The sequence below is a fragment of the Parambassis ranga genome, chromosome 7, assembly GCF_900634625.1.
Source record: "Parambassis ranga chromosome 7, fParRan2.1, whole genome shotgun sequence".
Lineage (NCBI taxonomy): Eukaryota > Metazoa > Chordata > Actinopteri > Ambassidae > Parambassis > Parambassis ranga.
In genome coordinates, this window is record NC_041028.1 from 7,528,280 (window position 1) to 7,630,955 (window position 102,676).

Here is a 102,676-nt window from a genome sequence, read left to right on the forward strand (position 1 = left end):
GATTTCCTTTGCGATCACAGACCTAACTATTAGACATTCCTGCACACAAGAGGTTTGCACAAGCCATTGTGCGTGTGGCCGTGTCTCTGCGTGTGTAATGAGTGTGTTGTGAGTGGAAAAAGGTTGCTTACTTAGTCAAACTGCCTTATGATCCGCACATCAGGTGTCTAACTCTCTTCTGTACCTCACATAACTTCAAGTAAACCACACGCACCCAAAAAGAAAACACGAATAAACTTGTCTGGCTCACAACATTGCCAGTCGCTCCTTCCTATCCTCCCTCTCTTCCCCTCCTCCTCCTCCTCTGTCTGCTGGAGCTGAAGAAGTGCCTCTGCGTCCTGTCTGTCTACAGCTTCACACACTGACAGTGACAAAGCAACTCTATCACTGCTCTTCATTTACTTACTTGAAAGTATTAAGCAAAAAAAGCTTTGTTATTGTCAAATTAATCATGATGTCAAAGTATAACCAGAGTAAACAAATAAAGCGAAGACTGTGATGTAGCACCTATCTGTTTGTCTAATATGCAGCGGGATGATAAATTCCTGCCCTGCTCTTGGGCAAGCTTGCAATTGTCTAGACTTTGCTGCACAAATTCCTCATTTGTCTGATATCAACTGTTGCACCTGTGGCCTTCTGTTTTGTTGGGATTCAGCATCTCACCTTACTTTTCAAAAAAGTAACTGTGTTTCCCAGTCCTCTCATTTTTAAACGTCCACCAAAATACTTGTTTTCCTGTCGACATGAAGGCAAAGCATTACCGTGCATCTTCACATGAAGAAGTCTAGAAGATGATTCAGATGTTGTTTCAGGATGCTCTGAAGTAGTAACAACTTAAGGCGTTCTCAGATGTCAGTGCTCAGGTGTTGCTGATTTTTGCGACTCCTCTCCACTCATGTTCAATGTGCTGGAACAACCTTTGACTTCACAGACTGATGATGCTGACAGCTGGCTGAGGGATGGCCTCGGTCAGACGCCTCTGCTGACCTCTGAGCCGCGGTTCACTGGTTACCAAAGGCACATGGCACAGCACGTCCCTGTGTGAGGACATATTCATACACCCAAACGGTACTCAAGTACACACATATTTCAAGCATTGGCTCAATAGGAACTAGACAACAGCCTGGACAAACACACTATCCTATGACAACAGTAGCTGTAACCTACCAATATAGTTACTTTAATATTCTCTAGAAATTATTTTCACCGTATGAATATTTAACTACTGACTGTTTAGAAAATCTGCAATCAAGCCAATGCAGTCATCAATTGACACTTACTGAGTTATGTTGGTAATGAGGCGCAAATATTTCTTCCAGGGTCTTGTAAAAACATGCGCTCATCAGCTTGTAGCAATTAATGTGTGGGTTAATAGTTGTTTATGCTAGAGTTCAACCTGGCACATCATGAAGAAAATAATGATAGAGCAGCTTGGCGGTTATTTTTTCCTTGAATCAAAACTAACCATTGACAAAACAGTTACATTAGAAGCTAAGGACAAAGACAAGACGCTGGAGCTCGGTGAAGTTTGAGAGTTCCTGCTTGCTTTGGTTTCACAGGTCAATTTGAAGGAGTCATTTTTGAAGGTAGAATGATCAAAATCAGGCAACAACCTTAACAAACTGCATCCAGAATAATAATAAATACACAGGCATGGGACACCTACTGACAGACACAATGTAGATGCACAGCACGGGCAAATGAAAGCTATCTATTTGACGTGTTTTAACCTGAACAAGGCCTCACTCTTTCCTGTGTGCGCCGACATGTGAACATGCGCATACACAATCATATTTCTGTCCCCACTTGGAAAGCCTCCCAGCTTCTTTTTGCTTCATTCAGTACAAATAACTTCACGGTGGGATAAAAGCATAATGTTTCCAGAAAATCTCTTCCCCCCCTACTCTGCTTCACTCTGTTGGCCCCGTATTCTCCTTCACTTTTTCCTCCAACCCCCTTTTCTCTTGTGCTCTCTGTCCAAAAGGACATTCTTATTTCATTAGGGAGGGAGGGGGGTCTAGGAGGCCAGAGGGTAAACAGAACCTCTGTAATCAACAGCAGGACATACACAACCTCATCGAACCAATCAGAGTCAAGTGTCCTCTAAGAGAAAACCATGGCTAACCAATACAAATCCACACCTGGATGTTTAGACCTCAGATTTGCCAACACAATCTCAGCACTTAAGTTTGTGTGGAATTCAAACTGTAGCCTTGCACTTGGACTGAAGGTTATCCATAAGAAACACCGATCAAACCTAGCAGACACACATGCGCGCAGACACAGATCCCCAGCTATTTGTCTATCGGTGCTGTCATCTCTGTTTGCTCATATTAGGGAGGGCTCACTCAGGGACAGGATATGGGGATTAGGTCTGGCCTTATTGCGCTGTAGCTACATACCGCTGAATGGCTCCCATCTGTTCCCCCATAGAGGATGGCTAATACACGTTAGCTGCACCCGCGTTGTGCGCTGCCAGAATAACAGCAGTGGATAGATGAGCAGCACTGATATCGCTAGCCACAACACCACTCCGCACTAAAGGCTAATGTGCCTGGCTTATTCTATTAGATTGGGATAAGAAGCACTAATACACACACACATACACACACGTGTATATACAGTTATCATGATATCTGATTAAAGACGCTGAACCAGGAGGCTACTCACACTCAGGTCCAGCTTCGGGTTTACCTAACGCACACTCCGTGTGTTTGAGCAGGGCGAAGCTTAACTCTGAGAAAGGTGGAAAGAACAGGAGAGATGGAAAAAAGATGGAGAGATGGAAAGAGAGGGAGAAAGGGGGCAGTGTGGTCTGTTTCATTACGGTGAATCTTGACACTGCTGCATTCTCAGCACACATGGACTGGATTAAAGGCTATGTGGGCTGCTACGGCACTGTATAGCTCAGCAACTCTCTCTTTGAATGCACACACATACAGTACATACACAGACTTACAAATGCACACACAAACATCATGGCTGAACACACACACAAAAGCTTTGCACAGCATGAAGACAAACCATTTACTCACACACACAACCTATAGCTCTCTTAATCCCAAAAGCAGTGCTGGGGCAAAGTGCACAACTACTAAGTCATTGAGGTTAGAGACAGAATCTGCTTGTGATGGTCCACCTGTGGATTACTGGAGGAAAAGAATGAGATGCACTGGAAACTATGAGTATACCATGCTGCCTGTTTTTTCTCTCTCTTTCCCACATAAATGCATTAGCAACCTTTCCCTTTTCTTCTTTTCCTCCGTCTCTCTTTCGTCTCTCACATGTACATATATGCCTCTTTGCATATTTTTTTTGCAGCATTTCCCTCTGTCTTGCACACACCCCCAGACCCAGACACACACATATTAGCTCCAAGCACCCCATAACCCTCCCTGCACAGACCTCTTTCTGCAGGTCTGTCTTCAAAGACATCCTGAGCCTATGGGGGGGCTTCGATATAAAACCCCCAAAACAGGTATTATGCTTTATGACTCGGCATTCTTCATTTTATGCTTTTTCAGCTTGCAGCCTTAAGAAAAAAAAGAAAAAAAAAACCTCATGACTGCTCTGTGTTGTATTGGAATTAAGTACCCCACACACTGGCACACAATGGGGGTGGAGTAGTGCGGTAAAACTTTACTGTGACTGAAAAAGCAGAATGTGGAGAGACAGACTCATCCATATCTGGTTTTTCTCACCGTGTCGTTTTTATCACCTTTGGGCCCTGGTATACTCGCTTTAAGCTGCTGTGTGTGTATATAGGTCTAATACCACACCGTAGCACAGAGTGCATTTGCCACATGTAGCTCAACAGGCACATAAGCACTTCACAGGAAGCAGCCATAAACCTCCTGAATCAACTGATGCTTTTTAGCCGACTGAAATTCACAAGCAATGGAAAAGGGGGTCGGGATCTATTACACACTTCTCTGTCAGAACTGGGTAATGCTGTGGTTACTGTGGTACCATCACTGTTCCCGGCTAATGGTTACTCAAGCCCCCTGAAAAAAGCCTTTGTGTGGAAGATCATTAAGTGTTTGGAATGGATACACAGTACACCTTGGCAAGGAGTACACAAACTCTAAAATTAGCAGAAGGTGTAACAATAGCTGTGCAACAGAAACTTACTCTGGATGGATGGATGGATGCCGGGACTCATCATGCCCATATCCCCTCCTCGTCATCCTGTGTGAGTAAAGAAACATGCAATCATGTTATATTCATTAACCAGAAATATGCATTGATACTTCATGTTAAAAGGCAAAATGGTTTCCTTTTAAAACTAACAATTTACTGTACAAACTCTGGCCCAGTGGTTATGCCTTTACAAGTCGAGGCTCGTTGCCTAATCGTATGGTCCCCCCTAACCCCCCTGTGACTTTTAATCAAAACAATCCTGTTCATGCTCTCATTCAGAAAAGCTGTGTATGATATCATGAAATGCTTTCCTCAGTGTGATTGTTAGAAACCAATAACTAAACACATAAGGGGTTTCCTTGGGGCTGAAACTGTGCAGACAAGAGCCCTGCTAACAAGAAGGCTAATTCACTTAGACACTAACATTATGATGGTTAGCATGAACTGGCAGCTCACTACAGGCAAACCCTTGCATAATGCTAAAATAGTCTATGGCAAAGCAAAATCCATGCTAATGTGACACCAGTGCAAAAACAAAAAAAAAAACTCAAGGGGCTTGGCCGGTTTCCACAGTGGCTTCGAGTGAACTGACTACTTGTGACAAGCTTGGTAAACTCAGTAGGCTACACCTAAGCAGCTAAGCTATAGATATAATGGAACATGCTAAATGCTAATATACAATGAATGGCTCTGACAGGCCCCGTAAACAGAGCCAGACCTACAACCAGTCATTCTGCCAGGTTAAACACATAAGACACACACACACACACACAAAAACAGGCCGAATACCATGTGCTACTTCTCATAAACCTGAAGCAGGCAGCATGTTAGAAAAAAGAGCAACAACCCAAAAGAAAAGGTTGTATAATTCTGTCTCTGATAAACACTTTATGGCTGTTTTCTATTTCCTTCCGAGGCTGTTGCCAAGTATCTGGCAGTGTTGCTGGCATGCCTAAATGAGAACAACATGAACACAACATGCCCGTCAAACTGCAAACACTCCGTGCTGAGGCACAGACGCAGGGTGTATCTCGAGAAGGTAAAACCACTTCCTGTGCATGTCTCTTCTGATTACATTTCACCTGTTCTCTGAGTATATCACAAATTGGGCAGAGGACAGGGACCACAGTTATGAAAACTGGGATGGACTCGAATATTGTTTTGAGTGACGTGCGGTTTTGGCTCTTTTGAAGAACTTCTCAGTGTGTTTTTTGTGTGTTTGTGTATCCACTGTACCAGTGCGTGCATTTCTGCTTACGTGTCTCTAAGCTGGGAGTGCACGTGGTGTGCATGTGTCTGTGTTTGTGCAAATGTAAGACAGTGTGCATGTGTGGTCACTGTTATGTTATTCATGGCACTGGCTGTATCTTGGAAAGGCATTGTGGTCTCTAGGGTGCACACGGAGACCCTCTTCATCATCATTATCATTATCATCATCAATCATCCTCCGAGTGGCGTTTCTGGACCCAGCAGTGCGCTCTGAACCACTGGCCCTGCCACACTCAAATGTAAATTACATTTGAAAATGGCAAAGATAGAAGGAAAGAAAAGGGACTGAAGGGAAGAATCAAAGAAAGGGGGAGGTGTCGGGAAATAAAACAGAACAGGAAGAAGCAACTTTCAAGCAGTTTGATACAACAAAATAAGTGGAGTTAAAGTAGAGAACAAAGAGGAAGAGAAAAAAATGTTTGAGGGAAAACAAATGAAGTGATTAATCACATTAAGATGAAAGGAAAACATGGAGTTAGAAAAAAAAACAGTCAGTGTTTAGAGATAAGACAGTCTCACCTCAGAGAAGGTTAGTGACATGCAGACATCCCTCATCAACACATGCACGCACGCACACACACACACACCTTAGAGGCCTGACCTCTGTTGAACTGAGGTCAAAAGCCATGTGATGACAACCAACCTTTATCTGACCCTTATCAACAGGGTTTGTTTGTTGGTTTTGATGTTTGTGCAAGAGGAAAACAATTTCCCTATATTCAAATGTATTAAGTTGCAGCTTATGGACAGAAAGGTTGAGACATGGAATATGTTTATAATATGTCAGTGCTTCTGAGACTTACATATGATTTACCCCTTTTATTGTTCTATACATAAACCTGACATGATTCAACATCAAAATCAAATTCCACCTTGGGACCATCCATCCATCCATCCAATGTCCATTAACCCGCTTCGTCTCGCAGTGCAGGGTCACCAGAGCCTATCCCAGCTAACTACAGGTGAGAGGCGGGGTACACCCTGGGACCATTTTTTTTAAATATTCTATTTTTGACCTGAGCATGAACTGAAAGGCTAGAAGACAATGTTAGGGATTTTTTTGTATCACAACAAATATTTCAATAACACGTTGTTGTTATGAACAGATGATATGCAGACCTAACCATGTGTACAGTGTTTGCAAAACCAACAAAAGCAAAAGCTGTTATCCTTTCACACTGTAAACATTGTAAAGACAAACACTAGGAGCAGGTGAGCGACAATAACAAATAACATACGAACCAGGAAATGAACTGTGCAAAACATTTGCAGCTGGGTGATCCATACGTGGTCTGTTTGTTTTCAGCATCCTGTGTAAACAGTTACTGTGTCATCCCCAATATAAAATAACTGGTCTGTGATTTCTTTCCCTCTTGTCAAATCAGGTGACACTGGGAAGAGCTGTATCAGCCGCTGTTATCCCGTGGTTTTGGAATCAGGACAAGAGTTAGCATCTGAATGTTGAGGAGACGCACATTGCTCCTATTTTGACTCAGGTGCTGGAACGGGTTTGTCATGCTGCCACTGTTAGTTTCAACTGAGCTTTTACAAAGTTTACACAGCACGGTGGTCTGTTCGACGTCGGACTTTGTAAAAGCGAGCCATTTAAGTGTGTTTGACTGGCAAAGCTCACGCGAGAGGGCGTCTCCACAGAAACAGCAACGACTGCTGTTGTAACTCCGGAGGACTATTTGTCACCACTATCGCTGATGCTGTTTGACAGACGGCAGAAGAACAACCCATATTTTGCTGTCCTACCATAATATATTACTATCAATAAAAGATGAGCCATTACAGTTCATCTGCACAGATCTATAATCTGACTTTAAGAGTAAGTAATTCTGCCAATCTGCTCAGATTTATGACTTAGATTGTTATTTTCTACATTCTTTACAAGATTTCCCAGCAACCCTAAAAATACCTTCTTTGCTAGCATTTTTCTGTCCAACTTGAAAAAAAGCTGGAATATCACTTGCATAAAGCTACTGTTTCATATGTCAAACACTATAAACACTGCTGCAGTAAAACAGTGCTGGGAAGTCAAATTAAAGTACAGATATTTATAAAGTGACAGGGAGAAATGTGTGATAGTAAAAAGTGAGCCCCTGCTGCTCACAGCGTAAGTCGACTGTGGTTGCAAGTAATACAAAGGAACAAAGGGGCTTGATAGCTTAATAATATTATTTCAGCAAGTCAGATTTTAAATATAACATAACATAAGCTGAAGGTGGTCCTTGTGGTATTTGAATGTCTGTTTCCTCGCTCTTAGATGCAGATTCATTCTTTGGCTGAAAATAATGCAAATGCTCACATACCTTACTTTAATATATAGCTCCAATGTGTTTAAGATTCCTGAGTAAACGTGCATGTGGATGTCAATCAACCCCCAGACCCTTACATGCTTAGATGAATCAAACATAGTCATTCCACAGGCGTGAAAGGCAAAAAAAAATTATTAAAACCAGCCATACTGTCCTCCTGCATATTTCTGAGGCACATGTGGGCTGATAAATGGACATTGCTCTTGTGCTTATTTATGTATGCATATGTGTTTTAGCGTTATGAAGCACAGGGGATCCCCGAGTGCGTGTACAGAGTAGCTGTAATTTAGACAGCACTTTCAGAAATATTTACAAAGTCTAGAAACGTGCAATAGTGCATATTAAATACAACAAATCTGGGAATGTAGCCTGCTGGAAATCCCCAGGTTATTCATCTTAAACCCCCATACACACACACACACACACCAATCATCATAGTGTGGAATCCCCCAATCACCGACTTCACTGACAACAATAGAGACGTGATGGGTTTAAATTACATTCATATAAGCAGAAGCTTTTATCAGCTAATGAACAGATGAAATATTCTCCATCTTTCTTTGAAGACTGCTTTCTCCTGTTGGCGGTTTCATCTGTGCTCACAGTATAAACAGACTCAGGTGTGCACCTCCACACGCTTATGCACACTTGGATGCACGCAGCACTCGAACACAGACACTTTGTGTTGATAACAACAACAGTGTCTTCTTTAAACAGACACATTAAGTTTGTCCTTAGGGCAGTCTGAATATGATACATAAGACATCGAGTAGGAAGCTTGTGTGAGACATGAATGATATATAAACTAATCTCACATACAAATTCCATCAATCAAAAACACTCATTTGGCAGGTCTCTCCTTCAGGCCTCTTATCTAAATGATATGAATAACCCTGACTTGGCAGGGAGCAACGAGGCTGAGGGAGAAGAGACAGAAGAGAAGAAGAAGAAGAAGAGAGGGGAAATTTTACGCTGTCAAAAATGACCACAGCCGACTTGTGGTGCAGATGACAAATATGAAATTGCATCAACTTTAAAAGTATGAAGATGAGAGCATACATCATGTCAACTTGTGTAAACAAGCCCAAAGCTCAGCAATAAAGTCTGGGTTCGTCGGTGTGGGTGGTGTGTGCACATATCATATTGACCTGGTCCATAGGAGGTCGGTGGTTTGCATGAGGAGGCCCTCTTGGAAGGCTTCGGTGATGCACATTGGTCGGATGCAAGTGGTGCTGATGATGAGGATGATGTTGGGGATGGATGTAATCTTCCTCGTAGTTATCGGCTATCATCTTCATTCTACTCTGAGTCTGCAAAAAAGAAAAAGAAAAATGAGATAAACAAGGACATTTAAAATGCATAATTATAACATGTACACACTAGACCACTTATTTCTCCAACATTGCTTATTTGTTTCTTGAAAATGTACTCTGGGTCTTAGAGTAATTAGGCTGAGGAATTTTTGGATGGGGGGAAAGCATGTTGAAAGCCCTCAGAGATGATAAAAACTGTGCCGCTAACAACATTTGACAGGTCATAAATTGAGTGAGCTGGAGCAGCTGATGAAAATATCGTAAGTCTGTCAAATGTCATCCATATTACAGATTATAGTTTAATTGAATTAGAAAAATCCTAGTATGAACAGTTAGTCAGTGTTTGGTGTAGCCTGAGGCCACGGGCGTCCTGGCTCGAATAAAGCAACTTCTTTTTAGATGTCATTGATTAAAATTACACTTAAATATGCGTCGTTCTGCATGCCTGCAAATGGGTAAATGAGTAAGACTATGTGTTCTTTTGTGCGTCTGTTTGTGGATCTGTGTGTATTTGTGTAAGTGTGGAGGAGGCTGTCATCCTGCCAACATTATAGCTTTAGAGAGAGATAACAGCCCGGGCTGACTAACATTAACAATCAGCCTAACTGCAGTGAGAGACAGACAGAGACAGAGTGGGTGCAGAGATATTGACAGTTTCAGCTTTATTCCCTCAACTGTAGATACTTCCCCTGAGAGCAGATATGGTTGCAGCGAGGGGGGAGTTTGGGATGAAGATGATTCCAAGAAAAGATATGCAGCATTTCTAATCCAAAGTCTTGCGGCTGTTTAAATGAGAGACAGCCATGGCAGGAAGAGGCAAGAAGAAAAAAAAAACATGAGTCAGCTATGAAGACTGGGAGGAGGGGGGGGGGGGGGTGGTGTTACAGTAGTTAGCGGCCTGGGGACATCACTGCTGAGATAAGAAGCTGAGGCCTAATCACTGAGGAAACAAGCCAGTCAGGATCACAGGAGAGGATGTGGCTAGTATTAAAGAGGTTAGCAATTAGTGCAAATTGGAGAAGAGCAGCTTAGATAAGGTGAGAACTCTGACACCACAGAAAAGACAGAGACACAGAGAGAGGAATGGAGGAGGGCTCACACAGACAGCGGACCAGCGGTTAACCATTAGAGGCTAGTTTTGATGTGTACAGCCCTGCATGACCTCAGGTGTTGACATTTACAGGTGTGACTGGGTGGAGCTCAATTCAACACCTACACAGCCGACACCTGTCATTGAGGCTTGGACAGTGACTGTCCTTATGCACCATACAGTGGATCAGACTACTACACAGATACACTCTGGTGTCTCTTTCACAGGGATTAATAATGTTTCAATTTAATTTAAAGCACATTGCCTGATAAATATTATGTGCTTAGTCACTGCTCCTAACTTAATAGGAACCATCTTATTTGGTTCTGATCATCTAAAAACAACCATATTTGGTAGCATTAGTCAGAAGTCTAAGAAAAAGTGTGTGTATATGTGTGCACATATTTAATATTTAATGACCTGAGACAAAAACACAGAAGAATGAAGTGATTAATTGCTTCTGGAAGAGTCTGAGTGTGTGGTCATGATAGCCTACATGTGGCCATCAAGTTTATCCAAACAGACATACAAGCACGCTCCTAAAGACATCTTTGTGCATGTACAGTGTGTGTGTGTGTGTGAAGAGAAAGGTGTTCTCACATTAAATGAATGCCTGTGAGGTGGTCTGTGTGTGTTTTAATTAGTGTTAATTAGTAGCTTTGCAGAGTAAACAGCTTGGCAATGGCCTCCAGGCCTGCTTGTAGACCTGAAAACAGACACAGGTGGCACCACTGGGAGGAGAGGCTTGTTCCATGCTATATATGTATCTGTGCAGTGTGTGTGTGTGTGTATGTGTGTGTGTGTGTGTGCATGACTGCTACACTCACAGCTGCATCCCAGCCCAAGCCTTGATTAGAGAAGGGTGTAACACATACAGATACAGAAGGCTGACAAGAAAAGCCTTAACCAAACAGGCAGCTGGGGTAAGGTTGGACGACACCTACCAACATTTAAACATGATCCTTTAATCATGTTTCTGGGTGTGTTTGCACCATGCAAAAAATACCAGCACGATGATCTATAGGCAGGCAGGCAGTTTTACATAAGTTATTAAGTGCTCAATGAGAGGATGGATGCTCATGTGTGTCCAAAAAAGGATAAAGAGAGAAAGTCACTGAACATGAAACACTTCAGAGAATTCTCAATTCATCTTTTCTCAGCTTCAAAGCATCGCTGACGTGTGGCCATCCATCACATGGATGGACTACTCAAAGAATTCCCACATGGGGACACATTTGTTCTGAGTCTCTCTTCAGGAAGTCTAAACACCACCCTGCTCATGTGTGTCTGTATGTCTGTATATGTGTGTTTGTGCTGAAGAAAGCCTCAAAGGGAAGCAAAGTGAATGAAAGGAAAGTTTGTCTTAGACTGCCTGCTTTAAACACACACACACACACACACACACACACACACACACACATCTTCCAAAAGAGGGATGTGGGGAGGTCAGACAGGGCAATGCTATCTGTAAATCTATCTGCTGTCTAAAGATCAACTTTCTCCTGAGAGACTTCGAGTCCCATAATTCTTTGGCATTTCCTGGTCAGTTTCCTTCCGCCATTGGCTGTTGCGGACCTGAGGACGGCACACTATCCTAACATGTGTGTCAATGGGTCAGAAGACAGAGAGCCGATGTGTGTAATGTTGAACAACGTAACCTCCAGAGAGCTCTGTCTGTGAAATGGAAGTAGCCTAAGAAGTGCAAACACTCCCTGTAGGAGCTACGTACCTTACAACCTTCATATTAATGGATGAAAACGCCTTTTGAGCTTTTGCAGACGCAGAATTACAACGAATTTATATGATGAGTGTTGTTTAAGAAATCTGTTTGCAAGTATGAGAAAAATGAGACAAAGCTGTTGTGTCTGCCACCCAGTCCTCTCCTCTCCACTTTTCTTCCTTTATTCTTTTGGCCCGATCATTGCAATGAGACCTCATCACATCATCAGGTGGACTGTAACTGCTGGGTACCCAACAGGAAAACATGACGCATCCAATGGCGATAAACAGATAATAGGCTTTCCTTGAAATTCCTTGAATGGAATTGCACCCCCCTTAGGAACTGTTTACTGTTTTACGAGACACGAGCAAACATAGGTTCGCACTTACTTGCACAACCAGCCACTGCATCTGTTCACTTTTAAATGCACCGTCTTTCCCAGAAGCCCCTGTGACTCAGGAGACCGTATATGTGGACTCCCTGCTGTTAGCTCATTACTGTTAGCATTCACGTTAGATCAGTCACTGATGTGGTCTGACCAGAACCTTAATGACCTACATACCTTCCTCAGCCTCAGGTCACACTGAGTGCCAGGACAGCATGGGAAATAGGAGTGTGTGTGCGTACATATATGTGTGTGTTTTGGGATTTATGTCTGTTTGACCAGAACACATCACACAAAGTAACGTCTGCTACTGACTCATCAATGATTCCAACCTTTGTCTGCATCTTGAGTGCATCTAATAACACTGATTGCAACATGATTGTTAGGAGAAGAGCTTCCGTTATGTGTTTATGTGCCTGGATTTGCAATCACAGCTCCTGCTTTACTGGTTTGGCTTATAATGACTGAACGCAGTGAGTGTGGTTTGAGGCGGGGATATCTATTCTGTTAACTACCAGGAATTATTAACCTCTATCTGTTCTTGGTTTTAAAGTTCAAAAGTCTTCCCATGAGGTTTCTTTAATGTAAGCAAAGCTTCACCGTCTGCAGCAGGTTTGAATTTGTGGTCCTGCTTTGATTCTCAAAGCCAGAATCTGTCCTACACTGTGACCAAAAGACCAAGTTCCATATGATTCATGTGAGGGCCAGTCAACCTCTTAGACCAGAAGGGCTGTAAATGTAATTCATTGTTTATAGGCGCATATAAATTACTTGGTGGTCGCTGGTGGTGGATGTACCTGCTGCTTGAGCTGGTGCATGAGCCTGTCCTTTTCCCTCTTCAGGGCCATCACTTCATCCTGTGATTTCTTGCGTTTGGAGGAGGATAACTCTAGCAGGGCAATGTTAGCATCCTTCTCACTGATGGCTGCCAGCAAAGCCTGCTGCCTGAGAAAAAGTGAGAAAAGGGTAAAGAAACATATTGATTAATGGGCCAAATCTTGAAAGCAAGTCATTTTTTACTACCCTGAGTGAATATGTGGAAAATCTGGTTTTATATCTTTGGAACCAGACAGGTGTGCAGCACAGAAACACAGATGCATGACATGTCTGTTGCAGCTGTGGGCCCTTGCACATATAGAGATGTCACAGCTAGCTCATTCATTCTGCAGCTCCTTAAACTCAGACAGAGACTCCACAGAAGAGAAGCAGACATCTTTGAAGTGGTCTGCTAAGAGCTGTGTTAGTGGTACCTTATTGTGACTCATGGCCATGTAATAGTATAATAGACTCTAATAGCGTAGGCTGAGGAGGATATGACATCTTTCCTCTGTCACCGCTGTGTGTGTCTTAAGTTGGTGAGTGTCTAGAGAGTTGGAGTGGGGGTGGCAGCAAATGACTGTCTACAGGTGCAGAGGGGTAACATGCCACCGAACTTCATCATACAGCCGCAACCAGATGTACAGGACAGCACATGGCTTGCGTAAGTCTGTAAACTGCGATGACTATCCTTATCATCAACCAGGAATCGTCATAAAAACCACAGGGTTGTGACAACACACTTTGTTTACTCGCTTTGTTAAACACACACTCAGGAGCAGAAACATTCTCACAGGTCAGTCGCATACATTACTGCGTCCATTGATGACCAGCATTCTGTGGAACTATAAACAATATAGAGCTTATTTTATGTGAGCGGTTTTTGTCTGAGGTTCATCTAGAGAGCCACTGCAGGTATTTTAAGTTGAATAAACATGGTTCCAGACACTTAAATGGCATTTGAAATTAGGAGGGAATTAAACCAGCGTGGTTCGGTGGGTTTGTGTGAGGTGAGAGCTAGAGGAAGAAGAAGGAGGGTGCATTCAAAACACTTTGGTCTCTATTAAAAAAATCGACCTGCATCGGGGTGTTTTTATTCCATGATTTAAGTCCCAGTCCCATAACTAAATTGCAAAAATAAATACGCTGAACTCCTCCTGGCCTAGAACTTGCACATTCTGTTGTTTTTAGTACAATTATCTGCGTGCCGCATCTGGATACTCGCATTCGGTGCCATTAATAGGCCTCTGTGTGTTTGTGTGTACTCGCATGGTGTGCATGTATTTTTGCATGCGCATGCATGTGGGTTCTGACATGGACCGGAGCAGCTAATCACACCATTAATCACGGAGTGGGACCAACGTGACACATTTCGTCTCCCCACACCTCCACTGTTATTCCTTTTAATGCTCACCGTAATGGGAACACACACACACACACACACAGGCCTACACTAGGTTTGTACCAAGTGCTTTTGACGGAAGGCTTATTCTGCTAAAATCCAAAGAGGAGTTTAATGCTTATAAAAAATTATAAATTTTATAATACATTTTTAGAGGATGGCACAATAGCACCTTCATTCTCCTTACTTTATCTTTGATTCTGTTAAATGGAGTGAAGAGGTGATGCACAGTCATATATGGGCAAAGAATGTGAATGAACACTGTCATTCATAAACACTGTGTCAGATTTAACAGCCATTACACCCCAGTGCCTTACGTTCAGCTCAACAAGATTCTCTCCCTCACGCAAGAATAAACTCACACTGACAGCTTGAAAATTATATCCTTAATGTCACTGTAAACACTCCAAAAATAATATAAAATCACTTTCCAGCAGAACATTATTGATTGACCCTGAGGTGTTCCCTGCCCGACAGTTTGAATCCTCTGAAACAAAGTGCCTGCCACGCTTCAGTGCAAGCTAAATCGTTTCCAGTCTCTAAATGAATGCAGCGCATTACTGAGCTGTCTCCCTGTGGGTGCTGCAGGATTCTGCTGAGCGATGTCTTCCTAAAACAATAAAAAGGGGCATTATTATGATTAGCCCGCCTGTACACTTTGTCTCCCACATCCTCATTCAGTGATTGTGTGTGTGCACAGCGATTCCGCCTGTGTGTGTGTGCTGATTAGTATTATAAACAGTCTTTGAACCTGAAACACACTGGAGTATTTAATCACATCTAATTTGAGTGGCCATTTGGCCTTGGTTGTAGAAGACACTTGCAATGTGCATTAATCTGGCAGACAGCATTCATCTGACAGACACACATGCATACACCACTCGCACAATAAGACAAATGCTTGTACTGTATCTCTTGGCTGATCTCGAGTGGATGAACCCTCTTTTCCTCCCCTCTTGTCTCACTCCCGGCTTAACTTTGCCTTGGCGTGTCCCGTACAAACAAAGGATTATCTTCATTTCCTGTCCAACTGAGAGGGTGACAATGAAATGGTTTTTTGTGACAAACCAGAGATTAGTCTTCATAAAAGTCAAACCCAATGCAATGGGAAGTCATAAGGCGTTCTAATAAAAGGACAAATAAATAATGTGCTGCTGGATCTCTAGTGTCAAAAATCTGCTCTATGAGATAATCGTATTTTATCTGATCCCGATAAACATGGTGCTCACATAAACAGATGTGCATTTATTATAGCCCATCTCAGATGGCTCAAATTTAGTTCTGGTATTGTGAGCGACCATGCAAGGCTCTGCAGAGCAGCACAGGCTAAACTGACATCTTATTTATAAGGGGTGAAATTCTCAGTTCGGCTACAACATGTGATTCCAATTGAACCCTTCATGGTCCCTGGGACATATTGAGACATTTGGATCTACAGAGGTAGGAGATGAATGGCTAAAGTACATGACCATGTGATGAGAAGTGTGTGTGTGTGTGTGAGAGAGAGAGAGAGAGAGAAATAGAGGGCATGGTGTTTATTTTTTTTTTTTTTTTTTTTTTTTTTTTTTAGATACTTTATTAATCCCAGAGGGAAATTTGTTACGGCTGCTGCCAAGCAGTGTCATACAATGACTAGCAAGGCGCGCCACAGGCTAGGGTGAAGTGTCTTGCCCAAGAACACACAACAGTGACTAGGGAGGAGTCGGGATTGAACCACCATTATTGGACCGTTATTGGACAACCCTGCTATACCACTGCGCCACTGCTGTCCCCAATATGATATGAAAAGAAAAAAACATGGAATGCAACAAGTGGAATGAAAAAAAAACATGGAATGCAACAAGTGGAAGAAAAGAAGAGTAAGGAGATGAGAGGTGGAAGGAGATAGTTGGCAACATGAGGAGAGAAGAGTCCGATGAAAATATCTTTTACTTCATGAAGGAGTGTCACAGGGCACATAGGAAACTGGGAGGTCAGGCAGATTTTTTGGGGTGAGAAAAGGTTATGAGGAGGTTACAGGTGAGAACAATCTAAGATGTTGGAAGTAATGTTTGGTAGGACACGTGTTAGAATGGACAACACAGTCAGCGAGTCACAGATGAAAACAGTAAAAAAAATAGATGAAGAGATGAAAAAGAGAGAAAAGTACAGTATATGTTTGAGTGACTGCCACCTGTGCTGCCAGAGAGAACGAAGAGAAGGAGCTGAGGAAGGGAAGAAAGGAGCAAAGGTAAAGATTTAAGAGTCCCAGCCTACCCTAAATCAGCTCCGCGCACTCCATGTTGTTATTTCAAGGCGTCACGGTTGAGGGATATGTGTTTATAATTTGTGTTATGACTTACTTAAAATTATGAGTGTGGAGAGTCAGTGGGACAGAAACAGATGCGTCTATGTGATGCCCGAGGGAACCATCAATACTGTCTGCCCCTAAGTGCAACGTGTGCACGAGCAAGTGTGCGCGCGCGTGTGTGCACACATTTGCGCTTTCATGTTCTCATGTGCATGTGTGATGTATTTTGTTAGCAAGAACATGGAGAGCCCACTAATATCTGTTCCCAGAACATCCATTATAAAGGTCTTGTAGTTTGTGATCATGCCTTTCCTCCACTTAACTGTCCGGCTCTGCTGAAACATTCCACTAGCATTTTTATGGCTCTTCCTTGATTGTGAGTGTGTGAAGGTGCAGTAACAAGTCTGGGGGCCCCTTGGCTAGGCAGAACTAGAGGCCTGTGGTGAGAGCAAGCAGAGGACATGAGCATGGGGCATGGTTGAGTGACACTATTATTTATGGTCTTGAAACACTGCTTTATTTACAACTAAGGAGGCACGGAACATGTCCGTTTCTAACATAAAACACACACTCGGGCTTCATTTGGTAAGATTACTGCAAATCCAGTTGAGATGGTAAAGACTTGTTTCAACTCTAAATGTGGGTTAAATGTATTTTTATGAGGTCCAAGTTTTGGCTACCTCAGGTTGAATTAGCTCTATGCTAACCTGTGGCAGGTAACATGCAGCAAAATCCACAAATTGCCCACTTCCTTTTGTACTGTATACTTGCCTTGATTAGAGCCTTTATTTATCTTAGTCTGTAAAATAGGATTTATTCGACCATAAACATACAAATAAAACGTGCATGACTATCTTGCTGAGAAGTTTCAAGTACCTACACATTACATGCTAATCCCCAGCTTTAAGGAAAAAATGCTAAACGTTACATGCTAACCTTGAGCTGTGCTTCCCAAGAAAAATCCAGAAGAGCAGATGGTCCCAGAACTGGACCAGGTTATGTGTGTTTTCACTTCACTAGTAAAATATACAACCCACTTACTCTGCTCACCCCCACTCCCACACTAGTGCTCTCATTGGTGGGTGGTGGTGGCGGCTGTGGTGGTGGGAGTATAATTGAAAGAGTATGTATCAGTTTTACAGCAACAAGAAGGAAAATACGAGGGGACAAAAATCAACAAATCTGCCAAAACTAGCCAAATGTTTAGAGTGGGAGCAGGGACGAGGAGAGATGGCTGACTGCTCCCAGAGATGAGCAGGACCAGACGGCCACCTCCGCATTCCAGCCAAAGAGAGAGAGAGAGAGAGAAGGGGTGAGATAGACGGGCCCAGACAGAGAGGAGAAGTGTGAGGCAGACCAGGTGGCTGTGCGTGTGTGTGTGTCTGTGTGAATGCAGACAGAGATGAAGAGCATATCCAAACTAACTCTCACAAAGCTAAGACCTGTCAAGAACAAGGTACAAGAATGTAACTTTAAAGGAAATGTCCCAGATTTTGGGAAAATATGTTTCAAAATGTGCTTCCAGCAGTTGGATCATAGCTTTGAATAAAGACTGATGAGCAGCAAAGGAGAGGAAGCCTGGCTAGGAAGACCAATTAAAACAATCATTTTATCCATAGACACAGGGACTGATGAACAACTTTAAAACATCATACATCAAAATGCTAGGTTTTAGGTAAAGATCATGGCTGCAGTGGTCATAATAATGATCATTCAAGTATATAAAACAAAAATCAGGCTCACGGTTTATGAGCATGTATCATGAAACTATTATGTTTGGCTCTGTGGAAGAATTCACATGTTTCTGTGAGATAAGGCCTCTTATTCCATCTTCACAGCATCGCCCTCAGAGGATCATCTAGGGTCAAGTGGATTCCCACTGTGGTAAAAACAGGGTCAATAAATAAACAGGTCCTAGTGGGATGTCAGTGATGATCATGATGTCATCAGCATCTTTCTCCCATTTGGATGACCTTGGGTGTCGACACATATGCCAAAATGTTTGCCTGGATTTGTGTGTGTCTGTGTGTTGTGTAACCTCAGACCTTCACGTCAGTGAGAGAAAAACACAATCCATATCAGATTAGTCAAAGCCTCTGCCTATCTACCAGAGCTGTCTGGCACAGGGCCTGCCTACACAGCTCTGGACCTCCAGAGAGCCAACCAACAGCAAAAGCAGGGCTTTGAAAGACGGGTTTGTTTTCTGTCTTTATTGTCGTTTAGCTGACTGACAGTATCTCCCCAAGGCACGAGAAACAAGACAGGGGGCTGCACTGTACCACACACGTGTACGACTCCCCCCTGCCTCGCAGTCAGACACAAGTACAGGCACAGACAGCCATCCATACAGCAGCTGGGTTGTTTAAAGCTCCCTTCATCTGAGAGAGAGTCGAGAGGTCACAGAAAGAGTAACACAGCCCCAATCGCACTACTGTAAGAGCTCATACATACGTATATAAACACACATATATAAATGCAGAGAGTGTTAACAAAGAGCACAACAGCCTCAGTATAAACACTAATGAGTTATGCTGCCCACACACACACACCCTCCCCACACTAAACCCAGTTATTGACATCAGAAGTTGAATCTATACAATAATGTGATATCAGCTGCCTGCACAAATAAAAGCAGAACCACCTGTCATGCTTTAATACAGAACAGTATAATTAAAGACTAACCCATTATCACAATTAAAGATAATTATATCTGTGGTGACAGGTGGATTATTTAACTAATCATTTCAGCACTGAACATCCTGTATGATCTTTTCCATTCAATTCAATTCCTGGGCAATAATAATAATAAACAATGAAAGCTATATTTTCATTGGGAGAGCTGCCAAAGTGTACATCACAAACTCAATAAATAAAAGACCTATACTGAGATGAAGACAGAAGCAAAGTCTCTCCTATTATTTTTTGCCTTGTGTGTTCCACTGTGTTACAATAACTCTCTGTCAAACAGGCATTTGGACAGGAAAGTTACCACAATCTGCTGTCTCTCCATCCTCATTCCATCTCCTCCCTTTCTTTAGCTAATCAAAGAGACGAGCTGCTCATCAGAGAAGAGAATGGCATCACCTCCGCCTTGGACTTGGCCCTCTCTATCATTCGCGATCTCTCTCCCTCTATCATTCTCTATTTGGCTCTGTCGTGCCCTATACTCACTCCAAAGTGGGGCTAAATATTAAGTTCAAGGAGGTTATGCAAACACGTTGAAACAGCCATCCTTGGCCTAAGTATTACCCTGAACCCTTCAATTACCCGCCTTGCTTTCCTCTCTCTCCTCATTCCTCCTGCCTTTCCTGTCCTCCACATGGGATCTCTCACTCTGGTCATCTAACTGCAGCCTGGAAATACAGCGCACACTCATGACGTGGGGCCAAAAGACCTTAAAATATCAGGGGCATAGAGTACAACATAGTGGCGCGCTAGAACGTGCACACACACATGCACACTAACGCTCACACAAACCTGCACCCAAAATACACAAGTACACACAAACCGATGAAAGACGGGTTCAGAAAACAGTGGGAGTGAGTACCCCTGGTGTATTTTCTCTGTGTTCCAAATGCAGGGCCTGGCGGTGGACCACAGTTGAACCACAGCCGACATGCGGTGGAATGAGAGGCCACCACACTCACTTCCCTTAAAGAAGCAATAGAGACACACACACACAGTCAGACACACACGTACACACACATGTTCAGCAATTTTCTGGATAGCGCTGTCATGACGATGGGTCCATGTTTAAAAAGCGGTTTGAGGTGAAGGGACAGATCTGTATGGACTCTTTCCCACAATGCTTTGCCAGACAATTACACAACCCAATTAATGTGGTTACTACAGCAAAACTAGGACTTTACTCTGAGTGCACTGACTGAGCATGTATTCGTGCATGTGAGAGAAGATGTGTGTACGCTCCTTTGGCCTGTATTGCTCTCAGAATTATAGCTTTCCTTGGAGCTTGGAGTAGTCTATTTCCCGTCAGTGTGTAAAGGACACACAGGGTCAACCTGACATTCACCCCACACTCCATCGTCCAATCAGAGTTCTTTTCAATCACAGATACATGAACTCAGCTGCAAAGCCAAAAAACTACAATACCCACAATGTGTTGTGTGTCTTCAATATACTTTGGGAGTTAATTGATGAGTTGGGGTCAGATAGAGTCAATCAGGTGAATATGGCAGGCAATGCAAACCCACAGTTCTACATGGCAGCAATCACTACTTTCCCAGGCAGTCCATCAGCAACACTTCCTTTGCATCCCTGAAGACAGAGGCCCTGTAAGTAGACGTCAGCATTTCTGATTTCTAGGTAGCTGCCGACTGGGTGTTTCCACCATCTTGTTTTCTACAATGCATCAATCTGGTGATGAGTTGATCACAGATTTTGAATCAGAGTCAAAAACATAGTGGTACGAGGGTCCTTTGAAACAATACTTGAGTAAAGTGTATGTACCACCTGCAAGTAGAAAGCCACACACACACACACATAAACAAGTACATCTGCTAATTATTAGCAATGCCTTGATTCCAACCTTGGTTAATAGTTTATTTTAATGAAAAATTGTAAAAAGAAAAAACTGCCCTGTTTTGCGTTGAAGCAGCAGGAACCACATGCTTTCTTTACAATCGGCTACACAAACACGCTCTGACCACACACTTACTTATATAGACTTCATTAGCTCAGCTTTAAAGTACTTTAAGGAGCAGAGGGGGGAGAAATACATTCAAAGAAAGAAATTATGAAACAGGGACAGACATAAAGTCTCTCTCTCTCTCTCTCTCTCACACACACACACACATATACACACACAGTGGTTTAAAAGAGGGTGCTGATTAGAAGAGCTGTGGCCAGGTCTGGACACGTTTGCTGTATATTTAGACAGATCAGTGAGGATCATGGGATCAAAGAGTAACATGATTACTACCTGGCCTTCTGATAAAGAAAAAAAAGTCACTATTATTTCCTTGTCAGTACACACAGGAATACACACGTTTGACCCTACACACACACACACTGTTGAGAACACACACACACTCATATAAAGTTACAGCCGTACAGTCTCAGCAAAAAGCTGAGCACCATGATTTACAACGATACACAGTTGAAACACAGGTAGACACAAGCACACACATGTGCGTACACATGCACACACAGTGTCTCACACACACGCAGACAGACATATACACCCACGCCGCTCTATAATCTGGGTAATTTGTACGTTGAAGCCAGTGCAGACAGATCATGCCTCTGGTACACTGGCTGTGTTGTGTCATTGAACTTGCTTGTTCACCAGTTGGTGTGAATTCCCAACAGAGGCATCCCCTTGCTTTGAAAGTACAGTTGTTGTGAGTAGGTTTCGTGTGAAAAAAAAGCTTGTACTCTTGTTACCTCGTAGAAGATTGAGTGCGTGTCAGTTTAGAAATTTTATGAGAGTATGAAAATTGAGGCTTCAAGTGCGGACACACGAGCACACAAATACACATGCAGGCATGAAACAGCAGACGTCTGCGCCTTGTAATCACAGCAGCACAGGCCAAACTCTGCTCCTTATTCTCTTTCTAAGCTTCATATAAAATCTCTACAGGTTACCTCTTTCCATAAACATGCATTAAAAAAAGTATAAAATGATCCACAGACAACATTCACACACGCACCCGTGTCATAAGTGCTCAGCTGGCCCTCCAACACACCTGTGCATAAATTCCAGCATACGTCTGGTTTTTAATAAAGAGACCTGTGGTAGTGTGCAGTTAGATGCTGCTGACAGACTCACTGATTTCCTGAGAGATAACACATACACACACATATCCAAGGCAGCTCCCTTGGTAGATTACATCACAATTAAAAAGAAAAAAAACTCTTCCACTGAGTCATTTGGAGGCTATGGTTACATATACGAGTGCCTTAATGTGTGTGTGTGTGTGTGTGTGTGTGTGTGTGTGTGTGTGTGAGAGATTTATTTATTTATTTATAGCTCTTAAAATTAAGTTCACAGTCTGCGGTCACTTCAATGTGATGTTTAGAGTTTCAATGGTTTGTTATGCTCCACTAAATATAAGTGAGGCCTCCTTAAGTATCAAAATATAAAACTTTATTTTTAATAAATGAAACAAATTCATAAAGCATGTGTTGCACATGCTTCTAAATGTCCCCTAACTTTAAATGAATCATCAATCATCATTTAATGATTGCACAGTATGCTTCTCTTTTGTCTCCACACTAACTCCTAATGCGGCCTGGAAAACCCTGAGCTTGCTTCAGCCCCTTCTGTTCCTGTATGTATGTGTACATTTGTGTATTTTCCTTGACTATGAAGTGAAACATGCCGATATAAACATAAAGAAGGAAACACGGGCTGCACTCTTTTAGCAAGGTGTGCATTTACAGTGTTGTTGTTGTGCTGGGACTAACTAATCACATACAAAAGATGGATTTTTATAATGCCGCAGATGCACGCACAAACATTGTGACGTGAAAAGCTATCTGTCACAGAACAGCAACGTTGAAAAGAGGTGAGGAGTGTGTGAACAATACAAGAAGGATAGCAGGAATGAAATGTTTACTGCTCTTTTATCTGCAGTCATGCAGTCAGACATACCAGGAAGCTGCTTTAGAAGTTTGGGGAAACACTGGCACGAAGAGCCTTCTTATTGACATGTCAAGAAGTCTACAATGACTGCGTGCAGACACGTGGGTTTGTGTATATGTGCATGAATGCTTTCGGTATTTATTTTGCTTGTGTGCTGTTTCTTGCCAATGTGTCTGTGGGCACACACATGCGTCACCTCCAAAGTGACATGTCAGGACACTGACGTTAGGAAACCGAGACACTCTTGAGTCTGATAAACAAACCCTGCCAGGACCTAAACAATGTGCCGCAATTGCTTTATTACTCAGTGTTTGCCCTAGGTGTCATGTTACGGAGATCTTCAGCATCATAAAAGCCTTGCCTATGGTTCAGCCCTGTGTTTGTGTGTGTGTTTGCTCTGGCAGAGGCTCCCCTGTGACTGGTTATATTGGACATGCTCAAACAAAGCCAAACACACAACAGGAGCCGCAAGCAATTAGGCCTGCCATAGTGCATAACTCCTCTCTCTTCAACAGTCTCTCGCACACACTCACACTTCAGTCTCAGCAGCATTTCCACACAGCTCTGTGCTTGGTATCCTGTGTGGCATCAGTGGCAAATAATACTGTTTGTGTGGATGTCATCTTCAGCATTCAATGCTAACCTCAGTGGGCTGAACATTGCTGACTGGCACGGGAATGCTTGTAATGCTAGCAGGCAGCCTAATCCTTTGGATTAATACACATTAGGATGGTTTAGCAGAGAACCGGGTGGGCCCAGTGTCTCCATTTCATTCTGTCAATGGGACAGATTTGCCTTTATTCTTTACATCGCTTGATTCCAAGCTCACTTGTGCACAGCAGATGATTAAGATATACTGTGATGCCGGAGCAGGGCCAGTCACAGACTGATGGACATTCAGTTTGCATTAGATCCTTTGGAGCCTAAGCAGAGAGTGCAGTGATATCTCACTGCCTGTGGCTTGGACAGTAGATGCAGTAAAGATCTGTTTCAAATCAACGTAAGAAAAACGAGTAAACTCAATCTGGGTCAACCTCTATTTCTCTCTCTGCCCCCTTCACCCCCTCTCCTCCTCTCCCTTTGTCATTCTGCCCGTCTTCTGTTGTTTTTGGGTGTCTCTTTGGCCTTTCATCACTAAACACCTAATAAGAAAGACATCACTTTCTGTAAAACCTGCAGGAGGACAGAGATGAAGAAGAAGAGCAGCCCTCTTGCTATAGAAGGTGCTGGGATAGGGTGTGTACACGGGGTATGTTTGCACCAGTTGTGTACTAATAAAGCTAATGACTGCCACCTGGCCATTGAACCGATTCCTGAATTCCTGCTTTTTTTATGTCACTAAGTTACCAGGCAATTGTTATTCCAATTCAGCTAGTGTGCCACTTTTTTAACCACACCATTACCTTAAGCTTAATACCCACATGGAATGAATAAAATGCAAAATGCTCAGATTATAGCGATAAAGCCAGAGCGATGTGCATGTGTGCGAGTACGAACAGTGACAAAATCCTACCCTGTGTGTCGGTGAGCACACATGCACTTGCACCAAAATGCACATTCATTTCTGAGTATGTCAGGGGAAGGCATACCTCACTTTGTTTGTCCTATGTGTGTAAACCTTTTGTAGTGGCTAGCATAGCTCTCCTGTTACACACACACACATGTTCTTTATGGCTTGGCTAATGGAGCTAAGTTCTTCCTGTCTGTGTGATGTGGTTTACTGCTGTTTGATGTGCTCAGGAATCCTGCATAGGAGAGCACCCCGAGCCGATCTTATCACATAAAAGCTCTTCCAATGGAAGAAGACACTCAAATCTCTTTTTTTAACTTAATAGAGATCTGCGTCTGTATATGCGTGTGTGTGTGTGCGCGTGTGTGAGGGAGAAACCGAGCCTTGTGTGCACCATTTCCCTAATTCAATCGAGTGTGTAACCCTAGGCCAAACACACACATTTGATTTCAGTCAATGCTGAACCCGGAGACCTGTGGCTAGAATGGATCAGGGACATGTCAGACACATCAGTGCACATTACTCTGTGTGTGTGTGTGTATAAAGACAGGGAGGGAGCAAAAGAATCAGGAGATAAAACAGGGATTGCACTTCTGTTATTTCTTTTTTGATTTTGCATTGAAATGACATCATGTGTGACCACGGTGTGTATGTTTTATATGCACGCATTTAAGTGCGTCTGCTTTGATGGTGTTAGTCAGTATTAACATTTGAACACACTTTGAAGGCTGGTTTTGTGATGGTATTTGCTGTTTATTTACAGGCTCAAGGCGTAGTCACACCAAGTCTTACCTAGGCATGCCATACATCGCATGCCTCTAAATCCCACCATCAAGCATGTGAGTAGTACTGCAGTTCACTCTGAAGTTAAAGTTGTTTGGGTTTTTGTTGATGCATGGATGTGGAGAAATGTGGAGAAATGACAGGAATATAAAAATGTTTTTAGGGTACATGGACGGAGGAGCAACCAGTGTTTGCTTCTGCCATCATAGGGCTCATCATAGGCATCATATGCGAGGAACATATGAACACCCATGCTCTGCTGGCACCAGAGGAAGGCTACCATGCAAGGCATGAAGAAAACTTTGGGATTATGACAATTTATAACCATATTAAGAGCTTAACTAGGTAGTCTCTGTACTTACACCTACATTGTTACTATAGCAACCGATGCAGATAGCTTGGTGATGTCTAGACACATAAATCCAATCTGATCACTTGCAAATAAAAGCCTGGACGGTCTGTCCCAAAGATCTGATTTGAAAAACAAATCTGATTTGCCTGCAGTCTGAATAAAGCCCGAGTTATGAGAAAACTGCGGAGTGCAGCAAAGGGTTCCACATGGACGGAAATGAAAGAAAACACACCGCAGCCTCCGTCAGCAACAAGCTTCTTACAAATTCAGAACTGAAATGTTTACACATCAGAAATCTTAGTCATTCAGTAACGTTAGAGTACGGGCCTTTGAAAATGAGACTACATACACCACAATTCTCTGATCCCATCTTAAATGACACCACCTAAACACACATATCCTCATATCAAGACTTCACAGATGTACAGATTCTCATTCACACATACACATATTACTTGTGTGTTCCATCTAAGGCCTGACAGTCATGCCATTGTCTTTGCTCATGCTCCCTCTAGTCATTCTTTTCTCTGGAAGATTCCCATGTTGTTTGTTTAGTGGTGACCAGTCCTGTCTCTACGCAGTCTGTCCGCCCACATTAAGGCCTCTTCTGTCTCATTGATGCAAGCTTTAAAGATGAAGGACTACACAGATTAAAATGCGGTTGCCATCCTGAATAGATGTGACGCTTGCACCAAATAAACTTTGGTTTTAAATTGTGTGTGTGTTTTGTCTTTCCCTCTCCTTTCAGTGGGTTTAACTTTGTTGTTTTCTTTTTGGACACCAACTTTGATATTGTAAAAATGGGAGAAAAGTTTTATTGCGGAGCTGTGAAAGTTAACAGTGTCTGTGATGCCTGTGAATGGTAATTTCTTACCACAAACAAATAAGACAAATGTAGTTTCTGTTTTTACAAGATCTGAATCTTAGTGGTGAGCTTAACTTTCTCTCATGATTTTATTTTTATTTTCTACTTTTCCCTCTTTCCACACTTCTCTTTTAATTTCCTCTTTTTTCCCCTTCTCATTTCTTCTCTCTTTCTCCTTCCCATTCTCAATCCTACATTCTGGATACCCACTGGCCTCAAGAGAACAGTCGTGTTTCCAATATGTCTCCATTTAGCAGAGACCAAATGAACAAGAGCTGGGCCAAAACAAGAGCAGGAAAAATCATCACATAGCCACTGGCACAATCTGCTTATCTTTCACTGCTAATAGCTCTCATGTTGTTCACATCATTCCCTCTGTGTGTGCACACAGATTCAAATTCATGTATTCACATGTTGATCTTTGCACAAAAACACATTTCATGAACAGAAATGAGGATATACATGCTCATCCAAACTTGCTTGGGCTGTTTTCTACCTCTGCCGAGAAGTACATAATGATAATTACAGTTTGGGTCTACATCCCTGAATTAACTAGATCAGACACACACACAAAAATCAGAAGTGCCAGGGGCTGCTTTGGTGTATGCTGAGTGGTGTGCAGTGTTGGAGCAACCCAGTGCTGGGAAGTGGTCTGTTAAGCTATTGTTCTCTATTAAAACCTCCTGTGAACTGTCTCAGCAAGATTGAGGGATGTGTAGAGCCAATAAAAACTCCAGTGGAACCAACAAAGAGTCAGAAAGACTAAGTAGTAATTGAGGGTGTTACTTAACAATATGCTACTCTGACTGAGGAAAGGTATTGAGAGACCTAGACAGAAAATAAAAAAATAGTGCTCATTCTACCATAAAATGACCCATTAAATATGAGAGAGATGAGAGGGATGCAGACGCGGGCTGATGAAGGCAAACACAGACTCACAGACGTCAGTCAGAGAAGCCGCAGAGGAGGAAAACAGAGGAGCCAGAGCTCAGGTGTGTGTGTGTGTGCCAACCGCAGAAGCTCGGAGGTGTTTACAGTGTGTGAATATATGCCAGTAAGACCCACTGACTCACTTGTGTGGGTATACCAGCATTTCATGTGCCCATAATGGTAAACCATGAGGGCATTTCACTAAGCCACTGTTTTAATGGCTGTTTTACAACATAGCACATCCAACAACATTTTACATGCAGCTGCATTTTACACAACCCATCCCACTTTTTTTTGTTTTTTTAAATCACTCACTTTGCAGTTTTAGTGTACTCCCTTACACCCCCCTTACTTCTTTTCATTCTTCTTCTGACCCTGAGGGCAGGGCTGTCATTTAGGAGGCCGTCACTAGTCACCTCTGGGTGCTGTGTGTCCTGGTCTGCACGGCCCACCTAATCAATAGCCATTCCTGTGTGCTCACACACATACACACACACAGACTTGCAATCAATTAGTCCAAAGATTTATACCACCAGGCAAACCTAAAGGTGTCCCCCCCCTCACTTCCCCACCCCCCCCCCCCTTAGGCCAATCCTTGTGGGCTTTCCCGAGAGCCCTACCTCCACACTAGCCAAATTACACTAATAAGCTTTGTGTGTGCATGTGCATGTGTTTGCGACTGACACTAATTAGCAGGGCTAGTGCACCTACTTCCTCGGCACCATTTCCTGCGATAGTAATTATTAGGTATGTGTGATAAATTCCAGGCCTTCTTCCATCCATCCAGAGATAGAACAAGAGAAAAGCAGACAAAAAAAGAGGCGGGAGAGCATTTAATACTCAGAGGAAGTTAGGGAGGTCAGTGTGTTAAAAGAGCATTGAGGTAAAAGTCGGAAGAGACAATGAAAGAATGATTTTACTCTAGTGAGCAGCTCAATAGGAAGCTGAAAGCAGTTTCCACATGCAGTGCTTTCCAATTTTATTCTTGATGTGGCCCTCCTGTCTTCTTCTTTGGTCGTCAATCACTGCATTCCTTTTGTTTGTGCGTGCCGCGTTCACCACGTGTCAGTCATACAAATAAGACAAAACACACAGGTAGACTATTGTCCATGTTTGACCAATAGAATCTAAAAGACAGCTTTCTCCCTCCACTGTTCATAGATTAAGTTCATGCACCCACAGAACTTCTGTCTCCTGCAGAAAAATAGCAGCCTTGCAGTTTTCCTGTAGTTTTTATAGTCTGACTCCCTGCTACAGGACGCACATTTCAGGATGCATTCTTCCCTTCCCTTCCACTACTACAACAACAACCACCAGGCTAGCAACCTACACACTGACACCGCTGCTTTGTTCTTTATAACTTGTAATGATCTACATAGAATACGTTTAACCATGCTTAATTCCTGTTCAGTTCATCTATTTCTTTTGACACAATGGCTGCAGCCTGCAGTCACAGAGGATAGTATAGTCTGGAAAAAAGTGGCTCAAAGAAAACTCCTAACCATCATTTACATTAGCAACTTAACACATAAATCTCTAGGCTATTGTCTCCACCCTTGCAGTTTACTGTACAAGGACTTAAGGATGGATTTCCATGTGATGAAGTCCTTCATTGACAAAACCTCAAAGGAGGAGGAAGAGGAGGAGTAGGGTGGAGTATGCCTAGACCTTGACATAATAACACACCTATAGGTTCGACAGCTGACACACATGTCAAAGGTAAACATGAATGTCAGAGGGCAGGGGAGCACAGACAGACATGATGAATGGCCCGAGGTTCCCACGAGGCGACACAAATACAAACTTGCTCCGAATGAGAGGAAGGAGCGGCGCGGTCAGCCCCTCCTCATCCCTGGCAATACAGAGAATCCCATTCACATGCTGCATTGACCCTTTATGGCTCACCTATCACAACAATGGCACTGTAACATCATATAGTAAGTGTGTATGGCTCTCTATACATGTGTGTATCTACTGTACCATATGTGTTTCTATGAGGTTGGAGCTATTACTGATATTTTGCCAATACACAGTATGTGAATGTAATTTCAAGACGCGACGTGAACGAAATGCTTGGCTGAACATATGAATGTGTAAATATATAAATGTGCTTCAATGAGAGAGTACAAGTGTGTGTGCGCAAACTGCAGTGTATATTGGGGTGTGAGTTTTTGAGTGTATGAGGGTGTGTGCTCGTGTGTGTGTGTAGGTTCCTCGGAGAGATCAGTGAGCGGGGACATGACCTTGCCAGTACAGCTGGTCTCTCTGTGTGTTTAGTCAGTGTAACCATGGCGATGGCACTATGCAGACAGGATGTCTACGTTGGGGATTTGAAAGTCATAACGTTGCTACTGCTCTAAGCTTCATTATGCCATGAGTTACTGTAACTAGCCAACACATGGATACATGAGCAAAATTTAATTTGGGGTTACAGTTTTTGGATTATTGAATTTCCACTATGTAGAATGCTTTGATAAAGGGTGTTGAGTAAAGAAGTACTCAGATATTCTTTTACGTTATAAAAATAGCAACACAGCAATCGTCCTCTTCCAATTTCATTCCAAACCCTAGTTAGGTATATTAAAATGGTTGGAAGCGTACAATCCAAAGTGTTCATTACTGAGCTGCAGAAAAAACTTACTCAGAGCACTTACGCATGCATTTCAATGTGCACTTATTTGTTTTTATTTCTCTTATATCATAATCTTTAAGTAAAAATAAAGATGTTTTTAACGTGTGTGAGGATCTTCTTTAGTCTGCCATGGTGCAGGTGTTCTGATATTCCATGCTCAGTGCTAACCAGGCTCTGCTCCCTCCCACTCTTTATGACTCTACTCCATCTTCTCCCTGCTCCTTCTTCCACCACTCTCTCCATCATTCTCCTCCACCCTTCCTCCATCCATCAACCCCATCACCAATCACACCCTCACACCGCCATCCTTTCCCCCCCCATCATTTACTCCTTACTCCCCAATTCATTGCTACAAGGTTCTCCCTCTCTTTTCCTGCACCATCATCTTTTTTTTAATGACCATGTGATCTATCCTCCATCTCTCAAATGTTCAGCTCGCCACTTCTCCACGTCTAAAAATTTCCACTTTGTCAACTCTGCCTGAAAGCTGCCGCTACCTTTACTTTGCTTTATCATCATTTTCCATCACTAAAATGTAAACAGAGATAATATCACCTACATTCCCAACGTCTACAGGAGGATCAGGTTCAGTAAGCCACTGCAAGTTGTGGTGTGTAGTATTATCCCATTCAGACTATGGAAACATCTCAATGGCTAGCTATTGAAAATGTCCAAACACATAATTTCTCTATTGTGCACCTAGAGCCTGTGACCCTAGACACCTTTAATGACTAGCTCCTCTAGAGGCCATCTGTGACTGTGTCTGTGAATACTGTACAGTATGGTGGAAACTTAATCTGGTGTGGGGTGATAGAGGAGACCCGCACTGCTCCTTATACATCAAGCATCCAGCTCTGTATCTGAAAAAGGGAAATATGCGCGCTCTCTCTCTCTCTCTCTCTCTCTCACACACACACACGCACACACACATTAGCTAGGAAACCCAGCATGCAATGAGAGGATATTGAAAATGATTTTTCCCCTCTTGTCTCTTTCATTAACAGTGTTGAAAAGCCAAGAGTTCTCTACCTCCCTCTGGCTTATATGCACACAAACACACACATTAACAAACACATACACACATGCACACAGAAAGCTCCGCAATTCACTGGGGAACGTGCCTCACATGGTTTGCTTCAGCTGGTCTTCTTGACAAATGCCACATTACAGTGGAGAGAAGGAGAAACTTGGCATGCAATCAAACTTCTCTCATGATTTCTAAGATTTGAAATACTTCAGTTTGGGTAGCCCCTCCATCCCATCCTCCCCTCCCTCTCATTCTCTCACATTTTTCCTGCATTCACTCTCTCTCTCTCCCTTTTGTTACCTCTCTTTCTCTGCTCTAGCTTTCCTGTTTAGTTTCCCCTGTGCTAACGTGGACCAGAGCTGTGCTGTGGGAATATGGCCCCCTTTTTAAAGCTGAAAGCCACAGTTTGTGTAAGTATGTGCATGTCTGCAGACGTGAGTGATTATATGTGAGTTCCACTGAGGTTGTGTGTACATTCTGCATGCGTATCATTGTGGCTTTTTCAGATGTATGTCAGTCTCACAAAGCTTTGCCCCTTGCAATTCAACAGTCCTTTAATCCTCATCATCAGTGACCCCAAACCCCAGCCTCCAACCTCTACACACACACACACACACACAGAATCCAATGCACAACAGACCACACACACACTCACGCCCCCTGTGCCCCCCTCCATTAGCTCTCACCAGTGTAGACTAGTCAAAGTCTTGAACACAAAGGCAAAGAATCTACTTTGTTGCTGTTTATGTCAACCAACCATCACACCAACTTTCTACCTCAAACGTCTTTCTAATGGTAATATAATAATAATGTAAGCTTAGTGCCAGCAAAAGGCAGAAATATTATTCACACTGAGTGACTTTGCACACATACCTAGGGCACAGCTTGTGTCTATCATATGTAATACATTTCCTCTGATAAACATTCCTGGTAATGCTTGAATGGTGGAAATTGGAACAGGCAGGAAGATGGTTTCTAAGAAGTGTGTGTGTGCAAAAGCAGGCAGAGCCCACTCTTTTGTCAGTCCCCAGCAAACTATCGACATAATGTAGGCTGCAGAGACAGACGTATACACACATTCTTTTACGGTTAGAGTGATCCGAGGGGCTTGAGGCGTAATGGATTTTTAAAGTTGTGTTTTTAATACATATGTGCCAGCCTTCCTTTTGTACTATACCGAGTGGCTGACATTAAAGGCATTTCTCCACGGCACATGACAACCAGATATGTGGTTCCATGCTCCTTCAATCAGAGTGCTCAAAGCAAACACACATGTAGCCGATCCACTGACAGATCACTGAACTCACTCACACATTCAGACATACCCACTGACACACACTCACACATGGAAATGCAGACAGTCATGCACAGCTTTTTCTTGGCTTGCTTGTCCTCTAACTCTTTCTCAGTCACACGTAAAAAAAGAGGCGGACGGACGTGTTTTCTCTGACCTGCTGTTTGAACCTGCACCACCTGTCCTCAATAAATGTAACTTTTCACAAGGCAGCTATAGACAAGGGCTGATCCTGCTTCAGAGCACACCTCTGAGCTGATGTCTATATAACCTGTACAGATGTGAACAGGTGAGTGGGGAGAAGTCACTAAATTCAATATTAGAGGCAGGTTTTTGTGCCACAGCAACAAAGTTGCCATGCCAGGCAATAAAATAAAGGCCAGAGCGAAACAATGTTGATTAAAAAAATCTTAATCATACACCTCTAAGGAGTGTCAATCATTGTATACTTTACTGAGATATTTAAGCTGAAGTCTTCTTTTTCTGATCAGAGATGCCGTGAACGTACAGGATGTATATCACTGGGAAAATGGGTCACTGAACAGACCAAGCAATATGAACAGTATGAATAATGTGCAGCTGTACACTCAGTGTCTACTTTACTAGGAACACGTTTATTGTGTATGACCTCAAAAGTTAACACTATGTGTATGTGAGGAATAGGGACATGAATAATGGAGGGCGGTACGGAGATGTGACTGGTTTATGGATAAAGTTTTAGACAGAATGAGTCAAATATGATATGACGATATGATATGACGTGATGATGTTGTTTCCACCAATCATTTTACACCTGGTTAAAAAACGCTGTCAATCATCCTTCCACTGAGACCAATTTTTTACAAAATCCTGGAAAGATGTTTTCTGCTCTGGTGTGCTTTCTGCTTGAATCACATAGAAACCGAACAATCAAAAGCACAGCCAGCCGTCTACTGAAGCCCATCAAAGGAGCAAGTATATCTAATCTAATGCAATCCACTGTAACTGAAAAAATGGCAGGGCTGTTTTATTGAGGGTGCATCTGCTCTCCTTCAATGAAGCTGCTGCTAAATGGTGCCCTATATACAGACAGACAGATGAATATGGCACTAACTTCATTTCCAGGATCTCCTCCAGCTGTTTGCGTCTCTCCTGATGCAGACTGCTGAGGTGTCCGTCTCTTTCACGCAGGGACTGCTGAGTGGAGGACAGCCGCAGTTTTGTGGCATCCAGCTCTTGGCGTGTTTTCTCCAAAGCACCCATCAACTCCTCTAACTATTTGAAGGGAAACATGACAAACTGATTATTAACATGTATTGAAAGGTGATCAGAAACACAATGCACTTTGTGTGTGTGTTTTGGAATGCTAAACGATGAGATGAAATGACATGAAAATCACTTGCCATTTGACATCTAGGAGAAGTGGTGAAGAAGGTGAAATTACTGCGGCTAATGGGTGAGTTGAGCGGTATGTCCACTGACCCCTGCGGTGTAAACAAGGTTTTCTCTGCTTCCCCACCTTTCACCACTTATTTTATCTCACTTTCAAGTGTGGTTCTACTTTAGAGCAGGTGAGGATAATGTTCAGCCTCTCAACTACATCTCCTCCCTCTGCATACACATGCCCTCCAGACACGGGAGCCGTAAGTCCAACCTGAGTTATCTGATAGACAGGATGTGACCTCAGGGCGTCATTATCCTGAGACAGGAAGTGTCTAATTGTCTAACAAACACTTCACAATAGGATGAAGTAGTAGACAAGCTTCTTCAGATGATGTGAATGGAACACCACAAACAATAAAAAATATATCTTCATTCAGTTGATATCATTTTATTTTTTTTATGTTGCGTAGTCTAATATTACATTCTGAAATGAACAAAGGGAAATAGGAGAAGGGGAAGTTAAAAAGAGAAGTATTAGGAGAAAGCACTCCATGGGGTAGGACATGAAAAAACACGGGCCTCTTTTATGAAGGGGCCAAATCGTTCACACATTTTCAGGACGCTCTCCATCTCCTCCAAATTTCTAGGTGTGTTCCACAGATGTCAGATAATGTGCTCACAGACTGTTCATGAATATCACATATGGAATAGGAAAAGAAAGGGGTGAACGCAAAGTAAGCAGGAACAACTTCATAAATTCTTGGAAATGTAAAAAAGCAATAAAATTTACTTTGTGCCAACAACAACTAAGCAATTAACACACACAGTACCGACAAGACATCCAAGTGTCCAAAGTCACCAGGCTAAAATGATTACAAAGCCAATCTTTTCATGTTGGAAGCCAAGTATCTCACACACGACTCCATTAACACCCACCACATGTCTATCAACCCACATGCGCCAACATTTCCCCTCCCAGTCCTTCATTAGTCCACCACCCAGGCTAGCCTTTACTTCACAATCACATCATTAATAAGGAATACAATGCATTTTAGTAAAATTAGAGGCTTAATCAGCTTAGCGGCAAGCCTGTGCGTGCTAATTTAGCTCAACTTCAAGGCAAAGCCCCCCAGCCAGGCTAAGGCCCGCTAAGACTGGCCCAAAGCCCCTTTAGTTGATAAGCTGATTGAGGGCTCAGAGGTAAGGGCCAAATCCCTCATGTCCATTTGCGTTGTGTTGCTGGTTCAAAGGCCTAGTTCAAACGGCAGAGAGAAAGAGAGAGGGGGGGAGAGAGACAAGAGCAGAAATTAAGAGAAACACAGAGAGAGCGTGGAGATGATTGCAAGAGACAACATAAGAAGGCAGATGGGAAAGAACGAGGCTCAGAACAAAGGACGGACAGCAGAAATGATTTTACAAGAAAGATAAGAGACAGGGAGAGGCAGAGACGGAGCAAGAGACTTAGAGAATGGGGGTGTGAAGAAAAGCGACCCAGGGCATTACCCATGCTCCATTTCAGCAGGTCAGGCTGATGGAAGACTTTCAGCGCATTACACATCATGAGACTGATTACTCTGGGACAGAGGAGAGAAGAAAGAAGAAAATCAGGCAAAGAGGGAAGGAGGGGGGGGTGTGAGAATGTGAGTTTGGCAGGGCACTCTGAAACAGTGCCAGGGTCAGGTGATGCTGCAGGAGGACCTGCCCTTCTCTCTATTCCATCCATACACACTTCTCCAGATGCCAAGGCAAGAGCTTGATTGACAACTGTCTAACTGCTTTCTCCTTCTGTGGTGACGTCATGTTGTCATACAAAGTTCAAGTGTGTTGACAGCTAACAGTGAGCATCAGTGACAGAGCAACTTGAGTACTTGGCGAAATGGGCACCCTTCCTTGTGTCAACAGTGTGGCTGTAACTCTATTCTAATTCAGATCGTGTCAAGTTTAGTCGCCAGTATGACTGCTTTCTGGCTCAGTATGTTCTCTATGTGTAGGGTCTGGACTGACTTAAACAAAAGTGAGTTGACTATGGCTTTTGGGGTCAATGAGTGTTAATGTGTCACAAGTTAGGAAAGGATTTTCCCGATTCTACACATGGATAAACTTAGGTCAAAGCTGAATCATCAATGCGTGCTAAAAGTCCCACAGACATAAATATACTTTTCTTTCAGACCTCTCAGAGGATCAGAATATTGTTTGATAAACACAGTATCCATGTTAAATGGAAGTCAAGCATGCAAAGTACAGAAATTGCGAAAAAGGAGGAAAAAACAAGCCACAGTTAGCATTGGCTCTCACTGAATTTGCTAAACTGAGTTTGACCCTTTCTTACTTTGGCATTCTGGCCACCAATCTCTGCTCTTCATCTTTTAAGTTCTCCTAGGGAGCAAATGTGTGTTTGACGCAATGCAGCCACCATCCTGCCCCAAAATGTTAGTTCTTGTTTTAACCACCGATTGCTCTCATATTACTTGTGGCACTCATAAGTAATGCGAGGTCATTCTCATTCAAATGCACGCTCACACCGAGAGGAAACACACTCCCTTGCCCTATTTCTCTTTCCCACCGCAGACACACCTACACTCACTCACACACACACACACATAAAAAAACATGCATATGATTTTGGAGCCAGCTAAAGATATAGACAAACCAGCTGGCAGTCAGAAAGACAGAAAGACAGACAGACAAACAGATAGCAGGGGACGCAGAGTAACAGTGCAGCCTGTGTTCAGTTGTGCATGCATGTAAATTCTCATTTCGTGCACATAAACTTAAAGCATGTCAAATTTATGCTTATAATTTCAAGCATACTGAGGAAGACGTTTCATTTTTAAACGTCAATCCAGAAGAAGATAAAATAAACAAAAACCAAAGAAGAAAAAGCAATAGGGAGAGGAAATAAAAGGTAACAATGATATATCTGTGGTAGGAACAACTAATTAAGCTGTTAAATGTCACTTGCTACCAAAGTACTGTCGACAGTTGCATTCCTGACCACAGGGGGGTGCAGTTAGGTTCAAGGCCCCTCTTAGACCTGGGTAAGCTGGAAGGTTTAAAAAGGTAGGCCAGGCTGGCCATGAGGCTACAAGTGTTTGTGTGTGTGTGTAGGTGCAAGCTGGACAATAACAGAGAGTGTGTGTGTGTAACATTTGGTGAACCTCTCTCTGGGCCTGAACACGTGCAGCCTCCTCCTGCGCCCACAGAGCCTCCCTGTGTGCAGAGGTGTTCATGCTCTCCCTCAGTGCTTTCTCCAAGTCCATGATCCGCTCTGCTGTTTCCCTCATGGCATCCTGGGAAGCTGACAGAGGGAGCTGAGGCTTGAGAAGAGGAGGAAGTGTGGAAGCAAAGGAGCAAAAAGCCAGGGAGAGAAATGTTTTTCTTTGAGTGTAGCTTGTTGTACAAAATTCACCATAAAAGGTTTTCGCCTTAGAATCACACTGCCATCAGCAATTTGAGAAAAGATATATTTATCAGTCCCTCTGCTAAAAGTTCAGTCAGTGTGAAACAGAAACAAAGGAACAAAGCTGTGGTGAGAGAAGGAGAGGACTTCTCAGAAGCAGACAGCCAAAAAAGGAGAGTGATAAGTGATGGAGAAAGAGTTTGTAAGTGCTGTGACCTTTGCTGACATGCATATGAGTGTGTGAATGCGTGGGTGTGGGTGTGCAGAGTAGTTTGTGTGTGGCCCCTCTGACACCTATGGTGAGTGGGAGAAAACGATCCCTCTCCTCACTGGTTGATGGAACTGAGAAAGAAAACACTGGACAGAAATAATAAACCCCCAAATCTGTCTCTCAGTTTTTTTTTTTTTAACTTTCTGTCTGACTATGAAAGCGTTGACTCTCTTTCAAGTTCACACGTTCACACTTTGCTGGGAGCAGCACAGAAGCCTTCAGTCACAGGGGGCCGGAGAAACACTTTCAAGTACAAATCAGAGTAGTGTTTAGATGCCAAACGCAGTCTGAATTTCCAGCCAACATGATGGCATGGATTCCCTCGCAGCGATGCAAAAATGAACATATTCTGCTCCATGCTTATGCTTATTGCATACTGTGGTTATGCAGCGAGTTGTGTAGACACACAAAAACAATCTGTGCAATGCCACAGACTTGAAAACACACAAGAGGCAACACAGTCTGTTTGAAGCAATAAGGACATGCGGGGAAGTCCAGGTTCAGAGAAGGCTGAATAAGTGGCTTATTAAGATGCAACTATATGGACTCAAAGTTTTTGTTGAAAGAAAATCCATCGTGAACTCCCCACATGTAATGAAAGTCATGTTATAAACAAGCATCTGTACATAAAGGGCTTTAAACTGCCTTTAATCAATTTTCAAAGAAGAGAAAATAACTACTGCCCTTATTAGTCATCAGTACAAGAGCCTAATTCACCAGTAATACTGAAACTGCAGCAATGGGATTACCCTCGAGTGTGATGAAAAATTGCCCAGCTAGTCAAATCACAAGCGGATGCTTGTGGCTCGTCACGTCAGCACGACACAGCTGGAGGTGAGCAACAAACAGCCGCACACACACACATACAGAGGCAGGCTGTGTGTGTCAGCAGTCCAAAAGTGTAATTGAATGTGACAGACAGGCAGTAATTCGATGCACCAGAATCAACAAGTACCGTCTGGCCCCACCCAACAGCTAGAAACACACATACACACATACACATGCACACCCCACTGAGATGGGTCTGCCACTGCTGAAGTGTAACCTAACCAGAAGTGTGTGCCTGTGTGTGTGTGAGCGACAGTGTGCTATATGTGTGAGTTTTATTTGTAAAAGAATATTTCTGGCTTTCAAGGATAAAACAACCAAAAGGCCAAAAGAGATACAAAGGGAGGGTGTTGGGTGGGTGGGGGTGGTTGGGGTGTGGGGGGTGATATGGGAAGATAATTGCCTCTGCAGCACCAATCATCACCTAATACCCCTGGGAAGGATCGTTACGGCTCTGGTGCTTTTCTGGTTTGATGGAGGGATTATAATCACTTAAATAAACCAGCAGAGAGTGAAAGAATGCATATTTCTAGCAGCTGTGTATCAGTGAACCCCCAACTCACATATGCAGACATCTGTGTCTGTCATCTGCTGTGAATGCAGCAACTTTTATGTATCCCATCTCATGATTTAAAATGTGTTAATTATGTTTGCAGGTCTAGATGTAGTGTACGATTTCTGTAAAGCAATCTGGGAACCAACTTAGAGTGAAGAAAAGTTTTGAAGTGTGTCTATCTTCATTTTCTGTTGCCAGTTTTTTTTATAATCCCCTTGTCTTTAAACAAAGAAGAGAACTGAGGAATTCTGAAGTTCCTCCGTTACAGATAAAAGAGAAATGAAAGGACTGTGTGAAGGCTCGAAGTGAATACTTCCGCTGTGTGTTTTCTCTGTGTTTGTGAAGTGCAGCGTGGCGCAATGGAGACAATGGAGCGAAGAGATGCTATCTCTCTATCCCACATAAAGTTTGTTTGTGTGTGTTTACCCTTGGAGCGCGCTGTGTTCCTGATGGACCCGCAGATAAATGGAGAGGGAGAGAGGGACAGAGGAGGCAAAAGAGAGGGAAACTGCTGAGCAGACACAATATACAGGCTGCATATAAGAAGGTCAACATGGATGGAGGGTGGCAAAATGTGGCATGTGGCGGGCTACATTTTGCTGCCCTCCATCTATCTTTTTATGTTTCCTCACTGCCGCCACTGTCCCTCTCCCATTGTTTAGTCCATCAGGTTTGTGGCTCTAAGTGTACAAGAGTTGCCCAGGTCTCACTGTCACTAGCACCTTCCTCCAGATCCACAAAGGGGATCCCCACCAGTACAGCTAGGGAGAACCACTGGTCCTCCTAATGTGGGGGAGCAGTGGAGTCTGAGCCTTGCCCAGGGTCCTGAACTTCTCACCCAATCTCAGGCCAAGAGTCAGGCCATCCCACAGAGAAAACTCATTACTCACAGTTCATGTTATTAGGTGGGCAGTTAGTAGCTGCATGAAACGACAGTCAGCCTTCCTAGGATACATAAACTTCTCTGTCTAGGATAGTGCTGCTAATATTATTTCTATGAAGTTATTACACCACAGTTTTACCATTTGACCACAAACTTCATGGTGGTACTGGAGACTCCAGTACAGACAGGGGTGAGAATCATGGATATCTGTTCCACATCAGCATGTGAGATATTTCAATGACAGATATTGCTTCGCTGCTAACAGCTAAGAACTGCAAATGATTATCAGATCTTCTAATTGCTGATGTGTGGAGGGAGTTTTGAAAAGCATTAGCAGATGAGTGAAACTATGCGTGAGAATGTTGTATAACATTAAAAAAAATATCTACTCATTTGTGAAGTCCATTATGGTAAAAAAAAATAACAGCTCCGGAGAGCAAGCTTTTTCCAGGGCCCCTCTCACCTCTCAGGTGCAGCCAGTTGCTCTGACATCCAAACGAAGCCTCTGCCAGAGGAAACAAGATGGAGCAGCTCAGGAAACCAAGAGGGTGGGCCATTACAGATCAATGACAATAATAAAAATTTTATGTAGAATGAATACCTACACGTTTAACTGAAACTATCTGTGAATTTTTCCATCCTGCTTTCTGCATCCATCTCCATTTCACATTTTCACTTGTCTGTGTACCTGGCACTCACTTCATGTCTCCTTCCAGGTTATAGCCATGTTAATGTGTCGATCTTAGGTACTGTTTAGATGCAGAAACAGGAAGTTGTGAGCTGCCTGCCAGCATGCACAGCAATAACAAAATGACGCCCACAAAAAAAACGGACTGAAAGAGACTCTTGCTCTGTTTGGCAGAGAGGTATAGAGAACTTTACTTTATCGGCCCTGTGGGACTAACCTGGCATGGCTGCAGTCTGCATATTAACACCTCAGCATAACTCTGCAGGCTAGTATACAAGAACGCACACAGGCGTGCAGAGACAGAGAAGCACACCAACAGCTGACACTCATGTTGACACCCAAGCAGGTACACAGCTTGACAGGTTATATCAGAAAGGCCCACTGATAGACCTCTTAATTATTCCCATCTGAGTCATTGTGCAGCTGCTCAAGGCTGATGTGTGGAGTTTCTGCTTTTGCTTATAGGACTCAGAACCACTGAAGAAGGGAGGACAGGAGAAATTGAAGAGAGCTATATCTGGTCAGAAGAGGCGCACTACACAGAGGGGGAACGTGAAGAGAGCAATGTGTGGAGATAACAGAGAGGGAAAATAATTATTTCTGAGGTACTGCTTGCAAAAGACCCTAAAAAGACAAACAAGAAAAGAGGGTGGGTGAAATGAGGCTGACTGATCTTTCTGGGAAAAGGTAATGAAGTGCTTGATTAGATGAGAAATGGACACATCTGCATGCACACACACACACACACACGCCGGCATATGTATAATCAAACCTGTGATAAAGAGTGCGGATGTCCATCAGTCAGAGTATCTTTCCTTATCTCACACGGCACCGTCTGCTTCTGGATGTTAGGAGACTTGATTTGCCTTTAGACAGACAAAAATGGATGACAACAGATAAAGAGAGGGTCAATAAAGTGTAAACATACATATACACATCCACATCCATTAAGTTTAACTCAGTAGTTCCAGATTAGAAACTCTTGAGGGTAATAGCTTTAATTTATTTAGACTTCTAACTCACTGATTGTTCTCTGTGCTTTAAAAAAAAGTCTCCAAAAACTCTAAAATGTGATCGCAGGATGTGCAGGTACAGAAACTCTCATAGCTGTTAGTGTCAAAGTGCATGTGTCTCCAATCAGAAAGAGATTTAACAAATTTGACCTGCATGGGAGGAATGCCAGGAAAAAGCCTGTGCTGTCCAAAAAGAACATTACAGTCAAACTACAGTTTGCCAATGATCATACTGGCATGATGTGTACTGGCCAGACGAATCAAAGATAGAGTTGTCTGGCCACAGTAACAGTAGACATGTTTGGCATAAACCCAGAGGCAGCTGTTCAGGAGAAGAATACCCACTGTGAAGCATGGTGGTGGAAAGGTTATGGTTTGGGATTGCTTCATTGAACCATAGAAACCAGGCAGCTTTGAGTCACCGATTTAACTGAATCCTTCTGTGAAGTAGGCCTGAAGATGATACGAGGACATCTTGTCCTGTTTTGCAAATTAACAATGTCTGCATGAAGCTGCTTACAATTGAATGACAGAGCTGCAGTGTGTACAGTAAATCCAGTAAGGGACAAACTGTATGTGTGTGTGTCTAGTTTTAGTAACATGGCAGACTGGGACAAGACGAGACTTGACTGATGTAGATGTAAGACACTGCTGTGTAAATCTTTCAACAAGAAAACACACAAACATATGCAGACAGGAGATGCAGGCACATGCACACACACACACACAAAAAATATTTGGCGCAAGTCTAAAAACACAGACACAGATAATAAATCTGCTGTCAGCATTGTGCATTGCTGAAATGCTGATTACAGAGCTGAGCTGTGTATTAAGCAGCCAGGATGGCTTTGTATTTATCTCCACACTGAGATCTGCTCCTTGTCATGTCCCGAACACACTTAACGAAATCCATGTCATACACACACACACACACACGACTATATATATAACACAACCCTCACACACGCGTGTACACTCACTCACGCACCACAAACACACACTTAATACACAATCCATATTTTCTCAAAACACTCTCAAAATAGAATGAAAACACACATCTGTGAGCTCCCAGTAAGGCCTTCACACTTTAAAAAAATGTGAAAGTGTGAGAAAAGCTGACAGTGACAAATTAGTGCTTAAGAGAACCCTCCAACACTGTAAACAAGCTGTGACCATGCAGCTGCTAAAATGCGCCACATTATTATTCCATATCCACACGGGTGTGTTTACTCTGGGCAAAACCTACAAGCTGCCCCCCACATGAGGGCAAATATTTACTGTCACAGCCCTTAAAATGGTGTGTGTGTGTGTGTGTGTGTCAGTTTTTTATGAGTGATGTTGGTGTGCAATTAATGTGAAATATTGCTGAAGATGATGAATACATTTTACTTCTTCCCTACACACACAATAGTGCCTTTTAAAATCTTTGAGGAATTTTTTGTTTTAATAAGAGAAGACAGAGTAGAAGGGGGAGTAGTCAACATTTCTATCAATATTTACATCTGCTATTACTCCCTTGTTCAAAAAAACCACACACTCGGTTTATTAGTCTGCCATTTCTTGTGTCTGGCTTGTATCTTTATGCCTTTTTTTATTTTAAAAAAAATCATCCTGCTGTTGATTTTATAGGTTTTTATCTTTTTTTAGTAGGCTTTGAGACGTGCCGCATAAATGAGGATTATAATTCAATTCTGTTGTGAATGAAGCACATGCACATGTGCACACACATTTACACAGTGAGGAGGAGGAAGAGGAGGAGGAGGAGGCAGAGAATCTGTTTATGCTCAGATCTTCGATGTGTGTGTTTTTATAAGCTCAGAGGCATGTCCACGGAGAACAAACTTGCCATAAGGGCATATCAGCTATCACACACACAGCCGCTACTGGCACAGGTGTATAAACCAGCAGCCACGCTGGTCCTGTGTGTTAGATGATACACCCCCATCGACCCATCAGTGCAAAATGAAGTAAGTGTTTTGACCAATGTGAAGGCAAATGAGGGCACACGGAGTGTGAATGAAGACCAGACGGGGCTGGGCTGCATGTGAGTGGAAAATCTGAGGGGGGAACTGTGATTTGTTGATTACCGAAATGAATAAATTCTTGGGAGGAGGGAAGAGTGTTTTATTGCTGTGACATTTCTTAGAAAGATGAAGTGAGAAAGAAAGAAAGAGCAGTGTGCACGAGTCCAGCCATTTCCTAAACTGAGCGTAATAAGTAATTTTTCACATTTCCTGTTGCCTCTTCCACCTGGAGCACTTCACACATCCGCCTTCCAACACAAGCAGCTCCACTTTATTTCTGGCTGTCAAAGCGGTGCTCTGCTTTTTTTCGTGTATATCTTTTTTATATGTATTTCTATAGAGTTTTTCTTTATCCACCAGCCTCCTTTTCCAATATCGCTTGATATTTTTTGCCTCTTTTTTCCCCCCCTTAGAACTAATTTTTTCTGGAAAATGAATGAATGACCCTCTAACCTCCCTCAAGGACTGCTGCTGATGAGCAAGGCACTGAGTGTGTAACTGTAAGGCTTCAGTAGAGCTGCTGTTGAGTGCCCAACAGCAGGAAGCTGTGGTCACACTAGGTTGCTACCAAACCTGAATGTGGGAAACTGTGAATATTAAATAGGGTGTAGATTGTAAAAGAGCATGCACTCTCAGTTGACTTTTCCTGGGTAAATAAAGGTTAAAAGAAGTAATAACCTTTTTAAGAAAAAAAAATAAAGTATCCCTCTCTTCATAACTACTAATTCGTACTCTGTCTCTTCCTCTTTTCTTTTAATAAACAGCAGAGTGAAACAAAATCCTTCAATTTCAAGCAGACAAGGACACACTGCACAGTATATTAAACAACAAACAGATATGATCTAGTGCACAAAGATGAGAGGAGAAAACAGGAGAAATCATGAAAGTTTAGTGTGAGCTGTGTCAACAGTTTGAAGTTTTGTCGTTTGTCGCGTTTGTCTTGATGTGATGCTGAGAGATTCAAACAAGACAAGTCTGATTATCACTAAATGCTTTGTGGTGCTTAGACGTGTTTTATCGCAATGCAAATAGCTTTACAGTGTCTCCTTATATTGTGTGTGTGCGTGATAGGGTTAAAAGACAGCAGGTATTTTTGTGAGTGTGAATAAATACATTTTTTTGTAACCTTGGTCAGATCTGTGCCACAATACTGTCTCTGAGCTCTTCAGGCAGTTCCTCATGATCCTCATTTGCTCTAACATGCACTGTGAGCTGTAGGATCTTCTATAGACAGGTGTGTGGCTCCTAATCAACTCCAATCAGTATCATCAAACGCAGCTGGACTCACATGAAGGTGTAGAACCATCTCAAAGACGATCAGAAGAAATGGACGTCACAGCAAAGGCTCTGAATACTAAAGACTCCATTACACTGCGCAATTTTGGGGAAGTCTGTGTTTAACACCAACTCACACAGTACGAATAAAACGCATGCAATGCCAAGTCAAAGCTCACGATGTATGTGCTCACACTGTATGGTGCAATGGTCGGCTGCGACATCACTGCTCACACTACACACGAATTCAGGTGTTCAGGTGATCACATTGAACCGGAAATTAAACATGTCTAATCCGGAGCTGTTGCTGTATCAAAGGAAAAATCTAAGTCAGTCACAATCTGTGCTGCGTGTTACTGCCTCAGCTCATCAAATATAGCCTCCATCAATTCTGTCCAATGCCATGTGGGCGCCGCCATCTGAAACACCTTCGTGTAGGCGCAGTGACGTCGACCGTGTTCGGCAAACGCATGCGCAGTGGGGGAAAAACACAGCCTTTGGGCCGTATCTCTGCTTAAACTGTGCGATACTCTCACAAGGGCTGACAAAAATATCAAACATGTCAGAAATTCAACCGATCATCCGATCGCAGTTTGTGCGACGTTAATCGCCTCTCGTGACCTCCAGTACACTGCCCAATTAAAGACGCATGACAAAGCTGAAATTCGGCCCAACCCAAACAAATCGTACAACTCAAAATACGGGTCAAAATCGGACCAAAAAACGCACAGTGTATGCCCGGCTTTAGGACCATGTGATATTTCACTTTTTCTTTTTTAATAAATCTGCAAAAATGTAAACAATTCTGTTTTCTGTCAATATGGGGTGCTGTGTGTACATTAATGAGGAAAAAAATAAACCTAAATGATTTTAGCAAATGGCTGCAATATAACAAATAGTGAAAAATTTAACTGTATGTGTTCCTGTCCTGATAAAGAAGTCGCTTAAAAAATTCAAGCAGCTCTAATTTTCTGTTTTATTGTATGTATTTTTAAATTATCTTGCATATTGTTTGCAGACAGCTGCACTGAGGAACCAGAGCACATCCTCGAGTCCTCCCCCCATGGTGCAGAAGGAAGGAGCCACTTCTTTTATCTACCATTCTTGAAGGCAACAACGTTTTGCCAGGATGCAGTATGTGCTGCACATGACACTGATTTATGTGCCTAACCTTGCACGCCCAGGACTGTCTCTGTTGTCTCCTAACAATGGTAAGGTTTTATTTGTACAACTGTATAAGTTAATAAAACAAGTAGTTTAATTGAATTTTTGTTGTGTCATTTGTGGTAATATAATTATAGTAGAACTAAGTAACTGACTGTCATACAGAAAAAAAGTAATACAATCTACTCATTTTCAACAAAAACGGAAGGATCTACATATTATTTTTAATTTTTTTAACGTAATGTTACAATAAATTAAGTAACCTTTACTCAATATCTTCACAAATGTTTGGTTTATTGCTAAGTTTGTTCTGCTTAATACTATAAACTGAGATGTGGTAGATTCCAGCTGTGAAATCTATAAAAAAAATATGAGTGAAAATTGTTACGAGGATTTTTTTAAGTACGTCATTTTTTTTCAGTGTATAAAACACCTCTTTCTTTATATTTCTGCGGTAAAGCAGGAAGTAAACAGGTCATTTTCACATTAACATGGCAATTCTAACACCTGTGGCAGCACAGAATGCTGTTTACAAACAGATTTTTATACAGAACTGATATATACAAAGGTTTTGGAGGTTATGTGTGTTTTGGCATGCACGCATACCGGGTGTGCGTTTTGTAAGCTCTCAACATCTGGAGTTTGATTATGGTCACAGGAAGAAGGCCAAAATGAGTGTATGTGTGTGTGTGTGTGTGTGTGTGTGTGTGTGTGGTTGTGTATGTTTGAACACTGCTTGTTTATGAGTATATGAATATTTGAGAGCCAGCAACCATTGATTTGTTCCACCTGAGAGACCCCTCCAAGCCCCCTACTTCCACGTATATACTCCTTAGTCTCACTCTAGACGCGCACACATGCAGTGCATACACATACTGTACAAATGCACACATGCACCTCCCTTTTCCTGAAACCCTCCCTTACATACCAGAGTGCTTACCTCGTCAGAAGCTGTGGTATGGTAAGACTGTAAGGTTGATTTATTTGTCAAAGTTTAGCCTCCATGTCACACTGCTGCAGCTAAAGTTTAAAAGTATAGCACAGTAGAAGCATTGAGAAGACTATACAATGCAACAACTAGTATTTATAACTCATGTTCACTATTTGTGTTCATGTTTAATAATTAGCTGCTTTAATGCATTTACCTGTTTTTGTAACATAAACCTGGCATGTTTCAATTCACTGGGGCACTAGAGGACCTCCTAGTATAAGAGCCAGGCATGTGTATTAAATTTTCCATTTTAGTCCATTACATGTACACAAACTGCTCCAAGAAATCAATAACCATGGCTTTGAGAGCTCCATTTAACAAATCCAACTATTAGTATTAGTGAGATACTTTCCACAATGTCTGTTCAGTGTCACGGATTACTTAGGCAGATTAGCTTAACATCTACTATAATGATGAATAAATAAAGCCCCATCCATAAACTACCAAATGCTGTCACTGAGTTCTTATTGGGATATCTACACTATGAAAAAGCTGTGTGTGAGTCTCCCCTGCACTGGAAGGTATTTATTACAATGACCTGTTAGCTTCATCCATCTTTGATTCTTTGCTGCATTGCCAACTGGATGAGAAAGTGTCTATTACATCATCTGTTCTCCTTTCTCTCTACTCAGATAGTGGTTAAAAGGCCATCTGAGTGAGTTCCAACAGAAACACTCTGATTAAAAAGACATGCATCCTCTGCTGAGACACGCCACATCCCGCATGCTCTGAGCGCACAAGTCCAATCAGTGCACCTGTCCGCCCATCACGTATCACATGTGTGCAGACACACGTGTGATAAAAATGTTTTATTAAATCAAAATGACTGCTGATGCATATCCATCCATCCATCCATCCATCCATCCATCCGTCCACCAGTCCATCTCAAAGCTGCTTTTACACATCAAAATTTTAAATTATATAGAGTGTAGGTGTATCCTCCTCTTAAAACCTGTCACTGACCTGCAGGTGACATCTGACATTTATAAGACAGCAGCTCCTATAAGAAGAATCAGCCGAGGAGCAAACAAACTCCTCCAATGGCTGCGTGTGCAGCTTGTGACATGTGAACAGCAGACACATGTAGACATAGATGCATGCAGCATGACGCATGCACACACACACAGAAACAAAGAGTAGACTGTGTGAACGAGCTCTGCGGGAGCTACTGTATTCCTACTATGCTCGATGCTTACGCGTTCCCACAGAGTTTGAGTCAGCACACAGACTTCATGCCAGAGCGGCAGAGTCTGTAAAATGGGTAATGAATGAGTCAGGAAACCGTGTTGGATCCAGCACATGCAGCCCATCCAAACTGATTCTCAGCCATTCAGAACTATTGCTGGTGTTAACACACCTGATGTGTCTTTAATAATGGTTGTTTTCATCTTTTTTTTTTCATCCCTACCCTCATGCTTGTTCTGTTGCAGTTGGCAATACATCAACAGAGACTAAGTGACAATCAAGCTACATCCACAGACACATAACTGACTTTTTCCACTTACATTGTCTGTACAGGAAAAAATAAAATAAACATACCTCTTTTTATGCTTCTTTTTCACACATTCAAACACACACACACCAAGTGAAGATGCGCACAAACACTCACAAGCAGCACCTCTGTCTTGGCACCAAACAACTACTCATTTGGGTACATATACACACCATGCCAATCCATAAATCAGATGATAATTGAGTAGCACTGTGCCAGTAATAAACAGAGTAGTATAAACAGCCAGTGTCTGGGCTGGATACACCACCTCCCACTGGCATGCGGCTGGCTGCCTGCCTGGCACCCCACACACACACAAACATGTTCACTGAATGGATTTACAGTAATGCAAAGACAAAAACAAAACGTTTTAATCCACGACTTTACAGGCACTTGTGTAAAAACATATAATTTGATTGGAGGAAAACCACACATGACAGCACTGCTGATAGCAATGAAATGCAAGGACGCTTTCCAGAAGTGCACACAACAGACAAGCTATATGTCTCCAGTGATGTAAATCAGGAACCATATAAAATCTCTCATTGTGTTATTGCTGTGACAGGAATGAAGACTAAGATTGTTTGCTGTAAATGGATTGTACATTTACAGTCCTGATGGGATAGTCAAATCTGAGCCCGGGAATCAGATTTGAGCCAAATCCACAAATTTTCCAGCTTAATACCTGAGAAAGTTTAGTCAACCCCGCAGTCACGGCATGATGTCAAGAGTAATGGATGGTGTTGGCAGTATTTTGATGGTATGGTTAACCTGCACACTAAGTATTTACTTACCCAGGTCTGCAGACATTGATAGGCAGAAACAAACGATAAGCCAAATGATTCAAAATCAACTTGTAAAAAATGCTTTACATTAATTTCTAGTCTGTGATTATATCAGGGATGAAGTACGACAACATGGAAGTGGTTTCAAGTGCAGGAAAGACACAATCTAGACAGTTTATATCTCATGGATTACTGCTTTATAAATAGAGCACTCACGAATGAATCGAGATCTAACAAAGATCCGGCCACTTGGAAGAATTCTAAGGACACCCAGATGGTGTCTCGTGATGGATATGTATGTCACTGAAGTTTTAACCCTCACCTCTCCACATCAGTAATTCTCTTCTCCTTGTACGATCTGTCCATCTCAGCATCCTTCAGAGCTCCCATCAGCCTCTCCACTTCAGCTTGCGACCTCTGAGACTCCTCTCTGTAGCGGGCCACTTCCTGCTCCAGAAGCCTCAGTCGATCTGTGATGTCCGGACACATCCTGGCTGCATCATCTGGGTTCTGGGTCTTTGGATGTGTGTAAGTTTGGGGGGGAGGGGGGGGGTGCATATGATGATGGTATTACATTAGTTAATTAATTAATTATAAGTGCAAGAAAACAAGAGGCATAACATAGCAAAGAACCTACCGTAGGGCTGACTGCTGGAAGCCCATCTACTTTGACTTGTACCTAGAAATAAATACAAAAAGATATGATAAAGATCTAACATAAGAAGCGGGTGCAGTCTTTAACATCTATAACATCTATCTGTTACATATGGTCAGCTGTGGGATGGTGTGAGGAGCCCTAAACAAACAAAGATAGATCAGTCCTGAACACATGGATATAGTTTACAGTTATCTTAGCCCTGGCAGGACCAATCTGTACCATTATCTGCTCTCAAAACCCCCATCCGACCCCCACTCCCCCCCTCACCCCCATCCCTCTGCCTGCTTTTCTGTGGCTTGTGTCTATCAGTTGCCTCCCCGGGGCGTCCTTCATCTAGAGGTTGGAGTTCAGTCATTATCATTATAAAATTACTGACTCTCTCTGTTTGGCTGTGATTTTACGAGACCACCAAACATCTCCAATTTTTTTAAGTAAAATGTTGAAAAACAAAAACAGTTAGACTGATGGATCCATTCTTCTCTGGAGAAAAACACCCCAGAGGAAGTTTGTAACCTAGAATTATCTCCCTCTCTACTTCCACTTTTCTCCTGGTCTTTGCTCCTCTCTGTCTACTGTGTTTGTGAAGATTGTTTAACTTGTTGAGACAGCTGAGGCCGCTCATTTAAACATCATCAAGTGAACGAGCACAAACACTTATACACACATACATGTTTCAATCTCTACAGAGGACACTGGCTTACACACACATATATTCTGGAGTTGTGGCATAACCCTGTCTAAACCAAGTCCTTGTGCTAGAACTAAATGCAGGATGTTATGTTAGCACGCTCTCTGTCCTCACATGTACATATTGAACAATGTAGCTCTGCTTTATTCTGTCGATACATGGAATGTCTGTTAACTTTCTAGTTATCACAAAACTAACAGCTGCTGAGCCAATGTTTCCCACATACTATATATCTATTTGCTCCAAGATATACAATCACTTCTTCTTTATCATATGACGCTACAGTTCACACCTTGAACCGAAACACAGTTGGACTTCTGTTCACATCCAGAATGCTTATTTCTCCACTTTCTATAATAAAAATAAACACGCACTATTTAGGACACATAGAAACACACTCCGATCCGTGGAATAAAATAACATAATAAAATCTTTTGTTTTCACTTTAAGGCTATAGGGAGCCGACAGAGCATCTGCTGTGATGGAGGTGATGATTTATCGCTGATTACTCACTGATTATGTCAGAGATAATTTTGAGTGTGCCACCCTCCCGCTCTAATTTTTGTGTGCTAAAAATGCACCTGTCTATCTACACATGTGGTAGCATGTGACCTTGTAATGGTTTACTTGTATAATAAATTTAAGGTCTTGTGGAAGAACGGAACATTTGGCACTGTGAGAAGGATCCTCATTCTCACCCCATTATACCTCCTCACTTGAGCACTTATCCGGAAACATCAAACCAAACGTCAGCTAGTACAAAATCCATTAGGCCTAAGTGGAGCAAACGCCCACACACACACGCACAAGTAGAAAGCAGAGACTGAGAGGACAGGGGTTTGAGAAGGAATTTGTGACACTGTAACAGGAGGGGACAGGCCATTAAAGATATGATTACATATACAGTCAAATTATTATTATCTTTCCAGGAAATGTCTGAGAAGTGTAAATATTACGAAATAAGTTAAACATGTAGCTAACTTCAGTTCAGAGCCACCCAGCAACACTGAGGTGATGTAGATGTAAAAAACAGCTGATTTTAAACATTAAATCTCCTCATCTGTTGTTTGATTACTTTTACAACAGTAGAAAAGGGAAAAGGTAGGACTATATGGTATCTTTCTGGTTTGAAAATACCAAATGATTTTTTTGAGTAAGACTCAGACAGTCTTAAAAGGTGTGTTGGCTTCTTTAAGCCAACCATCTCTGAAAAGGTCACTGCATTCCCTGAGGTTTTTTCTTTGAAGAGCTGGTGTTTACTCCCAGAAGTCCTTTATTAACCTCGGAATCAACAAATACTGTTTTATGGGAAGAGGATGAGGATACAGAGAAGTCAACAGAGCTCTCAGGTCAAGATAAAAAAGCTCCGCCAACAGACCGACTGAGTCAATGCTACAAACATCTGCAGATACAGTGAGTGGGCCACTGTGAGGACACGACCTGACGGCAAACACAAATTCTACATCTCTGAGAGGTAAATCATATTGGCAGAACGTATCAACAATGTCTGGTAAAAAGGCATGAAATATTATTATACTGATATTAACCTGAGGCATATTTACTGCATGTGAAGCCTGACTGCTGAAAAAAATCTTTAATATGTGTAGATCTGATAAATCTACTTATACCAAAATGCAAAATTACATCCATGGCAACAGATATTTGCCTGCCATCAGTGGCAACTATGTTTAGCATTTTGCTCAAAGGCACTTCAACATGGGCGGGGGTTGGGGGGTGCAGGGATCAAACCAGCATTTAACAACCTACAGATCCTATCCACCATAATTTCTCTCATAATTAAATGGCCTGGCTCATCCTTCTGTGCCATCATTTCATAACATTATCCCATCTCATTCATTACACTAAGTGTATTTAAGCTGGATTGGAACAATAGCTAGATGTAATAGAGAAAAATCCAACCCTACAAACCAGAAAATGTGTATACAGCTACAGGTTTATTGTTGTTCTTAGTGGGTTTTCAGTCTGCAACAGAAGACAGCAGGTCTTTCCAAGACCTTGACTGAGTCATTGTTAGACAGAGGAATACCACCGTCACCACAAAGTTTGACTTTAGCCTCAAGTTGAGTTTCATTATTTTACAGTCATTTGTGTTTTACTGGTCCTTGATTTCTGCCATTACTGTACACAATCTTTTACTGTAACCGCAGACACTACATAAAGAGAGGGTAAACCCCTGCTGTGACGTCACCTATGTTTCCTGGAGACTGGTTGTAAAGCTCATCGCGGTGGCTCAGGCTGTCACCATCTTGCCAGTCATGACCCAGCTAATCCAAAAATGAGCAGAGAGGTGCAGGGTAAGTGGAGCTGGGGCAGGTATGTGAGGGCTTTGGCCTGCAGCTAGCAGCTGGGCATAATGTAAAGCCTTAATGTGGTCTATGCTGTAGTCAGGTATAAAGCACCCAAAACTGGACAAAATGTTGGAGCCAGCCTTAAAACAACCATTTAAATGACTGCACTTCTGCTTTAGCTATATGCCTGCAGCACTGTGAATATACATGTTTAGTTTGCTTCTTGTACAGTTAGTGACTGGAGTTTAGTATTGTATTGTCCAACAATCTGTCATCAGATCCGAATCTTATGTCAGGCAGCATGTCACCTCATCTTCGACCTAACAAAAACAGCTTGAGGATCAAATAAGGCAGATTATCACAAACACACAGACATTCAGTTGTTTTTGTGCTTGCATGCATGCACAGGTACACAGAAACACACACACACACACAAACACACAAACATCAGTCTGCCTTTTTGAACAGTCTGCAAGTTTACATAACAGGTCTGATTGCTGCCGAGTACACAAAATAGTCCAATTATGGCAACACTTCTGTCAGAATATGAATCTGTTCGCTACAAAGACTTACTGAGCTGCTGTCACTTTCATGTGGTGCCGCATCAACATTCAACAAGATATCATTTCACAGGAATGAGATGTGTGTACGCTTTCAGGAATATAAAAGAAAACATTCTCATAAATTCTGGCAGGGCAAGAGTCTGTCCTGGCTTGTAAGCCTGGGAGAAGAAAAAGAGCGAAAAAAAAAAGACAGCGAGGCCTCTGACTTGGCACCCGAACGGGGATAGAGGGATCTTTTACGTCCATAAATCACTCTCTCTAATTCATCCCTTTATCCTGTGGGACAAAGTGCAGGCAGGCCCTTTGCCTGGGACTTGCTAACAATATTGTGGATGCTCACAGGGAGGTAAAAGAGTGGAATTACTATTACTGCAGAGGTTAGCAGTGTAAACACGGGGCACAAGGAGCACATTACAACCACTGCTTGTACATGCAGCTATTGTTGTATTGACAGCTGTTTTTCTGCCACCCACACACACACACACACATACATATATCCACACACTTTGAACCATAAACTGCATCACTTTTGCAGCCATTATTACAACACAAACTGATCCATACTGACCTCTCCATCAGGCCTCTGGATCTGGTTTGGGTTGGGGTTACCAGCTTGGCTTTGATACATTTTCTGGGGCTGCAGAGTTAAAAGTTTTTCCTTTAATTCCTGGTTCTCCTTCCTCATCTGCTCCAGCTCTTCCAATCGAACCCTGTCCTCCCGGTCCTTCTGATCTCGTAGGTTCTCAATCACTCGCTCCTGATATAATGAGAGCAAAAAGAAGAGGGCTTAACTGAAGATATGATATAATGTATACATCTATAACAGCTATCATATGCATCAAAGCTTAATATGAAATGGATGCCTTCGGTGTTTAAAAAAACGTCCCAGTGAATACAGTTCTTCTTCTCTATCATTACTATAAATCTGAAGCAAGTTTTTCCTCAACAGGATCACCAGCATGCTTCGCAAAGTGTGGCCAAAGACAAACTCATAAATGCCCGTCATAAATAATACCACCATAAATAAAAGAAGTCACATGAAGAGATTAGAGCCAAGTTGAACAGAAAAAGGAGGAGGACGGGAGAGAAGGGCTGAGGGACAGAGACAGATTTATTGCTAACAAATTGGACAGTACTGTAGATCACTTCCTAACAACTCCACATTGCCTGCTGATAAACCTAGTTTGGAATGTTTAGATCGTAATTTTTCTCTATTCTCAAATCACATTGGAGAGCAGAACCATGGCACTGGGCACTGGCCTGAGACCAGGTACACACCATGGGTGGCTGAGCATGCAAGGTGTGTGTAGAAGGTGTGTGTTAAGGTGTATGTGTGTGAGTTTAGGTGTGGACTGAAGTGATTACCAAGGTGTTTATTCAGGTGTTTATTTAGGCACAGAGCACAGCACGGCAATGACGCTTTACGATGTGGCATCGCTGCATGATTGGCAGCTTTAAACCTCTGGGTAATTGGACAAATACACTCACTAACAAGACCTGGCACAGTACAGTACTACACAGTGGGCTTTGGAAGAGAGGGTAAGAAACAGAAAGGGAGAGAGAGAGAGAGAGAGAGAGAGAGAGAGAGAGGGGCTAACAGGTCCTGGGTGTTTTCCCCACATTATGAAATATCTCTAGGATGTTTGGGGTTTAGGGAGAGAGAGAGAGACCAGGATATGATAATAAAAACCTGTTTCTATGAGGTCTGAGTGTGGAGCATACAGAAGAGAAAACACACTTCCCATCACAGACATGCACACACAAAAGCACACACAGGACTAGGCATGGGCACAGTGCCCCCGCCTGTTAATTAGAACCACAGCACTGTGGCTAGCGACTGGCTCCAAAAGCAGGTTTGTGACAGAGTTTGTGATTAGCAACACACACATGCGCTCTTGTAAACACATTACACACACCCTACGCTGACCACAAAGTCTGAAAAGCTTGCCAGCATTCTCCTCATCACGGCTGAATTATAACGTAGGCTCCATCAGAAGTGGTTTCTGGGTAAACAGATGGGCTGACGCTGAAAAGGGATTTACAGTTTATTGTGCCATTATGCTATTCATTTCAAAGTCTATCGGCAACAAAAACAAATGTAGGTGATAAAAGGATCATTTTAAGTGAAAAACATCTCTGTATCATACCAGACCATGAACTGAAAAGACAACCAGTGTATGTAACAGATGAGAAGAGGAGATTCAGTGAAGTAAAAGTGGATGCTAACATAGGGCTGTGATGGATCGCCTCTACTTTTATATGTGACTGTACCTTTAACAGGTACCTATAACAGCCAATGCAAAGAAGACAGAATCACACTAGAGAAAAACACAGTGCAGCTGGACATTCACATCTGTCCAAACTGGGAACTCTTAACCAGCAGCCGGTGCCAACAAAATGTAAACCAGCATCCATCTTGTTAGCCTTCAGTACAAACAAACATGTTACTGGAAGACATTTTTTAGCCTGCAGCGCCAAAGCAGTCATTTTTTTAGACTGTCATACCAAAAAATGCATGCTAGCAACAACTTGAAACATGCAACAAAGCTAAGAAAGATGGAGGCTCTCTGAAATCCAGCCAGTCAGTTGAAGGGAGAGTGTGTATATACTGGCAGACTGGGGTTTGACATCTTCATGGTCAGTACAGTTACAGTATATAAATATTATATTCAAATCCATCCTGTATTCAAGCTGGTCTCCAATTAAAAACTGCTGGCAGCCTGTTACCATGAGTGCAAATCCATAAACAAAGCTCTAAAAATAACACAATTATTCAACACAATAAATCTGCATATGCATTCCAGCTTCTTGACAGTAACGTCTTCACCCAGGGATGGTCTAAAAAATCAGTGGGGTTTCATTAGGACCAAGACCAATGTGTGATGAAATGTGGTACCTTTTACTACAACAAAATAAAAAGCCCACACTGGACAGCAGGCGCATTCATCTTTTAGTGCCAGTGGCGGAAAACTAACTCTGCACCGCTGAGGTGAGGCTTTATGGAGACCAGCTGCTCTCTTATGTTGCCAGAAAACAACAAACACTGTTTACAACCAACATCCAGACCATCTACTGACCCACCCACCCATGTGGTGTGAGTCTGCTTGGTTCACCTGGAATCACAGTTTAGCAGCACAGTGGTTTTGGTCTCTGTGTTTAACAAAACCTGTACAGAAGGTGAATTTGTATAGCTTTAAAAGTAATGAAGTCTTAGATTCAGGGTAGTATAGGTGTGTGCCATCACTGGTTGCCGTTGTGTTCTGTGTTGGAATACAGAAACGTGTGGTGGAGCAGGGGTCCAGGTAATCACAGCACAGCTCAGGCAGATCAGCAAGATGATAGATGGAGCTTTAGGAAACCTAGTTTTATCTTATATGCAGCCTTTACTGAATTCCACCTATTCAGTGAGAAACTGGTGATACTCTATAAACCAGACTTGATATTAAAATAACATTTATCTGTTAGTCCTATGCCTATTATCAGAATGTTTTTTTTTCCAGCTCTGTTTTTTTTCTATTTGTCCTTACAGATACTGCTCATTTTTTACTCTGCCTCCACCCTTACATTCCTCAGCCTCTCCCCCATTAATTCTGAGGCCACCTCTACCATCAGGGCTCTGCCTTTTCTACCATTCAACTTTTCCCTCTTTCCATTCTCCCTTTCAAAACTTCTATCCTCCTCTCATTCTATAGATCATTTCCTCCCTACATTCGGCACAGTTGCTGACAGGGAATAATCCCCTTTCTATGTTCACCTTAGACCTCCCTTCTGCCAGAGCCTCCTACTTTCCTTTACTGTTTTCAGATAGGAGCACATCCAGTGTGGTCCAAGGTCTATAAATAAGGAGCCTGTGTCAATAAATTATGGCTGTAAGTCATAGCAAAGAATGCAGTTTAATTAAGATTATAATTACTTACAGCATCCATACTGTAAAAGAGAAGTGCTTAACAACGTATTCCTGCTTTTACTGACCTCCTGTTTCTTCATCTTCATTTTTTGGTTTTTGTTATCTTAACAATTTGACTCTTACCCGCCATTCACCCCTCCTCTCATACCTTTTCTGATAAAGCCTCTTCCAGTGTGGCCAGAGCTGTGTCGGTATTGCTGGAGTCTGTTTGAAGGCCCTGAAGTCTTTCCCTCAGTCCGGCCAGCTGTTTGTCTTTATCCTTTAACTGCTCCAACAGGTTCTCAATCTGGAGAGAGAAGAAGAGAGATAAAGAAACAGATGAGCCAACCTAAGTTCATATTGTTGTGAAACTGTCCGGTTTAAAATAATTTTAACCAGTAAATTTCAGCAGCTGAAACACAATGACTGGAGACTTTGTGGCACCACATAAAGAAATGATGACCCGTGTGATTCACAGAGAAAGATGAATCTAAACACTGAATAGTGTGCTCAGCCTCTGGCGACATTCTCCAATTTCCTGCTGTAATGTCTTCCATTCTGGCCTGGCATCCCAAAGATGAGCAGCAATGAAAGCCTCCACTGTATGGCTTGGGTCGAGATAATTATGGCTGTATCCACAAACAGAGAAAAAGTTAATTCTACTTCTAACTAGAAGACTTAGTGGCGAGGTGTACACACTGGAGCCACTGTGGAAGAAAGTGGGAGGTAGGGCCTGCAGCCTCCCTGCAGCCACCCAGTATCCATGCCTCCAGGGGGCCAAGGTGTACTTATTGTTCTGTTGAGTATATACAAGGTTTACTTCTGTTAAATATCCTGCTTTCAGTTGGATTTTTGCTTCCTTCTAATTCTCTGTGGAAGCTTTCCTGGTAGTTTCCAGTATTTTTTATGTTGTCTTGTTTTGACATCAAAATTCTTGCCAGGGGTCTTAGGGGCTTAGGCGGTAGAGATTGGTAACATTGATGGTTTGCTCCTGAGCTCTGGTGTTGCTCCTGATGGCAGGAGTGCACATACACTGCAGCTCTGCACCACTGGTGTGTAAATATGGTTAAAAGAGTGTGAAACACACTAACTCAGGTATAAATGCAGTATGTAAAAATGCAGATAATTTGTATTGTCATACTATTAAGAAAGAATTTGTACAGCATCATCTCTATCCCTCGACTGCATGTCCGGTCTAACCAAACAGCGGTTAATTGTGTCAGTTCGGTGTTAATATTTAGAGTTAATTTAGCCCATTGACTTGAAGGACTCTCTGTCTCTGCATCTGTCTCTCTGTGGCTAACCTCATGTTGCTAAAGTGGTGGTGTAATAGCCAGTTGTGGTGTTCAACAGCGTTTATCTGATGAACATCTGCAAAACAGAACACAAACACACACCAAGACCATACACTAACACACACACACAGGAGCCCACAAACACAAAACGCTCCGAGCTGTACCAAACAAAACACAAACAGATGCAGCTGGGGTAGGACACAGTGCCATGCAATGAGACTCCAGAGGTCTACAAATTAGTTTCAAAGGGACGGCACATCTGGTGATAGGACATGGTGATACGGAGACATTGTGACTTGCTGGTGGCTTATTATAATTTCTATGAGCGCACTCTACGTTCCTTTGAATTATGAATTAATATCAGATTGATTGAAAAAAAAACAATAGATCAACTTGAAACATTGATGAATTCCTTAAGATTTACACACAAGCACAGAATGTTTACTTTCCAGTCTCAGAGTCAGTTTTCTTTAGTGGTTTTTCTTCAGACAAAGTGCCTTTCACCCACTGCTGCAAAGCATTAATACCACATTTGACCCAAGTGGTGCTTTCTCAGATCAAGGATTGTGTTGTACAACAAAAAAGAGGCAAATCCACTAAAAGTTATTCATTATTTAATGAACATGAGACTCCACTAAAAGAAAGCAAAGCATGTCTGCAGGCCATGAGGAGACCACAGTTCTTCTGCAACAGAGATTGGGTAAAAAAAATGTCCAATGGGAAGAATCAGCTGCATTCCAGTCATGGGTACATAGATAGATAATGTCCAAATCTCCACAGCTATTTTACAAATGAATCCAATTAAACTGTAGACTTTGGTGTTCTCTGCTCCCTGGAGGGCATGAGTGAAGATTTGAGGGAGCATCTTGGTTTTGGCAATGGAGGGAAAGTGGTAGGAGGGGGTGGGAAAAAACTGCAAGGACCCTCCAGCAGATCTTGATAGGTTAATGACCGTCATTACAGAACCAAGCTAAAGGCTCTGGTGGGTCAGTCCACAACTGATAGGGACATTAAAGCCTTCAGGGAATGATGGGAAAGCTTCACACTACCAAAGTCAGATAAAATTCCCAGCAATTCATGATTGCAAAGGGTGTGTTAGATGGGATTTCAGGGTGGACACTGTGAGGAAAAAAATCGACTTAGAAAGGTGAAAGTTATGGTTTCCCCAAGTCTTTCCTTGTTGTGATGTTTCTCTCATTTGAAGAACAACTTTTACTTCATTCACTTGATGGTGATGCAGGTGCAAAGAAGAACGAGTGTGCAAAAACAAACAAACATCGTACTCTGGCCTCTGGTTGTAGTAGCTCAGTAGCCTAACATAAGCTTGTTCTTGTTCTAAAATCTCACCCAAACATACATATACATATGCACTCATGCACACCCTTGCTCCCCGTTCCTGTGGGCACCACAGAGCCCTATTTTAGGTCAAATTGAGCATGCCGCCCCTGGTCCTTAGATAAATGATTACATTCTTCACCAGTCTTAAGTTTGCTTTGGCCTGGCCGCACAAAATAACAACCCCTCGATGAAATATTTAGCCTCATTGGTTGGACTTCTGTGAAATTGTGCAGAAAAACGTTAAACAAAACTTAAACCCTATACCGCCGGATGAAAATGAGTCACGTGAATCATGGATATGGGAAAGAGGCAAGGAATTCTGTCATAATTCTCAAACTCTGATCACTCTCTGAAGGAGAAATGCCTTTTCTGGACAGGCGAGGTACAGGGCAGCTGTATGCCTTTTTGGGTTAGAGGGGGGCCTCCATTCCAGTAGCACAGTTGTTATGATGAGAACAGCAGTCATTCATTTTATCTCAGTGTATGAGGTTACCTCAAACTATACTCCCGCATCTCTCTCTCTCAAACACACACACACTAACGCAGGTACGCACACACAACACATGCACACACACAGAGGCTTTTATCACAAAACTACTGCACATATGTCATCTCACTCTCCGACCAAACACACCTCCCACTGAAACAGACCACCTACGATAGGCAGCTTCTATGACTCTACAGGCCAGGCACTGTGGTGAGGACTGTTTGTCTCAGTAAGTGTGTATCCCCTCTGAGAAACCATGACGTCTGTCTCAGTCATCCCCCCCCCCCCCCCCCCCCCACACACACACACACGGCTGCCCACTGTTTACCACACTATTTTGACTCTGATAACTTTATCAAAAAACTGATAGGATAGGACCAGTCTTCAGCTTAAAAGTGTACAGTTACCTTTCAATGACCTTCACTTTGCACATGTCGTTGACAGATTTAGCAGCAAAATACTGCTGAAATATCAGCTGCTGGGAGACAAAGGAAGGCCAAGAAGTGTGGTAGGTATCTATGTAGGTATGTATGTGTATATGTAACAGCAAAAACTGCAATCACTGATGTAATCACTTAGTTTACATTTTAGGCATATTTCAGTATTTAAATGCTATAAATTTTATATTATATATTTTTATATATTTTAATATTATAAGTGATGCCTACTAGCTGTGAATAAGACGTTAAAAGTAAAAAAATGGGTCCTGATCTTGTTAACAGTAGAAGACAATGACATGTGATTTATTAATTCTTGAATGACTGCAGCTGACATACATTTATATAAAGTTAATAGTTGTCAACAACACATTTTGATTCTTTGTTCAAATCCATTTGGAGCCTTGATATTGTGTTGCGGTTGCTGTCCGTACATCGTGATCATGATTAGCACAAGCTGAGTTCTAATGTAATGGGAAAGTAGTCAGGCTCTGCATCTCTGACAAAAAAAAAAAAAAGGAGCTTGTTCCGGAGAAGAACCACAAACCCAGTCGACCCGTCTGCCTTCTATCCAAACTAAAACTTAGAACTCCATGGCCGCCAGAGGAATCATTTCTGCTGAACACAAAAAGGAGACCAGCATGGAGCGTGACCACCATAAAAATACAATCGTTCGTATTTTTAAAACTCTTTTGGACCAATAAAAATACCAAACAATAATCGGTCGCCCTTTCTGAAAGGCAACTTGCTTGTCATCACCTCTGAAAATATGACGGGGACAGTTGTAAAATCCAAAGATCTTGGCACTGATGTGAATGCTGGTGCACGCACACACAAATACGCACAGGGACAATAACCGCAAACTGAACAATATGTAGTAACACAGTGTGTATTTCCCAGAGGAAATCTAGGTCACAGTCATACAGAAAGGCTATAGAGGACTACATATTGGAAATATCAAACTACTAATTCAAGTAGTCCACAAACAGTATATTACTATATTCCTGTGTGTTTTCCTAGACATCTGTATTCTAAATACACTTGCATCCTGGTCCCATCTCCTGCCATTTAAGGCTGTTGATTGTCTGACTAATGAAGGTGCTCTTAATGGTTCTGAGCCCTCAGATAACAGAAAAACACCGTCTGGTCATAAAGAAGAGGGAAGACAATAACCTGTTCAGTGTGTGAAGGGTGAGCTTACAATACGCTGAATCCATGTCCCTCCACCATCTCTGCCTTTGAATGAAGTGATAATGTGTAAGCTGGCGCCCCCATGTGGTCATTTACCGCTATAGGCCCATTTTGACAGTTCTTTGACAGAATCCTGCAGTTAAAAGTCACTATGTGATTACTGCAAACTGTCTCATGACCAAAGATGAGTTTTTTGAACTCTAAATCTATCATATTTTAGCTTAACAAACAGGGTGACATTTTGTCTTCCCTGATCTCAGATGTTACATGCATACCTGACGAGTCACTTACGACGCTGCCTGAATTCTTCTAACATGAAAATGTCAGGAAACATTACACAGATATAGTTAGCTAATGAAAGGGGACTACAACCATTAACTCAGAGTTGAAAAGTCCCCTCCAGATGTTTGAAAACCACTAAGTTGTCTGACTGGGAATGTGAAGGGACAGCGTGACACAGAGACAGACCTTTAGAGCAGAAAATGACACCTCTCCCCTCTTCCCCTCAGACAACCTTCATGATGTCATGGCACTTCGCTCGAGGAGTCATCACTCATCTGTTATCGACCATAACACCAGAGCACAATGACTTCATAAGATGAGTGGTGCCCGAGAGAGGGAGGAAGAGAAGGGAGGGTCAACAAAAGTGATGCTCGCTTTCTGAAGTCATGAGGAAATGAAGACATCATTTTTTATTTCTTTACCCTACTGTACGTCAAACGACAGCCACAACATATTTCTCCTTAATGAAGGAATGGAAGGCCTTTTATTTAAAGGCTTGGCTGCACTTGCACATGCCAGTGTACCTTTGTTTTGCGTGTATCCACAAAACTCTGCCCCAAAACCAACTAAAGATCATCCAGAGCCAGAAATTAGTACACAAAACCAAACTGCCTGCAGCCAAGGAGGAAAAACAGTTCAGCAGAACGGGGCAAATGAAAAGAGACAGAATTTTCTATGGGCATCACCACGATTATGAAGGAGGCCTTCTTGTCCCCTTGACATTCATTCTGTTCCTAACCACCATTGGCTGAAATATAAAGGTGCTCTTTGTCCATCCGCAACACACATGCTCTCATTAGTATGCAGACACACAGGCACATAAACATACAAAAAATCAGAGCTTACAAAAGAATACAGAAGAAAACAAAAACATACAAGTCTTATTCATCATTATTCATATAAAGTGATATCAATATTAATATAAAGTGTAAACTCTTATTGTATTTGTGAATCACATGACCTTAAATTATATAAACCAGAACACCCACAAAGATAATTCCATGGTCAGAATTTATGTCAAATAGGGTGAAAAAGGTTTGAAGTAGTCCAAATGTGGGAGTTTCTGTTTCACAAAGAGCTTATAATTTGGCAACAAATTATATTTAATATGAATATAACTTTAATTATAGAATGCCACTTAAAAGAAAAAGGAATTTCAGATAAGATCCTAACTGCGGGCAGCTGTGATCATTAGTGAGGTGACCTTAATTCAAAAAAAGTGTATTGTTTTATTTTTTAAATGTGCTAATAGACTGAAAATACAACACTGCATATCTACAGGAAAAGTCTAGACCAAAGTTATTAACCTAAAAAGAGCAAAGTTACTAAGAGCTACAGATGTTTGGGATTTATTTCTATTCACACTTTTCAACCTTTGACTACAGTCTTATGTCTTTGACAGGTTCACCAGTAATTTACAGCTACATGAACAATAATGTTTAAGTAGCTTGACAAATACAGGTCTATTGTTTGTGTGTTTGCATATGAGCTAACATATGCAAACCATATCAACTTCTGTACATTCACTGAAACATGTGGCCAGCTCTGAGCATACAGTTCTGATCTCTGAGGTATACACACACACAAAATCAGGCTGCGATTATTATCATGAACGTCGGGCCAGGTTGAGGCAAAACGGGGCTGCATAAAGCACTTACATATTTGACAAGTAGACGTCCTCCCCCTCTCCCCACACATTCCTCCAAAAAGTCATTCACACAGAAACCTTCCACTGCATTCATATATCAATTAGACACGAACACACACATGTACACAGACATAGAGATGCAGACGGAGAATGACAGAGAGAAAGACGGAGCGAGTGTTGTTTTCATAGTGATTTCTCCTGGTCGACCACAGAGCAAAATGAGCACAAAGGAGCTCCTGCAGACCCAAAGCAGTTCAGTGCAATGAAGACAGATTGCACTTGTGCAAGCTAGGCCATACATGAGTGTGTCTGTGTGTGTGCCGGCCAACTTGATCCACGTCCATGCTCCTTAGGCTCAAGACCCCTATCTCTGCCCCCCTCAGCTGCGGAATGCTGCAGTGATTGCTGGGTAATTACCCTGACGCTTTAGTCTTCTGCTCCCAGCACCATTAGTATTAATTCTTTTCTTTCTCTCCTTTTTGGAGAGAGGGAATGAGAGAGGCCTTTGATCAGAAAGAAAGAAAGAAAGAAAGACAGAAAGAAAGAAAAATGGACAGAAAGAAAAGAAAGAAAGACTGCCTGGCAGGGACCACAGCAGCTATGTGTCAGCCTGTAACTTCTGACCCAGGCCTACTTTACAGTGATGTGGTCAGACAGGTGAAATACAGTGCAGTACAGTTCAACTGGGAGTACAATGGTCAAACTGTGACACATTTTGTTCTCAGAGCATAACACATAAATTTAAGTGTGCTGTCTCTGACCTTAAAGTATGAACTACTAACAGTGGACTGTCAATGAGCTTGACTTATGATGTGCCATCATCAGGATACGGTCAGGTATGAGTTCTCCATCACATTGGTGAGTCATCAAAACACGTTCCTGAATTGAAGTGCACGTGTTGTGGTCAGGCAGAAGATGGACTGGAATAGCTGCGGCCTGACATATGGCCCAACACTGGGTTTGTCTTGACTGATGTGTAGCCTGGCTCCAATCAGCCAGCCTCAGGCTCTCACCATTAACCCTGCCTGATTGCTGATAGGAGCAGAGGGGGATACAGGGGGGCCTATCACAGGCAGTTTACCGGAACCTCCCCAGCTCCAACGGGCTTATCTGTGGCCATGTCTCTGCATTGTGATTGGTCAGCTGGAATCCATTAGGATGAAAGGCTTTAGTGGCCTCATCACAGATCTATCAAGATCACACACACTTACACGCAGGAACACACAGTCAAGATTTATCTATTAGGATCTCTGATATGGCATGTTACACACACACACACACTGTTGCTCACCTGCAGTACTTACAGTGCACTCTATATACCTCATGTATTTAGATAAGGAAGGGGCCGATCAGGGGACTATCTCACAGTATATGGATCACGTGTAGCATTATTAATATATCGCTATTCTAAGTTCCTTGAAATGTGTTATCAGTGATAACACATTTCCTTGTTTTGATCACCATATTCCACAAGCTGTGATTAACATGATTAAAAAAAAGATCAATTAACTAAATTAGTCTCAAACTAAACTACTACTGACACGATAACAGCATAATGTATGAGCATCACTTCACATACATTCTTATCACATCTGAAATCATCAGACAACTGATCATGCTGGAATCCACTGTGTTCACATGACACATTTATAACAGCAGTACACAGTGCTCATAGCCGTAGAGGTCCATACCATAACATCATGTATACACACACATCTAAAATCCTTGCATCTGCTGGCATGACTGAGCTTTTTCAGAAGACACCTCACTTTACTGCAGTAACCTCTACATCAAAGATACTGTTGTATTGTATTAACATTATACACCCACACAGACAGCAAACAAGCAGGGATGCCAGTGATCAGGACAACAAGAAACATCTTGGTGTTATACAATATTGTTGCAACAATGAAATACAGCAATTACTATTATGTGACTTCATATGCACCTTAAAAATAATACAGAGGTTTGGGCCTCAGGGACCTCAGTGATAGCTATGGCCATGACAGTCCTTTTATATGCCTATTTGTGGACAGACATATTCATACTTCTGTCTTTTGGGGCGTCTTTATGTGATAGGGGCTATCAAAATTCAAGCGGCTTATTTAAACCTTAACCATTGCATATAAATGCCTTGACCTAAATGTAATTCTGAGTTTAACCAAAAAAGTCGACACAAATATACAACCAGGGTTAATATTTTCTTTTCTATCAATATGCATCACTTTCCTTCACTATCCGTATGCCCCACACTCAACAGTGCCTGAGTTGTTTTGGGCGGGGTGTCTAAAATGTTTGGAAGGAGGGAGAGAAAAGAGAGAGGGGGAGAGAGAGAGCAACACTGTAGTTTGTTTGGGGGAAAAAATGGTCAGCAAGAATCTGCATGTGTCATTTTAAATTAAGAGTGGTCAGTCAATAGTCAGTATATGTCAATTTATTCTTGATGGGACAAGAAAACTGCATTTTCAAATGAAAACCCCTTAAGGTTCTGAAAAATAGACAGACAGAAGAGAGGCAGGGAGCAGAGTGGAAGAGAGGACAGAGAGGAAATGTTATAACGGCATTATCACAGTATCCATCTCTCCTTCTGTCTACTTTTTTTCTTCACAATCAAAGGCCTCGTCATGTCGATGAAACCAGGCCTGAGCCACTGATGACACCCGGCCCAGAGCAAGTGCTGAAAGAGTCTGGCAAAGGGTGCACTGAAACTGAAGATGGCTCCCCTGAGAAAGTCGAGGGAAGACCTGCTAATCAGCGCAACAGCTACGACAAACACTCATGCACAAGACGTCCTTCCAGACAGACACACAGATACTCACACATACACCCGACACACAGTCCAGGCAGAAGTAATCGAATCTCCCAGTCTGTGGTTGCTATAGGAGGGAACATGATAGGGGATACTATACTTGCATGCACACAGCCAGCCTTTTTAAAAGCATGAATATGGATTGGGATGACCACAATGTTTGAACATGAATAACACATGTATGCCAAAACCACACCACAACCGGTTCTGCATATGTACCTCCCACAGCCCTACCCCCTCAATGAAAGAAAAAAAAGAACCAAAATGAAATAAATAAATGCATCATTATGCATTGGTCATGGTCTCGTAGACCAAGGGCCTGAACAGAGCTTCCACTGTTCTGTGTTGTGATACACAGGACCAAAATGGCTGCACGTCTTTCACTCAAAGACCAGTTCCACATTATTTTTAGTTAAATTCAGCCTCTAGCCATTAGGATCAATGTAAGGCTGTAATGACATCATGGTATGATGCTCTAAAGTCATGGTGACTGTCCAATGTAGACGCCTGTAGGAAAACATTTTTCCCCTCAAGAGAAAACACAGAAGGGTATAAATATACTACAAATTAAAATACTCACAAATTCTCTATTCAGTGTCAATGATAATCAAACAGTAATTGTGAAGATGACTGTTGTCTGTTCGTGTTTCTGTCTGTGTCATCAGCCCAACAATCTGCGAGTTATTTCTCTCATCTGCAGCCCCAAACACAGGATAAAGACAGGCACGTTATACCGCTCACTTCCCCACTTCAAACACAGATGGAGACAACAAGCCCTTAAACATCAGAGAGGCCTAACAGAAGAAAACGTGGTTTTACTAAAAGACTCTTATTTGTATCTTCATGAAGGCTTCGTGTCCTGACACGTCAAATTTGTGGTGGAAACTAATAAGTCTGTTGAGCAGATGTAAAAAAAAAAATCCCTTGAAAATTAATAAAAAGTCTACTACAAAAATAAAAGAAAAACTAATCCAAACATGTGACTGAGTGTACCTCTCAAAATGATGTCAAAGGAGTGTGTTAAAATCGACGGGGCCAAAATGGTAATCATAACCAGAGTTAAGGAATTAACATTAACAGAAATTACAAGGGATGCACATGATTTAATCTACGACATGTCTATATTGTTCATTTCCTCTTGGCTGCTTGCTGATGCAGACACTGATACATACTAAATTCCAGAGAACATCAAGCCATTCTTATACTGAAATTAACTTGAGAAATTGGGTAAGCAGCTATGTCAGCTGACACTTTCAAAAACAGACGTACTAAATTTATACACTTGCTAATATATATTTGTCATTTTTGATGCACACATCGTGTCACAGTTGTATTAGTCAGTGTCAAGTTAACAGTATCTCTATCTTAGATACACAGATATTTAAAGGCAAACATTTGCTTATAATATTGAGCATTGCTACAAAACTTGCCATCCACTTGCACAAGCAGTGATTAGCATTTATGTACAGTCTACTAAGATTGATGCAAACTAATGCTTACTGATTGCTTAATGCTGTTAAATGTGTGATTTCTGTGAATCTACCTCAGGGCTTTACTGAGTGATTGATCACAAGATTAGGATGTATGTGAGGTCACAGGAACCTTGGTCTTTGACCTCTAATGTCTAGTAGTTAGTTCAAGGCCTAGCTGTGATGTTGCATTCGCGACCTCAGCTATTTCTGAAAGAAGCATAAAAATAAATAACTCAAATATCCAGAACAACCCTGGACCTGGGGGAAAAATATATCAAACACCACCAAACTGCAGTATGAGGTATCCACAGTCTGATTCCACAAACAGACTTCCTGTTTTTTATTTATATTATTTTCCTTTTTTTATCACTCTCACATAAACATCCAACAGGCTGTTTTTATTCTCAGTCCTGCAGATGTCTATCCCCCCATGACTGAGAAGAGATCAAGTACAAAGACGCATATTATCATGGACCAGATGACCTGTCATGAGCCTTTCTCATCATCACCAACAGCATTCTGGGTGGTGGTTGAGCTTTTGGGCCTGTTTGTTCTGAAGAGCCTGTTGCCATAATACAGATGCATCATCTTCACCCTCAAAGCTCTTTTCATCAGCGGGGTAACAACTACAGGAGATTAATAGCCCAATAAAATATGTTTAGTTGACTCATTCAAAGCTGATAATTTTATGAGGAAGAGGAGTATCACTTTTCCAATGATCTAAGCTCTCAGTGAATGGTGTCATGAAAGCAAGAACAGTGCTTGTTAAGGTTTGAGTTGCCAAAAACGCATGCACTAAATCTTCATAAGCTTCCCAACCAGCTCTTTGCTTAGGATGTTTTGTCGCTGAAATGTCCCGAGTGAGGAAACTGTACCCTTGATTTTTAGATACATTTAACTCTCAGGAAAAGGCCTCATCCTGCACAGGGAGGACTTCAAACACACTCATGTCTTTCCACTCGTTTACAGATCCGTAAGTTATAGCCTGCTAAGAAAACTGCTGGGAAAACTGGAAATTTGGAAAACAAATCAGACAGAGAGGGTTAGTGTACATATCAGTGTAAACAAAGCAAGAGGAGATATGTGCCTTCCTAAATCATAAACTAGTAATCTAAATTCCATTTAAACAAAACAACTTTTTTTTCTTTGTTTGAGAAATATTGCCATAAAAGGAGTAGTTGTAACACATTACAGGGTTGGTTCACCCAAATTTCAAAGACAATATTGTCTCACATTCCCTGGTGGTATCTAGCTCAGTTTTTCTGGCACTAAACTAAATCATGGAATTTCACTGGCGCTGATAACAACTGAAAAGAAAACGCCTTCCTCAAACAATATCCTGTTTGTTTAGGGAAATCCAGACTTGACTTGTGTGAACACTTTTATTGAAACTGAGGGTTCCCTATAAAACCTGATGACAGCATATTGACAAGTGCTTTTCTTCCTGATAAACTGAAAATGATATAAAAGACACTGGGGAGCTAAAGGATGAGGGAAAAGATAAACTATCTGTGACACACAATCAATAATGCCACACTGTTGTATTATCTGACCTTCATTAGCATGCTAATATTAATAACCTGTAGCAACTTGCATGTTTATCTGAGGAATTAGCCAGACAAACTGCAATGGAAGCTTATGAGATGCAGGTCAGATAAGACTCAGAGACATTCACATCACACCAGGGTTTTCCTCATTACAGTCCAGACTGCTGCTATTTGATACACTTGATAAATCAACAGGATTTGATCAAAGTTCAAATCAGCCTCAATAATGAAAATGCAGGGGATATAAATGACATTACAAGCAGTGCTTGAACTTGCCTCGCAGATTAAAACAGCTTTGATTTATCCACTAACTTCATAATGCTTTCCTTTATTAACAATGACTCACTCAAACGTGTTGCTGCAGCAGGATTGTCTGAGGCTTAGGATGCAGCTCAGACAGCCGAGAACAAAGCCCTTTTCTCTGACCTGTAGCTAATTTCTAGAGCGCTCAAAGACCAGACTGCAGTATTACCGTAGTGACTTAGAGCAAAGAATATTTGTACAATGGCGGCACGGTCTGTCTCTCATTAAAACAAGTCCATCAAGCAGTGACAAAATCGTCCCCATTCGCATATGAACTTTTAAAGATCTTTATGGCCAGTGTCTGGTTGGGCTTTGTTCTCATACACCAGCCTGTGCAACTGCTGTTTTTTCTCTCTGACTTCATTGTTTTAATATTAACTGACTGTCCTCTTTGAGGTTTTTGAAGCTCAACATTACACTTTTGGTCTAATCCCTTAATGTTTAAATGAGACAAACTAACCAAACAAACAAACCCCCAAACTGTTGAGAGCTTTGTAGTCTGGCCAACTGAAAATTAAATTCATAAATATCTTACATTAACCACTCCACTAAGCTATGGACCCTTGTAGTCAAATTGTGTTGTCTATGCGTGAAAACAGTAAAAAACTAATTATTCTGCAGGGAAGCATCCAGTAAATACAGACATTTGATGCACGATTGCACACAGTCAGTTATATGCAAAGTCTTTTTGGGGAAAAAAAAGCTTTCACAAATAGGTTACTAAATGCAAATATAGGTAAACACGATCCAAGACTAGTGCATGGAGATCTGGAGTACAGGCATGTGAAAAACCAATAGTGAAAGGCACCGCAAACTGAATATATGCTGGCAAAGAAAACTCAGTTTAGTACCTGCAGTGATGGAAATGAGGCAGAAAAATGGCCACAAAAATTAGTATGTCTTTTTTCCAAATATACCAATCCTTGTTTAATTGATCATTCAAAATTAATATTAAATGCACCAATCAGCTACAAACAACAAGCTAGGTGGGCCATGTGAGAGTATACAGCACAGTGGAGGTTGTGCATAAAGGTCATCTTTCAACTTCTCACACAGAAACACCTGGAGTTCACACAAACCTAATGCAAGCCAACATATTCACGCGACCGAACACATTCACGCACATACACATATGTGCAAACAGCTTGATGGCACTGTATCTGACCTTTGGAGCCCATTTTCATTAAACTCAGCAAGGGGGATGGAAGGAGGAGAGAGAGGGAGCTCTAATTTGAGGACATGAGAGGAAACAAGGAACTTGAGAGGAGACCTTTATGTGTGTGTAATTGGTCTATAGAGGAATTGCCAACATGCGCACCACAGGCAGCCACAGGCCCCATCTAAATACCTATCCTTATAAAAGTCATTAAGGCCTCTGAGACATGTTGTGAGCAGAGAAAGAGAAACAAAGAGAGAGACAGATAAGAGGCATGTGTGACATCTGGGACCAGAAATAAGATGGTAGTTTACGTTTGGTTGGTCTTCAGTGTAAAAGTAAACCTGAACTATTTAAAAAAAAAAAGAGAGATCAAAACAAGGATCCAAAGAACATCAGAACTGATGAAAGGTCTCTGAAGAAACTCTACAAGTTCAGTTGCCTCACTTCAAACTCTTTAGTTACAATTCCAGCAAAGTTTAGGTTAGATTCGCTCACCTTCTTTTGTAGGACGTTGACCTTCCTCTCCTTGACATCCAGCATGTCCTTCATGTCTCTGATTTCTCCTGTTAGTGTGCTTTTCTCATCAGTCAAGTCCTGCAGCTGCTTTGTCTTCTTGGTCAAAAACTGCTCCTTCTCCTCCAGACGCACCCTCAAAGCATCCACCTGGAATTGACCGGGACAGGAAGTACTGATATATGACAGAAACATGACATGGTAGACACATAATAACTCTTTATTCATACAGAACACATAGTCTACAGATGGACAGGTAAGTATATTGGCTGACAGTAATCTGTAATAGATACAAGGCAGACGACTTAAGGATAAACCAGGAACAACTGACTGACAGGGAAAGTTAAACAAAAAGAGAAGCACCAGAATAAAGTACAAAAAGGATGAAGAAACTTTGCACCATGATTTCTTTCTTTCTCTTCACAGTCAGGTAGCCCAGATGTTACTATTCAGTACTGGAACTGACACATCTCATCACATTCATTTGTTGACATTTGGAAGCAGTAAAAGTTCGGCTTTGACCCAGTGTCCATAATAATGTGAACCACTGTGGATGGATGTAGTAAAAATGTGTGAGAGAGCAGCCTGGAACATGTTCCATCATTAGTTATTGACAGTGCTGATTGGGCCAGAGCTGCCCCTGCTCACACACTTCATACTCACACATTAAAATCCTCCATAACTGGCTGTGTGCTATCAGATGAGAGATATCTGAGCTTGCTCCAGAACTACTTACTGGACATATATCAGTGTTCTGCTGTACAGCTTACAGTGACACACACACACACAGCTGGCTGTCATGACCAGACTATGAGCTCTTTTGTTGCTCTTCAACAACTGATTTCATTTCCAGCACCGGCGTAAATACTGAACCCATTTGAACTTAATTGTAAAGTGTGTATGGGTGTTTTATGTGAATTCAAGAGACGCATACACATAGATAAAGGGAAGCAGTAAGGGAGGGCTTGTTAACAGTCATTTTAACAAGTGTTACTTGGACACAAAGGAGATGGTGTGAAAACGCTTAGAGCACAGACTCTGTTTTGCTCTCTAGCTCATCCAGCAAGTATTTCACAAGGCACTTAAAGAGATTCGAGGGAGGATGGTTGTTGGAACAGTTGAAGGTTAAGTTTAGTCAGATAGCTACACCTCACAGCCAACTAAAACATTTAAATAATAATTCTATATTGTACCATAATACAGTGATATACACAGGAGATTATCTGAATGGTTTGGTGAAGTTTGCTGACAAGAAGAAAGCTCTTCCTTCAGAACAACTCTCACATAATTTCTGCCATCCATGAATGCATTCTTTAACTTATCCAAAACTCTCTTCATGTCTCTTCACTCTCTTGATGCCTCAGACTTTTCAGACTTCTTCTCCAAGATGAGGAAAGAGCTTAGTCATTTTGACAGTGAATGTGACGCCATTGTTGCTTATTAGAGGCACAAGATGCCAATGTTTGTGAAGATGGCATCCATGTGTCCAGTTCTTAAACTTTAAAAAAAAACAATAGAAATAAAAAATGCACAACAGTATAGCTGGGTGGGGCCACATTTCTCCTACCTACTGGTATATATACATACATTGTATTTGCATGTGTAAAATGGATGTTCACCATGGAGTCCATGGACACACAGAGGGTGCCTCTCATGTAGTAGCATTAGAAGCAGGCCAGGACCCACAGGTGTAAGACAGCAAAGTATTTATCTCATATTGCTCCTCTGGCAGACAACCAAAGCCTAAAACTGAGAGCAGCTCTCTTTTTCCCACTTCACATTTGCTTCACATATACACACACAGCAGTGGAATCACTAATCCTTTTTACATCCAACGTGTGTGTGTGTGTGTGTGCGCACAATTGTGTGCTAATGCCCATGTGCTGCTTGCTGCATCAGGGTTTGCCACTGTGTGTGTTTGAGAAAGAGGGACCTCCTTCAGTCCTTCTCCACCTGGCAAGGAGCAATTTAACAAGAATGTAGCAGAGAGGCCTAACAGGAAATCCCTGCTGTCTCACCTGCACCAGCCTGCTAAGCTGTGATAGTGCTGCACAGACGCCCTGCTAAAACCTTCTTAAAGCACTCGTCGCTGCCAGACACTCCACATGAAAAACAAGGAGAGAAAGTTGGAGAGCTAAGGAAGGATAAATTAAAGGATGGACAGGGATAAGGGACAAGATTAACACTGCACTGACGTGCTGCTCCTGAACCGGCTAACTCTATTACTCCATCAGCAGGTCTGTTATAGGAAACACTGTATGGCTTTATCAACTGGCTTACATGCTGAGATGACAGACAGCTAACAAGACAAGGTGATTAACCTCTCCCTCCTCCTTCCAATTTTCTTTCCAATTTTCCTTCTGGTCCCATTCTTCTTAGTGTCATCTTCCAACAACACTTCTCTCTCTCACCCCGCTACTTCTACCTCTCTTTCAACAGTCCATCCCCCCCGGCCATGCTCTAAACTCTCCAGGAGTTTTCGTTTGCCATTTAAAGGTGCGGATCCTGCAGGGAGATAAAGTGATGTGTCGGTGTGGGAATCCCTCAAGTCCTAGAGGCAGATTGTCTTTGGGACAGGCCCACATTTGTCAACCTTAGCTTCGTGTTTGTGTTGTTTCTGTGTGGGTTTGTGATTCCATTTGTGGGATGTACATGGAAAGCAGAGCTCCTGCAGTCTCCAAGACAACCATGATACTGATGCCTACGCAACTTACACACAAGAGACCAAAATCTGTTTTTTAATCACATTTTTTATGGAGAGTTTAAACAAAATAGAAGGAAAAAAAGAAGGGACTGCTTCCCAGTCCAGTCCAAAGAGAACACTAGAAACTGCAATGACAAGAATACATGAATTAAAAACACATCTATATCACGCCGTTTTCCTCCAAAACCCCAATGAAACTTTCCAACCCCCTCACTCAGCACCATATCATTTAAAAATATTTGGTATGTTTTCAAGATTCTGTGGTTGTAAAACTATTAATTTTTGGCAACATGTTTTCTCTTAATTAAAACAATCACAAGCTAATAACTACTGCAAATACACAAGCAAACATTTGCCAGCTGCACACATGCATGCAACTGTACCTGGAACATAACATGCAACACACTAATGCATAAACACACATGATTCTCCTTGACTTCCTTTCTCTCTCATGCTTGCAATGACAGCCAAATGTGGATTCTGGAAACTGGTTAGCGAAGTAAAACAGAGGCTTAAAGAAAACAGCTACACTGTTTGTCCTCACCTCCATTTTTCCTGACTCACATTTCATCATAAAACTTTTTTTTCTGGCAGGCAGATCTGCAAAGGTATTGGGCCTGGGCCTGACGTCGGCTAAAGGGGCCGCAATAAACAACACAGGGACTGTACAAGTAGACCACAGGCAAAACAGCAGAACCAGAAAGACAGAGAGAGAGAGCCAGGCAGACCACAGCAAAGGCCTGGGGAAGCACCAACACTTGCATATTAACAGTTGCACTCTCACTCACACACTTGGGAGTCCAATAGAGACTTCAGCTGATCAGAAAAACATTCCTCATATGTTTTCAAATACAGTCTAAACCTTAAAAAATCAACGACCTTCACACATGCTCAACATTTTTTGTGTGGCTGTTCAAAGTGTTGTTTGAATGTCACTTTAGCTGAGAACACAACCATATAAGTTCTTAAATCCCAAGAGAAGGTCTGGCAAAATGTATCTAGAGCCTGACCTAAGGTCTGCTCAGGCTGCTGTACTGCTCTAAACACAGCTGTGTGAGCTATTTGCTTCTCTGGCTGAAGGACATCCCTCCAGCCTGTATAAATACAGCAGAAGGCACACATTAGACTTAATTTATTTCAAAGTCTGTGCAGTGAAATTAATCATCTAAATGTATGGCATAATATTCAGCTAATTCATGTTTGTGGAGTCATTTATGTGGCCAGGTCTGGACTATATCACTGAAGGCAGAGCAGCTATTTCATTTCAAGACAATGCTAGACCACCAGAAAGCCTCCCATACCACCTACAGTAATGCAAATATCTCTTTGGTGAAATGTATACATCAATGAGAAACCAACACATTCTCAAATGATGAAGAAGGAAGAGAATTCATTCGGACTGCTGGGTTCAAACAGCCAGTTGCTGTTTTAACTCTGACTAATGTCTGCATTAATAAAGATTGGTCAAAGGTGAATAAAAACTGGCCTATCCAGCTTATAAAAGCATACAGCGTGTAGGGCTCACACACATGGTGTATAAGTACTTGACTTTATGTATATTTTACACACACACAGATGTAAGGAGGAGTGGTGTTAAATGATCCATAGTTTCCTGATGAGGCAATAGAAACTTCCAAAAGATGTCAGGAGGTCACATTTGAAGGTTGTGAGGTTAGCCTGAACAGTGCAGAGACCAAAGCAAGAGTTTCATTATGCAAAAGAATGTACATGTGTGCACAGGTGCAGGTGGAAACTGCTAAATTACAGAGAAACTGCGAACAAGGGTCGAGCTCTGCACTGATTCTGGGTTCTCTCACTTTATGTACACGCACACACATACAGCATACTGAATAAATAGTCGCATGCACGCAAACACAAGACGTTTTCCCTCTCCACCTGAGCTGGCCATCCCAGACATGACAACACCAGGGCGGATCTGTGCGGAAATGAGGGACATTCCCTGTCCTGGGGCTTAGGCTGTGTGCCATTTGAGGGGTGTTATCAAAGCCGGGTTAAGGCAACAGTCAGAGCTCTGATCAGGATTCGTATAATGGACATATCACCTCAGGGCCAGCTCGGGATAATAAGCGGATGTAAGCTGCCTCACAGCAGGGGCTGTAGGGTGGAGACTGGGGCATGGTCTCATTGTACACCGCAACATCTGTTGATAAAACCATGGCAACACAGCTGTCTACCCACAGGGCACAAAGTGAACATGGAAAAGCACAGATGTAAAACAACACCAAGAAAGACACACGCACAGAGATACACAGCCAAATACCACTGTCTGTCTGTCCCACTGTCAAAAAGGTTTCTATAAACAGTAGAATTCATATTTTCTGACTACATGTAAGTCACTTTATCGGTCTTTTACCCGTGGATGTAGGGAACTTACCCTGAGTACCATCACACTAACTCTCACTGCATACAGCTGCCGCCATCCCTCCTTCGCCCTCCATCCATCATCATTACATCCTCTAGCAGACACAGACACACAAGATACACATACACAACACACACATGCACATATAAAGGAAGAGGCGCTCCAGGCGTTCCACCTCATTAACACTTGCTCCTTCTTTGATTATTTTTCCTGATCATTTCCAGCGCCGCATGCCAGTTGCTACATCCTGTTTCCAGGGAATCCATTTCCTGTCAAATCACACTGAACCGTCATTTTGGCAAACATGTGGAGGAACGAACGCGGGCCTGTGGTCTACAGAAGGTGCCTGATATCAGCCTGATGAACAAGTATTTAAGATTTGAGGAGAGCAGAGGAGAGGAGTGTAAGTGGGATTGAAAATGCTGCCTAACTGAATATTCCTGTGACACAGCATGTTTGCACCTTTGTGCAAAGCCCTCATTGCTTTGTGTTAACATGTGCATATATTTAGGTTTAAGATACTGTAGAAAACAAAACCATGGCGAGAACACACCCACTTCCAAAACATCTTCACATGGGATAAATCATCACACAACCGAAATTGGACTAATCTAATTTTATGCGCCATTTGTGCTGACGTATGTGCAGAGGAACAGTTCTGTGTGCGTTTCTACATGCATATGCAGATGAAGCTGTGTTCACATGCTTGTGGACTCTTTCGGGTCGTGCACATATTTACCTCATTCCCTGTGTAAACCATTAAATATCTCATCCCCGTTCTGACCTCTATAACTCCATTTTATGGCTTTTCCACATGGCCTCTGAAGAACTTGCGGGGGCTTTATTTTGGACCGTGCCATGTTTGTTCTGGGGGGCCCAATGCTGCACTGCTCACACTGAATCCCAAACCACACCAATCTAGGAACCCAGCAGCATGCTGTTGAAGCTTAAAAAATGGTGACCATGGTCAGTCCAGGTCAGATGAGGTCATCTTAGAACTGGTCTGCAGTGGCTGGCACTCATTACAACAGGTCCAGGAATGGAACTGTATATCAACCAACCTCTCTGTTGTCTTTAGTGAGCTCATCAAGTTCTCACCTAATTAGTTAGACACTTTTTACAGTGGTATGAACAGATGAGGGATGAGGATGCAAAGGGGAGGAAGAAAATAAGGCAAGAAGACAGATGGAGGCAGACAGAGAAGAAAATATGGACAGAGGGAGCAAAAGTGAATGAGGCAGAAAGAAAGACAGAGAGAGAGAACACAGTAGGGGGACAGTACAGGGTGGAGTGTAACCAGGTTGAGGCCACATCTTTTCTCTGCCTCACTACCTATATGAACCATCAATCAGCAAAAGGAACAAGGAAAGAACAACAAAAATAGTCCAACAGGGACCACGGCACACTGTACCATTGCATCACTCACTGACAAAAGGCCGCTGTCATCTACATCCATCAAGCAGCTCCATTCTCCCACTTTTCACTTCCTCTTGTTGTTCTATCTAACCTCCATTCTTTCCCCTCACACACGCTCCAGGTACTTTCTGTTCCTCCTGTTTTTCCTATTCATCACTGTCACTCTGGCTGATGTTAGAAAATCAATTTTGAGTCATTTATATCTTCCGTGAGTCATTACGTTTCAACCTCAAAATCAAAACGCGGTAGAGGTCCTCTGGCAGACACGCAGCTAATGCTGGTGATGAAAGAGAACACAAGATGTTTGAGTTCACATCTGAAAAAGTTAAAGTGAAAAACCACAGACTGTGTTCTCTGTAAACACACACGTGTTGCCACATCTCGAAATATGCATTATGAACGTGCTGCTTCTAACACTTCTTCTGGCATTTAGCGAGGAACGTATCAAATGTTATATTGCTGTGTTATTTATGTGCCTGTCTTTGGCATGAGGCTACCTGCAGGTCTGGATCTCCCCTGTGTGGGTGAGCAGCCACCTGCAAAGTAATGTCAAAGTATATTTACAAATTGTACAAATAAAAACTCTAACCAATATCTGCCAAAAACAATAAATAAAACATCATTTGTTGAACCAATAAAATGATAGTGACAACTGAGGCTTTTAAGGAATTTAGTGCTAGTCCTAGGAATGTATTGTGCTGAGGCTGCAGAATCTTCATTGTACAGGATCACACCACAGGCACCACAACAGAACATCCAGTCCACAGTTACAAGTGATTGATTACAATACTTTTCTGTGGCAATCACAAATTGCAGTAGAAAAAAGAGAGTGGTGTGCAGATAATGAAGAAGTTTTCAGCAAACCTCAAGGAAAAAAAAATGCTTTAATCGGTCTGTAAATTATGTGCCTTTCTGAGGATTTAATTTTTGTGACACCTCGTCAAATACTTAAATAATGCGATATGATGTGGCCTCTTACAAAAGCGGTCATCATATTCAAAATCATTTTCTCACAGAAAACTTAACTTAGTGACAGCAAAGCCTTCTGCCACTGGGTTTCTGGCCTGCTCCTTTGTTGCTGGCTGGTTAAATATGCAGGAAGGTCTCTGATAGGTTATCCGATCTGCTCGAGTATCGTTACAGCCCTCGCATTGTCCTGATCAGGGCAGGAAAGACACACATGTCTACTGTATTGAAGGGTTAAGTTTCCACAGCCATAGGCAGACTCACAATGCTCACACACAAGCACACACTCATTATTTTCCACATTTTCCAGCTATCTGAGGACAGATTCAATCACACCCATTAAGGAGCTGTCCTTAACTTTGACTGACAAATAAATACACTTCCATTTTCCCATTCCCTCCCTTACAGAAGCTGCTCTGTTCAGTGGCCAGTTCCTCTTTAGTACTATCCTGATGTAGACTGCTTAGTGTCTGTGAGATGAAGTTGCTCTTCAAGTCTCAGGAAGAATAGACTACTGTATCATGACGGATACACACACAGGGGTGAGATTTGATGAGCCAAAAGGTAAATAAGGGGCTCAAGAAGAATTTTAAATAAAATGTGAGGAAATCTGAAACAAACTGCTGAAGGGAGATGAAGTAACAATATTAAGAAATATCTAGCGGAATGACAGAGGAATGCAGGGTCTGGCTGGACCTCTAAAGAGCCCTAAATATCTTTACTCATCCTCTGGTTTGCCCACTTAACCCAGGAAACCCTAGCCATTCCCATGCAGGAGAAAATGCCACTTCAATAGCAGAAAAAATTACTTGAGACCGGAGATGAGAGTCGAGCAATCAGCTCTGACAGCGCATGTGTTTTGTGTGTGAGCCTGTGTGCAGTTGTGTGTTTGTGGTGATCAAGATCTGATTACAGCCCTGCAGAGGCAGCGTATGAGAAGTGAGAAGAAGACATAGCACAGTGATGTGCCCACTGTCAGAAGCATTACACTCAATTATACCATCATTCCAATGCCTTGGAAGCAGCAGTTAAACATAAACGCACACACTGATGGATGTATAGTCAGGAAGCAATATTGGCTGTATTTGCAAGTTAGCAAATCTCAACCAACCGTCCATCAAAGCTGAGGGAGGATCACCTCACAAGTTATTTAGCAGCAAAGGACAGTAAGGCCTGGTTCTGTCCTGGGTTCCCCCAGGAGCTGTAAGTGATTTATAAGGACAGTATTCTTATCAAGTCATTCATAAGTCCAAATGATCATTTGTACAAAACTAAATAATCTCTCAGTGTGTTCATGAAAATGGGCCTTCAGATAAAAACTTCTCTTGTTGGCATGGAGACATAAACCTCTCAAGTGAGCTATTAGTGGTCATAGGTTTTTGGAAGGTCAGATGACTAAATGAATAATAAAATGAACCCTGATCCTGGTTTGCTGTGGTTACCAGAGTGGTAATGTAGACGTGAACCCCCTCTCTCTCATGGGCATGCTTAAATTGGGGAAGCAAATTCTAAATATGGAGTTACTAGGAGGCTGGCCTCTCTTTTAAATCATACCTATGACTGCACTCACATTTCTTTACATGACATTTCAGTAGGACACAAAAACAAAAACATGTACGCGCACCAAAACCACCCACTGAAGACCAATTCCTTCAAGTATGATGTATTCAGCTAACTGGAGGGCCAAAATTCCTTGCACATGTATGGACAATTACGCCTAATTTTGGCCCAAATTGCTTCCTGTAATGATGAGTGGACATAGTTAGTGTGCCGCTTTCGACTGCTGAACACAGGGAGATCTAAAGTATCATTTCCAAGTCTAGAGAGTGATGGAGAAAAATGCTAAATATACCCCTCGCCCTCCACCCCACACACATACACGCCACCATCTCTGTACGCACAATCCACCTTCATCCCCTAACAGCAGTGATAAAATCATTAGGGCCACAGAGTTTAAAAACTTCAAACATGAAGGAGAAAAAGCTGCCAGCTTTCTTCGGCCTCCCAACTGACCTGCCCACACATACAAGCCCACTGGTGGACTAAAGGAGCCGCACGCATGGACATTTTTTCCACCCACCTCAACATCCATTAGAGAGACAGAGGAATAAAATAGACAGAATTCAAGGTAGAAAAACACAGTTCAGGTTCTAACTGAAAACTAATATAAAGATATGAGCATTTATTCATGCAAATCAGTCATAAATGCTATTTTTTTCCAGGTATGCCACAAACTGATCTTCTGAATCTTATCTTCTCTGTTGTCACCAAAGTCAAAGATCTCAATCTGAACACCATAGCAGAACATTATGGTGTGTGTGAAGCTGAACATCTGTAGGTGTCTTGTGTGTATGTGTGTGTGTGAGAGAGAGAGAGAGCACACACTGACCTCTGTCTGCAGTGTATTGGCGCGTTGCTCCTTGGCACTGAGCGATTCTTTTAGCACCTCGATGTGTTGCTTGCAGTCTGAGTTCTGATTGGTCAGTGTTTCCAGTTTGGTCTGCAAGGCCTGCATCTCTGACTCCTTCCTATTCAGCTCCTGCTTCAGCTGCTCTATCTGACGATCAGAAATACACACAAACAAACAAATGTATTAGAAAGTCATCATTAAATGAATTAATATACAGTACTTGCAGATTAAAAAGTCATAAAATATCTGTTTGAATTTAACACACACAAACAGTGAAAAAAATGCTGAATGCTACAGAGGCCTTTCCAACATGTACGCAGGTGTTGTTATGAGATGATCTGTGCAATCATTTGTGCAGATGTGGCCAAAACCATGCTAACAAATCTTAACCATTGTGAAACAGAAGCTTCACAATGCAATGTACAGGCCACAGATCTTCTGTGCACCTGTACATGTGGACAAGCCTTAGAGCAAACAATTTTTTTCCACATTTTCACATTGTTCTTCATGAGCAGAACTCTCAGAGCAAGCAGCAGAAGGAATGTATGAAACCTATTCTGTAAAGTAAAACTCAGCATTACATAACAGACAGGTAGTATATAACTTAAAAATGAGATGATGTACTGCAATACTTAAATCATCTACTAGCCTTACAGTTTTCTATGTGGACACACCAACCCAAACAGTCAAAAGGTAAAAAATCATACAGGGAGCCAGAGACAGATTGTTTTAGGGAAAGCCATACGGGAAACAAAAGAAAACCACAAAGGAAATAAAATGCACTAACAGACCAAGTTTTTTTGTTCTGAGGTCAGTTATGTACAGACGACCGTCATCTGTCTACTGGAGCCTAAAGTGCGCAAAGAGGATTCAAAAGGAGACTTCTAGGACCTATGTGAGCAGGTTTCACTTCAGGAAAGGGGAATTATGACTGGACCAAGAAGAGAGAGCCCAGAGCGCACAAAAAGGCAAAAACAGGGACAACATAATACAATACTACAGAGGCTAAAATGTGAGGAAGAGTGAAAATGAGGCAGGGAGAAAATATAAGTTTGAATATTTAAATATAACTAAAATGAGTAGGCAGTGGACTAAAAAATAATATGATTAAAACAAGGAGCAAAGAATTCAGAGCAATGGGGGAAAATAATCAGAAAAGAGAGCAACTAATGAGAGGGGTACTTCTGCTTGCTCTGTGATCCAAGGCTGTTGGGTGGGGAGGAGGAAGGTGGGAGCTGGTCTGATGGAAGACACACATGGTGACAAGGCCTGCTCCTACAAAGACATGGAGAAAAGAAGACAGCAAAATACTGGCTGTGCACTTAACCACACCCCCTCACAATCGCCTCAACTTGGAAGTTTACAAGATTTGATATTGTGGATGAATAAAAGTAACCACTTTAATGGCCACTTATCATACTTTTACAAATGTTCATGTCCTCACAATCCATTTTCTAGTGTCAGAGTAGATCAAAGTCCTGAGAGGAAACCAGAGAGGACAGGGATGCTGCCCTCTCTGGTTTCTCTTATCATAGTCACACCTCAACACCAGTCACCACGACTGCTGACAGACCAGGACCCTAAAGCATATAGAATGAATCTGTGTGTGTCCCTGTGCATGGTGATTTTTTGTGTGACTGTATGTAGACAGATGAGACATGGGAGAGTGAGCCAGAGCCATCACTGTGAAATATATCATCCCAGGTCAGTATGGGTGAGGAGAGAGCTCTTTCCTGTGCTCCTTGGTTGTTGGAAGCTCGTATTCATCTGTCAGAGCCCCATTCATAAAAAACATCTCTTTTATGATTGCATCAGGAAGTTCCCCAATGCAGTGACAAATGGGCCCTACAAAGAGCACCATTAATGACCCAAAAAGAAACATTTTCACGTGGGGCGCAACTCATCGGCCTCAACCATCAACGACGCTTGGCTGGAAACCTGAAACAACATTTTTTAACATGGATTCTGTACACCATGTTCTTTTTTAAAATGCCTGTCTGTGCTGTGGTATACACATTTGTGTGTCAATGAATTAACCAGCATACAGGTCAAGATAGAGAATTCTTAGTCAGGCCTGCCAGCTAAAGGCAGGACAGTAAATTGACACGGAGGTCTGTAAGCTGATAGCTACCTCCACAGAGCAGTCACACAGAGGCGAGTTGTATTATGCTTGGTCATCACACAAAGTAAAAGAAGCACACACAAGTATGTCAGGGGAAATGAAACTTCACTTTAAATAAGAAACCAGAAATACATCATAAGTGTAGGAAATGTTGGCGTCCATGCAATATCTCTGAGCCAAAGACACAACATGCAGTATCAAGCAGTGTAAAGATTTTTCTTGCTCCACCCCAAACATGCAGCGGGGGACACACATCCACAGGTTCTGACAAACATGCATCACTCAGATCATGCGGTGCATCAGGTAGCATGCAACGGTATTCTACCTTAGTCTTCATGAATTTAGAATGGCTCTTGTAGACCTCCACCTGCTTGAGCTCATCCTGCCTGTCGTCAGGGTGCAGCAGGCCGCTGGTCTTTAACATCTGGACCTCATCCTCTAAGTCTCTGATGTTCCTCTCCAGGGAAGAGATCTTGGTGTCCTACACCAGCAACAGTAGGCAGGTAGTCAGCAAAACTCTGGCTGAGAATATTGACCACCGGGCTAAGGAAAAAAAAAGGCTTACCTATCCCCTATTATGGTCTATAGATAAATCAGTCTATCTATACCTTTTTATAATGATCTGGCACAAAAGGCCTGACAGACCTGGGTGGACAAATTTCACTATACTTTTGAGTTAGAGTTTTGAATATTTTCATATTCATTTGGATCATTTTTAAAAGTATCTGTCAATAAAACAAATGAATAAATGGTAAAATACCATTATCCTCAATTTAGGGAGTAAAGTCCTACATGGAGCCAAACAGGGTGAATATCTTGGCAGACATTTATCTAGAGCTATGCTCAGCAGCAGAAGAGAGAATAGAAGTGTCTGTCACAGAGAGGTCCCAGAGTTGTTTAGTTCAGACATACGTCAAATGCTAAACCTTGGCAAAGAAGAGAAAGGTAAGTAAATAACTGGAAACAGATTGCATGATGCCATAGGCACAAACCACAGGCAACATGTAAGCATCTGACCTCTATTACATCAGCTCTGCCTTGCACACGGTGCTGCATATACAACCCTTAAAGGGCACACAAGAAGGAATGCATAAAGGTGCATTTAACACACAAGGACACAAGCCTTTAATGTATACCAAGAAAAAAGTCAAGGTAAAAAAGGTATCAGTGGGAGTCACCCTGCTTTTACCCAAAGCACACAAACATACACACACAGCACAAAAAATGCATAAGAGGATGCTATTCAATCATTTTACTTGCTTCACACTGATTTATTTATCAAAAGCTATGTTTTGACTTAAAGGATTGTTATTGTTTCTGCTGCAGTGCAAAGGGAGGGAAAACATCACCCAGAGGAAACGAAATAAGGTAAACCCAAAGAAAACACACAGCCTATTACCAAAAACAACATTCACTACAATAGAAATACATGCAATAAAAGCTGCGCCTCAAAACCACTGAAACATAAACTATTTTATATGACGCTGCTGCACTCCAGAAGGGATTTATGACAGGGAAAGATGGAAAGACAAATAGTGAATATTTGTAGGTTAAGTTGAGTTAACAGAAAGAGCAAGCGCTCAGTACAGTACCTGCCAGATAACATCAGGATCAAAACAGAAAGGGGGGTTTGTGTTCTGTAATAACAAAGTAGAATATAATAACAGTAACAGGGACACGACAAGCTCATAAGAGCTCATAAGATGAAGAATTAGGACAGTTTCATAAAATAACAATACAGCCTGGTCGACCTCACCAGAGGAAGTTCTTGTATCTCTCTCTCTCTCTCCCTCTCGCTCTCTCTCCATGTGTCAAATCCTTCTGGCAATTATGTTTGTTTTCCCACTTCTAATTAATTCAGTCAGATTTAATTTGGCCTCTTTTACAACACTGTAGGCACCGTGGGCCTGCACATGTGCAGTTTGTTAATAGGCAGACAAATCACAAAGAATGTGTGAAAAATAACTGTGGTTTTTCTGTAAAGGAGCCACTTTTGGAACAAGCACTTGCTGAATGAACACTAAATATGTGTGCCTATGTGTGTGTGTGTGTGGGTGCACACATGGACACATGTGGAGTCAACTGCATTTTTCACAGCACTAACGACTTCAAAGAGCTGAGATGAGAGTGAAAGCTTCCATATGTGACATTTGAAACAAATTGAATAAGTGCTCAACTCTGCATGGGCCAATAATGGACTTTACTTGGGCATGGCCAACATACAGATGGTAGGAAACAAGAAGACAATGTTCTTTAGATTGTTTATGACTGTATGTTTGTGTTTGTGAATTCACAGCCAAGCAGGATCCTAGCTACTGCTCATAATATAGCAGCGCTCATCAATAATTCAAGTTCTGTATGAAGATGATGTCAAACTAGAAAACTGGAGAAGCTACACTGCTGAAACTAGATCACAACAGGCCATCATTATTTTTTACAGCAACACATACCGCAGTTTAAATGGCTAATCTCAATAAATAGTTTAAAGACAAACTGCATATATCATCCATATCTTATAAATTATCTCAATAACACTGGCACTCATACAGCAACACGCCGTCCTCAAGCAGCACATTGTTACTTAAAATACTCTCTTCTCGTTGATCCAGTCCTACCTTCATATCAATGACAGTCTGCAGAGCTCTGGTCTTGGCCGGATCGGCCTGGAGCTGGTTCCGGCGATGGAGCTCCTGGGGAGGGACCCGGTAAAAATAAGCCTGGCGGCTCATCATCTTTAGCACTTTTTACCACCCACACCTTGACACACTTAAAAAAAGTCTCACTAGTCCCAGTTTTTTTTCCTTTCCTTGTCCTTTTCGCTACATTGTTCTTGAATTATATTTTCTTTAAAAATGCCATAATATCCACCTCCATAGTGAATTAAAAAAAAATAAACTTTTCAAGCTGGTCCCTGGTCTGAAGCTCTCCCGAGAACTCTGTCCGTCTCCAACAGCAGGTGCCGATGTCTACTCTCTCTGATGCTTTCTGTGTCTTTGTTACAGACACATTCAGGTCAAAGAAATCCACCTCTAACACTCTTTCAGTCTGAATCTTTCGATTTCTTATCTCTTACTTGTTTTCTCTGTCTCTCTCACAGATATCTCTGGCATGCAACAGCTCTTGCTTAGCAACACTTTCTGCCAGCACATGCGCTAAGCATATTCTATCAATAATTAATGATAGCTCTGACCTACAGCCATGCCTACACAAAAGCACACATCTTGGCTAAGAAAGACACACACAAATTACAACACAGAGAAAGTTGCTACTTGACTACTGTCACAACACCAACCCAGCATCCACAAGTACTGTGTGGGAGAAATCTGCTGGTGCAACAGCTTTGCGTGGAGGTGAAGTCACAAAAACTATAGCAAAAATATTTATACATTTTTACACTTTTAATAGTAGAGTCACATGAAGCAATGGTCTTCATTTACAACTCCATTTGTACACCCACATAGTCGCACTCAACCCCAGACACCACCCAGCATAACCACGGTCTGATCTGCTGCCCACCAAGCATGGATAGGGACACCTCGGTTGTGGTAATAAGGGAGTGGCCCTTGCTTAAGGGGTTTTTTAGCGTCTTTAAATCCTTACCCACATTTCTCTTCAATGAACCACATGGCTCATCAAAGTTTAGGGCACCAACTTAGGGCAGCGTTCATAGGGGATGGCTAGGATTTTTTCATCAGGCAAGGAAAGGCAACAGGTTGCAACAATTTTTCACACCCATATCAGAGAGATGAAATAAAAGGAGGCCTTATCCATGTGGATAAGGAGGGATTACTGCTGTCAGAGCATGCCTCCCACAAACTGGCATTCCTACTTCTGCCACAATCGTAATCTTCTAGCGACCATATGTGTATTAATGTGTCACTCTGACTGGTTCACTTTCTGCCTTTTTGACTGCCTGTGCACGCTTCCTGCCCCTTTGAGAAGGTATGTCTATTAACTACTTATCAACAATGGTTCAACAACAGTTCTTGAAAAACTGTTGTGTCTTTTAGTGGGGGAAATTAAGTCATGCAAGAAAGCATGTCATCAAAGACCGTCTTCTCTCCTCCACATGTGTCAGAGGATGGCGCATATGGAATGAATAGGATCAAATGTAACACTATAGCAATAAGTGCCGGCATCCTGAATGAAGGATACGGTCAAGAGGTTCAATTCTAGCCTCAAGGCAATGGTGTCATGTACGCCAGACGAGGACATGCACAGATTCTAGATAGACACATGCATTTATAAGTTACATTCCCACCCCTTCTCCATCAGTGAGAGAAAAAGGAAACACATTTGCTTGACACAAATGTGAAAATGCACCTATCAGCTCTGTGCCTTAAAAGAGTCTGTCTGAAATAACAAATGAAAACTCAGAGGGAACCAAAGCATAGAAAGGAAAAGAGGAGTGGAGGGAGTGGTTCCAGGGGTATAATGTTGTACACATAAACTTTTCCACTAAAACATCCTAAAAAAAAACCACCAGAGGGTGGCGAGTATGTACTGCCCAGGTTTTGATAGTGAAAGTGTTGGTGGAAGCAAATGTTAGCTGATGGTATTAAAAGTGGCCTTTCCGTGGAGGCTGGAAGTACCCAATCAAAAATTGAGTCCCACCCTGGACCGAAGATTTTCACTGATTAACCAAACCATGACCAGTAGCGTATTTCCCCAAGGGGAAAAAATGTTGAGAAATGTTGATGTAGATACACAGGGCAAAGGCAGATAAGGAAGGAGAAAATATTTTACATCCAATCCTGGTGATATGGGAGAACAGGCACAAAGAAAAAATCCCTACAGGATCTGCCAGGCTGGCACTAGAGTGGGCAGATAGAGAGCAGCCGCCAGCAAACGCAGCAGGAGTTCTGAAAGCAGTCATGGTATAGAAAATCCAGGGGGGAGCCATCACCTCACCGATTCCATACTGTGTGGGATGTCTGCATATACAGTAAGGGCCTAACTATTTGCAGAACCCCTGCAGACCATATGACATCTGCACTATGATATTTATGACAGATATGCCATCCAGGTAAGGGTAAGCGCGTGTGTGTGTGTTTGTGTGTGTCTGTGTGTCTTTGGCAGCAGGTCAGGGCTGGGCAGGAACAGACCAGTGGTGCAGCTGTTATTATTGGGTCTACAGAGACTAGGCAGCTGGGGAGAGTCAATTAGGCCCAGATTTATGCCTCTCAGCGTGTATGTGTGAGTATGTGAGCCCCATCACACACATCTTTGGCTCACACTTGGTGAATGCAATCAGCACAGTGGCTAAATTCTAATAGAACACTGCCCCTTTGTGGGCATTGTTAGTACTGCAAATATACTACATTTGCCAGTCAATACTATAGAGGTAAACCCATATGAAAATGAGACCTCTACATGTGGTTTCTCACATCATTTTTTTCTATCCTGACATACACCAGTATTTGTTCTAAAAGCAAACTGATAGGCTGACAAAGAATTCTGTGTTTCTGTGTCAGGTGTGTGCAGCTGAGATAGGCTGACAGCTGACAAAGTTGAACAGGAAACACAAGTGAGAGAGCACCACTACACACAGCCACCACCTGACAACATGCATCAGCAGGTGAGGGGATGATGGAGTGGGCTCTACATACATACCGCACATCCACAGACCATACACATAAACACAGACAGCTGGTTTTACTGATTTCACTCCCAGTCAGGTCTGCTCAGCCTGAAGTGATCCCCCTTTGAGAAACAAAAGGGATTCAATTCTCTGATTCACATCATTCAGGTTGAGAAAATTTCATTCATGTGAAAAAAACACACAGACACACATTTGAAATCTTCATAACCGCAAGAATATGCAGAAAGAGCCTATGTCAACTCTCATGTTATGTTTGAAGGAGAAATAAAGTGGTGGCCTTTAAGATCCAAGCTTAAAGTAAACATACTGGGTCATTTAGAAGAAAGTAATGGGTGTGGTAATGAAAGGCAGTAAGGCTGGTTTCCTTCAGAGCTAATCAGAGAACTACGGGTAGTGGCCCTTAATAGAGGCAACAGTTACACAGGCTTGCCTTCCCCATGACAAGAGCAAGTGTGAGGCCAAAAGAACCTCAATGATAAACAAAAGCAAGAGTCCCGGAAATCCTTCAATGAATCTGATATCAGACCAGCTCAAATCCACTTTACTGTTCTTCAAGAAAACATCCAGAAACCCAAGCTTATGTTCTTTATATTAAGTAGTAAGACATCACAGGCGTGCTGAGAAAACTTAGATATGCAGTTCCCTAAATGGACACTTGAGGCAGGCTTCAAAGGTGAGTCCACCCCATTCCCCATTGTATTTATTTGTCACACATTATTCAATTTTGCCAGTGAATCTGAGCAATTCATTTTACACTCCTGACTGTGTTTCCTGACGTCTATTCCAATGCAGTGGCTTCTGAGCTATCTGGTATTTTATTTATTAACGCAAAACCATATCTATTTTAATATAATATTTAACATAAGTTAATTAAAATGTTTCAACATATCTTAATTGAATTTTTTTCTCATTGTGTGAACATGAGTCTCTCTTCCTACAGACTCCATCACTCCATGTAAACCTTAGAGGAAAGGAGACCTGAAGAAAACTAAGGGGGAAAATGAAAGAACAACAAATCCACTCTCTTTTCAATCAGGGTGGTCAGAGTATTTTGGCTCATTAATCATACATTAATATTCAGACTGCCTATTTTTTTTACTCTAGAAAAACAGAACTTTTCTACCATTTTACCCTCTCTCTTTTTGACACATCTCTCACACCAATTCAGCCTCTCTTCCCCCACAACGTACACACCATGTGTTAAGCTGTCAAGCAGTTAAATATAGCACAGCACACAGTGTGTGTTAACGGGTACTCACCTCTTACACACACAGCATGGTTAGGTCCCATTCATAACACATACATACACACACAGGCACAGAAGTGGTTGCATTAGCATGGGTTGAACACCCATACTTCCCTCTGACAAAATCACCACACTAAAACAAACACCACCCGGCATGGGTGGATTTCCCATCAGCCACCGGTAGCCCAGAGGGGGAGTGTTTTTGCTTCAAACACTAAGCCGATAGGCTCCAGATGTGTACGCATGCTCACACACACAATTATTCTGACTGCACACGGCAGATACAGAGAGACAGACAAACAACACAAAGATGGAAAAACAAGAACATTATGACACAAACAATATCAGGAGCATGCACAGACATGGAATGCACACACACAAACACACACACAGACACACACAGAGGTAGAGAAATTAAAGGCTAAGAAGATTTAGGAGTTAAAAATAGATAAGGCAGGAGTGAGGAGCACAGATCAGCCTAGCAGAGGATACAGGCACACCTGTGCTGCATAACCACTGGTTATGCAGCACATAACCACTGGTTATGCAGCAGAGGGATGGTACTTTTACCTTCTCAGTAAATAATAAACCATGTTTTTTTGGTCAGCTGCAATAAATTTCCACTTAATTTGAAATTAACTACAATGCAAGCTCACACCTAATGCAGTCAAATAAATGGCAAATACAAAACATGGTGCAGAGACAACTGGCCTTTGACCAACTGCCATATGAGCATGTGCACAGTCAGGAGCACACACACAAACAGTCAGATTGTAAAACTGCATGGCTGAACACAGGCTTAGAGCTCTCCGTATGTTAATCTGGCCCATTGATAAGACCTGCTGAGCTGCTTTCTGCTCCCACACTCCTGTGATACAAACTCACATGTGCACGCACAACACACACATACACATACACACTGAGTTCAGAGAGACAAATGTAAGTACTCCAAATACATGTATATGGCAGTCATCATCAAAGACGTATGTCATGCTAAGTTAAACCAGACATTGCAATATATATAGTATGTCAAAGTGTCAGTATGTAATAGTGTCAATAATGAAATAATAAACGCTACCATGACCCTATGCCAAGACGCAAATTATAAACAGCACACAAGCACTATGGACTAACTGTAAGAAATATAAGGGAGGAAAAACACACCTCTCTCACATGCATGTTCTCCAGCTGAGCTTCAGCTTCCTGCGCTGCCATGGTTATAATGCCTGTCTGCTGTCCACGTCCCCAGTGTCCCTGACTTTGACCTTGGCTCTGGAGCATCTCCAACAGTCTCTGGATGCTCTCATCCCTGGCACCCAGTGTCTGTTTCTGGGAGTTGATCCTCATCTCCATCTCTTCCATGGTCTTCCTCAGCAGGAAAAGCTCTTTGGCCTGCCGCTCGTGTTCCGACTGCAGTTGAAAGAAGTTCTCCCCTGACGGATCCTGGGGAGGAGGTGAGGCAAAGCCGTCACACCCAGGCACCTGACAGGGACTACGGAGCGAACTGGAACTAGGCGCTACTACTGGAGCCTGGCTGGGGCTGTAGAGGGGTTGATTTTGGCTGTTCCTCGTCCCAGGCTGAAGGGTGTTGGCAGGGCTGACTCTCTGTGTGGCTGTGGCAGTGTTACAGCCATACCCAGGACTGTGAATGATGATGTCAGCTTCCTGTTGCCTTGGATTATAGGTGTTGGAAGGACTAGCTCTGGGACTATTCTTTGGACCAGGACTATGGAGGTTGCTGGGACTTTGTCTGGGGCTGTGGCCAGGGCTGAGCCCCCCTCTAAAGTCCTGGTCTGTGTGATATTCACGATAGGTACTAGAGTTCCCCTGCTGCCGTTGTTGCTGCAAGCGGCTGTTCATCTCTCTGTGAGCCCTCAGCTCCTCCTGAAGCTCCTGAACCGTTAACGGAATCTGCTACAAAGACAGACAAAAAATAATGAATTCATTAAGAACACAAACCTATTACACATGCACAAATTAAACAATTGTAAACACCTGACAGCACATACATATAACAATATATGGTGAAATGCACAAAACAGACCTTGTTTCTTCTGATATCTCCAGACTGCATCAAAGAGAAATGATGTAAAAACACAGAGATACATAAACACAAAACAGAAATCAGAGAGGAATACAATATATTCTACAGAAATCATTATGTAGATCATATCAGTTATCTGTTTGAGAAGCAGTGATGGGATAGTTACACAGTTTCATCACAAGGGGGGGACATTTCCTTTTGGAAAAGGTAAGTTGGGTTTGTATGAACCTCATGACTGAGTGTTTTGTATATTATGTTCTTGCAAATACCTGCCAACAATAATTGATGCTTGTCTGGCTTAAGAGCAACATGGATGTAGACAGATTTTTGATTGTGTTTGCAACCATTTATTTCACTTTTATGCACAGCATTGAGACGAATCATAGTTGTTGTGCAGCAGTAACAGATTCTAGCCCAAATGCAGCTGGACCTAGGATGGTCCCTAATTAATCCTCATTACTAGAGGAAGTTAAAATCAGCTTAAGCATTAGCATGTTATGCAGCACAGCATGATATTTAAATGAATTCCAATTAAAATAACTTTACTTCTGTATCCCTAAACAGTGTTTGCACAAAATATGATACTCATCAGTGCATGAGCAAGAGGTTTGCTGATGCAATGACTGACCTATTTGCCAATATATTTGCTTTCGTTAAACAACCAAATATGCATCACGCATATGATGCCTCTGGGGGAAAACATATTTAACTTGATATTTCTGCTAATGCACCATGTTGCTGTGCAAAGTAATAGAAAATACAACATGTTAATTTCATTGACTCCTGATCGGTAAATGGAACTTCATTGTGTCCTTGTAATCTTGGGCACAATTAATGACTGATTATTGAAGAGGGGGAAGGAAACACAATGAAAAAATACAAACAACAACACAGCACCTTGCAGAACACAGAGGATATCAAGGATTAATTAACACAAACACAAAGCGGATGTTAAAGGACTATTTTTTTTTTCATGTGTGTGAAGCTATTATTCATTTTTCCTCAAATAGTCTAACTCCTCTGCTCAAGTCCAGAAGGTGGGGAGCGCCAAGGACACCGAGTTGAGACGTAGGAGGGTGAACACAGATAATCAATGCAACAACCAACACTGAATATCAAGTCAGAGTGGGAGGACAATCCTCCACATAAACATATACACAACTGACACAAATACACCCAAATACACACATGCAGTGAACAAACAGATGGTTAGGGGACACGATGGTCACTGCAGTTGAGGGAAAAGGTGACACTCCTTATGCTAATGACAAAGTTCTCCTGTCAGAGTGTCTCAAAGAGCAAAGAAAGGGCAAGAGGATAGAGAAGAAAAAGGAGGAAAGTGGGAGAAGGGAAGGGGAATTGCTGTTTGGTGGAGAATACGGGTTTATGTCCAAAAGGTTTAACTGCAGCAGCGGAAATAAGGAAGCCACTGGTTAACAATCCATTAATTTCAAGAAACAAACGTGACTTGGGGTAACATTTACCTGTGATGAATGTTAACACTGCATTGATTTGATATGATGTGATCACCACAAGTGACACAAAGTAATTTGTGTGAGGAGCTGAGGTCTACAGCTGTCATTACGTGTGAGTGCAGGGAAACTCTTTTAGTGATTGTGTATGTTTTAAAGGCAATTCCTTTTGCGATATTTCTGTTTCTAGCAATAGAACACTGAGCGACTGCCACCAACATCCAGCCCATTCACCTGATTTGGCACCCTCATACTAATACCTCTTCACAAAATAGAGGGAATTCAGTTGTAGCCATATTAACAGTGATTCGGACAATACTGTCACTGTAGACATCTGCATGCTCTTGACAACTGGACTAAGTGTAAGACAGACATTTCTTCTGAATCTGTTTTATTCTTCAAAGCTGCCTGTTTTTCTTGATGCTTTTTTGTGTTAAAAAGTGAAGAAACTTATTTGCGTGTGTGTCATGGTGTCCTCACACTGCATGACAATGTGAGATGAGAAAGCTAAAAATACACATGCAGAGGTGGCTCCTTGGTTACGTTGTACAAGTGTAGATATGATTAAAGTTCCTGCATGCTTATAAGGGAGGGGTAATATAGAAAGTCAACAGATGAGCAGACGAGAAGGCTGACAGAAAAACAGAAGGAAGATAGACACTATACAGTAGTTATGCAGTAAATCTGGCAGATGGATAATTTCTCAGACTAAGTGGGCCAGACTCCAGGGAGAGGTGGCACAGGACAAAGTATCCCTTCAGGAGTAGCTGTGAGCTTTTTTAGAATCTGGCTAATGCTATGAGTGGATGCCACTAGTGCATGTTCCCATGGAAACATGTGGAGCCTTGCAAGCCTTTACAAATGAACTGCACAGGAGGCTTTCTGTGCAACCTTGAAGACAAGAACAAAAGGTATGGTGTGCAGAAGAGATGGGTGTGACAACACAAAAGGTCTCTTCTCTAAGAACAGAGAAGAAAATTAAAGATTGGTTTTAATCTTTGATTTAACAGTTTTCTCACCTGAACTTCTTCTGGGTTCATCCTGTATTGGTCTTTCATAATTGAACTCCTTACTCCCTCCTCCCTCCGAACCCCCTTGTCTCTCTTTACATCTGGGCTCCAGAAGTTTACATTATTTGTGATGGGGCCAGTCCTTCCCTCCCTCCCCCCATCCAGCTCTCTCCGCAGGCTGTCATTTTCTCTCTGCAGCTCCCTAAGCTGGGTCTGGAGGTCAAATGTGGAAGCCTCTCCCCGTCCAGCTGCATCCAGCATCTGTGCATGCCTTCCAGACTGCCGTCGCAGACTGGAAGTCCCTGCAGAAAGCATGGTTTGGTCTTCACAGGGATCTGACAAGTGATGCATCCCAGAGGATGTGATGTTTGGGCTGCTACCCATCGCTGTTGTACGGCCAGTGTAGGAGGAGCGGCTGGTACTTCGGCCCAGTGTCATGGTGCCTTTAGGGTACCCACCGGAGGGTTCTAAAGACTCTCGCTCACCGGGGTACATGGTGCTGGAGGTGGCGTAGGCAGCACTCAAAGACTGGATGTTCTCCATAGACAAGGTTTTACCTCCTGGAGCTGTTGCTGAACCACGTGTTGAGCCTTTGTCTGCTGCGGTGCCAGCTTTGATTCTTGAACCTGGCCTGGACACCGTCCCCTGACCTCCAGCCATTTTGGTTGTCGTTGCAGGTCCACTTGACACAGAGCCAGGCTCTAGGCCCGAGCGGGATCCTGGTCCTGAACTAATAGCCTGTTTGCCTTTCCCCTGTTTCGGGGACCTTGAGAAGCGTGAATGAGATGTGCTGCCATCAGAGTGCCCGCTACTCTTTGCAGCAGCAGTCAGCTTGCTCTGTGAAGGCTTGGCTCTAATGTTTAAAGGCATATTTATATGGCGATATGTGATCTCTGAAAAAAAGAACTGTTTGCGTTGAGAATATTTTCATTCACTTCATGGATCCAGCAGAACAAATAAAGGCCACTTCCTGGCCACTCAGTTTTCACCTGTCCATCCTTGATCGTTTAGGGCATGAGTCTTATTTAATCCTACTAGAAGAGAGTGGCAATAGCTGCTGGCTACAGAGCTCCCAGACACACGGTCCAGAGGTCTTGTGGTTTCAGCTACTGTGCAGGGCATCATGGATCCTTGACAAACATTGAGACAAATCACAAAAACAGTTACATTTAAAAAAAAAAATGAATCATGTTCAATACAAGACGGGTACATCCAACATCACAACACAGAGCTGTTAAACTTTCTTGTTATTTTGCTTTGAGCAATAAAAGAATAATTACATTTAAAATCCAAAAAGTTTCAAACACAAGCAGCTGAAGAACAACCTTGCCTAACAAAAAACAGAATTAATAATCCAATCAGGAAGTCTCTGATGAACAATGAGAATACCAAGTCTACAAATGTAATCAATTCCACATTTCATTTCACACTGATCCCTTTGTGCTTCATGTTTGGTGAAAACTATTTACAATTTGTTGCACAGAGTATTAAAAGCCAGCAGAACCTGTTACAACGTTTAGTGCACCACAGCTATATTGGTATCTGGTAATATTGTCCAGGAAACTTGCATTAATCTTTATGTTTCCCTGACATTTCAGTCAGCCAAGAACTGGAAAATAAACAAGGCTACAGGCGTGTAAATCCTCTCTCTTTTCCTTATTAGCTGTACTGCTGACTAGTCTTACACCTCTGCCCATTTAAAACACCTCATGTGCTCTCAGGGGAGTGAAAGGGAAAAAAAGACCAGTGTGACCATTTCAGCACCACGGACAGCACTAGCTCTAGTTCTTACAAAGTGGATAAATGCCTGTTCAGATCTGAAGGTAAAACAAAATGTGTAATCTGCTATGGTCTTGGTAGACTGCAGAGAGAGACCAGTATTTATTATCTACTATGGCATACCAGTACCTTTGGCTTCAACTAAAAATAGAGTAACTTGAATTTAGGCTAAATCCTACTTGGTATAGCAGAAGTAGTCAGAATAAAATCCAGCATAAAAATGTCTATAATACACCAGATATCTCTGATATGGAAAAAAAACATGATTGGGAAAGCATTAATCAAAAAGTATTTAAAAATATATCCTCGGGGAATCAAAGTAAGTGCAACCAAGCCAATGATGGACCAGATATTGGGGACTGTCTGCAAAGCAGAGGCAAATCCAAATCATAATCCCTCCTCTAATCCAAGAGGATTGGGTGCTGGGAGTCAATGCACAGGATGCAACAGAGAGATTGGTTAAGTCTGTTTGTCAGTCATAACATAGCTGTCAATCCTTTATCCATGAATGTTTAAGACAATAGCATATCTGCATTGGAGCCACCAGTCTAACCTACACCAGTGTAAGAGAATGTGAACATTCAATATGAATTATTATAATACAATGAAGATTTTAAACAGTTTAAAATACAGATAATGCATGCATGTTAGCTTGCTCTTATCAAAGCCTTGTCCATCGCATTAAGATGGAGGTATCATAAGTCACTAGTCCATTTACATTAGAAAGCGTTAAATGAACGCAGCCATGTCTATGCAGCATAGTGGTAAAATAAAAGCTGATTTACGGAAATAAATCTAATGAAACACCAAGAAGGAAACGCCTCACTTCACCCCGCTCCACGGGCGCCTGCACTTACTTCTGAGTTTGCAGCCAGCTGTTGCTGCGAGGACAAAAGTGGAGTCACCACCCAAACTGCAGCGGCCAACTCCGTCATTTGCATGACAACACATTAACTCAGGATCAGCTCAGGATTCTATAATATCTAATAACTTGACAGCATCACATTTCATGCGCTGCACGAGTACAACCGTCGTTGTGCATGTGACCACACGCAGCCAGGGCACAGACGCTCGAATCATTCTACTACGACCACGGCATGAAGGATTAGTTTCTTGCTCATATGCACACGGCTACATGAGTTCAAGCTAGAACCTTACATAATAATTAATCTGCCATACAAACTGCAAGCACACAGTTTCATTTCTTTCAACAATGTGGTCAAAAAACATAAAGCCACAAGGTGCAGGTGTGCGCTCAACCTGTTATCTTCGCTTACCGGACAGGCACCTCTCCATCACCGCGAAGTCCCAGCTGTATCCTGTCCGACCTCGGCGCAGGCTCCATGATCTCATCGGCTCAGTCGGCTCATGACCTGTCCTGCCATCGGGTCCGCGTGGGCGCGCTCTCCCAGCTGGCGCGTGCGCGATCAAGCGATCATGATTGGATGGTTTTGCGCTTTTCACACACCTACATGAGCGTCAGTTGGGCATGGCACTCACAAAATAAATAAACAAATAAAACAACACACACACAAACACACATTTGGATACACTGCATTTTGAATATTAAAGGATGGAGTCCAATCAGTTTTCACACAGGGGGACAGACTATATGCAGACATGCACCAAAGCTGCAAGTTCAGCCTCATCTGAGGAGAACTGACCCTAACTCCACCCAAATACTAGCCAATCTTAGCCTTAGCAACTAAATCAACCCCAACCCAAAACACAGCAGGGCAGATGTCGGGTATGGATTAAGCAGTGCGGGAGATCTCGTGAGAGGAGAGAGGATCAGTAAGACCCTATATGTTTGTTCCAAAGTAAGTTGTGTTGTTAGTGATTCAGCCATTCTGGCTAGTCAGCCAATTTGGTTACTGCTGCAAAGTCTGTTGTTTAATTACATATTTAAACAATGATGAGATAGAGGCTCATTCTAATGCTCTAAGCATGTAAACCTTCACAGTTCTGCAGAGTTTTCCTCTCCTCCTCCTGTCCTTTACATTTTCCCTCCTGTGATCTCTTCCTCGTTGAGATGCTCACAGTCTTCCTCCAGAGATTTCTCCTCTGCCATCCTATTCTCTTCTTCTGCTTCTTCCACTTCAAGTCCCCTCTGTTTGTGTTGTTCAGTGACATCTTTTATTTGACCCCTCTTGTTTTTAGTTGTTCATTTTTGTCAGGACTTTGAACGCCTCGTCCAGCTCCAGATCGCTGCACTGGATATTCCAGGCCTCTTCACTTTTGAGCTTCTCAATGTTTTTCTGAAGTATCTCTTCAGTGAGAGTATCCTTGTTCTCCCTGAGCTGGAGGATTTCATGGTCTCTCTGTATGAGTTGCTCCTTCATTTGTGCGACCTCGACAAACCTGTCTTGTCTTTCAGCAGTCGCCTTTGTTAAAGAAAAAAAAAAAAGAAATGCACAAAGTTTTCATTCTTTACTCTAAAGCATCAAGGATGAGTGAGGCCCTCCTTTTAACTCCTGTTACCACTCCCAGTAACCTACACACATGTACACATCTTCCGATCACTACATGGACTGAGTTCTATAAAGTCCTGGATGTTGTTGATATGCAGCTAAGACAAGTTCTGCTGAACTTGTTGCAGATGCAAAATTAGCTGTCTGTATCTGTAGCTAAAAATGTGTTTATTATCCCTTATATGTTAAAAAAAATACATTTAGGATGTGAACAAGATCTAGATAGAGCTGTAATGATAAGCAGTTGCTCGTGTTTTGTGGCATAATTACATCAAAATAGTTGGACCGCACTCTCACGCAGTGAGTGACGTGCCGGTCGGCGACAGGTACAATGGGAGTGACCAAGTGGCGTTACTGTATCAAAAACAATTTGTCCTAGTAGGGCAGAAAAACGCAAGAACGGAGGAAGAAAATGGTCAAAGTATAAAGGGACGACGTTTTTTCGTGGTGTGGGATGGATGGGGGAAGATGTAACGCCGAGTTTTTAGCAAGTTTGTTTGTTATTTGTCCAGCTTGCTAGCTAGCTCAGCTAGCCTCTGATACACGTTAGTTAGCTAGCTAAGATTTGTATGCTCATGTAAACTTTCGTATTTGCTTCGTGAAAGTTGGCTAAAATTAAATAAACTGTGCTGTTCTGCCATGTTACTGAGTGACACCAGGCCCGTTTGTCACATTATAACAATTTGGGAGCGTGTGTTGTGCAGATATTTGCCACTTAATATTACTTTAGTAACACTTACGTGTTGCACACTTGGATACAGAAAGGGCTTTTCATGCACGCGTGGGTCATTTTTCTTTAAAATACAGAGTACAGCTCACCACAACATAGCTCTGCATACACCTCAGTGCAAAAAGCTCTTAACGCTCCCGCATTGGCTCGGCCACGCCCTCCCATTGGTCCACCTCAGGACCCCAAGCTGCCCACAAGTGCCTGAATAACGGGGGGTAACTCCCACATACGTTTAATTTATTAAGTTTAGTGTGTATTTGTTAGGTCTCTAATTAGAGGTGTGCTATCTCTTTATGAATAAGACTATTTTTTGTAATATTATTGATACATAATATTATTGATATTATTATATTATTGATACATAATATTATTATACATAATATTATAATATTATACATAATATTATTGATACATAATTGTAATATTATTGTAATATTATTGGAACGAAAACAATTTCCCCCCGGGGATCAATAAAGTATTTCTGATTCTGACATATTAGGCTTATTGTTGACTATTTTGGACTGTTGTGGCAGTGGATCATTTGTCCTTGTTTACAATGTGTATATAAATGCAAACCTCTTAAAAGTGACAACTTTGTAATTGAGTACATGCTTTAAAGGGACACTTTACAATGTTTAATATAAAAACAGATTATTAGTGCAACATCACTGCAATTATAAAATAGGAATATGTATCACAGCTGACCCTTCTCACCCTGGACACGGACTCTTTGAGCCACTCCCCTCAGGCAGGAGGTTACGGTCCATTCGGACCAGAACCTCACGCCACAAGAACAGCTTCTTCCCCTCTGCTGTTGGACTGTTGAACTGTAATTAATGCACTGCTCTGCACTGTCACTTCACAAGGACACTTTAGTATAGTCTCTGCACAATGATGACTATTTGCACTGTTTACACCATCTTGCACTACTTGCACACTAGTACCACCTCACCGACCCATGTGGTACCTGTTACATTACTACATTATTACACTGTTCCATTTGTTCATATAAGGGTCTATGTTTACATTTCATCCGCCACTCATTTTGTGTTCTGTTCATTGTATGTCTGTTATGTCATGTAAATTTAGCCTTACTTTAGTTTATTTACTTAATTTTATCTTATTAATATTTTTTATCATTATTATTATATGTTCTTTGTATGCACCAATCACTAAGGCAAATTCCTAGTAATGTGAACCCCCTTCACTTACATGGCAATAAACACGATTCTGATTCTGATTCTGAACTATGGGAAATCCCCAGGACCTGGGTCATTTCACCAAATTACCCTCTCAGATATTTTTCAAGAAATTCACCAATCTATTGATATTATGGAGAAATCCGGGGTTTTAGGTCTGTAAGTGTAACCATCTGCAAAATACAGCCCTTTGAAATTTCATTTATGTTTTAGATTTTGGTCGATTGGCTTTTGGCCAAGTTTAAGCTTTTACTGCATAGCCTCTGTTGCATGTAAGAATCAGTTTTTTCCTATTCATTCTAAGAAGACTTAGTAGGATACTGCACTGTGACTGTGATGTTAAACAAATAAGTGTGATGTTGAGAAGTGTGACACTGATATACAAGTATTGTTATTAGTGTTTGTAGTAGCTTGTTTTCACTGTTGCACTAGATGATGATTTGTTGTATCTTTTGAAATTTGAAGTAAACACTCACTTTCTGTTGTATTTTTTGATAAATAGTTGCTGGCTCAACTTTGCTTGTGAAGTGTAATAGATAGTATCATATGTGTGGATCATCTAAAGGGTTAAAAATCTCTCCATTGTATCTGGACAAACTATGAGCCCACAAACAGCATCTTGCACAGGGCCCTTGCAAAGCTAGAAACAGCCCTGACAGGGGAACAAACATAAAGGAAAGCATTTTGTTCGATTTGTATGCAAATGAACTACAAAAATACACATTGTTAGACCAAGCTTAAACAGGTTAATGTAGGCTACCTATGTCAAAAATGTGTGCACTTGTGGTGAGTGGTCTACGGTTTGAAGAGGTTAAGAGAGGGCAGGTGTTCAGTTCACCATACGCTTCCATTTAGTTACCCAGAATATGACTCAGAGGATAGAACTATTTTGCACAGAGGTTTCACTCTCTAAAAAGAGATGCTGTCAGTTGGAGTTCCCAGATCATAAGAAAAAATATGAAAATGGGATTTCAGTGCACCAGGCTGCACTATTCTTATCCTTTGCTGTTTTTTGTTTGACTCAGCTGGCTATTTTAGCAAATTGCACTCTCTTCTCTTTAG

General features: G+C 42.1%; 1 pseudogene; it reads right to left on the bottom strand.

Moving 5' to 3' along the window:
* Positions 1 to 4,161: 4,161 nt before the first annotated feature.
* On the bottom strand, positions 4,162 to 96,305 carry LOC114438732 (ERC protein 2-like; annotated as a pseudogene).
* Positions 96,306 to 102,676: the final 6,371 nt, after the last annotated feature.